The 116,338-nt window shown below is 42.2% G+C and overlaps 3 protein-coding genes across 4 annotated transcripts; 2 read left to right on the top strand and 1 right to left on the bottom strand.

Annotated features, from left to right (window-relative positions):
* Positions 1 to 770: 770 nt before the first annotated feature.
* On the bottom strand, positions 771 to 13,927 carry ALKBH4 (alkB homolog 4, lysine demethylase). Its single transcript, XM_073616656.1, has 3 exons — positions 13,776 to 13,927; positions 12,072 to 12,266; positions 771 to 1,473 (listed from the first exon to the last, which is right to left on the bottom strand). The coding sequence occupies exons 1-3, from the start codon at positions 13,875 to 13,877 to the stop codon at positions 817 to 819; spliced, it is 954 nt and encodes a 317-aa protein (XP_073472757.1). The 5' UTR covers positions 13,878 to 13,927; the 3' UTR covers positions 771 to 816.
* On the top strand, positions 13,922 to 58,693 carry LRWD1 (leucine rich repeats and WD repeat domain containing 1). Of its 2 annotated transcripts, XM_073616654.1 has the most exons (16): positions 13,922 to 14,080; positions 20,653 to 20,754; positions 24,995 to 25,229; positions 26,826 to 26,945; positions 28,827 to 28,979; positions 29,274 to 29,375; positions 29,472 to 29,816; positions 31,679 to 31,805; positions 32,843 to 32,928; positions 34,917 to 35,124; positions 35,927 to 35,999; positions 39,196 to 39,336; positions 46,771 to 46,874; positions 52,610 to 52,771; positions 55,602 to 55,720; positions 58,203 to 58,693. In XM_073616654.1, exons 2-16 carry the CDS (start codon positions 20,675 to 20,677, stop codon positions 58,341 to 58,343), a joined length of 2,196 nt encoding a protein of 731 aa, XP_073472755.1. In that variant the 5' UTR covers positions 13,922 to 14,080; positions 20,653 to 20,674; the 3' UTR covers positions 58,344 to 58,693. The 2 variants fall into 2 exon arrangements, with proteins under 2 accessions (XP_073472755.1, XP_073472756.1); XM_073616655.1 differs by lacking the exon at positions 20,653 to 20,754.
* A 13,914-nt stretch (positions 58,694 to 72,607) lies between these two features.
* On the top strand, positions 72,608 to 112,324 carry NAGPA (N-acetylglucosamine-1-phosphodiester alpha-N-acetylglucosaminidase). Its single transcript, XM_073616653.1, has 11 exons — positions 72,608 to 72,797; positions 81,149 to 81,631; positions 85,535 to 85,674; positions 86,514 to 86,622; positions 88,368 to 88,496; positions 96,390 to 96,595; positions 101,001 to 101,048; positions 101,725 to 101,853; positions 107,026 to 107,157; positions 107,279 to 107,357; positions 108,900 to 112,324. The coding sequence occupies exons 1-11, from the start codon at positions 72,649 to 72,651 to the stop codon at positions 109,129 to 109,131; spliced, it is 1,836 nt and encodes a 611-aa protein (XP_073472754.1). The 5' UTR covers positions 72,608 to 72,648; the 3' UTR covers positions 109,132 to 112,324.
* The last annotated feature ends 4,014 nt before the right edge of the window (positions 112,325 to 116,338 follow it).

Genomic DNA, 116,338 nt, shown 5'->3' with positions numbered 1-116,338 from the left:
ACTGCGTTGTGGTCATCTTCAAACTATTCTTGAACCATTTTTTGCAGTGTGGCAGGGTGCATAAGCCCGCTGAAAGAGGCCACTGCAATCAGGTAATACCGTTTCCATGAAGGAGTGTATGTGGTCAGCAACTATGTTTAGGTAGGTGGTTAACTGTCAAGTAATATCCACATGAATAGCAGGACCCAAGGTTTCTCAGCAGAACTTGGGTCCTAAGGATCTAAGGAAAATATCCATTACTATTCCATTTCTTTGAGGCTTGCTAAATCCTTATGGTTGGCAAGTGTGCATTTCTTACACACTGTGGTGGAGCACTTTTTTGAGCTCTTTGGAATACCACACATCTTTGAGCACAGTGATTGCAGGACTTTAAGAAGATTATTTAAAAAAAAAAAAAAATCTCACAATATGGACATTTATTCACGTTTACTTCTTTTTGTTTAAAAAAAAAATGGTTTGGCGACATTAGTTGATCATACTGTGGTTTTGTAGCGCCCTACTTTTGATTGAGAATGTATTTTATGGTCTTACCATAAAGTGAATATATATTGGTTTCATACATTTTTTTTTAAAGCCCTGCACATAAAAATAAAGAGTTTTTCCTCAATAAGACAGAAATTTCCTCAATAGATAGAAAATTACATCTGTTTTTATTAATAGTGTATCAATCATTCTAAAACAATATGATATAAAACTATCTTCTGAATTGAATGAATTAAAATTATATATATATATATATATATATATATATATATATATATATAAAAATAACTTAGACCAGGTAATGAAAAAGTAGACTACCAATGACACTCTTATTTAAACAGATTTTCCCTGGAAACCAAGGGCTATCTCCAGAAGCATCTGTCCCAGCTTCTCCTGAGTACCACCAGGCATGAACTCTGCTGATAATTCTCTAAAAGTGCTGCAAACTCTCCGCTGCTTGATATGTTGTCTGTGAATAGCATGTTTCCAACTATACCGTGCCTTTCCGTATAAAACCACCAGGGATCTTCTTGGTAAACATATGGCTACTTCCACTTCAGAGCAAGGAACTAGAGCAGTCTGTGTTCCACTATATGGTGCAGAGTCCTGAAGAGCACACTGTGCATTATTCAGATGACTGCTGTATTTACCATTTAAATGAAGGCTTTCAGTTGGCTCGCCACTTAGTTTTACAGAAGAGAAGAGCTGTAGTATATCTGTGGAAGAGTTTGTCATAGTAAGCACTGTATCTGAAAGAAGATTCAGGCTAACCAGTCTTTCACCCCACAGCCAAGAGTCATCATAGTGAGAGTCAATAGCAGATCCTCTGTCAGAGTTATAATCTAGATTGCACTGTTCTACGGGCAGAAACCCTTCTAGCACAAGGTGTGTCTTCATGCGTTCCCATAGGACTTTGCTGAAGTTAGGAAGACCAGTGAAACTTCCAACCTTTATCTTCTGTTTCTTAAAGTTCACCTTTGGACCAAAATCCTGCATAACGATAAAAGGTAAATAAAAGAACTCAAATACAATTAATATTTCTCAAAAATCTCCAGTTTAACCACTTCCCATCTGGGCCAATTCTGGCACTTCGCTCCTAGATGTAAAAATTTTTTTTTTTTTTTTGTAGAAATTTACTCAGAACCCCCAAACATTATATATGTTTTTTTTAGCAGAGACCCTAGGGAAAAAAAAATGGCAGTCGTTGCAACATTTTATGTCACACAGTATTTGCACAGCGATTTTTCAAATGCGTTTACCAAAAAAAAAAAAAAAAAACACAATTTCATGAATAAAAAACAAACAGTAGAGTTAGCCCAATTGTTTTGTATAATCTGAAAGATGATGTTACGCCGAGTAAATAGATACCCAACATGTCATGCTTTAAAATTGACCACACTCGTGGAATGTCGCCAAATTTTGGTACTTAAAAATCTCCATAGACGATGCTTTAAAAAATTTTTTTTACAGGTTACCTGTTTAGAGTAACAGAGGAGTTCATGGGCTAGAATGGTTGTTCTTGCTCTCGCTCTATATGTTCGCTTCTGTGCGCGAGCACGAGGACGCTTTAAATTTTTTTTTGTCTATTTATTTTACTTTTTTTTTTAAGAGAATGTAAAAATAAGTCACTTTTATTCCTATTACAAGGAATGTAAACATCCCTTGTAATAGGAATAGTGCGTGACAGGTCCTCTTTATGGAGAGATGTGGGGTCTATAAGACCCCACATCTCTCCTTTAGGCTGGAAAGGCTGAGATAAAAAAAAAAAACAAACAAAAAAAAAAAAATACACTGTCTCGGCCTTGACAGCCGCGTCCCCGGCACGGTTTACTTCAGCTGGCCCGGACGTGATGTCATAACGTCGCGCCCGGGCCTCCGAGGGTCATAGAGATGACTAGGGACTGTCTCCAGAAATCTCTATGCTCAACTTCCGGTGGTGACCGATTTGTTCTCCGGCTCGCCGATCACACGGGTGAGCCGGTAGAAGCCAAACTGCTGCTATGATTGTTCTTACAGTGCGCAGAATCTCCGGCTGAGAAAGATGATATCTGGATGATGCCTGCAGTTGCAGTCATCATTCAGATATCCCCACTCAAATTCCATGACGTCATATGATGTACTTCGGGCGGGAAGTGGTTAAAGAACTCGCACTTAAATTTTTTTTCAGCATTCTGTTCCCAGGGGACAAAGTACATGTAGTACTTTGTCTAATGTGCCTGCGGTTGTCCAACAACATAGCTAGCAAGGAGACAACTGCTTGATAAAGTGCGCTTGTCTCAGTGCCAAGCACTTGAAATGAGAACTGTTCTTTACCCCACTTGAGTACCAGTCTGTATATAACCCTTTATTACCAGGCTATTTTTCAGTTTTGGCTCTGTAAATTGGCACTGCGGGAGCTCGGTCACACTGTTTACACCTAAAGTGAAAGCACAGTGTGTGCAATGCTCCCTGCCTCCCCCAAAGTGCAATACCTGGCAGGAAGAGAGAAGGTAAAGTGTGTGTGTGCGTGCATTTATATCTATGTATGTGGGTATGTGTATGTATGTATGTATGTATGTATGTATGTATATATATATATATATATATATATATATATATGTGTGTGTGTGTGTGTGTGTGTGTGTGTGTGTGTGTGTGTGTGTGTGTGTGTGTGTGTGTGTGTGTGTGTGTATATATATATATACGCCTTTAATCCTGACCCCCTATATGTATACAATCAGAACAATTTTTCTCGCTTGTTCATAGTACCAGCAAAAAAATGCTGTTCCTCTGAAAAGCGCTCCATGCTCAGATCGCGTTTCAGAGGCATTTTACAGCAGGTAAAGAAGCAATATATTGCCTCCTCACTGCCCGTTTTAACCCCCTAAATGCATCATCACTGCTGCAACTGTGTGCAATGCACACAGTTGCGGAATGGTTGCAGTGCAGCCCCATTCACCTAGGGGTATACTTCAAGGGTGCCCTGACTGGAAAAAATAGGATTTTTTAAAACAGCTTACCTGTAAAATCCTTTTCTTTCGAAGGACATCACAGGACACAGAGCCACAGTAATTACTGATGGGTTATATAGGTATCACTGGTGATTGGACACTGGCACACCCTATCAGGAAGTTCAACCCCCTATATAATCCCTCCCCCTTGCAGGGATACCTCAGTTTTGTAGCCAAGCAATATAGTGTATTAGAAGAGGGGCGGGACCTCTGTGTCCCGTGATGTCCTTCGAAAGAAAAGGATTTTACAGGTAAGCTGTTTTAAAAAATCCTATTTTCTTTCTCGAACATCACGGGACACAGAGCCACAGTAATTACTGATGGGATGTCCCAGAGCAATGCTACCTGAGGGGGGGGAACCACGACCAAGTAGGGTGCAATCAGACCTGAGGACCCTGTACCGCTGCCTGCAGCACACTACGCCCAAAGGCGATATCCTCATGCCTTCTCACATCCACCTGATAGAATCTGGTGAATGTATGAACTGAAGACCAGGTTGCGGCCTTGCAGATTTGAGCCATAGAGGCCTGGTGATGCACTGCCCAAGAAGCACCAATAGCCCTTGTGGAATGTGCCCTGATCTGAAACGGAGGAATCTTCTGTTTCAAACCGTAAGCTTGAATGATCAACTGTCGAATCCATTTAGAAATGGTAGCTTTTGACGCTGCCTGTCCTCTATTGGGACCCTCTGGCAGCACAAACAAAAACATCCGTCTTGCGGATCTGAGCAGTTGCCCCTAGATAGGCCTTAACTGCTCTTACTACATCCAACGAATGTAGAGATCTCTCTTTCGGAGAACAGGGATCTGGAAAAAAGGAAGGTAGAACAATGTCTTGGTTTAAATGAAAATCAGAAACCACCTTCGGTAAAAAACTAGGATGAGGGCGTAGTACCACTCTATCCTTGTGTATAATCAAATAAGGCTCCTTACAGGAAAGAGCTGCTAATTCTGATACTCTTCTAGCAGAAGAGATGGCCACCAGAAAAATTAACTTCCTTGTCAACAAGACCAAAGGAATCTGACTTATTGGTTCAAAAGGCTGTTTCTGTAACACAGCCAGGACCAAATTCAAGTCCCAGGGGTTTAGGGGCGCTTTAACCGGAGAATTAAGACGCATCACCCCCTGCATAAAGTTTCGGACCAAAGAATGCGAAGCAAGTGGCCGCTGAAATAATACTGATAAAGCAGAGACCTGGCCCTTGATGGTACTCAAGGCCAGCTTCATCTCTAATCCCATCTGTAGAAAATCAAGGATTCTACCTATGACATCTTTCCTGGGATGCCAACCTCTGGATTCACACCAGGTTATATAAGCCTTCCAGACTCTATGATAAATCATCCTGGAAGCTGGCTTCCTTGCATTAATCAAGGTAGATATGACAGGACCTGAGAGCCCACGACTCTTCAGAACGTGGGTCTCAATAGCCAAACCGTCAAATTTAGCGTTTGTAAGGCAGGATGGAACACTGGACCTTGAGATAACAGGTCTGGGCGTTCCGGTAGTGTCCACGGGGAACCTACCGTCATCCTTACTATTTCTGCATACCAAGTCCTTCTGGGCCAAGCGGGGGCCACTAGAAGTACCGACTTCCTTTCCTGCCTGATCCTGCGAAGGAGTCGTGGTAGTAGCAGAATAGGCGGAAATGTGTAAATCAGTGAGAACCGATGTCACGGAATCACCAACGCATCCGTCCCGCATGCAAGAGGATCTTTTGTCCTTGCCACAAATCTGTCTATCTTTTTGCTGAATCAGGATGCAAAGAGATCTACATCTGGAACCCCCCATCTTTGGCATATGGCCCAAAAGACGTCGGGATGCAGAGACCATTCCCCTGGAAGTAACTGCTGGCGACTTAGATAGTCCGCCTGCCAATTCTCTATTCCCGGGAGGAAAACTGCCGATATGCATGGCACATGCATCTCTGCCCAGACTAAGATCTGGTTCACCTCTTTTTGAGCAGCTCGGCTCCGGGTGCCTCCCTGATGATTGACATAAGCCACTGCTGTGGCATTGTCGGACTGGATCCTGACCGGACAACCCTGTAGCCTGATAGTCCAGGCCTTTAGAGCTAGATGTATCGCCCGGATCTCCAGAATGTTGATGGGTAAGGTCCTCTCTGTCTTGGACCATACCCCTTGGACCGCAGCCTGTTTCAGAACTGCTCCCCAACCTGACAGACTGGCATCTGTTGTTACCACCGTCCAGGTAACCGGTAGAAAGGATTTCCCCTTCTGCAGGTTTTCGGGTATGAGCCACCAATTGAGGCTCTGACGCACCGCATGTGACAGGTGCATCGGAAAGTCTAACGCCTGAACCTTCTTGTTCCAGGTCGACAGAATACTGTGTTGCAGCATTCTTGAGTGAAACTGAGCATAGGGAACTGCTTCGAATGAAGACACCATCTTCCCTAGTAGCCTCATACAAAGGCAGACTGAGGGACCCTTCTTGGTCCTTACTGTCAGAATCAGCACTCTCAAAGTAGTGATCTTTGCCTGGGGTAGAAATATTTTCTCCTGGCTTGTATCTATAATCAGACCTAAATACTCCAGTCTTCTTACTGGTTTTAGGAAAGACTTTTCTAAGTTGAGGATCCAACCCAGGTGTTCTAGATACCTGACCATGGTCCTCAAGTTTCCATTCAAAGAGGCTACCGACCGGTCTATCAAGAGCAGGTCGTCTAGGTATGCTATGACAGCTATACCCTGAGCCCTTAATCTGGCCAGAGGAGGAGCCAAGATCTTTGTGAACACTCGAGGTGCAGTGGCTATCCCGAAAGGCAGAGCCACAAACTGGAAATGGCGCCCTCCTACCTCGAAGCGCAGAAACTTCTGATGAGCAGGAAAAATGGGCACATGCAGATATGCATCTCTGATGTCTATTGATGCCAGAAATTCTCCTCCCTGCAGGGTGGGAACTACTGTTCGAATTGATTACATGCGGAAGGATTGAATCCTTAGGAATCGGTTCAGATCCCTTAAGTCCAGAATGGGCCTGACATCCCCATTTGGCTTTTGGACCGTAAAAAGGTTGGAATAGAAGCCCAATCCCTGGTCCTTTGCGGGAACTATCATAATGACCTCCTGCGACAAAAGTCGCTCTAACGCTAGAAGGAGCGACTGCTTCTTCTCTGGGTCTCTGGGAACATTTGATCTGAGGAACCGAGGAGAGGGGAATTCCTGAAACTCCAGCTTGTACCCTAAGGTTACCGTGGAGATTACCCATCTGTCCTGGAAGTCCTCCTGCCAGAGCTCTGAGAACTGTTGCAGTCTTCCCCCCACTCGAGTGAGCGGGGGCGCCCCCTCATGCAAAGGTCTTAGTGTTTTGCCTAGTAGGCTTCTTTCCCCAGGACTTCTTTTGTCCCTGGGGTTGACTCTTGTCTCTGGACCCCGCTGAAGCCCCCGGCGCTGGGGAAGGAGTCCGTTTGAAAGAGGGACGCTTACTCTTCTTCTTGACAGGTAAGAGAGTGCTTTTCCCACAAGAGATTCTCTTGATATAGTTATCCAAGTCCTCTCCAAACAACCTTGCACCACGAAATGGAAACCCAGCCAGTAGCTTCTTACATGGTGCTTCGGCTGACCAATTTTTCAACCATAGGATTCTACGTATATGCACCAACCCCAGTGAAAGACGGGATGTTTGCACGATAGAATCTCTAATGGCGTCAACCACAAAGCATAAGGCCGCTGGAAGGTTAGCAAACCCCTGGGCCTGCTGTTCAGGTAATACTTTGATGACCTGCTTAACATGGTCTCTTAAGTATTGACAGACTCCAATCGCTTCTACTGCAGGTTGGGCCACTGATCCTGCTAAGGAGAAAACATCCTTCAATAGGGATTCCGTCCTTTTATCTACAGGATCCCTGAGCATCTGAGCATTGTCTACAGGACAAGTCAGGCTATTATTTACGGAGGAAATGGCGGTATCAATAGCCGGTATTCCCCACATTTTAATAAACTTTTCTTCCATCGGATAAAGTGTTGAAAACTTTCTCGGCGGAAAAAAACGTTTGTCTGGGTGATCCCACTCAGAATAAATGAGCTTTTCAAGTAAAGTATGAACAGGAAAAGCATGTGCTGCTTGGAAAGGTTTCAGTGACCCCAAAGCAGAAGAGGGTCCCTCTCCACCTGATTCCTCCGAAGAGGAATCATCCGTCCCATCCTGAACCTCTGAAAGGGATTCATCTCCTTTATCCCAGAGCTCCTCTGTCTGAGGGTCTTGGGGAACAGAGGAAAGCCTAGTGCGTTTTCTTCCACTGAGTGAAGACGTAATCACGGCCATTAATCTTTCCTCTAGACCATTAATGGTTGAGGAAAAAACCTCTTGTGTAATATATACAGGGGCTGAAGTGCCAGAAGCAGGTGTAGCCCCTGACCCCGATGGCTCTCCCTGGCTAGCCGTTCCTGGCCCATCTTTAGGGGGGGGAGGATGCTGCCGACAGGGGGCCCTCAGAACCTGAACGAGATCCCCTAGTGTCTCTGGTTCCTGGGGTGCTTGAACCTTTTCTACCCATAGTGCAAAGCAACAAGGTGTGAGGTATACAAATGAACACTGCCCGCTGAGCGATGTAGTCTGGCTAAAAGCCTTGCTACCCAATGCTCAGTCTGGTGTTACTTCAGTAAATGCTGCCTAGGAGAATGCCTGTGTCCCACCTTACATGCGACCGTCAGCTCTGTGTCTCTCAGAAGGCTGAGTGCACCTGTACAGAGTGCCTTTAATAGCCTGCAGCTGGCCTGCGTGGGAGTCTAAGCACCTGTGCTGACGTCCCGCCCCCTCCTCTACCGCCCCCCCCCCCTCGAGTTTTGAAAAAAACTAGCGCTTCCCGCGCTGCCGACTCTCCTGTCATGCTTCTGGAGAAAGGCTGGGGGGGGGAGGCTGGTAACAAGATCTGCCTGAACGGCTATCTTCAGAGATGGTGGCCATTAGGCCGCAGAGACCGGGTGGTATAACCACTTTCTAGACCCCTGTGGCCCCTCTCTAGCCTGGGGGGGAACATTCAAACATGAGAAATCCCCCTTTCCATCTTACCTGTTTGCAGCCTGCTTGAGACGCTGGGACATAATCAGCGATGAAAACACCTGAGACAGACAGTCAGCATGTGCAGGTTTGTGCTCTTGGCAGCCCCCGGTGGTCACAATAGGCATAGCATGCATTTACCTTAAAGGAGAAAAGCCACTAGAACTCAAAAATTCTGTGGAATCTCCTCTTACCTTATCCAGCCGCAGGGTGCTGTTTACACAGACCCAATCTTCACCTCTCACGGTGGGCTCCGTTTGAAAAAAACGTCAGAGACTGGGGCCCCCTACGAATAGGGGGATCCAACAGTTCTGGGACCGTAAAGCACCTCGCCAGAAATTAGGAAGTTTGAAGCCATTTTCTGATCTGCGGGGTCCAGCTCTCTAAAAAGAGAAGCATTACGGGTAAAACCTCGTTTCTTCGGACACGAGGCCCGGGTACCATTCAATTCGGCCATGAAAAGACACTTTGAATGGATCCGGTTCGCCTGGCTTGCCCCAGTATAGGATCTTAGGATATTCCCTTTGGAGCTCAGCACAGGACATCTTTACACGTCCATCACCTAAGACACTGGCGTAAAAACTGAGGGATCCCTGCAAGGGGGAGGGATTATATAGGGGGTTGAACTTCCTGATAGGGTGTGCCAGTGTCCAATCACCAGTGATACCTATATAACCCATCAGTAATTACTGTGGCTCTGTGTCCCGTGATGTTCGAGAAAGAAAGATTGATAAACAATGGCATAGAGGAACCGATCCCTCCATTTTCCTCCTGCAGACGCTGAATGCCTGCGGGAGGGAGAGGAGGAGAAGCAGGGGGAAAATGGAGAAGTCGGTTCCTTTTTTTATAAGCAGCCACCCACTTGCGACCTGGCCCTGGTGTTCTTTCACAGGCCTCTGAGGAAAGGGCCCTGAAGGTTCTATTTACGCCACTGTCAATAGGGTAAAAAATGATGCCACTATCTAAATCCCCCACCCTGAATCTGCTCCTGCCTGTGATTTGCTTCTATTGATTGATCATTCATTTAAAAGGTCAGTTCAACTATACCAAAAAACTGCCTATGCAATTAAGGGCCATCTGTAGATCAAAACAAACTGGATAGCTTTGACTAATCCTTGGTTCACACATGTGCATATCTGATGCGATTTCAGAGAGCTAATTCACATGACAAGTAAAATAAAATGTGTTCCCATTGAGGGTGTTTAGATAGATGCTGTTTAATCACAGTGCGATTAGGAGAAAGGGTCCTGTGCGACTTTGATCTGATTTTGCCTGCGTTTTTGCTCCCTTGACTTGTGCAGAGGGGGAGACAGAGAAAGAGAGGGAGCTTTGGAAACTGCAGGTTAAATTGCACCACTGATGTATGAACCCTCTGTAAAGGTGAAGGATGCCCTTATTATTGATGTAGGCCATTTGTGTACCTCCTGAAGCCATGCTGAAAAACTTCCAGAGATGGCATTCCCCTGTTCTGCCTTATTGCTAAGACACTGACAACTGTTGATTCTCATCCCCACCATGAATCAAAATCCCATGTACTGTATGTGCGGTTCACCATCCACCCCATTGCAGCAGCACTTAAATCAGAGCTACTGCAACAGGGGAGATGAGTCCAGGAACAGGGTTTTGAATCAGGGACAGCTTGCTCCTGTGATGGTTGGGGTGCACATCAACAGCTGGGAGCATCTTAGCAACAATGCAGGACAGGGGAGCACCATCTCTAGGTGTTTTTCGCCATGGCTTCAGAACGTACACAAATAGTCTACACCTAGGGCATTATTACATTTTATTCAAAGCTGTACAGTTTGTTTTTATCTACTGGTGCCCCTTACCTACATACATTAGGCAGTTTTTGGTAGAGGTGAACTCAACCTACAATCCTCCTTCCTCTTTTATGAGGAAGAAAAATGCTGTCAAATGTAAACATTACAGTATTAACATTTGTGACTGCTGTGATTTGCCATAAAATTGATCAGTAGATAAAGAACCACTCTCATTGGCTTTGTAATCGAGCCTAATGGGTACACCAGTCACCTATTTGTCTTTTCTGCACTGACGTTTATAAACGGTGCTGTAGAAATACACATTCATCTCCCCGCTGCTTTTTAAAATATGGCAGTACAGAGGCGATTAATAAACAAGCAGGACACTGTCTGAAAATTAAAAGCTGCTGACACTTCAGGGTGTATCCAACAGCAATGTCCTCCTCTGGGCAGTCCCTGGGGGGGGCCAGAGGGGGCCCTGACCCCCCAACATTATGCTGTGCCCCCCCGCCGCATCTTACTTGGGCCGCCGCTGGAGTAACACAGTCTCTATTGAGAGGGAGAGCGTCCCCAGTCAGCTCCTGCGGGTGATTCCTCTCCCCTCCCTCTGCTCGCTGACACTGCATAATGTGAGCGCTCACACAACCATGGACGCCCGATCTGCTCCTTCCCCTGCATCCTCATTGGCAGGGAGAAGAGCGAAGTGCATGAAGGACTCCACCAGGACTCTCAGTTACTGAAAAACAGACTGATTTTTTCCCATCCTTAGCACAGGAGAACCAGCCTGTAAATGCTGTCAATAGCAAGGGCAGGACAGCAAGAGGAGGCTGGGGAACCCCACAGTGGCAGAACACCAGGGCCCGGTGGCAAGACAACCTTTGCAACCCTGATAGTTCTCCCACTGCTTTGGACCCTTATATTTTCTTGGTATGCTGGTGACATATCTCTCTTGTTTTCTGCCACCCTAGGGGGGCCCCAATACAGTAGGAAGGGAGCTCACTGCAGAACATGTGAAAGGGCCCATTGTGGGATTGTAGTAAAGGGCCCCAGGATATATATATTTGCATTTTATAGTCCCCCTACATTTGTCCCTGTCCCCCCATGTGCCCCCCCCCCCCAAATATGAAAGCTGGAGACGTCACTGCCTCTGGGTGCTGTAGTTCCTACTGCAGCGCCCTCCTGCTACAGAACATTTCTTTTACATGGGGCTGCGGGTTTACCTTTAACTTTTTACAGCCTGCGATGGGGTTTCTCCTCGTCTGTGAAGTGGTTTTGCACAGAGCAGTTCCAATCCTCTTCTTCTGGAGTCTCTGGCTGGAGCTCCTGGCCCCTCCCTCCTGTCAAGTGCCCCCACAGCAAGCAGCTTGCTGTGGGGGCACCCGAGCTGCAGCTCTATGTGTCCATTCAGACACGGAGCCGCCCCCTCACTCTTATTAGCTAACTGACTTTGATTGACAGCAGTGGGAACCAATGGCGTCACTGCTGTGTCTCAGCCAATCAGGAGGGAGAGTCAGGCAGCCAAAGCACTTGTGGACATCGCTGGATCGAGATGGACCTTAGGAAAGTATTAGGCTGAAGGCTTTTTATCTTAATGTATAGAATGCATTAAGGTAAAAAACCTTCTGACTTTACAACTACTTTAAGCTTATATGCTGGTAGATTATAATACTTGCAGTTTTGCTCATTTTTTTACAGAATATTTTCAGATTGTAGGTTTGCCATTTGTCTGACCATTTATGTATAGAGCTGGTTTGTAAGAATAGTTCCTTATAAATGGTTAACTATGAATCAAACCACTTCTATTTTTTTGGTATATACGTACTTGTTTTCTGCGACCAGACTGTGAAAGTCTCCAATCATCCAGGTCCATGGTGTGTACCATCTCTCTTTCCTCATCTTCTGTTACAAAATCTTCTATTAAACACACTCCTGGGAACGAGAACCACCAGCCAGCCGAGTCAGTGTTTTCTACTCCAAGAGCTATGCCTTTTTTTGGGATGTAGGTAAAGGACTTTGTCTGCAAAATAATATAAAAAAATAAACGTTTTACGGCAGCTATAGGCAGGATTAAATGTCATTAAAATTGAACTTCACCCTTACACAAATGTACATGCTCCTCTCCTGTACTAAAATTACTTTGCTCTAAAATCACTACACACTATGAGCTTCTCACAATGTTCATTTAAACATGTAACAAGTCAGATATAGCAAAGTTCTGGAGCCGTACATGAGGGGAAAAAAAAAAAAAAGTTTTCCCCCCCTCCCACTTTGTAGATAAAGCGGGAGGGGTGGAAAGCAGTCAAAAGAAAGGGAAAAAAAAAGGCAGTCTGCCAAGAACTTAAGTATAAACATTGTAACAATTTGTTCTTTAGATCAAAGGAATATACTTTGGTGTGTAAATGAGGGAAGTTTAACCACTTAAACACTAAACCTTTTTTCTGACATTTGTTGATTTCAAGTTAAAATCATTTTTTTTTTTATAGAAAATTACTTAGAACCCTTAAGCACACGCATATATATATATATATTTTTTTTTTTTTTAATATATATATTTTGTATAATGTGAAAGATTTTATGCCGCGGGAATCGTGATCTTTTTATTCTAAGCAAAAAAAAATTGTGATTCTAATTTTGGCCAGAATTGTAAGTAGTAGGCGGACCACATTACATTGGTGGTAAGTAGTAGGCGGACCACATTACATTGGTGGTAAGTAGTAGGCGGACCACATTACATTGGTGGTAAGTAGTAGGCGGACCACATTACATTGGTGGTAAGTAGTAGGCGGACCACATTACATTGGTGGTAAGTAGTAGGCGGACCACATTACATTGGTGGTAAGTAGTAGGCGGACCACCTCACATTGGGAAAAGCTCAATTTTACATTGGTGGTCAGTAGAAGGCCCATCTTTGTATTGAATTGTTGGTCACCTTGCACACTCTAGTGTGGTAAGACCCCCTTACACTGGTTGTCAGTGGAAAGGTGGGACTATTGTACTGATGGTCAATGGGAAGAATGCCACTCACTGGGGACATAAAATATCATTGGTGTTAGTGGTAACTTATCTGGTAGGTAGTAATTGCTCATTACACAAGGAACCCCTAGCAAACTCTAGGAGTATCCCTAGAGTTCTGTGGTTGAAGTGAACCCTAGATGGGAACAGTTGGACTAGGCAAAAGGGAACACAAAGTAACACATTGAGACAACCACAAACAAAATACATGGACAGTGTGAAACGCGGAGGATGGGGGGGGGGGGGGGGGGGGGATCAATACAGACAGTGAATATGTAAGGGATTGGGGGGTGAGAAGTCTGATTGCAGTCATGACAGAGACACAGAGAGCGCCCTCTAGTGTAGACATTGTAATCCTACAGCACTTTAAGCCTAGCACAAGTTTCCCAGCCCCGTAGACCAGGTACAGTGCTGACAACTGTGTCCCCTCCCATCCCTATACACAGAGCAGACAGGTCCTACTAGAAGCCAGAGGAGCCACATACTGAGCAATGTAATGACATCAGGTAAGTACCTGGGGTAACTCCTTGAGCAGCTCCCGGCCTGCGGCCTCACACAGCAGGCAGGATCGGATCCCTTTACACCCACAGCCAGACACACCACCACCGCCAGCCATGTGCAGCTAACACAGGACGGCGACACTTCCGGGAGAAAGGGGCATCAGGAAGTGACGACATGCTGGCGGGAGCTGTGATGTTGATAGTGTACTGTAAGTGAAGTTGTGCATGTAGTACAGAGATCGCAGTACGGAGGACATCGAGGAGGAGGCTGATCTTTGCACGGCGGACACCGATCGCAGGTTGCACAGTGAAGGATCCGGTAAGTATGATCACCCCCATAGAACATTCATTCTACCATTCTGGTAAAACACGTGTGTCATCACATAGACTGATCTATGCTAATCGGGGACATGGAAGGATGCAGGATTGTATATCTGCATGATGATATGGAACTAAAAAAAAAATGGTTTGATAGATTTACCGACATGTCTTTGTGTTTTTATGTGTAATCCCCATCTTTGTGTCCTGTAGTGATCAGAGATTCTTATATGTTTATAATATTTACAACACACACACATTTTATAATATTTTTCATATAATTAAGCTTTACATGTATCCAAAGTACTACACAAGAGATGATCAATGTGTGGATGTATCACCACTGATGATGTCTGGGATACTGATGGCTGCTAGGTGTACCCCAGGGGTACTTCTTCTGGATTTGGGGGGTTATAGCAAGTTCACAATCGCTTTTTTCAGTAGAAGAAAATACATTATTGTGACTAAATCGGATATTAGTTTGAAGTAGTGGATGTCCTAATGATCAGATGGAATGGAATAAAATGGGGATGTACTAAACGGCATATTATTGGGATGATTGGATTATTGGTTGCAATGCTCAGAACTCTCACTAGGTGGCAGTGTACTTTTTACACACATCTATAGTAATGACTGCAGTGTTTGATACTATGTTGCAGGAAGCAGTTACTAATGTTTAACTGTTCACATGCTGATTTATATACATGCAGCTGTACAATAACAGTAATTATTTTTCTGCATGGGGATTAAATGATCATATACAATATATAGTTTAGGGGGTCCTGCTATTTATTGTACACATATCAAGAGGGTACGTATTATTATGGGACCTATTTGAGAAAGAAAAATCACCGCTCTAAGGAGGTCAATCAGGAACCTCTCCTCCAAACTAGAAGCCTCAGGTGTCGGCAATGCTTATAACAATAGATAGTGAGAAAAGTCCTGGACAGCCACACTCAAAATGATAATCGCCTTTATTAATCATGATTAAGCACTAACTATAGTGTGAAACGCGTCAGCTTCCCTGTACTTCTTGCTGTGGCATGCATTTTTGTTGTTTTTATCAATAAAGGCGATTATCATTTTGAGTGCGGCTGTCCAGGACTTTTCTCCCTATCTAATAGACCTATTTGAGTATAGCTGTATGATGGTGCCCTTGTTTCATCAGATTAGGCGACCAGTCTGAATGTGTAACGGAAGTGACGTTCCGTCTCGCCGCCATCTTGCTACACCCCACACTCGTCCACAGTAAGGATACAGCAAGAAGGGGGCAAGCGGACATCTTGTTACACCCACCGAAGTTTTGCATTTTACACTTTTTAACAGTAAAGTGAGTTTATATAGTGAAATACAGTACTTAGAACTCCGTCTGACTGTTTAGATTAAGGATGAGCTCAGGCGTGTTCACAGACAGCACGTGCAGAGCCCGCCAGGAAGTTGGCGCTGCGCTAATCACAAGCAGTGAGACATTTCCCGATCCCTGCAGCCGCGAGTCGGGAAATGTCTCACTGCTTGCAATTAGCGCTCTGCAGTGCTGACTTCCTGGTGGGCTCTGCACATGCTGTTTGCGAACACGCCTGAGCTCATCCCTAGTTTAGATGTTGAATTTTAAAAGCAGTGGCAAGCCTGCTCATCTCACAGGTTTGCTAATCTGACAGAAGTTCACTGCTTTTAAAATTCAACATCTAACCAGTCAGATGGAGTTCTAAGTACTGTATTTCACTATATAAACTCACTTTGCTGTTAAAAATAAGTGTAAAATGCAAAACTCCGGTGGGTGTAACATGATATCCGCTTTCCCCCTTCTCATTGTATCCTTACTGTGGAGGAGTGCAGGGTGTAGCAAGATGGCGGTGACGGAACGTCACTTCCGTTACAAATTCTGACGAAACACCGCCACAGCTCCTGCAGTTGCAAACAAGGTTAAAGTTGAACTATAGGCAAAACCGCCTTCCTTTTTCTTCTTCCCCTTTTTTTTCTTTTCATTTTGGATAGAGTACGGGAGAGTTATAACCCCCGTCAGATTTTTTTTTTTTTTTTTTTTCCGTCATCTGTGTCCCATTGCGGAGATTCCCCTTCACTTCCTGTGCCATAGCCAAACAGGAAGTGAGGAGAAATCCCTGCAAATTAGGCGAGTTTCTTGGGGGCCCCCAGGTCACCAGAACTAGTATCCCCATTGGAAGATTTCCCCTCTATATAACTTTTCTGGGGACAATACAAAATTTGGGATTTTCTTTACTTTCAATGATAGTGGTAAACAGGACAAATAGAGGGTGAATCTCCCTAACGGGGGCACAGACAGCAATAAAAACTGACAAGAGTTCTAGTTTTTGTTGCACTCTATCCAAAAAAATGTTGCCTTTAGTCATACTTTCAAAGCTGCCATTGAGTACGCTTTTTTTCTTAATTCTGATTTTAATAAAGAATTATTAATTTTAACAACAGAAAACTCAAAGATACAGACTTCAAAAAATGAATACAAAACCATCTTATTAAAGTGGAACGTTAGTCATTTTTTGCATCTTTCCATTTATTAAATCTTCTGCCCTTGTTTTAACTTTTGATAGTAAAATTTTTGTTGATGCCAGTAAATAAATACCCTATACAGTCCACTTCCTGTTTCTTGTCTGGCCATTAGCCTAGGCTTATGACATCATGCACAGCTCTCTCACTCACTCTTGTGAGAGTTTGCCAGGAAGGGGGGAGGGGGTGAGTCATAAGAGGGCCAATGAGAGCTGCAGAGCTGGAGGTGTGTGTCTTTGTAAATCCAGAAAGTGAACAGGCAGCAGCTTCAGCTGCCCACAGTTAAAATTATTGCAGCCTGAGTCAGTGGAGGAATATTTCTGCAGCATATTTGGCAAGTACAGAATCCCAGTATATATAAAATAATATGCAAAGTGGTTGGAGGGAAGCTTCAGAATGGCAAAGATGGTTTTTACTACAAATGATGTGAGCAGACTGCAGTTCTTCTAAGGCCCCTTTCACACTGGGGCGGTAGGGGCGTCGGCGGTAAAACAGCGCTATTTTTAGTGCTGTTTTACCCTCGGTTTTTGCGGCTGTATTCGGCCTCTAGCGGTGCGGTTTTAACCCCCGCTGGTGGCCGAAAAAGGGTTAAAACCGCTCGTACAGTGCCGCGCTGTCCCATTGATTTCAATGGGCAGGAGCGGTTTAGGAGCGGTGAACACACCGCTCCAAAGATGCGGCTCGCAGGACTTTTTTACCGTCCTGCCAGCGCACCGCTTCAGTGTGAAAGCCCTCGGGCTTTCACACTGAACAAACAGCGGAGGCTGTTTAGGGGCGGTTTGCAGGTGGTATTTTTAGCGCAATAACGCCTGCAAACCGCCCCAGTGTGAAAGGGGCCTTAGTGCATAGGAAAGCAGCTGCTTAGTGAAATGATATACATAGGAATACAAACTGCATGATGATGATCAGAGTACAGTGTGTAGTATACAAATGTCACATAAAGCTATCAAAATATACTTTTGACACGATTGCTCAAGGCACGGGCACACTGGGAAAAATACAGGACTGTATCCCATAGTAATTCTTATGCCCCGTACACACGGTCGGATTTTCTGACGGAAAATGTGTGATAGGACCTTGTTGTCGGAAATTCCGACCGTGTGTAGGCTCCATCACACATTTTCCATCTGAATTTCCGACACACAAAGATTGAGAGCTTGCTATAAAATTTTCCGACAACAAAATCCGTTGTCGGAAATTCCGATCGTGTGTGCACAAATCCGACGCACAAAGTGCCACGCATGCTCAGAATAAATTAAGAGACGAAAGCTATTGGCTACTGCCCCGTTTATAGTCCCGACGTACGTGTTTTACGTCACCGCGTTCAGAACGATCGGATTTTCCGACAACTTTGTGTGACTGTGAGTATGCAAGACAAGTTTGAGCCAACATCCGTTGGAAAAAATCCATGGATTTTGTTGTCGGAATGTCCGATCAATGTCCGACCGTGTGTACAGGGCATTAGAGTATTACCAGGATCAACAGAGGCAAAAAATATCAGTATTTCAAACAAGCTCTTTGTTCACATTTAACACCTTGCATCTAGCGCCCCCCTATGGAGCATGATTGTATAATGGTGTCTCCACACCCTGCAGGTGCAGACAATGCTAGGGCCTGTGTTGTTTGTTTACACCTACAGTCTCAGGAATCCCTATGGAGTCACAATCATGTAAATTAATGTAACTGTATGCTAAATATGTTTTGAAATCAAGTGCATTTTCTGTTAACCCCTTCAAGGCAGGAGTGGTTTTTAGCCCATAGATTTGTTCCACCATAGAAAATCAAACACTTCCAAAGATACCTTTTCATTTGATAAGTGTGCTACTGGACAGTGCAAGTTAAAACTGGCCATAGATGGGTAGAATTTTGAATGAAATATTTTGGGAAAGAGTGTTCTAAAGTGTAATTTGCCTTTCCTAATTATTAGAGGGGGTCAAATCGACATTCATTTTCATCCGCAGTAATGAGAAAATTCAAAAGACCAAGAGGGAATTTTTTTTTCTCAAACATATTTCCAACAGTATATGTGATATTCATTTGGTAAAGTTCATTTATTACAAAATAAAATGTTAAAAACCGATGAAGTACAATTTCCTAAGAATTTTAGTACGAAATTCTACATCCTCATGGGGTAAACCTAGACAAGTTTTAGGTACTGGGTAGCCGACTAAAAAACGTACCGATTTTTGACTAAGGCCTCATTCACACCCCCCGCAGAGATTTGCGTTTTTCTAGTGCAGAAAAAAGCAGGTCTCCAAAGATGGTGTGAACAAGGCCTTAATCAAAATCTGTAAGCTTATTATACCTAACTAGAGCTGAGTGATTGTCTCAAAAAAAAAAAAAAATCTGTTTTTTTTTTCCTTTTGATGGACACCGCGCCGGTCCTGAGGAGCTACAGGCAGGAGTTTTTAGGCGAGGCCGCAGCTTTGGCCTAGTCCGCGAGGTCGGATGCCGTGGACTAGGCTAAAGCCGCGGCCTCGCCTAAAAACTCCTGCCCGCAGCTCTTCAGGACCGGCGCGGTGTCCTGGTGGGAAAAAAAAATCTGAAAAAAAATCGCTGAAAATTTGAATCGATTTGACCTCTCGACTCGATTCAAGATTCAAATCGTTTTTTTTTTTTTTTTTTCCCCAGCCCTATAACTAACAGCTACGCAGTACCTAGAACTTGTCTGCAAGGCACATCAAATCAAATTGTTTCCTGGTGTCATTTGCAATTATGTAGTATGTTTTCCTCACAGCTCTGCACATAAATTCGAGGAAACTGACAGAACAACTCTGCATGGTGCTGTGTGTCCGGCCTGCTTCACCTACTAACTCCAAGCTGTGAAAGTGAAACGGAGGGGTGGCTCTGATATGGATACTGATGATAGGCGCTGGCGGTGGGGCTCCGATTAGTGAGGCGCTGGCGGCGGGGCTCCGATTGGTGAGGCACCGACGTTCTCTCAGCGTGTTCTAACTGTAGAGTGGATGGGCTGACTGGAACATGATAGAGATCGAGAGATCGCTGTTCCCAATCACTGGGAACAGCAGATCTCTGAGATGTCCCCTGTCAGAACGGGTATCCGCCTTGTTTACAACGCCAGATCCCCGTTCTGCCTCTGTGTACAGCGATTGCGGGCGGTCGGCGGGCATCGCGCCCGCAATTTCACCTGCACGGACCAACGTACGCAGAAGAGCCAACCTGCCGCAGTATATGCGGCAGCTGGTCAGCATGTGGTTAAGGGGAAGGGGTGGGATATGATCAACAGCAGCGAAAGCCAATGGCTCTTCTGCTGTCTCTCAGCCAATGAGGCGGGGGGGGGGGGGGGGGAGCGGCATACTGAAGGTTTTTTACATTCGTGCATAGAATGCATGAATGTAAAAAACCTTTACAACCACTTAGAGCTGGCCATACATGACTTAAAGATGAGTTGTGGGTGACTCTGTTGGCACCTTCCACTTGACAAAACTCAACTGAAAAATTAAAAGAGCCCTGTGGAAAGTTGTAGGATGAGCTGTGACTGCAGCCAATTTTGGATATTCTGACAGCATGTGTGCTGCAGCTGCTTGAATACAATATGCATGCAGATAGACCTCCATGCTGGCTAGCATGGATACAGCAATGCTTAATGGGGACCTAAACTCTCCCAATATATTCACCTCCACCTTCTCGCAATGTGGTGGTTACATCCCTCCCCGGGCACCGTTATCTTCTCCCTGGGTGCTGGTTTTCAGCTCCTTGGAAGACGACCTCCTCTGCATGCGCCCGGGAATCGGTCATTCTGGCACAGTCGCAGTGTGCCAGAAATGCATGCAGAGTTGCACATGCGCAGCTCGCTGTACATTTGGTAGAAAACTGAGCAGGCAGGTAAGTTTGTAACATTGCAGAATAGATATAGCATGTCTCTTATACAATAAAAAGCTGCTTGCTTGCAGTTTTTTAAAAGGTAGGTTTAATTCCACTTTTAAGACCTCGTATCGCATCACATCTGAATGAAAAACCCAGCATTTTGAAAGCTTGTATTTTCAGTCTTCTGAGTTGGTTGATAAATGGGATCTCTTTTCTGTATAGGAAAACCTGGCAGGCAAGCACAATGACCAAATTAACATCAGACACCCTATTAAAGAAGGGTCTTCCAAAATCCAGCCATTTGAGGAATTTGAAGACACTCAAGTAAGTTGAGATCTTAATGTGTTTGTCAGGACAACAAAAAAAAATCTAATTGTCTTAATACTTCTCTGTAACACATGAGGAACATTCCACATGTGTTCCCTTTTTAAAGATAATGCAGGTACAGAAAATATCTAGGATGGGTTTTTTTTTTCCTTCTATAAATTTGTTATTAAAGAGGAGTTCCACCCAGGGGCACCATTAAAAAAATAAAAATAAAATAAAAGTCAGCAGCTACAAATACTGCAGCTGCTGACTTTTAATTGGACACTTACCTGTCCCTGGGTCCAGCGGTGCGGGGGATCGAAGCCCCGCTCGTCCCCCCCCCCCCGCTCGTCAGCACCGACATTTCAACTGTGGGCGCCGGGCTGTGGCTTCACAGCCTGGCACCCACTGTGCATGCGCGAGCGGCGCCGCGCGCCGTGATTGGCCGCTCAATCACCTGGGACCTGTAATGGGTCCCAGATGATTGACAGGAGGGAGGGAGCAGAGCGGAGCCCTTCCTGTGCCGAGGGGGAAGTGATGTCACCAGCCCAGGCAAAGGAAGAGGCAGACTACGAGGGACCACCTAGCAACAGGCATTTAGAGTTATGTTAAAAAAAAAAAATATGCAAATGTTTTTTAGAATTTTTCAGGTTTTTTTGTGTGGAACCCCACTTTAAGAAAGCAGTTTGGTATAACAGTGCACAATACATAATACAGTTGGCATAGGTACAGATAAGCAAACTAGGATTTCTTTGACATTCCAATAGAGAGAATACATCAATCAGCCATAACTTTATGACCAGCCAGCTACAACCCCTGGCAAAAATGATGGAATCACCAGTCCCTGAGGATGTTCCTTCAGTTGTTTATTGTTGTAGAAAAAAAGCAGATCACAGATATGGCCAAAAACTAAAGGCATTTCAAATGGCAACTTTCTGGCTTTAAGAAACACTAAAAGAAATCAAGAAAAATAATTGTGGTGGCCAGTAACAGTTAGATTTATAGAACAAGCACAGGGAATAAATTATGGAATCACTCAACTCTGAGGAAAAAATTATGGAATCATGAAAAACAAACAAAATAACACTCCAACACATCACTAGTACTTTGTTGCACCACCTCTGGCTTTTATAACTGCTTGCAGTCTTTGAGGCATTGACTTAATGAGTGATAAACAGTACTCTTCATCAGTCTGGCTCCAGCCTTCTCTGATTGCTGTTGCCAAATCATCTTTGCAGGTTGGAGCCTTGTCATGGACCATTTTCTTTAACTTCCACTACAGATTTTCAATTGGATTGAGATCCGGACTGTTTGCAGGCCATGACATTGACCTTATGTGTCTTTCCTCAAGGAATTTTTTCACAGTTTTTTGCTCTATGGCAAGATGAATTATCATCTTGATAAATGATTTCATCATCCCCAAACATCCTTTCAATAGATGGGATAAGAAAAGTGTCCAAAATTTCAATGTAAACCTGTGCATTTATTGAAGATTTAATGACAGCCATCTCCCCAGTGCCTTTACCTGACATGCAGCTCCATATCATAATTGACTGGAAATTTGCATGTTTTCTTCAGACAGTCGTCTGCATAAATCTCATTGGAACGGCACCAAACAAAAGTTCCAGCATCGTCACCTTGCCCAATGCAGATTCGAGATTCATCACTGAATATGACTTTCATCCAATCATCCACAGTCCACGATTGCCTTTCCTTAGCCCATTGTAACCTTGTTTTTTGTGTTTAGGTGTTAGAGATGGCTTTCTTTTAGCTTTTCTGTATGTAAATCCCATTTCCTTTAGGCGGTTTCTTACAGTTCGGTCACAGATGTTGACTCCAGTTTCCTCCCATTTGTTCCTCATTTGTTTTGTTGTACATTTTCTGTTTTCAAGGCATATTGCTTTAAGTTTTCTGTCTTGACGCTTTGATGTCTTCCTTGGTCTACCAGTATGCTTGCCTTTAACCACCTTCCCATGTTGTTTGTATTTGGTCCATGTTTTAGACACAGCCGACTGTGAACAACCAACATCTTGTGCAACACTGTGTGATGATTTACCCTCTTTAAGGAGTTTGATAATCCTCTCCTTTTTTCAATTGACATCTCTGGTGTTGGAGCCATGCTTCATGTCAGTCCACTTGTTGCAACAGCTCTCCAAGGTGTGATCACTCCTTTTTACCTACATACTAACAAGCAGATTTAATCTGATGCAGGTGTTAGTGTTTGTAATTAAAATTTACAGGGTGATTCCATAATTATTTCCTCAGAATTGAGTGATTCCATAATTTATTCCCTGTGCTTGTTCTACAAATCTAACTGTTACTGGCCACCACAATTATTTTTCTTGATTTCTTTTAGTGTTTCTTAAAGCCAGAAAGTTGCCATTTGAAATGCCTTTAGTTTTTGGCCATGTCTGTGATCTGCTTTTTTTCTACAACAATAAACAACTGAAGGAACATCCTCAGGGACTGGTGATTCCATCATTTTTGCCAGGGGTTGCAATATTGAGTAAGTCGCCTTTTTTCTGCCAAAACATCCCTGACCTACAAGGCATGGATGCCACTAGACCTTTGAAGGTATGCAATGGTATCTGGCACCCAGCCATCAGTAGCAGATCCTTTACGAGGTGGGTCCTCCATGGATTGGCCTTCTTCTTTTTTTTTTTTTTTTTTTTTGCACAGATGCTCAATTGAATTGCGATCTGGGGAATTTGTAAGTCAAGTCAATACCACAAATTTGTTGTGTTCCTCAAACCGTTCTTGAACCAAGAAAGGCGCATTATCCTGCTGGAAGTGGCCATTTCCATCGGGGAATATTGTTTCCATTAAGAGGTGTACTTGGTCACCAGCAATGTTTAGGTAGGTGGTACATGTTAAAATAACCGCATGAATGGTAGGACCCAAGGTTTTCCATCAGAAACTTGCCCAAAGCATCACACTGCCTCAGTCGGCTTGCCTCCTTCTCATACTGCATCCTGGTGCCATGTCTTCCACAGGTAACACACATGTGGATTGCTAGAAGCATGGTGTAAATGAACAGGTGTTTCATCAGAGCAGGCCACTTCTTCCATTGTTCTGTGGTCCAGTTCTGATGCTTACCTGCCTATTGTAGGCGCTTTTTACTGTGGACACGAAAAACTGCGATGCTCATCTCCCTTTTTTTTTTTTTTTTATCCATGGGGGCAGTAGGGAGGATGGCATTGTTGCAGGGAGAGAAGGGAGGCCAGGATCACTAGTTGGTCTAAATGGTTTTGCTCTAATTGAACCCATCATTTTTGTTCAGGAGGGTAACTCCTTTCATTAAATGGTGTTGCATCTCGGATTCAAGCAAGAGCAAAAGATGTCTTGTAATGGTTGGTCTAAATAGTCTTGCTCTAATTGGATCCATAATTTTGTTGAGGAATGTTAACAACCAAAGCCCAATAATACAACGGTAGTGCAATTTTCTGCTACAGCCACACTTTCTCACAAATCCTCCAACTTGTAGTGCTGGCTCCCAGTATTTTCTGTTTCCTCCTTCTGGATTCATCTAGAATAATGACAAAGATATACAGACTGTTCCACCTGGAAGAAGACGCCCCAATGCGTTTTACTCCATGCAGAGCTTACCTATGGGTCAATTAGTGAGAGTATGGAGTTCAGCTTTTTGTGGGGACTCTGATGTTCCCTCACTCTTTAAGTTCATGTACTGTACATATAGAAACATTGGCTGATGTTCCACCTCTGGTGCTGCAGTGCATACAAAGAATATGCATGGGTCTCTTTTATTAAAGTTTCATTACCGCAAGTCCCCACCCCCCCCTTTTTTTTTTTTTTTTTTTAATATTCTAATCTGCACTGAGGAAAATAAAGGCAAGATAATTGGTTGCCATGAACAATTCAATCAGCTTTACTGTTAAACAGTCATTTATGCGATCAGTGGTGTTAGCAAAAGTCCTGGTAACAGAGTTATTGCCAACCACCAGTACATTTTTATGATAGGTATCTAATTTGAGAGAATTATACCATTAGTGTTTTTGTAATTTGACTTGGCATATCCTGACAGCCCTGATAATATAGAGGTCACTCTATGCTCAATAAACTATGACCTGAAGGTCCATTTTGGTGCTTGTGCATAGGTTTTAAAATAACAATTTAAAGAGCATTTCATAAATTGTGCTTTTGTTGATAAATTTTCAGATATAGCTTTAACTATGTAGATGCATGTAGACTCCTCCTTTAATTTCTAATGTATATTATTTGGCGTTTGATTTTATTTCAGCTTGTCTAAAATGCATCTGGAAACAAAAGATGTTGATCCACATCTTTTTTCACGAATGATAAATCTCGAAGAACTGGACATCTCCAAGAACAGTCTAACTGAAATCCCAGAAAAGATCAGCCTTCCTAAACTAAGGGTGCTAAATTTTATTGACAATCAGGTTGAGGATGTAACCAGTCTGCAACAGTTTCCTAATCTGGAGGAGGTCATGTATGAAGAAAACCTATATCTTACTGTAAGTGAACTGCTGCCTTTCCAGTAAAGCCTAGGCCTATCAACCCGATAAAACAGTGCCAGGGGTGACTGCAATTGTCAGCTTCTATTCAAAAGCAAACAAAACGTTGGCTGGAGTTGAGTTACAGTTTGTTAATTACTTAAAGTCTGTTTGAATTTACATGTTCACCTAAAGCCAGCCATAGACGGTTCGAATCTTGGCCTGAACCATGTATGGGCAGGCTGAATGTACCCAAGTTGATCGATTGATCAACTTGGGTACAATCAACCTGCCAAATTTTATGTACGATTATTGCTAGTGGCTGTTACAGCCACTAGCAATAATCGCTGTGTTCTTCCTGCGAGGGCGGCTTTTCCCGGAATCCGAATACAGATAAGGACTTCTGATATTACTCTTACTTACCTGATTTGCATTATTATTATTCAGGATTTATATAGCGCTGACAGTTTACGCAGCGCTTTACAACTTGAAGGTAGACAGTACAAATACAATACACTTTAATACAGTAGGAAACAGAGGGCCCTGCTCGTTAGAGCATATTTATTTTGGATCTGTAACGCTGATTAAAGTGGTTCAAAAAGCTGGGTGTTTTTTTTCAGCGTGGCTTGGAAGCCAGCATGTAGGTGTGCCACCATAGCAAGTGGCTTGTTATGGAGAAAAAGAGGAGTGTTGACCAGGGGCCCCAGAAGAGTAGGTTTGGGGCTGCTCTATGCAAAACCATAGCACAAAGCAAGTAAGTTGTTGTGGTGTTTTTTTTTTTTTTTTTTTTTTGTTTTAATCTTAAAAAAAAATATAGGCTTTACAATCACTTCAATTGAAGCTAGAAGATCAACATATAGGTCCATTCATATTTTCAGAAGGAGGTTAGCAGTAGCAATGTTTATTTTTATAAGGCCGTACAGGATGCAGAGCCTGCATAATCACTCTCCTGGGACCCGCAGCCACCATGTACTTTAGCCCATTGAGATGAATTAGAAGATGCGGCTGTCCCAGTTATGCATCAGGGTTGTGTAAAGAACACACACGAGCGTATGCTCCTAACACAGGTAAAGGGGTTGATTTACTAAAGGAAAATATACTGTGCTCTGCAAGCACACTTGCTCCAGAGCTTCGTAAATGAGGTAAAGCTTCACTTTGCAAAGAATACTCAATCACAGCATTTTTGCTTGTACGTGATTTGGATGATAGAAACCAGCAGAGCTTCCCCTCATTTCAGAGCTTTCTCTCATTTCAGAGCTTTCTCTCTAGAGCAAATACACCTTGAAGTGCACAGTATATTTGGCTTTAGCAAATCGACCTCCTCCCTGTGTGTTTGAGGCATGTGTCAATGCGGGTGCTTTGCGCAACCCTCAGTGCATAATCGCGTACAGCCATTTCTTCTCTAATTGTGGCTTATGCGGCAGCGGGTCTCAGGAGGTCTGTGCTGTCCGTGTGTATGAAGCCTAAAAGGTTTATATTCTTGCGCTCTTGCTTACATATGCTCCAACAGGCTACATTTCCTAGCTAAGTACTGGATTAATTTAACACGTTTTACAGCTTTCAGTATATTCAGCACTTTTATGATTTATGGTTTTAATGCTTCTTACCTAATTTTAGGTCAGCGATAATTACAAGGTGTTCTGTCTTCTACCTAAGCTGCGACGATTGAATAATAAAGATATAACATCTCTGGCTAATCATGTCCGGTTTGTCAACCACAGAGAATTAAGCTCCAGGGTAAGTGTACTGCTCCTAGAAAACATCAGCTAGCAATAGACAGATGAGCATAGAAAAGATCATTCACTTTAGACTTATGCCGCGTACACACGATCGGACATTCCGACAACAAAATCCTGGATTTATTTCCGACGGATGTTGGCTCAGACTTGTCTTGCATACACGCGGTCGCACAAATGTTGTCGGAAATTCCGAACGTCAAGAACGCGGTGACGTACAACACGTATGACGAGCCGAGAAAAATGAAGTTAAATAGCCGGTGCGGCTCTTCTGCTTGACTCCGAGCATGCATGGAATTTTGTGTGTTGGAGCTGTGTACTCAGAATTTCCGACAACGAATTTTGTTGTCGGAAAATTTGAGAACCAGCTCTCAAATTTTTGTTGTCGGTAATTCCGACAACAAATGTCTGATGGAGCCTACACACGGTTGGAATTTCCGACAACAAGCTCACATCGAACATTTGTTGTCGGAAATTCCGACCGTGTGTACGTAGCATCAGAATATACACCTATGTTTGAAGCTGAATTCCAACTTTCTTTTCACGAGAACTGAATGGAATGATCAATCCCAGCATGGATCAAAGCTCTGTACCATGTTACTCTGTTGTCTGCAGATCCCCTGGTATTCTGGTTCTAGTTGTGGCTTTGCATCATGTGACACTCTATATCCTGCTGATAGACTGTCTTGCTTCCACAGCCAATTCCTGCAGCAGCTAGAGTCTATAACACTCCCCTTTTATAATGTAACTTCCTTCCTTACTTCTCTGGTGGGTGGGATTGAAAACATCAGGTTGCTTCTAATTGGCATTCGATCCCGCCCTGTAACCCCTTACAGGAAGTGTCCCGCCTCACAGATCACAACATTATTCAGGAAGGAAACTCCTTCATACACAGTCTGTTCTGAAAGCTAGCTGTGCTGCTGCTGGACAGGATTGACTGAATCACAATCAAAATTCAGTCCTGACCAGTATGAACAAGGAGAGTCCCACCCCTCAGATCCCACCCTCCCAGAGCCCTGCTCTATATGAAGTGATTCATTTACATATGAAGGAAACACCTTTTATAGTAGCCTCCCATAGCCCTTCCTCTGTAGTCTTGCAGTCTTTGGCACGCTGCAAGACCGGAATGACACAGAAGGACGTATGACACATTTACACCTTTCACCCTCCACATTGAAGGCCCAAAAAACATCCACAGTAACCCTATTATTCGCCCACATCAACTCTCAGTACTGCTACAAGTGACTCCTACAGTATAGCCTGCCCCAAAGCTACTAAGGCTCAAAGGATCATGGGATATGTATCAGGACTGGAAAAGGAAAGAAAACAGGAACTTAGGCATTCAACCAGGAGGAGTGACATCAGACACAGAAACCTGCTATAAACTTACAGCAAGGTTGTGATTCATTTACATGCACAATGCATGCGTTATTTTGGGGAGGAAAAACTGAAGTTCTTCTTTAAATATTCATGCTGAATTTTAATCTGCCTTTCCCAATTCCTCTTTTCTCCTCCTAATACATTATGTTAGCCCTAGTGAGGCCATCATTAGGTCTCTGTGCTTCTCAATGCTATGCTAGCAGGCTAAAAGGGGGTAAGGGCAGGGAATGAGGTGGGCTGGGAATAGTAATGCTGTGAGGAAAGATGTAGATGATGCTGGACATCTTCCTGTCAGAAAATAATGCAGGCTCTTTCTGACTCACTGGAGAGTGAGCAGTTTCAGTACTCTGCACAAGACTGAAAAGGAAGCCTGGAATTCGACTGTAACCTTCCTTTTTTTTTTTTTTTTTTTTATAATTCATATAAAACGCTGTCATGCTACAGAGATGCAGCAGCTGATTATTTTATTTGTAAGGCTATGTTTCTTCATGTTGTCTCTTAGGTCGAAGCCTACTGGGAGAAGAGCTACAAGGAGAAGTTGCCTGATAAGCCCACCACAGCCATGATTAAATCTGTCAGTAAGGAGTTTCTGAAGACAGTGGTAAATCATGTGAAGTATGGTCCCAACTCTCTTAAAGACTTTACCAAGTGGAAAGTAAGACTTAATAGAGTGTTGATTGCTAATGTTCATCCTAAAATACATTTTATAAAGAGAAAAGTTACAATCTGTTGTTTTTGGCTTCAATCATTAAGAATTTTTTCTTTTTTTTTTTTTCTTTTTTTCTTTTTTCTTTTTTTATTTTGTCCATCAAGCTGTTTTATATGTTAGCTCTTTGCCTGCCTATCTAGTGAAGAACATACAGCTGACATAAAAGCACTGTGCACTCTGCTGGACTTTTGATATTTTTCCGTTTGTTTCATCCAGTATTCTTTTTTACTTGTCAAACAGGTGAATATAATTGCAGAAGAATTAATTTCTTCATTGTTATGTAATAAGAAAAAGGATGCTGAGCCACAACCTGAACCAGTATCTGCAAATGATGATACAGAGGTATGCACAAGCCAGCTATTTTTTTTTCTTGAAGTTTTAAAATACCATACATTCCCTTTTAATTATGATTGAAATTTTGTGTTTTCTTTTCTAAAGATCCTGATAACGCCTGGTAAGAAAAAGCGTACTGGTGAATTAGACGTTGCATTAGGAACTCCTACAAAGCGCCTCCGGACAAATGATGTGCTCTCACTTGCTTTAACACCTAGAAGGTCTTCTAAAAATCAGGAAAGCCCACACAGATCTTCACCATCCAGAAATAAACCAAATATTACACTTTCTCCATTTAAGAATAAACCAAATGTTACACCTGTTAAGGAACCTGCTAAGCGTGGCTTGTCAACACCTCAAAAAGTCAATCTAAGGAGCACACCATCACAAAAAGGACCCGATGAGAAGAGATCAGTAGACAGTGGGAGACAGAAGAGGGAACTAAAAAAAGTAAGTGTTGGATTTTTTGTCATTGTGTCTCTGTAAGACACAGTACCTGTCACTTCCAGACTGGGATGAAGCTATTATGATGGCTGATTCTGCATATCGGTTCCTTGTTTTGAAAGGCACCTGTATGGGTTTGTGGGCTTCATTTGCAGCCCTCATCCACTATGAGTTCCATGTTAGCTAGACTCTGGACTCAATAAAACATTGTAATTTGGTTTTTGAACAAATTTACAGCTACAAATGGATAATGTCCTATATAGAGTGTATAGAGGACTTAAGTCAATAATGCTATTTCAGAGAAGCCAGGTCTCATTTAGGTCTCATTTTCATATAAAACAGCGTACAAGCTTTTGTCAAGTTTTCAGCAAGCTTTAGGCAGCTTTGTTGAGGTCTTTCAAGGAAACTTCAGTTCCAGTATGCAGATGTTAAACATAGATCTTTTAACAAGTTTTACTGTAGGTAGTAGTGAAGCCTGTTATGTTAACAGCCTATTTAAAGTTACAGTCAACCTTTATTGCAGACAGTTTCAACCTGCCCAATATATGCAACCCAGAGAGAAAGGTGATAGCCACCAAGTAGATCCGCTCTGACCGGGTTGGTATTGAGGCTTGTAAAAAACTGATTCAGACCTGCCTTTAAATAGAAAGACCTATGAGGCTTGTGGTTGTCCCCAAAATTTTTACAAAAAATGGTTTTGGTGGGTGGATTCAGAAGAGACCCTGGACACCAATTAAGTTATGCATAGTGGATCGGGTCACATGTCCGGCAGTTGACCCTTAGGTAGAGGGAGAGAAGATGGTACTTGCTTTTACTTTATACTTTGATGTATGGTTCACTGGGCTTACTTGACTGGGGACATGTAATGCGGGGGATCTCTCCTCTTCCATTTCATGCAAGAAATCAAATTTAGAATACTGCATAGTTTGTTTTGCTTGTATTGTATGTTCTACATATGGATGTCATACAACTAAGAACGCTACAGAACGTTCACGTGTATTTTAAGCAGCTAGATTTAATCTGGTTGGGAGTGGGGAGCGGTTTTAGGTGAGATACCCCTGACCTCTCCCCTTTGAGACAGGGAAAGGGACTGAGGACACAGATTCCCCAGTCCCTTTTCTCAGCAGCCTCAGCTGCACTGAAGATGAATGGACAGGAGACAGCGGCTCCTGTTCATTCATTAACTGAAGCATCATAAACATTTGTTTATGATGCTCGGTTATGAATGGACAGAGTCAGTGATCACTAACTTTGTGCATTCGGAAAAGGAAGGAGCCGGTAAATGACAGATTTACCAACTCCTTCCTCTACTGTCCATCCTGCCAGATCCAGGACGAGGGGGTTCCGGAGGAGGACCCGGGGAGGACATTGGGGATGATCGGTGCAGCGGTGGGAGCAATTACAAGCACTGATCTCCCTGACAGCCGCGGGAGGGAGAGGGGGAGAAGCGGCTGTCAGAAAAGCTATACAGGGAGATCGGTGCTTGTAACTGCCCCCAGCGCTGCACCGATCATCTGTGAGGCTGCAGACGACAATAGGCAAAATATATATTTTTCGTTTTAAGTCATGGAACTTGTACAAGCATAGACTGAGCAATAAATGTCCTGTCTAACTACTCTGGTGTACAGTATCACATTTCCCCAATTGAAGGAACTGGTACTAAAAGGAAAAAAAAAAACTCCTGTGTATTGATCAAGTCTTTGTAGTATGTTCGGAATTCATTGCTGTGCAATGTTCACCTCTACTTGCCGTAGTTATTGGTACATCTTTCTAAAGGAGTCTTTTAAGCACGTGTCCACTTTGTGCTGGAATGTATAAAAACATTGTGTAACATCAGTTCATTGACTTTTGCATATCCCTTTTCTCAGAAAGGATTTGATGTGGAGCCACTTCATTTTCTTCAGTGTCACAGTAAAAATAACAACAGCGATGATTTCCGCACCCAGCTGTGGTCCTGTGCTTTTGAGCCTGCTCTGGATTCTCTGTCAAGTAAAGGTAAGGAAGAAATGTAGCTGTAAAGTTTTGAGGCCTCATGGCACATAGGTGCCTGGGGTTGTAGAATGCATACAGCTGCCTATAGAAATCAATAGCAGAATGCGGCCATACACGAGTACACGCACAGACAGTCTGCGTCGATGGGGCTACATCTGTACATGCGAGTATGCAAGTACCAGCATATACCCACCCCACGTACAGCTGCAGCCTGTAATTGTTTTCTGTGGGTAGCTATATCAAACCGCCCCAATGATACTTCTGCATGAGGTTTAAAGCGTAGTCAATCAAAATATTATATTATAAAAAAATGCGTGCAAGTAATGCATACAATAATAGTATTCAGCTGATTCCTTTTTTCAATTGTACTTATTTTTTTTTGTTTGAATACATGATGGGGGACACAGATCTCAGGGTATAAGCCATGCTCTTAGCAGGGTGAACCCTAAACAAAAAACCAAAAGAGCATTGCTTCTTAATTTTTGTGTCTTTTTTTTTTTTCTGTTTTGTCAAAATTGTGTATTTTTCTTCACATGCAGACCAAGCTACAGGGATTGCAGTAACCATAAGGGACCTTTTCACATGGCTGTCATCCGTTCAGCCACGTTTTTTTTGCTAGGAAAAATGTATTACACATTCACTTTACATCAGTTTGCACTTCAGTTCAGTTTACATCTGTAAATTTGGTCTCTATCTACCAGAGGTGATAGTTCATTAGTGAGTTGCAGCAATATATCTTTCTTTTGGGAAACCAAAAAAATATTTAAACAATTGGCATAATAAGAATAAAAGGTAACTGTTATAAACACCATTGGCAGTGTTCTAAAGTGTTCCAATACTTGTTTTTGTCACTTTTGTTGGTGAGCTTTGCCTTCATGGAAATGTTTAGAAAAATCAAAGCAATTCATATACTAAATACTATCACTACTCGTAGTAATCTCATATAGTAGAATACAATATTTTTCATGGTAGTACTCCTTTTTGTAACTGGTGTTTTCACCTTACAAAGCTGATCTGTGATGAATTCTCTACCCTTTCAGTTATTGCAACATGTGGTGGAGAGTCAGTTTGTGTTAGCGACTGTGAGACTGGAAAGGTTCTAAAGAAGTACAAAGTTCCAGGAGAGGTAAGTGTGAGCCTGGATTTCTTGCCACAGGTAACTAAACTTTAGATACAACATTAAAGTAAATAAAAAAATTAATCAAAATAATAAGCATGTAATACTTATCTTCTCTGTGAAATAGAATTTTCTTTCTTTCTTTCTTTCTTTCTTTCTTTCTTTCTTTCTTTCTTTCTTTCTTTCTTTCTTTCTTTCTTTCTTTCTTTCTTTCTTTCTTTCTTTCTTTCTTTCTTTCTTTCTTTCTTTCTTTCTTTCTTTCTTTCTTTCTTTCTTTCTTTCTTTCTTTCTTTCTTTCTTTCTTTCTTTTCTTGTGTGCATCAAAGGAGAAGTATGACCAAACTGTTTTGGCTGTACTTTTTCTCCTGGGTCACAGGAGTGCACTCTGGGTGCAGAAGTTCTGGATTCAGCCAACAGTGGCTGATGTCACAGAGCCGGGTCAGGATCTGCCCAGATGCCTGATCAGCAGCTGGCTCAGCCTCTCAGTGCACCACTGGAAGCCTGAGTCAACTGCTCCTGCCCCTCCATAACCCAGTGCTCCAGTGAGTGCTGGAGGGGCAGAGCAGAGAATCTGTAAGTGACAATCGTCACTCTCTGCTCAATGAGAACTGAGCGATTAGCGGCTATTTGATCGCTCAGTTCTCGGTCTTAGATCCACCAGGGGACAGCTGCAGCATTGGACCAAAGCTTCAGCCACATAGGTGTGTATGCAGGTTTTCTTTTTTGTTTTAAATCCCATACTTCGATTTTTAAGGCCAGCAAAAAGTTAAATTGCGTTATCTATTCCCCTAAGTGTCTATGGAGAGCTGCTTCCTTTCAATGTATGATTTGTTAAAACATAGAGATATTTAAAAAAATCACAGCATAGTTCCTTTCATCCTCAAATTAAAAACTTAATAACACAACATTTATTGAGGAAGTAGGGAGGCTGATATTGCTTTCATTACCTTTTTGAGAAGTACAAGATCAAGATCCCTGGCTGTCATGCTGATCCAGGTACTTCAGTACTTTCTGAATCGCTGATGCAAAGTTGTATACAGGTTATAAGTTCTCACTTGGATGATCTGTGTTGTTCTGGGTCAATTAAAGTAGAATTCCTGCCTATAACTAACTAACCTTAAAAATGTCCACTCTCTCTCCTCTACCTATTCTTACCTATTTCAGCTCGCTACAGTCAAGTCACTTGATCCAGCTCCCCTGTGCCAGTAAGCGGCGGCTGAATGGTAGAGGAGGGGGACCAACAACAGCTGAGATATGGGAGCCTATGGGTGACTTCACCACTTCCAGAAGTCCCAGCTGTTGTTGCTCTCCCCTGCAGCCACCCCTGACTGACACGGGATCAGAGTGAGCTGAAAACAGGAAAGTATAAACTTACTTTTTTTTTTTTTTTTTTTAACACAGGGGTCAACCTAGGTAGCAGAAGGAACTTTTTTTTTTTTTTTTTAGTTCGTTTTAGGCTGAAATTCTGCTCTAAACCCAGACAACTGGCATGGTCACATGGTGGTCAGCAATGGCATTTTATAATTCTCTCTTTACAGGATTCTTTAAGGCTACTTTCACACCGCTCCGTTGCAAAAATGTGGTAAAAAATGCATATGTGGGTTTTTTTCGCATTTTTACTGTGTTCCTGTCGCATTTCCAAACACGTGACTCCAAAAAGGTTTTGCGTGAACCAAAAATGCAGCATGCAAGACTTTTAAAAATGCAACTGACCCGCAACTGACTAGTGTTTAGAGTTTAATAGGATTTGATGGTCATACATTTTTCTTCCGCTTTTGGTAAGGCAAAAAAGGAAGAAAAGCTGATCAGTGAGAAAGCAGCTTTAACGTATTTGTCTTCAGCAGATGTACTAATCATTGAATTGTTGTGGAATAGCTGAAATTGTAAAATAATTTTTAAAGTGTGAGTTGAAATACTTTCAGTACTGACTATATTATTCAGTTCAGATATTATGCTTCCAGTTTGTTTCTAACAGAATTAAAAATCTTCCATTTTAGGAATTCTTTGCACTGGCCTGGACGACCCTAACTATGATAAGCAATGAGGGACAGAAGAGAAAAGTCAATGTCTTGGCAGCTGGTGGAAGATATGGAGTAGTCAGACTGATGCATCCCAAAGTTAACATGTGCTATGGAGAAATAAAAGCTCATAAAAAAGCCATCTCAATCATGTGTTTCAGCCCAGCACATGACACATTTCTCTTCAGTAAGTGCTTCTAAACTGTAAAATCATATCTGCATGGAAATGAAGCCTTTGTCATTAATTTTTATCGCGCTGTCTCTCTGCCCGGGGTTCTCGGCTCTTGATTGGATAGATTGATAGCGCAGCCATTGGCTCCCACTGCTGTCAATCAAATCCAATGGTGGGGCCAAGTCATACATTCGGCGATTATAGATGGCGAATGCTGGACTCGGGAGCGCGCCCGCAAGGTGACCCCCTCAGGAGAGCGCTTCTCCTAGGGGGTTATCTGAAGTGGGGAAGAGCCGCTGGGAGACCCCAGAAGAGGATGTTCGGGGCCACTCTGTGCAAAATGAGCTGCACAGTGGAGGTAAGTATGATATGTTTGTTTTTTCAGTAAACAATGCTGTGGGAGGTTGGCAACCCTGCTCTATCTACTGAGGTTTTAGCATATGACAACTAAATTACAGAGGTCTGAGCTCCACAGGGATGGATTTAAAGGCACCATTAGTTATCTGTGCTCATCTGATCATAACCTTCCCCAGCAAGAATACTGGTTATGTATTTCATAGTTTTAAAGGGGAAACTCTAATGTATTGGGTTACTAGTTTGTTTTTTTTTTGGAGATATATATGTATGTGTGTGTGTGTGTGTGTGTGTGTGTGTGTGTGTGTGTGTGTGTGTGTGTGTGTATATATATATATATATATATATATATATTACATTTTTTTTTTTTTTTTTGGCCAACTGATTAGGTCTCATAATATTCTGCAAAATTAGAATTAAATAATCCTTCCCTTTTTTTTTTTTTTTTTTTTTTTTATGAAAGCTGGATCCTATGACAAGAGAATCATATTATGGGATATAGGGGTTCCAGACTATGAGTACAACTTTAGAGCAAGGTAAGCTACACAAGTAATCCCTATTTTTAACTGTTTATTATCAGCATCAAGAAATGTTGCCATATGAGGCACTGCTGTGATCTAAAAAAGCCACATAACACTTTAGAATAAAATTACAATTCTTTTTGTGAAAGAAATTTGCAATAAAGTGTGAATTTCCTGAGGTCCAGGGGTTTGAAAGCTTCAGTCTCCTGCCAGAGTGATTCTGATTGGCCACGTGCTGGCATGTGACCACTTTGACCAATGAAAATCGCTCTGATCTGACCCCATGTCTTGAAGGGGAAGAAGATTTGGGCTTTCAAATCCTTGGACTGCTGCATGAGCAGTGAAAGCGAATCATCCACGAGGTAAGTGCAGCCAGGACCAGGGGGGTGGGGAGGGTCTATGGTGTTAGTTCACCTTTTCATTTTTTGTGAAAAAGGTGAAATGACACTTATGTTTAAGCTTCTACCTCTTGGGAAATGTGTAGATGTTTGTGACCATTGCTCCATCCCAGAATGTTACAGATCAGATGAAGCAATGAATTAGTTTAGTGTTTTGTACGTAGAATATATGGGCACAGGGGATGGGCACAGATACAAACGTTTTATAGGGTGTCAAGTATAGAACTGTAAATTAGCTAATCTCCTGTTGGAAAAGTAGGCTTAAAGTGGATGTAAACCCGATTTCTAATAAATTTGAGCTGGGTACATATAGACAGACAACACCAGAAACCTTAAGAGACATAGCGGAGCGCTGGAGCGAGTGTGGCATAAAACCAACTCCCAGCATGCATTCACCCAATATAAATCTGCCTTCTTAAAATACTATTCCTCCCTCCATGCTGCCAAACAAACCTACTTTGTCACCCTCAATAATACTCTGTTCTCCAGTCGTCATCGTCTCCTCTCTACTTTCTCCACCACCAACTCCACCCAGTAACTCGCTCACGAGATTGCCAATCACTTCAAAAACAAGATTGATGCAATTTGTGGGGACAGCTCCACTGTACAGACCTCTAACCCACTTAACATACCCTGTACTAATCCACTCTCGACACTGTCCTCTTTTGACCTTGCTACTACTGAAGAGGTCTCTAAAGTTTTCTCAGAAACCCGCTTTACCACCTGTCCCCTGGATCCCGTTCCCTCACATCTACTACAGTCACCCTCTTCTATCTTATGTTCCCTCATTCACATCTTTAATCTCTCCCTCTCTACTGGCACCTTCCCCTCCCCTCTAAAACATCCCCATGCTTAAAAATCCCTCAACTTAAGACCCATCTCCTTGCTCCCATTTGCGTCAACTTTTAGAGCGCTTAGTCTACAGCCGACTTGGCTCCTACCTCACTGACAACAACCTTCTTGACCCCTTATAGTATGGCTTCTGCTTGCTATACTCCACTGAAACTGCCCTACTGAAATTCATTAATGACCGACTAACGGCTAAAACCAATGGCCACTACTCCATATTCATACTACTCGACCTCTCTGCAGCCTTTGATACTGTTGACCATCCCCTCCTCCTTCAAAAAACTCCACTCTCTTGGCCTTCAAGACTCTGCTCTCTCCTGGCTCTCCTCCTATCACAGCGCTCCTTCAGTGTGACCTATGACTCTGTTTCCTCCTCTCCACTTCCTCTTTCTGTAGGGGTACCTCAAGGTTATGTCCTTGGACCCCTTCTCTGCTCCATTTAGACCTCCTCCCTTGGTCTGTTAATAAACTCCCATGGCTTCCAGTACCACCTCTATGCTGACAACACACAAATCTATCTCTCTACTCCTCACCTCACTTCTTCTTCAGTCTCCTCTCGCATTACTAACTGACATATCTACATGGATGTCACACCACTTCCTCAAACTCAGTTGTTCTAAAACTGAGCTCATAATATTTCCTCCAGCCCGTGCCCCTCCCCCTGACTTCTCCATCAAGATCAATAATACAACCATCAGTCCCTCCCCTCATGCCAAGGTACTAGGTGTAATCCTAGACTCTGACCTGTCCTTTCAGCCCGAGATCCAATCACTGTCCAAATCGTCCAGACCCTCTTGTTTTGAATTGTACTGTTGGTGTAGTGTCTCCTTACATTGTAAAGCACTTTGCAAACTGTTGGCGCTATATGAATCCTGTATTCTAATAATAATCTATATCTGCACTGTTTTCTTATCTCCCTTCAAAGCACTAGTGGCTTTCTCCAAGTTCTCTGTCAATTGTGATAAAACCAGGCTGAATTTTATAACTGGGTGGGTGCTATAAATTAGCAGAGAGCTGGTCTATTCACAGCACAGCTCTGAAAAAATCTGCCTATGTGGAGAGAGGGTGTGTGCCTTTCCTCCAATCAGCTGTCTCAGTGTGTGGCAAGAATCTACACCCACAGGTGAATCAGGAAGGGAAAATTCTAACAGTATGTGAACTTTCTAAACCGTATATAATGCTAAGGACCACAGATATACAAGTAAAACTTATGTAGGCAGATTTGTTTCATCTCCATGTATCATCTGAGGCTGTTCACTTCACTGGGTATATGTGAGGGTTTACATCTACTTTAAGTTTAGTGTTTAGTAATTTCTTCTTTTTTATTTTAAAGCTGAACTCCAGGCAGTTCTTAAAATGCACAGATAAAATATGTATTTAAAAAAATCATTAAATCTATTTTAAATGTCGTTTTTAATATAAATATCTGAATATGACTTGATCCTCATCCTCATGTATTCACCTGCACAGCGGTAGAGGGAGGTTCATTACTCGGGGCCAGTCAGGTGTCTTCCATTTACATGTGCTGACAAGGAACCTGCTGAGGAGAAATGAGTAGATAGTAGATGATCTTGTGAGTCTATTGCTGCTGCTTCACATTCTAATTACAGGCTGGGGATAGGGAAAGGATAGGGATAGGGAAATGACTGAGCTGTTAGAGCAAAGAAAATCTGGTCACCAGGCTGGTGTGCTCTGTGGTAGGGCTGTGTAAATATTAGGTATGGATGAACAGAAGTAAAAACTCTTGGCAGGTAACATTGCTCCCCTATAGGTAATGGTGTATTTATCCTTTTATCCTGAGTATCTTTTAAAGTATCTTCTAAAATAAATACACATATACACATGTTTTAACTGCAAATTACATATGTTCCTTTTTATATTGGTCCATATGTCAAGCTCTAGTAATACAGGTTAATGTCTGGTAGTCCTAAAGTTTCTCTCCTACTGTCACTATTGTTTTCCAGCCAGTTGCTGACACTGGACACTCCATCCACTCCTCTGCGGCTCTGTCTGGTACCTTCCTCCGTGGATCAATACTTGCTGGCAGGTTGTGATGATGGTTGCTATGTGTGGGACATAACGCTGAACAATCAAAAAGGAAGATGGTAATGATTTAGTGAACATGTACTCTGCCTGAAAAGTTGGGGTTGTTTATGCCTGAAAGAAAGATATGCCCCCCCCCTTTTCACTGTACACAATCATTTTAGTCGTTCGTATTCTGGACCCCAGGATTTTTGTAATAGTTAATACTTGGGCTGGCCAGTACCCTGCCAGCATTAGGGTTGTTGGTTCAAAACCAAACCATGGCACTGCCTGCCTGGAGTTTTCATGTTCTCATTGTGCCTGTGTGGGTTTTCTGTGGGTACTCCCGGTTTCCTCCCACATGCCAAAGACATGCTGGTAAGTTAACTGGTTTCTATCTAAATTGGCCCCAGTATGTATGAATGTGAGTTGGGGACCTTGAATGGTAAGCTCCTTGAGGGCAAGAACTTATGTGAATTTTATAATATTTATGAAGCGCTGCATAAATTGTCGATGCTATATACTGTAAGTACCTATAATAAATACTTACTTGTAACTTGCTCCTCCAAGATCTTCAATATGAACACTGTCCAGCATTGCGCAGCCTCTAAACCTTCAAAATTCGTATTATTCTGCAATCCATGCATGTGTAAACGCTATACCCTTCAATGGAAAGCCCATCAACAGGTTGTTGGCAGGGTTTATTTTGAAGGGATTCGAGATTATGACATGCATGTATGTAGACGGGCAGAGCATGAAGGTTTTTAGGAGAGCGGTTGGGAGGCACTAGGCAGGCATCAAAGTTGTCCCCCTTTTAAAGCCATTGTTGGATTTGCATAGGGGATGGAATTTAACAAAAATTATGATCGATCTTCTTTAAAGTAGATGTAAATCCGGGGCGTGGCCTGGACAGCGATGTGAGCAGATGTGTGTGACTGAAGCTCCACTCGCAGCAGATCCTTCTACTCACATCCTTTGCCTCAGAAACACTGCAATCGATCACTAAACCCCCTGGGATCTGGCACACTAACCCGGGTACATTATGTCTCCGCCGAAACGGAATACCGCTGCCTCTTCATCGCTGGAGCGGTATCGGAGGACGGAGCGGGACTCTGAGGGACAAGATGGCGCCGTGCCAGCAACACACGCGGCCCCCCCTGCAGATCAAGAGCCGGACGGCACTGCTAAGGTACTAGAAGCAATATCCCTATGCCAATCCACTCTGACATCCAAGATAGAGGAGGTAAAAGTGGACATTTCACTTATAAGGCATGACATGACCAAACTCAGGGAACGGGTCACTGAAGCTGAGACTGGGCTTGGGCGGGCAGAGGACACATTATACCCTATGCAGCATTCGCAAGAGGACCTGCAGCGCCAGCTGCAACAGTTAGCACAAAAGCAAGACGACTTGGAGAACCGGACCCGTAGGTCCAACCTCCGGTTTATTGGACTACCGGAGGGCTCTGAGGGCACAGACCCAGCCACCTTTCTTGAGCAACTTTTGATTGCTACATATGGCAGAGAGGCCTTCTTGGCAACATTTGTAGTGGAGCGTGCTCACCGCATGCCGGCTCGGCGCCCGCCTGAGGGGGCGCCCCCACGAACTTTTATTGCAAAATTATTAAACTTCAGGGACCGAGACGCGGTCCTGCGCCTGGCCAGACTAAAAGGAAACATTCCATTTCAATCCGGATTCATCTCAGCGTTTCCAGACTTCTCGGCGGAGGTCCAGCGACAAAGAGCAAGATTTACTGAAGTCAAACGCCGTCTGAGAGCACACCACATTAAGTATGCAATGCTGTTCCCAGCCCGCCTTCGTATTGTCGGTGAAGATCGGGTACACTTTTTTGAGGATCCAAATCAGGCTTCAGCGTGGCTGGACCAACAAGACGCACAGAAGAACCGACCTGCCTAAACCATGCTTCGACCAGCAACAATCACTTTACAACCCCCTATATGCACCATCCTTCATGACTGCCATAACACACGTCTATAGATGTGCCTACAGTGATTCCAAGTTATATGCCATTGAAGAGATACTGATAGCTACAAGGCATGATCCTGAACTTGGTTGCAAACGATCCTACTTCTTACTTGGCAATCTCTTGAGGGTACCAAAGTGCCTTCAAGGCTGTGTGAACTAGAAGTGACCCACCCCACGTAGTCCATAAATCCTCCTAAAACTGCCTTCATGTCATCCATTTCTGATCTGAGCAGGCGCTCCTCCTGTGTCATTTGACCAGTTACCCCCCCCCCCCCCCCCTCCTGGCCCCCCTCTTTTTCCCTTTTTATTTTATTTTTCCTGAACCCTTACCATGCTACTAACTGCTCTAAACCGGAACACAGGGAAATGTTATCAGTCTATAACCACAATATATATGCGGTATCTGCTATAGACTCTGCCCATCCCTATCTGCTAGAAGCTGCAGCGGAGTACGGATTCAGATTCAGGAGATTTTCTTGTTCTAACTGTCAACCCTTACTGCGGTTGCTCTATCGCTGGACTGTTACCCAGTAGTTGTTCGCCCCCCCTTGGGAGACTGTTGTTCCGCCACTGGCGCTGCCCAATAGGCTACCGCCATTGTCGGCATGTTCAATGTGCAGCATAGCACAAGTTTTGATATATATGCCCCAGTCAAGTTTGGGAGGCTGAGGGCAGGGAGGGTGGGAAGGGAAAATGTTACGGTTAACGTTAAGGTAAAGAACATGTATAATAATTTGCAATGCATTGAAATGAACGTATGTACATGCTATTTTGGGAAGGAAGAAGCGGAGGTACATTTGCACTAGTGTGGAGGGGGTTGGCATGTGTCCCAAGTAAACACCTTGTTCATACCCTCTCTACAAAATTTGCTATGCCACAAGCATGGTTAACTTAAAATTCCTCACTTGGAATGTCCGAGGGATCAGAGACAAACTAAAACGCACGGCAATTTTTACCTGCCTCAAAACATACCGTGCAGATATAACTGTATTAGTTGAGACACATGTTACAGGACAACTCCAGCTTGCGCTGAAGCGGCCCTGGATAGGATGGGCATTCCATGCCACCCACTCTCCATACTCTCGGGGGGTCTCGGTTCTCATTGCTAAAACTACCCCTTTCGCAATTATCTCGGTGCGTACAGACCCCCAAGGTAGCTTTATCTTCATACACTGCACACTATGCGGCTCGCAATATTTGATTATGGCATTCTACATACCCCCGCCATACAAATCCAATCTAATTACAGAAGGCTTACTTTATATGACACAGCACCCCAACATACCAGCAATTTGGTTGGGAGATTTCAATATGGTCTTGAACCCCCAGATGGATAGAATACAATCAAGCCAGAATGCCCACCTCCCTGACACCACTAGACTAGGACGCACGCTAAAAGAATTTTCATTGACTGACGCATGGAGATACAAACACCCCCATGACCAGACATATTCATGTTTCTCGGCAACCCACTCCTCCATGTCTCGAATAGACCTCATTCTAATCTCTGACACACTAATTCCCCGACTAACAGGCTCAGGATACAACACTAGATCCCTGTCTGACCATGCCCCATGTTGGGCAACCCTCCAACTGGCCCAAAACGCAGGACCTCACACCTGGCGTCTACACCCCTTCTGGCTCTCCATGTTGAAAGACCAAGAAGACATACACAAAGAATGGCAATTCTATTTTAATGTCAACAAGGACACTGCCTCAGTGGGACATGTTTGGGAAGCCTATAAATTACACGTTCGCACAGTCCTTTCCTCGCGCATAAATAGAATAAAAGCCTCTTCCGCCCTAATTATTAATCAAGCCTTAGACAAAGCAGATTTACTAGCACAAGAATTTCATAAAGACCCCACTCAGGACAGAGCAACAGCAATCAGACTACACACCCGTCTCTTAGACCACTTGCAATACGAAAATGCTAAAAAGAAACTCTTCTTTCTAAAACAACGCATATTTGAACAAGGGGAGCGAGCCGGTAAATTGTTAGCATACTTGGCTCACCAAGACGTTAACCCCCCCAGTGGTAGTAACCCTACTAGGCCCTCATAATGACATACTCTCTGATCCCCCTGCAGTTGCAGAAGTATTTCGGAAATACTATTTTTAGATTTATATTCTTCCAAGGTGGGAGTCACTGCCCAGGAGACTAGTACGTTTCTCCGGGATGTCCCCTTTCCACAACTATCTGAGACCCAACTGCAAGACCTAGAGGCCCCTCTCACGGTGGATGAGATTGCCCTAGCTATAGCATCGTTAGCACCATCCAAGGCACCGGGTGGGGATGGCATACCATTAGACTTTTACGCAGCATACTCGGAGATACTAGCTCCTGAGCTCCTGAAATTATATAATCACATCTTTGAAACAGAATCCCTTCCTAAAACTCTTCGCCAGGCAGTAATTATAGTAATCCCCAAACCAGGCAAAAACCCCCAACTACCAGAATCATACCGCCCAATCTCGCTCCTCCAGGCTGACATTAAAATACTAGCCAAAATACTAGCTATGCGCCTCAATACTAGTATTCTCTCCCTCATTCATCCCGATCAGACGGGATTCATGCCTGGTAAAAACACAGCAATGAATCTCAGACGCCTCCACATGAACATCCAAGCAGACCATGAGAACACGGGAGATAGAGCGATAGTAGCACTTGATGCCGCAAAGGCGTTCGATTCGGTAGAATGGGGATATCTTTGGGAATGCCTCAGGGGCTACGGATTCGGACCTAACTTTATAAAATGGGTACAATTACTATATTACTCACCAATGGCTAGTGTGGTAGTGAACGGATGGACATCTGATCCCTTCCCCCTGGGCAGGGGAACTCGCCAGGGATGCCCACTGTCCCCTTTATTGTATGCCCTAGCGGTGGAACCCCTCGCCATTTCCCTTAGGCAGAACCCACACATTCATGGGCTACAGGTGGGACCTGTGACAGACGTTAAGTTTGTACGCAGATGACATGCTTCTCTATCTAGAGGATACTGGCCCATCACTACAAGCAGTCCTATCGACCATCGAGGAATTTGGTAAACACTCAGGTCTCAGTATGAATTGGTCCAAATCCCAGATCCTCCCCCTTGACATGACATCTCCAACACACAGTGCAGCTTCCCTCCCCCTGCAGAGAGTTGCCTCTATCAAATACTTAGGTATAGAGATTACTAGGCACCCACTGGACTTTATCGCTAACAATATAGAACCGCTTTTCTCTTATTTAAAATCCCGTACACAAACATGGGCAAGACTCCCACTGGGAATAATGGGTAGAGTCAACTTGTTTAAGATGATACTATTGCCAAAGTTCCTTTATGTGCTCTGGAACTCCCCAATACTCATTCCCCTTAAAATCTTTAAAACAATTGATAAAATTATTAATTCTTTTATTTGGGGCCCCCATAGACACAAATTGGCCTGGAACACGCTCAAGAACCCGACCTCCTCCGGAGGTGCAGCCTTACCGGATTTGTACACATACTATATAGCAGCTCAGCTCTCACACTTTTATTACATTCACAAGACTGATGGAGAAAGATACCAATTCTTAGTATGTAAACAAGCTAATAGTAATTTGTATTCCCCATTACAAGTCCTATTTAGAGGTGGGAACAGAAGGCATAAGAGAGAAGACCGAAACTTGCTACTGTCCCAACATAGAAGCGTATTGGAAAGGGCGACCAAACTTATTGGAGCCGACTTCTTTCACTCGCACACACCCCTATGGCGCAACCCTCAACTGAATGAGCTGACATCCCTATCTGGGGCTACCAGTTGGGCCGCTAAGGGGATAGTATTCCTATTCCAGGTCATTACTATATTTGGTGTGAGACATTTCCAAACACTATGTGAGGAATTTGACCTCCCCCCCCACATGCAATTTAGATACATGCAACTAAAACACGCGCTCCAGGCTCAGTTTGCGAATGGTCTCCCAAACCCACAAACACTGTCTTTGGTAGATGTAATAACAGGAACAAACCCAGATAAACTTATTTCTACCCTATACACTGTGCTGCGAAACAAGTCGGTAGCAAGGATCATCGACACAGCAAGGATTAGATGGGAAGAGGACGTAGGGCCAATAGACATCTCGGACTGGGAGGATATACTCGAGAATGTAAAAAAAACGTCACCTAAGATTTCAGAACGCCTGACTCAACTGTATATAATACACAAATCCTATCTCACGCCTTCTAGAATTGCCAAATTCTCCCCACATCAAAACCCGCACTGCCCAAGATGCTCTAGTAACCCGTGCTCGTTCTTCCACCTACTATGGCTATGCCCGGTGATACAAAGTTACTGGACACAGATTATAAAATTCCTGCATGATCACATGGGATCACCGGTCCAACTTGACCCCAAAGTATGTCTCCTCGGACTACTTCCAGATGCCACCACAGATAGATCCCTAGTCATATTTCTCAGCGAGTCATTATTTTGCGCCAGAAAATTAGTTGCTAAACATTGGTTGAGTACAGACCCTCCTACCATACAGTCTTGGCTTAGAGAAGTGAATGCGTCATTACCATACAAAAAGGTTATGTACAAACACAGGGGATGTCCAAACAAGTACCATAAAATATGGGATAAATGGTTAAACAATGCCAATACATGTGTGAGCTAACTTACGATGTTAATCTGTATACCCGATATATGAGACATGGTAATTGTCTAACACAACGCCGCAATGTGATATACTGTAGCCTTTATCAAATGTTATAACTCCTATCTCTGATGGTGATGACTTGTGGAAAATGCCAATTGCCATTACTTAAAGCCTTATAGGTATACATGCACTGCCACACTCCTCAGGTTACATTGTACTTACCTGCGTTCAATGTACAATATCCTTTCCTACGCCTGTATGTCATGTAACTATCAATGTATGTTGACCTTTCTTGTTCACAATAAACATGTTGTTTTTTTAAAAAAAAAAAAATGTAAATCCGATTCATGAAATTTGAATTGGACATCTATATCTGTAGTGTTTTCTTATCCCTCTCCAAAGCACTATGTCCTGTAGCTGTCTCTTGCTCTGTTATCATCCTAATAACTTCTCACACATTCTCCAAGACAGGAGATAGAAGTGTGTGTCAGGGGAGGTTGCTATAAATAGATTGGCAAACTGACTGCTATCTAAGAGCAGATCTCTGCACATTCCTTTCTTCCTTTGCCAATGTGGAATGGGGGTGTGTGCCTTTCCTCCAATCAGCTGCCTTGGCTGTATGCCAATAATCCACTCCCAGTGCTGAACAGGAAGAGAAAACCTTTAACACAAAGATCACTTTCTAAAGGATATATACAGATGCAGACCGCAGATATACAAGCAAAATTGTTGTTTCAGCTCTGTGTATCATCCTGAGGCTGTTCACTTCACTGGGTATATGTGAGGGTTTACATCCACTTTAAGCAGTAGCCATGGGGCTGGTTTACAGTGGAAAATGTTCTAAAATTGTTTTACAATTCCTTTTAACTTGTTCACTTAATATTTCTCATTGCCTTTATTCAGTTCTTACCATGCAGAATTCAGTTTTCCGATATACAAGAAAAAATCAGATGACCATGATTATCATACTATAGATGGACTGGCGTTTCTGAATGATGATCTAATTGGTGAGTTTGTAGCAGATTTTTAGTAAATCGTATCAATGTATTTATCTGCGATTATGTTTATTATTTAGCTTTAACTGGTTCCAGAAAGGCCATAGCTTGTTTTGTTAGAGAAAGCATTGCACAAGTAGAGTCTTCTTAGAACATAAAGGTAATCGCGTGTCTCTTTCCATCAGACATTATGGGACTAGTCCTCATTTTAGGGTAGTGGGCAGAGCAATGCAAATAAATTATTTTTACAGCATGACATGATAAATCTAAAGTTAGGTTTGTTCTTTAACCACTTGCTGACCGCCCTATAGCACTTTTACTGCTACAGGGCGGCAGCTGTGGACAAAATCGCGTGTGTATATATGTGTGATATATATATATATATATATATATATATATATATATATATATTATGTGTGTGTGTATAAAATATATATTTCCACTCGTCTTCTGGCGAGTGGAAATATGAGGATTGCGAGTGTTGACAGGGCTGTGCTATCCCGGGAATGTTTGTATAGGCAGTTCCCGCCACACACAGGTTCACAGCGTGGCCACTTCAGTAGGAGCCGTCAGCCGCCTGGAATCGTCCCTTTCCACCTCCCTCCTGCCGCACATCCCCGCCCCCTGCACAGGCTTGTAGCGTGGGAAATTTAATAGGAGCCGTCAGCTGCCTGGCACAGGCTGCCAGCACGGGCTTTTTAATAGCAGCTGTCAGCCACCTGGGACTGCCCTTTCCACCTCCCTCCTGACGCACATCCCTGCCCCCCACATAGGCACGCAGCGCGGGCAATTTAATAGGAGCCGTCAGTCGCCTGGGATCGCCCCTCTTCACCTCCCTACTACTGCACATCTAAGGAGAGGGGTGGTGCATGTCTCAAGGCATTCCTAAGTGGGCAGGCTCAAACTCTCTTGGTCCGCTCTCAGTGTGCACCAACACCTGACCCCCTTGGCTGCAGGAGAATGGTAGCTATGACCGTGTGCTGTGATTGGAAGCCGTACAGGTCCTTGAGGGAGATGGAGGCATTGAATGGGGGATTGAACAAGGTGTGTGTGTGTGTGGGGGGGGGGGTACTTGAGAGCATAGATGTGCTGGATTGGGGGGTAATTGGAGGCTTGGGTCTAAATCATGCCTATGCCTCCAATTCCATTGCATTGATGGTGCACTGTTGAGGCTGCATTGATGGGCATAATTAGGCTGCACTGATGGGCACTGGTGGTGAGGTTGCATTGATGGGGCGGCTCTGATGGGAACTGATAAAGTTATTAAATGTTTTATGCAGTTACACAAATAAATATTAAGTGTAATTTCATGAGTTAATTTATGAGGGTGTGTCTGGGGGGGAGAATCAGGGCTAGGGGTTGGGTGGGGCAACTGGTGGTGAGTAACTCTTAAGGCCTGGCTAGTAGCTCAGGACTTTAAATTTGGAGCCCTGTATACTGTGTGTATTCACATATATATTTATATTGGGGGTGCAGAATTTAATCAATGCATCGCGATTCGGGTGTCCCCGATGCGACCCGAAAAATCAGTGTCGGGTGACGTCATCCCAACTTGCCCCGCCCCTCCCGGGAGAGCACTCCGAGCATGTCTGTCAAATTAACTGTTTTGCAATAAATGTAGTTATAATCCATTAAGAGGCCACCACTGTATGTGCTTTTTAAAATATATGCAACTTCATACCTCATTTCTTAGTCTGTGTATAACTGTATATGCCGCACATGTGACTGCCCGGTCTGGCCTGCCTCTCTCCTCTCACGTCTCCTCTCATGTCTCTCCTGTCAGCCCTGCCCGCCTCTCTTCTCTTCTGATCTGATAGCTACAGTCGGTGGGCGGGGCTGAGAACTCCCACTGACGTCAGGAGAGATGTGAGAGAGGAGAGGCGGGCCGGACCAGGCTGTCACATGAGCGGCATGTACAGTTATACACAGACTAAGAAATGAGGTATGACGCTGCATATATTTTAAAAAGCACATGCAGCTTGGAATTTAATGGATATAACTCTGCATTTATTACCACACAGGTATTTTAACAGCAGTATGTGGGAAGGTGCTGGAAGGTGCAAACTGGGGAGCCCAGAGAAATGTCAGTACAGGGAACTTCACAGAGCCGTTTGTCAGTTGTGGATTCTAATCCCTCCTGAACTCCAAGCGGCTGTGATTGTGCATTCCTGTACCCTGTAGTGCACCGGATTAGTGCAGTTGGTAAAGCGGAGTTCCACCTGTTTTTTATTTATTAAAAGTCAGCAGCTACAAAAAGTTTAGCTGCTGACTTTTATTAAACCAACAATCACCTGTCCCACAATCCATCAATGCGGCCGCACGGAGCCCTGCTCCTCTCCCCTGTCCTTTCCTCGGCGCCATCATATCATATCATATCATATCTACTGTGGGCACTGGCACCCAGCCATGACAACTTATGGCTTCATGGCCGGACAAGCACTGCACTCTGCCATTGGCCAGGCAATCTTCTGAGACCTGTGTTCTGTCCCAGAAGATCGCTGGCAGGGAGGGGCCGCCTAGGGCGAGAGGAGGAGTCACCTAGGCAGCCGGGACAGGAAGTCACACTAAAAAGAGGACACACAAAAATGTGGCATGTCAGAGGGCGAGGAGTGCTTAAAGCAGAAGTTCCACTTTTGGGGATTGACTCCACTTTAAGGGATTGAGGTTATTTTTAATTCACAGCAGAGTTCCAGTAAATTTTTTGTTTATTAAAAGTCAGCAGCTACAAAAGAAGTGTATCTTCTGACTTTTAATAAAAAGACACTCGCCTGTCCCACAACCCAGCGACATGGCCACCCGAACCCTCCATTCTCTCCCCTGCCTGTCCATGGCGCTGGCAATACTACTGTGGACATCTGACTGTGACAGCTTGCAGCTTCACAACTGGGTGCGCATGTCTCACTGCGCTGTCCTGCAAAGCCGGGCAATCTTCTGGGACTTGTGATTTATCCCAGAAGATGGCAGGGAGACGTCAGTAATCATGATGCATCGGAATTGTTGACCAGATAACCGTAGTGACGATGTGCACCCCTAATATATTTTTTATATATATATATATATATATATATATATATATATATATATATATATAATATATAATATATTCTGTATGTCCTCCAGCACCCGCCTATCATTGGTAAAACACAGAGAACTGAGATATGTAAACAAGACTTATCTCGGTTCTTACAGGGGGAAGGGATGATGGTGTGTCTCTAGACTAGATTTGATCTCTTCCCCTAGTGAAAGCACCACACTGTATACACACAAACACTGGCTAGGCACAAATTTAACCCTTTGATTGCCCTAGATGTTTAACTTCTTCCCAGCCAGAGTCAGTACAGTGACAGTGCATATTTTTAGCACTGATCACTGTATTAGTGTCACTGGTTCCCGCAAAGTGTCAGTCCGTCATAATCCACCGCAGTATCTCAGTCTCGCTATAAGTCGTCGATCGTCGCCATTACTTTTATTGAAAAAAATAAAAGTTACAAATATATCCTATAGTCTTTAGACCAGCTATAATGTTCGCATAAACTAATCAATATACACTTTTTGGGTGTTATTTTTACTAAAAAAAAAAAATGTAGCAGAATACATATTGGCTTAATTTATGAAGAAATGTTTTTTTTTGTGTTAGATATGTTTTATAGCAGAAAGTGTATATATCGTTTTTGTTTTCTTATCAAATTTGTCTGTGTTTTTTTTTTTTTTTTTTTTTTTTTTTTTTGTTTTTTTTGTTTTATAGCCCCAAAAAAAATGCAGTGATTAGCAAATTTCGCCAAGAAAGCTCTATTTGTGGGGGAAAGAAAATGACATGCATCTTATTTGGGTGCAGTGTCACATGCAATTATCAGTTAAAATATCATAGTGCCGTATGGCAAAAAATGGCCCGGTCATAAATGGGGTAAAGCTTCCAGAGGTCAAGTGGTTAACCACTTCCCGTCCAAGGTACGTCATATGACGTCATGGACTTTGAGTGGGGATATCTGGATAATGGCTGTAGCTACAGGCATCGTCCAGATATCATTTTTTTTCCGCCGGCTATTTTGTGCAGTGTAAGAACAATCATAGCGGCAGTTCAGCCGCTTGAACGTTCTTACAGGTGGGGGGAGGGGGACCTGTCACGCACTATTCCTATTACAAGGGATGTTTACATTCCTTGTAATAGGAATAAAAGTGATCAAAAAACATTTGTTCAAAAAGACAGTGTAAAAATAAATAAAAGTAAAAATAAAGAATAAAAGAAAAAGTAAAGTTCCCATGCACAGAAGTGACCGCATACTTAAGTTGCGCCCACATATGTAAACGGCATTCAAATCGCATGAGAAGTATCGCCACGTGCGTTAGAGGAAAAGCAACAATTCTAGCCCACGACCTCCTCTGTAACTCTAACTCTAAACATGTAACCTGTAAAAAATTTTAAAGCGTCACCTATGGAGATTTTTACAGTGGAGTTCCACCCAAAAAAAAAAATGTTATTAATGTGCATGAAATAAATTTTAAAAAAACATTTGGAGAAACTTTTTTTTTTTTACTTACCTTTTTTATGCCTGTTGCTAAGTGGTCCCTCGAAATCTGCCTCCTTCATCACCTCGGCTCCTGACGTCACTTCCCTCCGCTCACTTCTGCTCCTGGGAGATGTGTATCATAATTTCTCAGGAGTCAGTGGGCCGAAGGCTTCGTTGCCATCACAACAGGGTTGGCACTTTCGACGACGTCCGTTATGATGGCAAACTGAGTAGTTGACGGCGTGAAGAAAGACATGAATGCGCATGCGTGAGATTGGGGAGAGAACAGGCGGTGCATGCTGGTCACTCAGCAGCACCATATCCCGGAACTGAATGCTTGTGGGCTTCACATGCCCACAAGCAAAATGAAAACGGCCAGCAAAGGTTTATCAAAGTACATTTCAGGGATAAAACCGGACATTGGGGGACAAATTTTACGAAAAACTTGAGTGTTACAATGCCATATTAACAGCTTCTGAAAGTTTAAAAAAAAAAAAAAAATAGTAATTGTAGTTGGAACTCCGTTTTAAGTACCGACGTTTGGCGCCATTCCACCAGTGTGCGTAATTTTAAAGCGTGACATGTTGGATATCTATTTACTCGCCGTAACATCATCTTTCACATTATACAAAAAAATTGAGCTTAACTTTTTAAAGTTTTTTTTTTTTTTTTTTTTTATTTCCAAAAAAAAAATGCGGTTGAAAAATCGCTGCGCAAATACCATGTGACATAAAAAGTTAAATTGACTGTCATTTTATTCCCTAAGGTCTCTGCTAAAAAAAAAAACATGTATAGTGTTTGGGGGTTGTGAGTAATTTTTTCTAGAAAATTTTTTTTTTTTTTTTTTTTATTTATATGTATGTGTTTTTTACAAAATTTAGATTTTTATATGTAGGAGCGAAGAGCCAGAATTGGGCCGGAGGTCAAGTGGTTAAAGTGTCAGTCTACCCAAAAGTAATGTTTCAGCCATAGTTGGATCTTGCTGAAAGACACCCTCTGGCTTCCTAAGTTTTTTTTTTTTTTTTTTTGGAGACTTATCTTCCATAAAATGTAAATATTCTGATGACCAGAAACTCCAAAATAGACATCCCATCATTGGACTGTCCCAATGATTTAAGAAACTGTGTTAGGTAGGTTTACTCTCCTGCATCCCTTGAAAATCTAAAACTTTGGTGGACCAATCTTTTTAATCTTCCGGTGTTTGTCTATGACGGTACTAAAATATTTATTTTATTACAGCTTCTAAAAGTTCCATGCAAGGATCCATATACATTTGGAGCTGGAAGGAGTCTTTCCTTAAACAGCGCTCTAAGAGCTCCAAGAAAGTGGAGGCAGCTGTACTAGCAGAGCTGAAGTGGTCACAGACTGAACAACCATACCTCACACTCACAACCTCTTCAGGTAAAGTACACGCTTTCTTTTGCCTTTCACTTTCTTATATCTTTTGAAGTTTGCAGTCTGTGCATATACAACCTCTATTTTCTGTGTTTTCTCTCTACTGCCAAAATACAGACACTTAAATTTGATGCCTCGTGTAGACAAACTATTGCCGAGTGTGTCAAAAACCTGCTCCCCCATTCTGTGCTGTGGTTCCTCCTGCCAACTTGTACAGCCTGTAGTGATGTAGGAGTTGGCAGGATCAACCACAGCAGGTATGCTACACTCTTGGAAGTGTCAGATATGTGCAGCAAGAGTCAGCAATGCGGCAGAGAATTCAGACCCAAGCTACGAGAAAGGAAATATACATCTTCTTTTACCCTTACTTTTAGTTCTGACCTTTATAGTGACAGGGCAGTTTTAATACTACTAAGAGAATAATATGATCTTTGATCAAAAATAATGAAAAGGTCTGTTTTGTGTGACAGATTACTACCCTCGTAATAACCAACGTTTCTCTAAACAGAGATCTTTGGTCCGAGCATACACTTTTTTTCATTTTATAACATCATCATTGTAATAACAATTCCAATCCATTATAAACTTACTTAAATTAAGAATATGCTTTCATGTTGTGATTTCTGCCTGTCTCCATCCCTTTCCACAACTTCCTGGATGGATTCCCTGCATGCTTTACAGCATCTCCTCTGCTGTTTACTTTTAATTTCTAAGGACTACATATCCCATGGTAACTTGCTGCCTGCAAGCAGTGATTCCTGTACTGACTTTGCTTCCTGAAACCCCTCTTCTGAACACCTGTAGTTCAGAAGGAAGGCTCTTTGAATTCTACTACACAGTAGTGCCTACTTACAGCGCATAGTGTGTATTTGTCACAGAATTCATGTAGTAAATGTGTGGGGGTCACAAGAAAGTAAATTTACTATTTTCATAATTGTCCAGAGTAATAGGAGTAGGCTAGAAATAAATAATTGAAGTACAATGTAGAAACTAATATATTTACAATAAAATCGACCAAAAATACGCTTTAAAGAATAGGCCCCCCTGCCCCGCCTTCCTCCTAAGTGCTGCCCAGTGTGTCAAATACCCTTCAGCCCTGATACAGCGACCTTCACTATGGGGTCCACATGGAGCCGCAAAGCCTATCCTCTAAAAGTGATTGTTTTGTAATATGCATGTGTGCCACGGCCCCAGTCATTACTATTGGAAAGCTGTAATGGCAGCCTCAAGCAGATTATGGCTGTACTATAGGAATGAATAGGCCAAGAGCACGCATGCACAGTACGATGAAGCCATTTTTGGGAGAAGGGTTGTATGTGACTGCACAGTAAAGCCTAGCTGGTTTGGGACAGAAGTTATTTGACAGAGCGGGAAGCACTCGGGTTGGTTAAAAAAAAAAAAAAAAATTTTATATACACGCACACAGTATTGGGACGCCTGCATTTACATGCGCATGAACTTTAATGACATCTTAATCCGTAGGGTTCAATATTGAGTTGGCCCACCCTTTGCAGTAGAGCTACACAATTAATCGTTAAAAAATCGTGATCTCGATTCACCTCCCCTGACGATCTCTCCTGCTGAGTTTGACGATTCTTTCATATAAACAATTGGAGAGATTATCTGCTCACTCAGCTGTCAAAAGAAAACATCCAGGCATTCTGCCAAGTTTAGAACTTGAAACATTGTATCTAACTTCCTTCTTAGATCAAAGGGATAGAACTTCTCTGTGTAAACAAATAACCTGGGCAATCTGCCAAGCTTTAAACAACCTGTAAATGCAGGAAGTTTAACCACTTAAAGTCTAAATCTTTTTCTGACACTTCTTTCTTAAGTTAAAATCAATATTTTTTGCTAAAAAAAATTACTTGGAACCCCCAAACATTAGAGATAAAATATATATTTATTTTATATGGAATAAAATGGCAATTGCTGCAATATTTTATGTCGCACTGTATTTGCCCAGCAGTCTTTCAAATGCAATTTTTTTGGAAAAAATACACTTCAATAAAAAAAAAAAGAAACAGTAAAGTTAGCGCAATTTTTTTTGTTTTAATGTGAAAGATGATGTTACGCCGCGAGAATCGTGAGAGAATCGTGATCTATCCTCTAAGCAAAAAAATCGTGATTCTCATTTTAGCCAGAATCGTGCAGCTCTACTTTGCAGCTATAACAGACCATTATTCCAGAAGAGCATTTGTGGGTTAGGGACTGATGTTAGATGAGAAGGCCTGGCTCGCAGTCTCCGCTCTAATTCATGCCAAAGATGTTCTGTCGGGTTGAGGTCAGGACTCTGTACAGACCGGTCAAGTTCCTCCACCCCAAACTCACTCATCCATGTCTCTATGGAGCTTGCTTTGTGCACTAGTGCGCAGTCATGTTGGAACAGAAAGGGGCTATCCCCAAAATGTTTCCACAAAGTTGGGACAATGAAATTGTCCAAAATGTCTTGGTATGCTGACACCTTAATAGTTCCTATCACTGGAACTAAGAGGGCAAGTCCAACCCCACACCATAATCCTCCCTCCACAAGCACAAAGCAGAGGTTTTTCATTTATATGCCTACAGTTCTTCTGTGCAGCATTATCATCTAAATTGTCAGTCATGGTTCTCCTGACATATATCCTGACATATATCCTTGCTGCTCAGGAAGGAAGGCTTCCCAACCTATCAGACTGGGTGTTTGTTATGGAAGCTGGGACTGGAGCAACATGGTGTCAAACAGCCCTGGCACATCAGCTTCTTTATTTCCATTAAATAAAGGACTAAATCTGCTGGGTGTTCTATAGACCATAAATATTGCTTTTCCCATTGAATACAGTATTTGTTTTTACAGAAGGACTCTGTCTATTCTGTGGTGATGAGGCTGGGAAAGTGTGGATTTATGATCTTGAATCCTGTCAAGCTGAGTTACAGAAGGGAGTTTCAAGCGGTGCACTGAAAGAACCCACAAAGGTACAGTTTTGTTTATAGTTGCATAGATTTGGATATGATGTGATATGTCGATGGAACTAGCGTCAAATGTCTCAAATGCATGCACAGTGCTGAACTGCTTACTAGAACTCATATTTCTGCTGAGGACCGCACCCAAAATATATACGGTATATTATATTGTTGCTGTTATGCAAGTTCTTGTTAGTTTTCCTTGTTACGCCCTTTTTATTTTTTTATTGAGCCGGGGTTTGCCCAGAGGCTCTGTATCTGTACCGTTTTCTTTTGGTTCGAGGAAAAACAATAAAAACAATTTTCAAAAAAAAGTTGGAACTACGCTTCATCTGAGCAGCACAAACCAAAAATTATATTTAATTAATATTCAAAGCAAACTTCATCATCCATACATGTCCCTGTATTTTATTTTGTTGAGAAATCACTTTGAAACACGCATTTCTGGCCGTGGCCATCTTGAGTAAGGGGAGATGACTTTATGTAGCATTTACTTCCTGGAATCTACCTGCCCTTAGCTCAGGAATGCAAGCAGGAGAAACTGCTTAGCTGAGAAAGCCCCTCCCCCCCACTAAAGACTCTTTGGATGTATGACATCATTTGCCTAGACATGGAAACCAGGAGGTAACTAAAGAAATGTAAAAAAAAAAACAAAACTTTTAACACGCAAATATGATATACTTTCCTATCTATTTACTAATGCTAGCAGCATAAGGATTAAAAATAGTCAATATTGATTGAGAGAGTGAAGTCCCGCTTTAAGTTCTGCTTTAAAACATGTCTATACAGTATCTCACAAAAGTGAGTACACCCCTCACATTTTTGTAAATATTATTTTATTATATCTTTTTTCATGTGATACCACTGACGAAATTACACGTTGCTACAATGTAAAGTAGTGAGTGTACAGTTTGTATAACAGTGTAAATTTGCTGTCCAAAATAACTCATCACACAGCCATTAATGTCTAAACCGCTGGCAACAAAAGTGAGTACACCCCTAAGTGAAAATGTCCAAATTGGGCCCAATTAGCCATTTCCCCCCCCCCCCGGTGTCATATGGCTCGTTAGTGTTACAAGGTCTCAGGTGTGAATGGGGAGCAGATGTGTTAAATTTGTTGTTATCGCTCTCACTCTGTCATACTGGTCACTGGAAGTTTAACATGGCACCTCATGGCAAAGAACTCTGAGGATATGAAAAAAAGAATTGTTGCTCTACATAAAGATGGCCTAGGCTATAAGAAGATTCCCAAGACCCTGACAGCGGTTTAACAGGACAGGTTCCACTCAGAACAGGATTTGCCATGGTCGAATAAAGAAGTTGAGTGCACGTGCTCAGCGTCATATCCAGAGGTTGTCTTTGGGAAATAGACGTATGAGTGCTGCCAGCATTGCTGCAGAGGTTGGAGGGGTGGGGGAGGTCAGCCTGTTAGTTCTCAGACCATACACTGCACACTGCATCAAATTGGTCTGCATGGCTGTCATCCCAGAAGGAAGCCTCTTTTAAAGATGATGCGCAAGAAAGCCCACAGTTTGCTGAAGACAAGCAGACTAAGGATATGGATTACTGGTACCATGTCTTGTGGTCTGATGAAACCAAAATAAACATATTTGGTTAATATAGTGTCAGGCGTGTGTGGCGGCAACCAGGAGAGGAATACAAAGACAGCGTGTCTTGCCTTCAATCAAGCATGGTCGTGGGAGTGTCATGGTCTGGGTTTGCACTGCCGGAACTGGGGAGCTACAGTTCATTGAGGGAACCATGAATGCCAACATGTACTGTGACATACTGAAGCAGAGCATGATCCCCTCCCTTCGGAGACCGGGCCACAGGACAGTATTCCAACATAACGACCCCAAACACACCTCCAAGACGACCACTGCCTTACTAAAGAAGCTGAGGGTAAAGGTGATGGACGGGCCAATCATGTCTCCAGACCTAAACCATATTGAGCATCTGTGGGGCATCCTCAAATGGAGGGTGGAGGAGCGCAAGGTCTATAACATCCACCAGCTCCCTGATGTTGTCATGGAGGAGTGGAAGAGGACTCCACTGGCAACCTGTGAAGCTCTGATGAACTCCATGCCCAAGAGGGTTAAGGCAGTGCTGGAAAATAATGGTGGCCAGACAAAATATTGACACTTTGGGCCCAATTTGGACATTTTTCACTTTTTTTGTTGCCAGTGGTTATAGACATTAATGGCTGTGTGTTGTGTTATTTTGAGGGGACAGCAAATTTACACTGTTTGTTATACAAGCTGTACACTCACTACTTTACATTATAGCAAAGTGGAATTTTTTCAATTTTGTCACATGAAAAGAGATAATAAAATATTTACGAAAATGTGAGGGGTGTACTCACTTTTGTGAGATACTGTATGTTTCTGTTATCTTCAGTTCCAATAAAAATTCTTACACACCTTTTTGATCCAGTCCTTATTTTACAACTAGACCATCCTAAATCTCATAACATTTTTTTGCCTCATTTAAACAGGTTATTAACTGGCCAGCTCCCGTTTCAACAAAAGGGAAAATGGAAAAGACTCTGATCAACACTGTGGTTGTAAACCCAGCAAAGGAATATTTAGTTGCCTTAACTGACAAAAATGTTATTGGTATCTGGAAAATCTTATAATTGGGAAACCTACAGAGATGGACCCTTCTCTGGGATTACAAAAACTGTAATTTTGCAGGTGCTTTTAGTCCTTTTTTTTAGTTCTTTTTATGTAAAAAAAAAAAAAAAAAATACTGAAAACATTTTATATTAACAAGTTTTATTTGGTATGTAATATTTAAAAATTTGTTACATTTTAAATATTTTTCATTATGTTAACGGTTGGAAAAGAAGAATTCTGTATTTTTATCATGTTTTTTATATTTTATAGTTTTTGTGCCTGTAAATAATGTTTTAACTCAGTCAAGTGAAATGTCACACCTCCTGTAAAGATCTAAAGCAAAATTATGTTAAAATCCTTTTTAAATATTACTGAGATTAATAACATGGAAAATAAAAATCTATTTTTCAGATTTTGCTTATTCATTTTTTTTATTATCTTATGAATGATTATCCTTGTTCTAATCTTTATTCTAAACTTTTTATTAGTTTCACGCAATGACAAAAATGTTCTCTATTTCTTGCTTAAAGTGAAATTATAGTCCTTGTTGTTTTTTGTTTGTTTTTGTTTAAAAATAACATATTATACTTACCTACTCCTGTGCATTGGTTTTTCACAGAGCAGCCCAGATCCTCCTCTTCTCGGGTCCATTGCAAGCGCTCCTGGCCCCTCCCTCCTGCTCCTACAGCAAACAGCTTGCTATGGGGGCACCCGAGCTGAGCCACTGCTCTGTGTGTCCATCCAGACACGGAGCCATGGCTCAGCTCCGCCCCCCTCTCTCTCCTCCATTGGCACACTGACTTTAATTGACAGCAGCGGGAGCCAATGGCACCCACTGCAGTGTCTCAACCAATCAGGAGGAGTGTCTTGGACGGCCAAGGCACTCGTGGACATCTGGATAGAAATGGGGCTCAGGTAAGTATTAGGGGCGCTGAGAGGGCTGCTGCACACAATTTTCTTTTATGTTAATGCATAGAACGCATTAAGATTAAAAAAACCTTCTGCTTTTAGAACCACTTTTAGCAGAGAGATGACGTGAGACGTCTCTAGGGAAGGGTGGAGTGGGAGGTGTGTCATCCCGCTGGCGTGCTGGCAGAATCTCCCTCATGTCAGGACGAGCGGACGAGGCGGATCGAGAGGGTATGGATAGCCATCGCACCGGTAGAACCGAGCGGTGGTTTGCGTGACAGGCGCCTGAGCATTGCAGAAGAGAACGGAGAGAAAAGGACGGGGTGACGACCCCGAACAGCCGGCCGGAGCCTCTCATCCCAACACCCCCCCCCCGCCCGACTGAGCACTGGCAGCGTCCGAGACAGGACCGGGACTGAACGCTGCAGGGAAAGTTTAAAAAATCTTGGGGGCTTGGATCCCTGCTAGCAGCAAGTAAGCAAGTCTGCCTGACATCCGACCCCACCTGACTCCATCTGTAAGAAGCTAGAATGCAGAGGTAACGGTGGTAAGAGACACACTAAATATACATCTCCAAAGGTAAGAGTGTAAGGTACACTAGGAGCACACCAGGAGAAAGATTGTGGATTGTGAAATAAGAAGCTCTGTAGAGCAGCTTGTGCATGGTAATTAATGCTGCCCTTAATAAAACTGGTGTGATGGTGGAGGGGTGGTGGGTCTCTCCACTGTATATATTATGCAATATGAACTTTACCAGGATTAGGGGAATGTTATTTAAGCTCCTTAAGTTTTCTTTACCTTGAACATTAGTAGACTGTGGAAGAACCTTGGGACTTTATATCTTGTTGCAGGGTAAAAATTCCATAGATACGATCAAGAACGCAACTAATTTGCTAGATTTGGATACCTGCATTCACATTGGAGGGAAGGTCGGGATATAATTTACAAAGTCTAATACATCAAAGCATTCCCTATGTCTGTATACTGACCTGGTAGCGGAGGGATACATCTGAAGTACTGGAGAGTGTGATTTGCTGATATCAGCGGACGGTGTAAATATACGTGGTTATAGTATCAGCAATAATTATTGAAGCACATGATAGAGGCGGTGGAAGTGTTTTCATACCTGTAAGGGACTGAGTGCAACCCCTAAAAGCCGCAAGGCCGAAGAGTTGGATTTTGCACATCCAGTTAAAGGGCAGTAAGGTAACTCTTCATTATATGCTATGCAATCCTCCTGCTAACATCACTTTCAAAACATAGGAAGGGAGATACAGGCCAGCTAAACTACGTTTTAGCTCAACACATCCACAAATTATCGCTGCGGGTGCTTTTAGCGCAATACCGGAGCGCCAGAAAAAATCCTGGAAATAAGCTTGCCAGATATTGCGACACTGTCTCAAACTTTAATACTACAGAGTTTTACTCAATTTGCTAACACTATACTACTGATACTATACTAGTGCCACACTCGTATCCACATTGTGAACCTCAGCTCCATTGTTTAACCAACTGGGGAGAGCTGGCTCTAGGACTATTTTTTTCTTTTTTAGTGTTGGACACACGGACCAGATTTAAACTGAGATAGCTCAGCAGGAAAACAATATGAGCCGGAACGCATCCAAAACGGGGAAGGGGGGACCACCGAAAACCCCAAAAGATAATCTACCAGGAAACGCTGCTGGAAGCTCAATTAAGCAGTACCTAGCCAAGGGAGGGAGCCCGGGGAATGCCCACCAAGAAACCCAAAAAGCAAATATGGCAGACAAAAAGAAGAAGGGATTAAACGAGAGGGAAGATCAGACCCCAGAACACTCAAGTGAGGAATTATCAGTCGATAATATAATGGAGGCATCTAGAATAGATGATCACAGACAGGAATCACAACTACCCTCAAGAAATGAATTAGCAGATATGTTTAAAGCACTTGAGACCTCTATCAAAGCTGAGATTGGCATGCTGAGGTTAGATCTAGGCAACCTCCTGACCAGAGTGGAAGGGGCCGAGGACAAATTAGACAAACAAGAGCAGGAGATCTCCGAATTAAAAGAACAAGTTAAAACAACCCAACAAAACCAGATAAAAATATGCTACAGAATGGAAGACCAGGAAAATAGAGATCGAAGACAAAACTTGAGACTCTGAGGGGTCCCGGAAAACAGGGAGGAGGACTTGAGGAGGACTGTAGCGATTTATCTTTGGCCCACTTTTGGGATTGGAAGGGGAAGACTTCCCAAAAATTGAGCGGGTGCATCGGGTGGGTAGACTTGACATCAGACGGGCAGAAAAAAGCCGCGACATAATTGTGAGGTTCAGGTTCTATGAGGATAAGGAAAAGTTATGGGTTAAATTTGAAAGGACATTCCCCTCTACAGTTTGAAGAGGCAAGGATCCAAGTCTTTGCGGACCTTGCCAAAGACACACTGGCGAGAAGACGTCATTTGAAACCCCTACTGGAACAAATGATAAATCAAAATATAAAATACACATGGGGATTTCCAGCCTGCCTGGTAGGCAGCAAAGACGGGAGATCTGCAAGATTAAGATTCCCGGGAGAATTAGAGGACTTCTGCGAGAAATTGGGCATGCAGGTGCCCCCGATGCTGGACTGGCCAAACGAATGTTGGATCGGGCTGAGTGTGGGCCGTGTGTGAGGCATTGCGGGAATGGGGGGGGTTCAAGATAAATATTAAATAGAAAGCAGTTTTGAGATGGAGGTCCCGCCAGGAGAAGCCTAGATTACCAACTCATTAAGGCAGTATAGATAGAAGGGATGATACACCTAAAAGCTCCCCCTTTAGGAGGAGGAGATCAATGGAGGGTCACAAAGGAGGTGACCCTCATTGGTCTAAGGGTCTTGAGGAGACCAACGGGGGGGGTACGGGGGGCTGGGGAGGGGGGTGGGTGGGAGGGAGGGGGGGGGGGGGAAGGGGCTGCACTTTAATTTTAATAATTCAAATAAGGGATACCTCTCCAGGGTCTAAGATAGATAGGCGTGTTGAATTTTTTCAGGGTCTAATGACAGAGTGTGATGGAAGGGAGGTAGAAAAATGACACTAACCACAATATAATGCATAACGTATAATGTTAAAGGTCTAAACACGGTCAGCAAAAGACGAAGCATATTTAACGAGCTTAGACTGCTTGACCCAGAGGTGGTATTCCTTCAAGAAACACATATATCACATCAATCAAGTTTGAGACTATCCTCCGGGGGAATACCCGACCTGGTACCAGGGAGATACTATTTCAAGTAGAACACGGGGAGTTGCCATTGGATTCTCAAAAAGAATTAGGTTCATGTTGGAAGAAAGATTAGTGGATACAGAAGGTAGATATTTATTCCTAAGAGGTAGACTAAATGAAAAAGAGGAAAGGGCACTTGATAATAATGGGGGACCTTAATTTTTGTTTGGATCCGGGTTTGGACAGTACGGCCCGAGCACAGGGGAAGAATAGCGGGCAATTAAGAAAGATCAGGCAAAAACTTGCCAGTCTTCAATTAGTGGACATATAGAGAGTACAACATCTAAGGAAAAGAGATTACACGTTTTATTCCCATGTGCACAGGACATACTCCCGGATCGATTATGGTCTGATTGACCATAGGGATATTGAGATGGTGGTAGATTCCTGGATTGGAAATATAACTTACTCAGACCATGCACCAATGACCATGGAAATAAAAATAGGCGAAGAAAATAGACACTCCGGGCAATGGCGCCTAAATGAAGAACTGATAAGGGGGGAGGAAGGGTTCAATAGAATTAATAGGGAACTGAAGAATTATTTAGTGCAAAATGACACAGGAGAAGTATCTGGGTCCACCTTATGGCAGGCCCATAAAGCTTACATAAGAGGAGTACTAATTGAGTTAGGGTCAAGGCAGAAAAAAGAGAGAGGTAAGAAAATTCAAAAATTAACAGAAGAGCTAGCCAGCTTGGAACAGAAACATAAGATACAATCAGGACAACTGTTCCAAGCGACATATAAACATATAATAATCAAAAGGACTGAGCTGAAAAATTTAATGGAACAAGAAGTTAGAGCGATACATAGGAAGGTCACAGGAGATAGGTATCGTTGGGCTAATAAACCAAGTAAACACTTAGCAAAAATTGTGCAAAAGCGGAGGTATTCAAAAACTATTATCAGGAACTATATTCAATTCCAAAACAGGGTACTCAGCTTAACAATAGAAGAGAGAGAAACAATAAGTATTTAAGGAAGGCAATGTTGCCCAAAATTACAGAAGTAGAAAGAGAATGCATGGAAACACCAATTTCTGAAGAAGAAGTGAGAAAAGCAATAGCAGGAATGGCTCTGGGGAAAAGTCCAGGCCCGGATGGATTTACACTAACCTATTACAGAACATTTAAAGAAGTTTTGATCCCTAGGTTGTGTCAGTATTTTAATGGGAATTTATTTTTTTAATTTTTATTGTTTTTGCTGGTAATGGCGGCGATCTCCTCCCCCTTCTTCTTTTTTTTTTTTTTTTTTTGTTAACACCAGGGGGCGATCAAGGGGTTAACAGTGTTCTCGCAGCGTGTTCTAACTGTAGAGGGGATGGGCTACCAGAGACATGGCAGAGATTGATCACTGGAGACAGTAGATCTTTGACATGTCCCCTGTCAAAACGGGGAATCGCCTTGTTTACAAAGGCAGTTCCCTGTTCTGCCTCTGTAATAGGCGGCTTGCGCGCCTGCAACTGCGCGAGGTGCCGTACAGGTAAGGCGATTTGTGCAGGAGAGCCCACCTGCTGCAGTATATCTGCGTGAGCAGGTCGGCAAGTGGTTAAAGTAATATTACAGGCTTAATTTAAAAAAAACAAACATGTTATACTTGCCTGCTCTGTGCAAGGCTCTTGCACTGAGCAGACTCGATCCTCCTCTTCTCAGGTCCCCCGCCGGTTCTCTGAGCTCCGTGCCCCTAGTGTGCGTGTTCGCTCCCGAGCCTCGCTCTGTGTGTCCATACTGTCTCTCTGCCATTAAGGAGGCAGAGACCCAGGAGAGAGAAGCCACTCTTGTGCACATCGCTGGGTTCCCAAACAACCGACTTTAATTCTTGTATCCCCTGTCCTCTCCTTCCCTTTTTTTATTTCCCTTACCTCCATTAGTCTTCCCCTTCCAGTGTTAACATCCCTTCTCAGTTCTCTGTGTAGACTGAGCCTCCTTATCTCATGTCCTCTAATTTTTTTTTTTCTTTCTTATTTTATAAAATTCTTTTTCTTATTACAAGAATATTAAGTAGGTAACACAGTCATATATAGAATTGGATAAGCATAAAAAAGAGAATAGCCTCTTGCAAAACCATGGGGTAGATTTACTAAAAATGGTGCAATCAGTTTCTAACTTCAGCTTGTTCAATTTAAGTTTCGGCAAAAAAAACCTGAAAGCTGATTGGTTTCTATGCAGAGTTGCACCAGATTTTGCAATCTCCAGTTTTAGTAAGTTAACTCCCCCATGACAAGTAAGCAACCCTAGGACATATACAAACAATTTAGCAGAAACAGAGAGGGGTCGGGTCAGAATATGACGTACATGGCTAGATTACAGAAACATTGTGCCATAAAGCTATCCCATACATTCAGGATAAATGAGAATACCCTTTAAAAAACAATTTATAATATGAGGAAGACGTAATATAAATATTGAGATGACAACAATGATAATGCCCCACACGGTCACCTGCTGATTAATTTACATGGAAGAGGCAAGTTGGATTAGGAAAAAGATATATACAGTATTTCACAAAAGTACACCCCTCACATTTCTGTAAATATTTTATTATGTTTTCATGTGACAACACTGAAGAAATGACACTTTACATTGTAGCAAAGTAGTGAGTGTACAGCTTGTATAACATTGTAAATTTGCTGTCCTCTCAAACTAACTCAACACACAGCCATTAATGTCTAAACCGCTGGCAACAAAAGTGAGTACACCCCTAAGTGAAAATGTCCAAATTGGGCCTAAAGTGTCAATATATTGTATGGCCACCATTATTTTCCAGCACTGCCTTAACCCTCTTGGGCATGGAGTTCACCAGAGCTTCACAGGTTCCTGCTGGAGTCCTCTTCCACTCCTCCATGACGACATCATGCTGGTGGATGTTAGAGACCCTGCGCTCCTGCCACCTTCCTTTTGAGGATGCCCCACAATAGGGTTTAGGTCTGGAGACATGCTTGGCCAGTCCATCACCTTTACCCTCAGCTTCTTTAGCAAGGCAGTGGTCGTCTTGGAGGTGTGTTTGGGGTCATTATCATGTTGGTAACTTATCATGATCGTTATCATGTTGGAATCCTGCCCTGCAGCCCAGTCTCCAAAGGGAGGAGATCATGCTCTGCTTCAGTATGTCACAGTATATGTTGGCTTTCATGGTTCCCTCAATGAACTGTAGCTCCCCTGTGCTGGCAAGCACTCATGCAGCCCCAGACTATGACACTCCAACCACCATGCTTGATTGTAGGCAAGACACACTTGTCTTTGTACTCCTCACCTGGTTGTCGCCACACACGCTTGATGCCATCTGAACCAAATACGTTTATCTTGATCTCATCAGACTACAGGACATGGTTTCAGTAATCCATGTTCTTAGTCTGCTTGTCTTCAGTATACTTTTTGCAGGCTTTCTTGTGCATCATATTTAGAAGAGGCTTCCTTCTGGGATGACAGCCATGCAGACCAATTTGATGCAGTGTGCGGTGTATAGGCTGAGCACTGACAGGCTGACCCACCCCTTCAAACTCTGCAGCAATGCTAGCACCACTTGTATGTCTATTTACCAAAGCCAACCTCTGGATATGACACTGAGCCACATGCACTCAACTTCTTTGGTCAACCATGGCGAGGCCTGTTCTGAGTGGAACCTGTCCTGTTAAACCGCTGTATGGTCTTGGCCACCATGCTGCAGCTCAGTTTCAGGGTCTTAGCAATCTTCCTATAGCCTAGGCCAGTGATGGCGAACCTTGGCACCCCAGATGTTTTGGAACTATATTTCCCATGATGCTCCACTACACTGCAGAGTGTATGAGCATCATGGGAAATGTAGTTCCAAAACTTCTGGGGTGCCAAGGTTCGCCATCACTGGCCTAGGCCATCTTTATGTAGAGCAAAAATTAAATCCTCAGAGTTTTTGTGCCATGTTGAACTTCCAGTGACCAGTATGAGAGTGAGAGCGATAACACCAAATTTAACACACCTGTTCCCCATTCACACCTGAGACCTTGTAACACTAACAAGTCACATAACATTGGGGAGGAAAAATGGCTAATTGGGCCCAATTTGGACATTTTCACTAAGAGCCCATTCACACAGGGACGACTTGTCAGGCGACCTAGTCGCCTGACAAGTCGCCTCCCGTTCTGTGCTATGGAACCGTTCTAAGGGGAGCGACGCAAGTCGCTCCGACTTAGAAAAAGGCTCCTGTACGACTTCGGGGGCGACTTGAGGCGACTTGCATAGACTTCTATACAGAAGTCATTTTGCAAGTCGCCCGGGCAGTCGTTTGCAGGTCGCCTCGCTGAGGCGACCTGCAAGTCGTGTTGCCCCTGTGTGAATGGGGTCTTAGGGTTGTACTCACTTTTTTTGCCAGCGATTTAGACATTAAAGGGGTTCAGTTAAAAAAAAAAAAGTCATACTTACCGCCGCTTTGCAGTTGGTTATGCACGGAGTGGCCCGATCCTCCTCTTCTGGGGTCCCACCGCAGCGCTCCTGGTTCCTTCTCTTCCCAAGTGTCCCGCCGGAGAAGCGCTCTCCGATGGGACACTCGTGTGGGCACACTCCCATGTCCGTAGACAGAGACAGCAGGACTTGGCTCTGCCCCCTGGCGCCCGTTTCATTGGATTTGATTGACGGCAGCGTGAGCCAATGGCTGCACTGCTATCAATCTATCCAATCAGGACACGAGACACTGGCCAGAGCTGGTGTGCTAGTTCCCATCGTGGGACCTTACCTTAGCAAGGTCCTAGGCCTTTTCCAGTCAGGCTTCAGGAGTTTTGCAAATGGCCTACACCTAGAGCAAGGACATTATTCAACTTTGGACAAAGATACACAGTTAGCTTTTATCTACAGGCACCTCTTACCTGCATAGGCAGTTTTTTGGTAAAGGTGAACTAACACTTTAAAGAGGAAGTAAACCCTGGTGCCCCTGCTAAGTAAAAGCATAATGTGCTAGTATGCATTGCATACTAGCACATTATGTGACACTTACCTGCAAACGAAGCCCGCGCCATTCCCGCTGCAGGCCCCATCCATGTTCACCCCTCTTCCTTCCGGGGCTGCGGACTCCAGCTCTGTGACTGGCCAGAGCCATGTGATGTCACTCCCACGAATGCGCGCCAGATCCGCCAGTCGTGCACTCACTCGTGAAGGAACGGCATGGAGTAGGGCCCTCTTAATGAGAGGGCACACCTGGGCACAGCCCAGGGACCCTAGCTGCATGGGAGGCCCCTGCACTTTCCCTAAAGAAGCTGCTCCTTGAGCCCACGCTGCCCGGAAATTGTGGGCCCCGTTATGGCACTGAGAGTGATGGATACACGGGGGAGATAGACTGGCAGCGGTGCGCCGTGCTGTGCAGAACGATACCTATTTCATAGGCAGTGGGGAGGGCCGTGGCCAGAGCGCCAGTGATGCTCTGACCCCGCCCCATGGAGCTTGAATGCTCAGGACTCGGAGTCCGAGTCAGCAGCACTGAGAGCCCGCCTGTGGAAGTGGCATTGTGGATGGTATCATGGTGAGCCCAGCTGTCCAGCACTGTTTGCACCGCAGGGCTTGGATTGCCCAAAGGGATGCTCCCTCCTCCACCCCTCCTTCTGCCTACATGACTTGATTGGTATAGGTGAGTCCTTGTCCCAGTGCTGGAGGTGGGCACATAGCCAAAAGTTCACATGCACTGTATCTCCACTGGAAAAGGGGGTACTACATGGATAGAATAATGGTGCTGGGGGATATCAAGGGTGTATGGGGGAAAACAATGCTGAGGGGGGACCCGGCGTGTATAGGGGGTAGCAATACTTGGGGTATTTTAGGTGGCTATAGTGCTAGAGATATCAGAGATATAGAGAGGGTACAGTGTAGGGGGTATCAGGGGTGTAGTGGGGTCACAATACAAGGGGTATCTTATTGTATATTGTAACAGTGCTGAGGGAATATCTAGGGTGCAGAGAGGGGTCCGAGTGCTGGGGGGGTATCTGGGGTGTAGAGGAGTCAGAGTGCTGGGGGGATATGTGGGGTGCAGAGAGGGATCAGAGTGCTGGGGGATATGTGGGGTGCAGAGAGGGATCAGAGTGCTGGGGGATATGTGGGGTGCAGAGAGGGATCAGAGTGCTGGGGGGGGGGGGGGTATCTGGGGTGTAGAGGGGTCTGAGTGCTAGGGGGATATCTAGAGTGTATAGGGGTCAGGCTGGATGGTGCTTCATGATTTTTATTGGCGGCCGTGTCTGTACTTGTTACAACTGTCCTGAGCATCATTCTAGCAGATATACGTATTATATACACAGGACAGCTTTGTTACTTTATGTATGTAGTATTTTCCCACTGTTTCTTTCCTGTACAGAATGATTGTTCATGTAGTTAAAGTGGAGCTCCACCCAAAAGAGGAAGCTCCTCTTGTCTGCCTCCTACCTACTTGATGTCTTTTACCTGCGCTGTCTCCCTTGTAGGGGCCCCAGAGCACTACTTTACCCAGGGGCCCATGATACTATTATGCCCCGTACACACGGTCGGACTTTGTTCGGACATTCCGACAACAAAATCCTAGGATTTTTTCCGACGGATGTTGGCTCAAACTTGTCTTGCATACACACGGTCACACAAAGTTGTCGGAAAATCCGATCGTTCTGAACGCGGTGACGTAAAACACGTACGTCGGGACTATAAACGGGGCAGTGGCCAATAGCTTTCATCTCTTTATTTATTCTGAGCATGCCTGGCACTTTGTCCGTCGGATTTGTGTACACACGATCGGAATTTCCGACAACGGATTTTGTTGTCGGAAAATTTTATCTCCTGCTCTCCAACTTTGTGTGTCGGAAAATCCGATGGAAAATGTCCGATGGAGCCCACACACGGTCGGAATTTCCGACAACACGCTCCGATCGGACATTTTCCATCGGAAAATCCGACCGTGTGTACGGAGCATTAGGACGGCTCTGGCACGGAGGGCCGTTTCTTAACTGCGCATGCACCGATGACATCATCACCACAAAACACAGTAAACATCTCCTAAACGCCGCACATTTAGGAGATATTTTCACTACCTATAGGTAAGCCTTATTCTAGGCTTACCTATAGGTACAACTTCCACAGAGAGGTTTACAACCTCTTCAGCCCCGGAAGATTTTACCCCCTCCCTGGCCAGAGCACTTTTTGCAATTCGGCACTGCGCTATAAACAAAATAAGAGCGACAATTTTGAAAAAAAAAACGCAATATTTTTTACTTTTTGCTATAATAAATATCCCCCAAAAATATATAAAAAAAACTTTTTTTTCCCTCAGTTTAGGCCAATATGTATTCTTCTACATATTTTTGGTAAAAAATCGCAATAAGCGTATATTGATTGGTTTGCGCAAAAGTTATAGCGTCTACAAAATAGGGGATAGTTTATGGCTTTTTTATTATTAACTTTTTTTTTTACTAGTAATGGCGGCGATCTGCGATTTTTATCGTGGCTGCGACATTATGGCGGACACGTCGGACAAGTTTGACACATTTTTGGGACCATTGGCATTTTTACAGCGATCAATGCTATAAAATTGCATTGATTACTGTGAAAATGTCACTGGCAATGAAGGGGTTAGCCACTAGGGGGCAGTGAAGGGGATAAGTGTGGCCTAGTACGTGTTCTAACTGAAGGGGGGAGGGGACTGAGCAGGGGAGATGACGTATCGTCTGTTCATACTCTGTATGAACAGACGATCTGTCTGTTCTCCCCTCAGAGAACCGTAAACTGTGTGTTTACACACACAGATCTCGGTTCTCGGTGTGCCCCGAGCGATCGCAACCGCCGGGCACTCGCATGAGGGCGATTCACGCAGCTGTGCCATGTTGTCACAGTATAACTGCGGCGGCTGGTCGGCATGCGGTTAAGGCCCCTTTCACATGGGGTGGATTGCGGCTGTGATCTGTTTGCTGAGCAGGCGGATGACAGATCCATGTCTGTTTTGCTTATGCAGAGTGGACACAGACACAGCCTGTTGTTGTTCTCTATTGGCGGTCGGATGTAAAGGGACCGCCTGTCCGTTTACACCCAACTGTCATTCGATCCGCTGGACAGAAGGGGAACAGATCCCCATCTGTCTCTCTTTTACGAATCGGATTGGATGTAGGCGGGTGTTAACGGACGCATGTCCATTTACTAGGGCTGCAACTAACGATTATTTTCATAATCGATTAGTTGGCCGATTATTGTTTCGATTAATCGATTAATCGGTTGATAAGCTTAAAAAAAAAAGTGTTGTGCATAATTTAGTTAATTTGTAAAGTTTTAAAAAAAAAGGCAATGTATTCTTAAATATCTCTTTGCAGTGGTAAATATAAATAACTATATGGTTAGGGAGCAACATATCTAATCCACTCTGAGAATAACAGACAGAAGAGATATACTGTATATACTATTAGAGGAGAGATATACTGTATATGCTATTAGAGGATATATACTATTAAAAAAGGGGTGAATCTGGTAAATATCATCAGACTCAGAGATCAATTTTTTTTTTTTTTTTTTTTAAAACAATGTCTTCCTTCAAAAAAAAAAATGGCATTTTAAGAACGTTTGTTCGATTTTCTAATCGTTAGTGGGGTCAAATTGACGTTCATTTTCAACCACAGTGACAATTTGGAAATGTTAGAAAACTTCTTGGTCAAAGGAATTTTCAGACGGTGTATGTGGTTTTCGTTCATTTTAAAAACAATGTTAAAAACAAGTAAAAATTTCAAACATTCTTTCATTCAGCAAATGTACAAAGATTTTTCGTCTGAATATTCTTGTCTGAAAATTGATCTGTGTGACCAGCATAAGGCTCGCTACACACCTATGCAGTTTGCTTTTGATATGTTTCTGTAGTGCTTTTTGCTGTGCATTTTGATTTTTGCTCACGTGATTTTGCTGCAATTTGCATTTTTTTGCATTTTATGGCCAATTTGTTGTTGGGCAGATTAAAAAACACAAATTGCTACAAAAATGCATTACATGCTTTTCTGCAGCTTTTCCATTGAAGTGTATTGAACCAAAAAAGCACAGTTTTGCATAAAAAAAAGTCCCTGACCCTTTCCAAATACACAGCGGCTGAAAAAAAGCATAGATGTGAATGTGTCCCATAGGAAACCATGTAAATGAACTGCAGTCCGTTTCTGCAAAAAGCACCAAAAAACACATAGATGTGAACCAGGTCTAAGACGTTTAGTAACATAATGGGGTTAAAAAAAAAACCAAAATTAGCCCTTTATAGTACAAAAAAAGCAAATAATCTCTATTGTAAGGGGTTCATTTTTTTTACTGTAGAACGGTGATAGTAACATTTACAGTAGCGATTATTTGCTCTTTTTTGTACTATAAAAGGCTCAATTTAATTTTTTTAACCCCATTATGTTACTGGCCGATTAATTGATTATGAAAATAGTAATTGATTATTTTCATAATCGATTAGTTGTCGAATAATCGATTAGTTGTTTCAGCCCTACCATTTACCCCTGCCTATCCAGAGAAAAGTGGGAGTTTCTGATTGGGTCCACCTGAAAAACGGACAGGCGGACCCGATCGGAACGTCCGTGTGAAAGGGGCCTTGGAGGCAGCAGTATCGCTCCTGAACACATGCAAATCTCCGTTCAGCCACTTCTGAAAGGCAACCCACCATGAATCACTTTTCAGAGGGGTGGTAAATTCCACCACAAGTGTGAACTACTACATCCGGTCATTTACTTGATTGCCAATTTTAAAAATGACTTTCTATCCATTTTAGAAGCTCAACTGAACTATAACCATCTTCCAGACTAGCTTTAGCCAAAAGGGAAGGGGTTTATTCAATGTGCTCCAAAATACAAGGTGCACTCCCATGCAGCCATCAAGCTTTACATTGTATGACAAGCTGGTGAGTGGTGGCTCCTGGTACTGACCAAAGGGACCAATGCCACCCATATGATGCAAAATATAATGAGGAAATGCCACTCAGAGTGCTGTATGTGACACTTTAGTAAGGAGCAGGAGGCAGGTGAAGCCATGGATGATGTCAGGCTGGGGTCACTCTACATTGGAGGCTCTGTGACTGAGCTCATGTGATCAGTAATTGGGGTAGTAGAGCAGACAAGGTGACGAGAGGAAACACAGCTCTGTCAGGAAGGGTGTTACTCATGACGTGTCACGTGGTACCAGTACCGGGCGTTCCCGGAAGTAGTCATGTGACCGCGCTGTGTCCAACATGTCGGCGCCCAGTGGAAGGAGAGGGGAGAGTTCCCGGATGATCAGATCGGTGCGGTGTGTCCGGGCACATAACACCTCCAGTGCCCGCTGGAAGGACACGCTGAGGATCGCACTGATACTGCACTGCTGGCTGTGTGTCAGCGCCAGGTACATGGACACCCAGCTAATTCTATGATGACGTACCCTAACTTCTCTATTCTTAGTGACTAGGAAGCTGTGCCCTGTGTTTATATGAACAGGAGAGGCCTGGGTTTCCTCCTACAGCTGGAGTATACATAGGGTTGTTACCTTTTCTTTTGGGCCAAAACCGAACACTTTAGCGGCACACAAATTTCTTTTATTTATTGTTTTAAGTGGGAAAGCAGTGGACTTTGGTGTAAAGGGGAACTCTGATGTAAGGGTGTTTCTGCTCACCAAAGCCCCCAAATTACATCAGAGTTTCCACCATTCCACCTAGAGCTACACAATTCTGGCTAAAATGAGAATCACAATTTTTTTTTTTTTGCTTAGACTTAAGATCACGATTCTCACGGCTTAACATCATCTTTCACATTTATACAAAAAAATTAGGCTAACTTTACTGTTTAGTTTTTGTTTTTTTAAATTCATTAAAGTGAATTTTTTTCTAAAAATAATGCGTTTGAAAGACCGATGCGCAAATACAGTGTGACATAAAATATTGCAATGACTGCCATTTTATTCTCTAGGGTCTTTGCTAAAATATATGTATGTACGTTTGGGGGTTCTAAGTAATTTTCTAGCAAAAAAATACTGATTTTAACTTTTAAGCAACAAGTGTCAGAAAAAGGTTTAGCCTTTAACCGCTTGCCGACCAGCCGCTGTCATTATACTGCGGCACGATCCCGCGAGCTGTCATAGCTGCACGTCGGCTCCTTTAACTGCTTCAGATCCGCGATATAACCGAATGATGGCTACAGCGCGGATCTGCTTGGCCGGGAGTACATCTATTGATGTCCTCCTCTTTGCAGGCTCGCCACGCCCCCCCTGAAGGGAGCGTGCTGTGATAACCTGAGTCAATGACACTCGGGGATCACAGATCCGAGTAAGGAGCCAATCCCGGCCCCTTACCACGTGATCAGCTGGCAGCCAATGACAGTTGATCACGTGATGTAAAAAGAAGATCGGTAATCGATTTTTCTTTTCACGCTGACAGCTTGAGGAGAAAAAAAAGCCGATCACTGGCTTCTGTTTGAAGGGACATCGGTCCCGAAGAGGAAGAGCCTCATATGTGCCCACCAATACTGCCTGCCAGTGCCACGAATCAGTGCCCACAGTACGTAAGTGCCAGCAATCAGTGCCACCTATCAATGCTCACCAGTGTTGCCAATCAGTGCCACCTAGCAGTGCTGCCTATCATTGTCACCTAGCAGTGCCCATCAGTGTAGCCTCATCAGCGTACATCAATGAAGGAGAAAAATTACCTGTTTGCAAAATTTATTAACAAAATATAAAAAGGTTTTGTATTTTTTTATTTTTTTTAAAGCTCTCTTTTTCTAAACAAAAAATAAAAAACACAGAGAAGATCAAATACCACTAAAAGAAAGCTCTATTTGTGGGAAAAAAAATAATAATAAATATTTCATTTGGGTACAGTGTAGTATGACCGCGCAATTGTCATTCAAAGAGTGACAGCTCTAAAAGCTGAAAATTGGTCTGGGCAGGAGGGGGGTTTAGGTGCCCAGTAAGCAAGAGGTTAAGCGGGATAGCAGGCACGCACATGCCCACTGCACTGCGGGGGTGCCAATGCTTGTGGCTGGCAGTCACAGGCACGAGAGGCAGAACAGGGACGTGTGTGTGTAAACGCACATATCCCTATTCTGAGAGGAGAGACCGATCGGGAGCTCCTACTAGCTAGGAACCACGATCTGTCATCTCCTATAGTCAGTCCCATCCTCCCCACAATTAGAAAAACACACAGGGAACACAGTTAACCCCTTGATCGCCCCCTAGTGTTAACCGCTTCCCTGCCAGTGACATTTACACAGTAATCAGTGCATTTTTATAGCACTGATCGCTGTATAATTGTCAATGGTCCCAAAAATGTGTCAAAAGTGTCCAATCTGTCCGCCATAATGTCGCAGTCCCAATAAAAATCAGATCACCGCCATTAGTAGTAAAAAAAAAATAATAAAAATGCCATAAATCTATCCCCTATTTTGTAGACGATATAACTTTTGCGTAAACCAATCAATATACGCAATATACGCTTATTGCGATTTTTTTTTTTTTTTTTTTTTTTTTTTTTTTTTTTTTTTACCATAAATATGTAGAAGAATACATATCGGCCTAAACTGAGGAAAAAAAATGTTTTTAATATATATTTTGGGGGGATATTTATTATAGCAAAAAGTAAAAAATATTGCGTTTTTTTTTCAAAATTGTCGCTCTTTTTTTGTTTATAGCGCAGTGCCGAATCGCAAAAAGTGCTCTGGTCAGGAAGGGGGTAAAATCTTCCGGGGCTGAAGTGGTTAAAGAGGTTGTAAACCTCTCTGTGGAAGTTGTACCTATAGGTAAGCCTAGAATAAGGCTTACCTATAGGTAGTGAAAATATCTCCTAAATGTGCGGCGTTTAGGAGATATTTACTGATATTGATTGGTTTGCGCAAAAGTTATAGCGTCTACAAAATAGGGGATAGATTTATTGTGATATTTTTTTTTTTTTATTACCAAAAATATGTAGAAGAATACATATCGACCTAAACTGAGGAAACATTTTTTTTTTAAAATTGGGGATATTTTATTATAGCAAAAAGTACAAAATATTGTTTGTTTGTTTTTTTTCAAAATTGTCGCTCTTTTTGTTTATCGTGCAAAAAAAATAAAGACCGCAGAGATGATCAAATACCACTAAAAGAAAGCTCTATTTGTGGGGGAAAAAAGCACATCAATTTTATTTGGTTACAGCGTCGCACAACTGTGCAATTGTCAGTTAAAGGGACGCAGTGCCGCAAAAATGGCCTGGTCATTGAGCAGCCAAAACTTCTGGGGCTGGAGTGGTTAAAGAGGAACTGCAGTCTGCTCACATAAAATTAGTAATAAAAACATCTTTGCCATTCTGAAGCTTCCCTCCAACCACTTTGCATATTATTTTATATATACTGTGATTCTGTACTTGCCAAATATGCTGAAGAAATCTCCCTCCACTGAGTCTAGCTGCAGCCATTTTAACTGTGGGCAGCTGAAGCTGCTGCCTGTTCACTTCCTGGATTTACACAGAGGCACACCTCCAGCTCTGCAGCTCTCATTGGCCCTTTTTTGACTCATCCCCCCTCCCTTTCTGGCAAACTCTCACGAGAGTGTGAGTGAGAGAGCTGTGCATGGTGTCATAAACCTAGGCTTTAACAGGAAGTGGGCTGTATAAGGTATTTACTGGCAGAAAAAAAATGTTTTACTATCAAATTAAAACAAAGGGCAGAAGGTTTAATAGATGGAAAGTTGAAAAATGACTGGAGGTCCGCTTTAAGTGGTTAAACTGCCCTTATCTACAGACAGAAGTTCATTCCTTTGATCTAAAAGAAGAAATCTTACAATGTTTCTTTTTATCTTGCCTGAGCATTGTTGTGATAAACTTGGCAGGCTGCCTGTTTTTTTTTTTTTTTTTTTTTTTTTTTTGACAGCTGTCAGCTTGAGCTGAGAACTTCCTGCACTGAGGAAATGCTGTGTTAAAATGGTTGTATACACCCAATGCAGAAGTTGTACCTATAGGTACTGTAAATATCTCCTAAACATGCGCCGTTTAGGAGATATTTACCTTGTAGTGCGCCGATGATGTCATCGGCGTATGCGATGTGTAGAAACGGCCCTCCGTGCCATTTCTTTACTAGCAAGTGCTGTGACTGACGTGACTCCGGCCAGTCACAGATCCAGAGTCTGCGGCCCTGGAAGGAAGAGGGGCGAAGATGGATGCAGCCACCAGCGGGGACAGCGCGGGCGTTGATTGCAGGTAAGTGGCGCATAATGGGCTAGTATGCAATGCATACTAGCCCATTATGCTTTTACTTTGCAGGGGAGAAAAGAGGAAGTAAAACCCATCAGGGTTTACTTCCTCTTTAAGATTGCAGGGGGGGTTGAATCGCGATCTTGATTTTTTTTAACGATTAATCGCGCAGCTCTAATTCCACCTTAAATCAGAGTTCCCAAAGCTCCTCTTACTTTGGAGTCTGCAGAGCACCCCTTACATCTGAGTCCACCATACCTTAGTTTACTCACTCGCTTAGAGGCAGGAGAGAGAAGGGAGGGAATGGGGAGACTTCAGTCACAGACAGTGGATGGTGAGCTCACGTACCCAAGGATGGAGGCTCAGGTATCAGCTCCTTTCATCTACGATGTATCTGCTGGCTGCTGGTCTTCAAATTTCCCACGCACACAGCCCTTTTCTGAGGCACAGCATGCCGTGGATTGGAGTATAGGCGGACAGACAGGCTGGTTCTGTGTGAGAACGAGTGTCGTAAACACCCGGCTTAGATAACTGCAGGCAGCCCTCCTGAACCCTGGTGATTAGGGCGTGCCTAGGTACATACAGACCATGCACATGCCTATGCCCTCGACAGTTGTGGTACTCAGTTACTTGGGGAGCCAAAGTCCAGTCTGAATAATGTTTCTGCCTTATTTAGTATTTTTATTTTCCTTTCTTTTTGTGAAACAAATAATCAAGAATGGGTCCAGGGTAGTTTATTAAAGGAGCTTCTTGCACCCTTAAAAGTAATTGAAGTGTATTGTATTGTATTGTACCTTTCCTTGGTTCCTCCCCCACCACCTCAGATAAACATGGAAATAAAATTTGTCAATTAAATAATGTTTGTTTTCAAGAAGTAAATCTTTTGAGCCTTTGTGATGTTATCACTAGGTCTGTCTGCTGGTCTTTGTTGCAGGTTTTGTAGGAGGGGTTGACAGGTTCTTGTAAATGTCACAGAACCGTGCCTTGGGTTTTCTTTCACAAGTGGGGCGTTATATGAAAGACAACATCCCCAACATCCCTTTGGACATGCATGCCCCAACCTGCTGGCCACTTGGTGCAATCTGATCAGTGGCATAATTTGTTACTCCTTAAATTTGTGTTTTGAAGGATTTGATTTGTAATCAAGCAACTGATCAGCAGATTACACAGCTAAAATCTGCACCCCCAGGGGGAGCACACACATTTAGAAGGACGCCGTATTGTGTTTTTTCATATACCGATCAGGAGCAAAATGATGGCAGAGAAAGCTAATCGTTCTGAAGGGCAGGAAATGACAGTACTGGTCAGGAAGTAAGGGGACTGATAAATGATTGTCATTCAGACAAGATATGAGGGCAAACTCATGATAGTTGCTGCAGCTTAAAGTGGATGAAAACCCCAATTTTTTTTTAAATTAACACTTGTAGAGTAGAGGTATTCATGTCATCTGTGCCCAGTCTTGCCACAAAGAGTTAATCCAGCTCTGAGCAATCCTCTTTATCATTTTTAAGATAAAAATGGACAGACAGAGAAATACCAGTCCTTATCTCACCAACCAGCATACAGAGCTTCACATCTCCCCTCTCTGTGTCTGGAGCTGTGCTAGCTATACTGAAAACTCCTCCCCACTACAGCCTGTGTGGCACATGCGCAGAAGTCACGGGGGGCTGCTTCTGCCCAGAACGCGATCTGTGTACCCTGTGCGCGCACTTCTAGTATAACAAGCACGAGGTTCGTACTCGTGCCGCTGCCAGCACAAGGAGTGTAGAGGTGGGTGGGAGCCTAGTGACATCACAGCTCCGCCCACTGAGCGCAGCAGCATAGACCTGCCCATGGATTCTGGAGTTTTGTGGGGCTCGGTGTAGGAAAGAGGGTGAGTTGTGGAAGGTAGGATTAAAATTAGAAGCCATGTACTAGAGCTGCACGATTAATCGTTAAGAATCGCATTATTTTTCTCTTCCGGATCTTCAAAACAGCATGTCACGATTCTAACAAGTGCAGAGAGTTCTCACAGCTGAGAAAAAAAAATAAAAATAAAATCCAGGCAGCCTGCCAAGCATAGAAACAAAGTATCTTTTTTGTTCTTTTATCAAAGGAAAGAACTCCTGGTGTAAATGAAGGAAGTTTAACCATTTAAAGACCAAACCTTTTCTGACATTTGTTGAATACAAGTAAAAATCATTATTTTCTGCAAGAAAATTACTTGGAACACCCAAACATAAATATTGGGACATCGACACAATTCTAATCTTTTTGGCTCTATACACCACACCAATGGATTTGAAATGAAACGAACAAGATGTGCTTTAATTGCAGACTTTCAGCTTTAATTTGAGGGTATTTACATCCAAATCAGGTGAACGGTGTAGGAATTACAACTGTTTGTATATGTGCCTCCCACTTTTTAAGGGACCAAAAGTAATGGGACAGATTAACAATCATCCATCAAACTTTCACTTTTTAATACTTGGTTGCAAATCCTTTGCAGTCAATTACAGCCTGAAGTCTGGAATGCATAGACATCACCAGACGCTGGGTTTCATCCCTGGTGATGCTCTGCCAGGCCTCTACTGCAACTGTCTTCAGTTCCTGCTTGTTCTTGGGGCATTTTCCCTTCAGTTTTGTCTTCAGCAAGTGAAATGCATGCTCAATCGGATTCAGGTCAGGTGATTGACTTGGCCATTGCATAACATTCCATTTCTTTCCCTTAAAAAACTCTTTGGTTGCTTTCGCAGTATGCTTCGGGTCATTGTCCATCTGCACTGTGAAGTGCCGTCCAATGAGTTCTGAAGCATTTTGCTGAATATGAGCAGATAATATTGCCCGAAACACTTCAGAATTCATCCTGCTGCTTTTGTCAGCAGTCACATCATCAATTAATACTAGAGAACCAGTTCCATTGGCAGCCATACATGCCCACGCCATGACACTACCACCACCATGCTTCACTGATGAGGTGGTATGCTTTGGATCATGAGCAGTTCCTTTCCTTCTCCATACTCTTCTCATCACTCTGGTACAAGTTGATCTTGGTCTCATCTGTCCATAGGATGTTGTTCCAGAACTGTGAAGGCTTTTTTAGATGTTTGCAAACTCTAATCTGGCCTTCCTGTTTTTGAGGCTCACCAATGGTTTACATCTTGTGGTGAACTCTCTGTATTCACTCTGGTGAAGTCTTCTCTTGATTGTTGACTTTGACACACATACACCTACCTCCTGGAGAGTGTTCTTGATCTGGCCAACTGTTGTGAAGGGTGTTTTCTTCACCAGGGAAATAATTTTTCGTTCATCCATCAGAGTTGTTTTCCATGGTCTTCCAGGTCTTTTGTTGTTGCTGAGCTCACTGGTGCGTTCTTTCTTTTTAAGGATGTTCCAAACAGTTGATTTGGCCACACCACAGATTCCAAATGCAAATAGCACACTTGAAATGAACACTGGACCTTTTATCTGCGCCTTGTAAATGGGATAATGAGGGAATAATACACACCTGGCCATGGAACAGCTTAGCAGCCAATTGTCCCATTACATTTGGTCCCTTTAAAAAGTGGAACGCAGATATACAAACTGTTGTAATTCCTACACCGTTTACCTGATTTGGATGTAAATACCCTCAAATTAAAGCTGAACGTCTGTAGTTAAAGCACATGTTTGTTTCATTTCAAATCCATTGTGGTGGTGTATAGAGCCAAAAAGATTAGAATTGTTTTTTTTAGCAGAGATCCTAGAATAAAATTGTGGTTGTTGCAATATTTTATGTCACACCATATTTGCGCAGCGGTCTTTCAAACGCAAGTTTTTTTGAAAAAATACACTTTAATGTATTAAAAAAAAAACTATAAATAGTAAAGTTAGCCCAATTTTTTTGTATAATGTGAAAGATGTTACACCGCGAGAATCGTGATCTTTATTCTAAGCAAAAAAATCGTGATTCTCATTTTAGCCAAAATCGTGCAGCTCTGCCATACAGATACATACTTTATCATCCTGGCAACAGTATTTATTCATGTGGTGTGGGTTTACATCCACTTTAAAAGGGTTATATTGTGGAACTGCAAGTTTGCAGAGGATTCAGAGCAATCAATTTTAACACAGGAAAGGGCTTGCTTCAAGTGTGGAAAATATACCGTAAGGCCGGAGCTCAGCTGAAAGTGTAAATGTACTTTTTCAAAAAAGATAAACTTGCGTCTTCCACCCCCCAGCCCTCTCCTGGCTGTACTTACCTGCATGGGTGATGAGCTGTCAGTGCCAATGCAGCTGGCGTAGAGGTCTAGGTATTTGAAATCCCAACTCTTCTTCCCCTTTCTTCTGTAGAACTTTGATCAGAGTGCTTCTGATTGGACAGCAAAGGCATGTGACTGCTTTGACCAATCGGAATCGCTCTGATCCATCTAATTCCTACCTCCTGCAAAAAAAAAAAATCTCTACTGAAACTGCACAGCCTAAATGTTACTGACATGTTATAAATAATAGAAGTTTATATTGTCATTCTTTGTGCTGTAATAGGAACAAATATAATTCTGTTGTGTTTGTCTTATTGCAGGAATTCACTGGTTGATGACTTGCTGTCCCCTTATCACCCCCTTTCTAAGCATGGCCCGAGCCGCAGTCACCGTGAGACCAGAGACTGTTTGCGTGTCACTCATGGAAACAAAACGCACGAGACATGGCCTAGTAATAATGATACAACATCGCCGACAGCCTCCACTAGGACTTATATCTCAATGTTTCATGTTAATCCTCAAAAGGCTGTTTATGGGCACTTTACATTTATCAATAACCCATTGAGGACTGTATCTGTGCTGGAGCCTGGGAGTCCTGGAGGATGTGCCCGTAATTTTACGGCAACTGTGGAAGAAACTGCAAAATATGGAAAGTGCCTTGTGGCCCAAAATGGAGGATATTTTAATACTACAACTTTTCAATGTCTTGGAAACGTTGTTAGCAATGGCAGATTGGTACAGAACTCAAAAGGAATACAAAATGCCCAGTTTGGCATTAGGGCTGATGGTACCATGGTGATTGGGTGAGAAATTTTGTAATTGTGTTTCCATGCTTTTATTTGTATTCATTTTTATGACTTTGCTGGGTCACTGGTGGTGCTGACTGGACAAATACAGGACTAACCAATCTCTAAGACCTCTAAGGCTTGTAGACCAGGGTTCCATGGATCCTAGGGATGTTCCAGAGGTTGCTAGGGTTCCTTGATCAATCAGCAATTTCTGCCTCTCAGATAAGTTCCCAATGACACAATTGATCTTTTTAGCTATCTGTAAGACGGGAATTCTTCCCACGGACCACAAGTGTAAGGAACATTTTTCCCACTGACGGTCACACTAATGTATCATGAGTTGTACAAATAGTCATTTTTAGCAGGGGTTCCCTGAGACTGAAAAGTTATTTCAAGGGTTCCTCTGTGTTGAAAAGGTTCAGAGAGAGGCTGCTGTAGACCATGAATGGGCATTGGGTTATGTGGCTTGAGCATAGGGTGCTACATGCAGGCAGCCCATGATAGCCATGCAGGTGAGCAATCACTGAAAAACTGTCTGCATTTGGAGCTGCCTACTCACTCTTCTGTCAAATTAGAACGGGCAGCTGTGTCTATGCAGCTGCTGCATTCACATATACTTACATGGACTGTACACAGCACCTGATAGCTTCAGCCGCATAAACACAGCCCATTCATGCTTTACAGACCTCAGTGCCCGTGCAAATTGGCCCTTATCCGTAATCTACTTTTTTACAGCTCGTTTGGCTGTATTTCTCCTGTGTATCACAGGAGTGCAGTTCATTCTGCACTCCTGTGACCCATTCACAGCAAACAGCGGGCTGAAGCTCGCTGTCGGCTGACGTCATAGAGGCGGTCCGGGCTCGATTGTGACAATGAAGTCGGGATCCACCCACATGCCTGGACTGGCATGGCTCAGCCTCTCAGCGAGCCACTGAGAGCCTGATCCGGCGCCTCCAACCCCCTCCATAGCTCAGCGCTCCAGTGAGGGCAGGGGGGGCAGAGTAGAGAGCAGTGACTGACAGTTACCAGCTGTCTGCTCAGGGTGCCCTGAGAACCGAGCAATCGGCAGTGTTTGATCACTTGGTTCTCAATCTTAGAGCTGGCGGTGGACAGATGCAGCATCGATGCTACATCCACCTAGGTAAGTATGATTCTGAAAAAAAGAAATGCACATAATTCTCTTTTAATGCAGCACGCTAAACGAGCAACACAAGGAGCATAACCATGCATTTGGTAACAAACCACAACACAGTGCTAAATTGTGAATGGGCCCTAAAATGCACAGTGACGTGTTTTGGTGTGTTTTTATTGCGTTCATTGGAAACACATCAACAAAAAAATGCAAAGGTGTGAATCCAGCTTAAAGAAAAAATCCTGCTAATCAGTTAAAATGCAATTCAGCCTTTTTTTCTTTTTAACTAATATAGCCTAGTCCTTCAATACTTTTTAGCCCTTCCCACTTCATACTTGCCTTCCCTGACAGCTTTGGTCTCCTGCACCATTTTCATATAGAATTCTACTGCCAGGCTTCCTGTGCACTAACATTCATATTCTTAAATGGGCAGTTGCCTCGAATGTCCCATTCAAGTCTATGGGATGTTAGTGAGCAGGAGCAGTAGAATTTTTACCAACCAGGCTGCATACAGTGCAGGAGACTGCAGCCTTCAGAGGAGGTAAATACAGACCTGATGACACAGCTAAATGTGTAGAGAGGGTTAGTGTGGGGGTCCGGGCTAATTTTGAGAAAAAGCTGAACTTGGACTTAAAATACACCTTTGAAGTACTTGCTGTATATGTACACTGTTTACCTGCCAAAGGTTTGGTAATTCTGTTTGGACAATTTTTTATTTTGCCCATTTATGGTACATTGAGTTCTTGCTTAAATTTCCTGGTTCAGCTTTGCAGCCTTTTCTGACACATTTCTGCCTCCAGCCTGCTCATTGGAGAATAAATCGGCAGCATCTCTTTTGTGCTATAAACAGGTAGGTGACACATGAAGCTGTAATGCTGAACCAGGAAATGTTGTAGTCCTGATTATTCAGTGTGGAAAAGGACTCTGTAGAAAAAAAAAAACACATTCTTGCTGTATGTCTGCAATTCAGCTATTAAGGAAACTGTAAAAAGTATGTCAGTCACCATTGTTGACTTCCTGCTGAAAATGCTAACTGCCTAGCAGTCACTGGCTTTAAAGCGGAGTTACGCTTTAAATCCTATTCTCAGTCTCCCCCTTTTGCCAAATTTGCCAGGTAATTTTTTACCTTTTTTTTGGTGGGGGGGTGGGGTGCGAGTACCTAGTTTTTACAGGTATCCGCTCCCACTTTTGCTCGGGTTGCCTAGGTGATCCGAGGTGAAGTTCTCCTCTTCCCCCTCCCTCCCCACAGTCTGTGACGTGTCCCAGAAGACCGTGGGACCATTCACAAAGCACAGCCCAGTAGGCAGCCAGCTGTGAAGCCCCAAGCAACACAACTAGCTGCCCACAGATAAGATGTCTGCGCCGGGAACCCACAAGCTAGTGAAGAACTACCCTGGGTGAGGCTGGGGCTGGATCCCTGGACAGGTAAGTGTCCTGTTATTAGAAGTCAGAAGCTACAGAATCTGTAGCTGCTGGAGAACTGCATTAATATCTACTGAACAGTCGGAGAAGTACTGTACTGAGACTGTTTAAAGGATAATTCCACCTTTTGTAATATGTTACACCCTGGGTGTAACATGTTACAAACGGACCAGCCCCCGCACCCCCTGATTCCCCGATCTGACAGCTAGAGGAAATCTTCTCCGCCCAATCCCCTTTCCCTTGTCAGCCTCATCACTCATTCACAGTGTTCTGAGAATGGAAAACTACAAGGTCTGGCAGCCTTTGCGGCTGTCTGCTTGTAGTTTTCAATGAACTACCACGGCTTGGTGAAGCGCTGTGGTAATTCATTCTCTCTTCCTGTCATATTGTATCTGCTTGCCTGCACGGGCACGCATATACACTGGCAGATCGCTGGTGCAATGCTTTAGAGGCTCCCGAAACAAAAAATAATAAATACACATTTTTTTACCTGCAAAAGGTAAACTTATCCTTTAATCAGAATGTCAGAATTGTCAAAAGAAGAGATGTACAATGGCAGCATGCATACTACTCTCAATACAGGTTTCTTTTAAGGGATACAGGGTTTTCCTTTAATGAATATCATTAAATCAGCTTTGTCTGGTTTTAGTACCGTATTATACCGCATATAAGGCGACCTTTTGCACTAAAAAAAATGGCCAAAAAGCGGAGGTCGTCTTGTACGCTGGGTATAAAGCGGGGGTCGTGTTATACGCAAGCCGCCCGCTGGATGACAGCCCTCCGGATGCTCGCTGAATGTGCGGTAATACTGTATAATACAGTATATACCGCTGAGCCAATCCCGGCAAGCGATGTATTCTATTAATGAATACAAAGCCTGCTCGGATTGGAGTAACAACCTCTGCCAATCCGAGCAGGCTACATACAGTAGCCTGCTAGGATTGGCTTTGAGAGTCAGAGGCGCGGGCTGATGATGTTACAGCCTCTGCCAATCCGAGCAGGCTTTGTATTCATTAATAGAATACATTGCTCGCCGTGATTGGCTCAGCGCGGTATACTGTATGTATACTGTGAGACAGTATGTTACCTGTTACCGAAGCTACTAAACGTATGGCATTACCGCACATCCAGCAGGCTGACAGATTGGTCGGAAGGGCGTTGTCTTATATGGCGAGTATAGCACAAAACCAATGTTTTAGATGGAAGATTAGGGGGTCGTCTTATACGCCCAGCCGCCTTATACGCCGGCAAATACGGTAAACGTTTTTTCTCTATAACAAATTGAACTTTGTTAGAATATTTGTCATCTGATGGGAAATAAAGGTTTAAGCTATTTGATTGTGTCCTCTTTATGTGTATTCTAGCTATCTATCTGAAGAGGAGGTCTTGGATAAGGAAAATCCTTTTGTACAGCTTGTGAGTGGAGTTGTGTGGTTGTTGCGGAAGGGTGAGGTGTATATTGACCAGAGCAAGAGTGTGGAATGCGAGGAGACTCAAACTACAGGTTAGTTTAATCTTTTACCTGCTATATTCCTCATCCAAGTGGCACAATCTCAGAATGAGTTTCAAATACTCCAAGAAATATATTTTTTTCTATAAAATGTCCATTTCAAATTCTATGTGATTTGAGTCTAATGTGTGTTTTTTTTTTTTTTTTTTTTTTTTTTTGCAATATATATCATGTTAGTCCCTAAAGTTGAAGAGTGGAATAAACACATATCCTCTAAATACAAGAGGCCCATGTACTATTTCTTGAATTTTGGTGTGCTTTGTATATTTCTTCTAGGACCGTGCAGTAATCCAGTGTGAAATGCTGCCTTTGTTCTGGGTGACTCACAAAGATGGTATCTCAATGCCTCAATGTTTGAGGGATATTACACAAAATGGAATTAAAGTATGCACTGATATTATGTAAAAGCGGAAGTAAACAACCAAGAAAAAACGAAAACATTTTGGGTTCCCAGGAGCTTTATGCCATAATGTGCAAGTATGACACCCAGCAAAGTGATCTCCTCCAGTGCTGCGATATCTGCATTCCCCTCCATGGTCAGTGCTTCCATGTATTCCTGGTCTTTTTCCTGGTTTAGAGTCTTTGGCCATCTTGGTTGGCCAGGCCAGGATGATATAACTTCTGCACATGCACTCTTTGCCCCAGGAATATACACTTGGAAAAAAAATGATGACAGGCAGGGAGAAGTATTTATGACAGAAGAGACATATAAATAATCCCTTCTGTCATAAAAAGCTTACCGGTACATGTCAGCAGTTTTTAAGATGTAGAAAGTAGCAAAGTGTATTTTTTTTCTTCTTCTAAGTAAACTTTAACTCTCTTTTGTTCACCAGGACATTTTGATGCGTTTATTAATAAGATATCGGCTAGAACAGCACTGGGGCATGATAAAAAGGGGCGTCTTATTCTGTTTCATGCAGATGGACAGACTGATGGGAGAGGGTAAGTCTCTCTATGGCCTCCTATTAAAACAAAAATGCACAGCAGCACTTAATTATAGGTGCATCTGCAGTTACAGTTTTTCTTTCAGTCCCCCTGGAAAATTCCATAAATACCTTATAATCCTGCCAGTAAAGTATACCTAATGCAGCTTCCTGTGATGGGGTGGCAACAATACTGCATTACTCCTGAAATTAGAATAGAATTGTCACTCTTATGTAGACTGTGCCTAATTGCATTACAGTGGGATAAAAAAAAAAACTGCAGGTGGCATGGCTATCAGCATTGTGCCTGCTGATTCACAAGCCTGTACCTTGTCATTCAGTACCTTGCCACACCCAGTCCTGACCACTGCTACTAGCTACTACTTGCTACAAGCAGTGTCTTGGAGAGACAGGGACAGTAAAAGAAGCTTTCTGTTTACCTTACAAGGCTTGTGCATCACATACTAAATGGATTTGCGACTTGTTTAGACTCATATGGGAGAGTTTAGTTAAATTTTAAAGAAGCAATTTTAAATTTAAAAAAATAAATAAAAAATCAGCCTAGACTTGCCTTTGAAGAAAAACAGAATACAGCTAGTGCAATATTCAGCTTGGCAAAAATGTCTGTTCCTTCAAGTGAGACCATGCTAAAAATTCAGATGCATAAAAAAAAAAAAAAAAAAAAAAGAATGAGATCAGCAGGTCTGTAACATCGGAGTCTTGCCTTCACATGGAGATCAGAGCTTATTCTACACGTGGTATGTCTAACTATTAGCAGAGATACTGCGAGACCCTGACAGATCCCTTCTGTTTGGTATTTAGCAGAATTGGTAACAGTGCTACAGGTCTCAAGCTGGTCTCTTCAATTCTTCTCGTGTCTTTTTTGTAGAAATAGATTTGCTGCATATTTTACTCCTAACTGATAATGTCGGTGTTCTAAACAAAAAAAGACAAAAACATTTTTGTTAATATATAAACTTTCACTTCCCTGAGAGCCGGTTCACAATGGGACGACTTGTCAGGCGACTTAGCCGCCTGACAAGTCGCGTCCCGTTCTGTACAATGGAACCATTCTAATACGACTTAGAAAAAGGTTCCTGTACTACTTTGGGGGCGACTTGAGACGACTTGCGTTGACTTCTATATAGAAGTCATTTTGCAAGTCGCCGCTGCTGTCGTGTGCAGGTCACCTGAGGCAGTCGCGCTGCAAGTTGTGCTGCCTCAGTTTGAACCGGCTCTAACTCTTTTAGCAAGGCCCACAATAAATCAGCAATCCATGGTAAAATCAGCCAACATATAATGAAATAAGTACCTTTTTAATAATTTATTTCAGGCGGTCACATGACTCCTATTTAGCTCTTACACTTTATGGGTCCAGGGCTCTGGGCAGTGCTAACTCAGTGGATCAGTCATGTTTGCTTGTCTGGATGAGCTGCTGTTGCTGTGGGTTGTTCTGAGATGTCATCATAGTAAGATGCAGAGGCTGGGCGAGCCTGCATATAGGTGCCACTGCCAACCAGGAACAGCAACTCGCTGGCATGCATTGGCAGGGCGTGACTAGATTGGATGAGTAGGGTTTAATCAATACTGTATACAGTTTAACATCGTCATTCCAAAATAACCAGTATATACATAATTTAAAAAGTATAGAGAAGAGGGTGACTTGATTATGAATTATGTCATGAAATATCTCCAACTTACTGTGTATACGTTAACATTTTTGTTGGAAAAAGAAAAAACTCCTATTTTCTTTTGAATCTTCAGCCTAAACTTGTGGGAGATGGCCAATTTCTTAAAGGATCAAGACGTTTACAATGCCATTAACCTTGATGGAGGAGGATCAGCCACTCTGGTACTTAATGAAACTCTCGCCAGTTATCCATCTGATCACTGGTATGTACTGAAATTTCAGTTTTCTCTAATCAAAATAAGGGATGTATTTATGTATGAAAAGTGCTATGCAGGCTATATGAAATGAATCGATGTTGCCAGGGTTGGGCTGAAAAATTAACAGAAGCATAGTCTTATACCAATACTATAAATCATGCAAATGAAAATATTTAAACAAATTCTACAGTGGAAAGAGAAAGTCTACACACCCCAGTAAAAATGCCAGGTTTTGAGATGTAAAAACATCAGACCTGAATTTTTTCCACCTTGTTAATGTGATCTATACTCTGTGCAATTCAGTTAAAAATAAATGGAAATTGTTGTTTAGTGACAATTAAAAATAAAATAAAGTGGTTGCATAGGTGTACACGCCCTCTTATAATTAGGGAGGTGGCTGTGTTCAGAATTAATCAATCACATTCAAACGGATAGTAGTCAGTACACACCTACCATCAGTGAAAGTGTGAGGCAGGAGAATCTGGATGCCGCACATCGGATAAAGTTGAAAAATCTTCTTTATTGTAAAACTTGGATCATCAAAAATACAGGACAATCAGGCAGATGGTACAGACACAGCTGACGCGTTTCGCACTCTAATTTGTGTGCTTACTCATAGCTGACAGATATTGGGAATGACTATCTTATATATCTTTATAAGGGATGCCACATGACCACATAGTTACACATCTAATGGATATCAGCTGAAAGCCAATTATATAAGGTCTTGGCATCTGCTGTCAAATAAGTGTGCTACCCAATAAGAAAGACTCTTATGAATATAACATCTAAACGACAACGAATAGCTTAAACAAGAAAATATATAGATATAGATAGAGATATAGATAGATAGATAGATAGATAGATATATGTGTGTGTAAAACGAAAAAACACAAGATGCATATGTGCAAGGAGATGTGATAAGATTTGGTTGTGTTGGAGTAAAGTGCAAAAAAAACAAATGAGTGAAAAAATTGTGTATATGTGACAAAAGTGTAAAAATATAGAAATATGAATTTATATATGCAATGCATCATCATGATAATGTATGTGCATTACTAATAAAATCAAATAGATGCACGAATAAATAATGCAATATAATAAAGTGCATTTAAAGAGGTAAAATAAAATAAGATGAATTAAAATTGAAATAGTAAAGTGGAATCAGAATTATATGTATGCCGTTTAAGTATCAAAACATGGAATATATAATGTAATAGACTACAAAATTATTTGGTTAAACTTTTATATATATATATATATATATATATATATATATATATATATATATATATATATATATATATATATATATATATATATATATATATATATATATATATATATATATATATATATATATATATAATGTATGATATAGGTTACAAAGTGATGTGTGAGATGTGAACGGAAGAAATAGGTGGAAGTAAAATACAAAAATAACTAAGCAGAAACAATGTTATAGTCCTGCCAGATCGTGAGTAAAAATCGGCATGTGTGTGGGTGTGTTAAAACATGTCAGAACGATCACTTTTAAGACTGAAATGCCTTGTATATAGCACAAGATCATGAGCAGTGGATAGCGATCCGACTGCAAACCAAGTGTGCAGAAAGCTGTCAAGTAATAGGAATGAAAATCGGCATGTGTATGGATGTGCCGGAGCAATCAATGGTTAAAATAAAGTGCCCTGCGCTGTAGTGTGAAACGACATGCAGTGGACGACAGTCTCTCTGCAAACAAACCATTCAACAAGTAGAAAATGAACATGAATGGTGAGGCTCGAAAGTTAAATGAGAATATATCAGGAAATGTAGTAGTGCGATACATTGTTTCTTATGAGGATAACCGTTGTATGTGCGGAATGTAAACTGGCTATAAAAGGTGGGGCACTGCGGAAAGGCAGGAAAAAAGGCTAGATCGAAGTAATAAGCCACATTCAAGAGGCAATAGATGTAAAATATATTGAATGTTGTACCCATGGTGCCCCATATAGAAATGTATCTTTAACCATAAACGTCAGTAAATGCCGAAACCGCTAAACAACTGACCATTTGGTATCTAACACAAAAATGAGAAAAAAACTGTGAACACACTGATACATAACCCAAATAATGATATGTCCAGCAAGTGGAAATTGTTTTCAATACACAGGCAGGCACATAAGAAATCGTTGCAGATCCAATCTATAAAGATGGTAAAAATATATCACTGTGCTATATATCACAATGAAACAAATAGTGTCATTCTATAACATTTAGACTAGCCACACAACTACTATGCACATACATGCAACATATAATGAATGAAAAATGAAGAATAAATAAAGTGTATATATACAATTGTGAAAACAGGTCTATACTCCATATGACAAAAATAATGATCCCAAAATATGAATATATAATTGAACATCTTTGTGTTTAAGATATATTAGAAAATATATATATAAATATTAAATATATATATATGTGTGTTAGGTTATTTGTTCAAAACTAAAAATAAAAAATTACATTAAATGAAATTATAAATCAATAAATATAAATGTAAAAATAAATATAAATGATGAAAATAAAAGTGTTGAACAGACAAAATATTTTTTTTTTTTTTTTTTTTTTTTATGAAAGTGACTGGTTAAGCCTATATAAAGTTCAGCTGTTTTAGTAGAATTTTTCTGACATTTAAGACCGGTACATACCAAATGCACTCCAGTGCATTTGCGATCTACAAAAAAAAAAAAAAAAACCGCATGCAAAGTGTTTTCCATGTATTCTGAAGCCCTAGTTCACACCAGTGTAGTGTGTTCCAGTGCAGTCAACAAAGGTAGAACATGCTGCATGGAACACATATAGAACACTGGAAAATGCACATGTCCTGAATTTAGATGACCACAATGCATCAAAAACGCATGTAAATGCATCCAAAACCCAGAAATTGTGGTGTTGAACCAGCCCTTACTCAGTTGCCTCTTACAACAAAAGCCATGATCCATAAAGAGCTTACAAAGCATCAAAGGGATCTCTCTGTTAGAAGGTATCAGTCATGAGAAGGTACAGAAAATTCCAAGGCATTAAATATACCATGGGACACAGTGAAGACAGTCATTACCAAGTGGAGAAAATATGGCACAACAGTGACCCTACTAAGAACTAGATATTCCTCCAAAAATGATTAAAAAAAAAAACTGGTCTGGAAGGCTGCCAAGAGACATACAGCAACATTGAGGCTGGGTTCAAACATGTGCGGTACGAATTGAAGCTCTGTTTTCACAGCTAATTGACAAAGTAGTTGTTTAGCGTTTCAGGTCAGTTTTTGATCAGTATCCGGTCAGGTTTGCATCAGGATTTTATCCTGTTTACAACTGAATGACGACATATGCAATTCAGAAGCATTCCCATAGAAGTCAATGGGCCTGAATTCGCACCTGAGCCGGACCATGCCTCTTAGAAAACTGACAGGACTATTTTTCAGTTTGCACTCCGGCTTCATCGGACATATGTGAACAAACACAATAGAAAGCCATGTTCTTTCACATGTCATGCAAATTGGATGCGGTGCAAAACGCATCCAATTCGCATATGTGTGAACCTAGCCTATAGGAGCTGCAGGGATTTCTGGCAGGTACTGATTGTGTACCACATGTGACAACAATCTCCTGTATTCTTCATATATCTGGGCTGTGGGGTAAGGTGTCAAGACTGAAGCCTGAAAACATCCAAGCCTGGTACATACCTACATCAAGTCTGCCAAAAGCATGTGGGAAATGTGTTCAGGTCTGATGTGACCAAGATTTAATGTTTTGGCAATAATTCTAAAAATTATGTTTGCCATAAAACCATCACTGAACATCACCAAAAAAAGCCATACCCACAGTGAAGCATGGTGGTGTCAGCATTATGTTTTTAAAGCAGTTTTTCTTCAGCTGGATCTGGGGTTTTAGTCAGGGTGGAGGGACTTATGAACAGTTCCAAATATCAGTCAATTTTGGCACTGAACCTTTAGGCTTCTGCTAAAAAGATTAAGAGGAATTTCACCTCTCGGCACAACAACGATCCAAAGCATACCTCCATATCAACAAAAGAATGGCCTCATTGAAAGAAGATTAACATTTTGAAATGGCAAGCCAGAGCCCAGATCTGAATCCAATTGAAAATATGTGGGGTGACTGGAAGAGGTCTGTGCGCAAAAGATTCCCTCACAATCTGACAGATTTGGAGCGTTTTTTTTTTTTTTTTTTTTTAAGACAAGTGGGTAAAAGACTCCCAAAGGAAGATGTGCCATGCTGATGTACTCCTACCCCAAAAGACTGAATGCTGTCATAAAGTCAAAATGTGCTGCAACAAGTATTGGTTTACCCACTTGCCACCTACGCTATAGCTGAAAGATGGCGTGGGCCTCCAGTTCTGGGAGGATGTCTATGGATATCCTCCCACGTGTGTGCCCGGTGGGGGTCATGCATCGGACAGCTGGTCACATGTAAACACATTTGCCGGTTATCAGTGCCGCCTCGTCAGTGGCAGGTAACGGTGCTCATCAGTGCACATCTGAAGAAGAAAAATTACTTATTTGAAAAAGTTTAAAGCAGAAACACGGAAAAAACTGTGGTGTGTGTGTGTGTGTGTGTGTGTGGTGGGTTTTTTTTTTTTTTCCAAAAAATGTTCGGTCTTTTTTTCACTTGTTTAGCAACACAAAAAACCCAGTGATGATTAATTACCAATAAAAGAGCTCTATTTGTGTGAAGAAAATGATAAAATTTTCATTTGGATACAGCATTGCATGACCATGCAATTTTCATTCAAAATGTGACAGCGGAAAATTGGCCTGGGCAGGAAAGGGGTGAAGGTGCCCATTATTGAAGTAATTAAAGCAGAGGTCCACCCTAAAATAAAAAATGGCATTAAAATTCTACAAAAAATATATAAATTTTTTTTTTTTTTTTTTTTAAAGTTTTTTTTTTTTTTACTTACCAGAAACCCCTGTTGCTAGGCAGCATTCCTAATCTGCCTCTTCCTATTCTGCGGCGCTGTTCTGTCACTTCCTCCTCTTCGTTGAGCTGGCCCGTTGTATTCTGGGACGTGTGTGTGTGTCCCAGAAAACAGGGCCATTCACAAAGCGCCTCGCGCATGCTCAGTAGGAAATGGGCAGTGAAGCCGCAAGGCCACTGGCCGTTTCCCTTAGTTAGGATGGCGGCGCCGGCACCCGATCCGATGGACGGATCAGCCTCGCGGGCTCACTAGACAGGTAAGTGCCCTTATTAAAAGTCAGCAGCTAGAGTGTTTGTAGTTGCTGACTCTTTTTTTTTTTTTTTTTAAACTGCCGGACCTCCGCTTTAAGGGTGTGCATGTTTGTGCAACCATGTATTATTGTAAATTTTGTATTTTTTACCCCCCCATTTCAGTTTGCTTTTAACTGAATTTCAGAGTATAGGTCATATCACAGGTGAGAAAAATCAGAAGTGATTTATCTTGGTCTGATTTTTTTTTTTTTTTTTTTCAAAAACCTGGCATTTTTACAAGGGTGTGTAGACTTTTTATTGCCACTGTATATTTATAAGTATTTTGTTTAATAATTTCACAAGTTAAGAGGGATATGCTTTAGTGTAATTTATAGCATCGTTTTAAAGGTGTTTTGTGCACATTTTCACTAAGCTGCAACACACCGTTGTTCTCTCATTTTTTATTTTTTTGGCTGCATAACTCTGGGTTTGAAAGGCTCCATGCACACTATAACCACTTGATTTACTCCTTCACGACCAGGCCGCTTTTTGTGCGGCACTGCGCAACTTTAACTGACAATTGCGCGGTCATGCAATGCTGTACTCAAACAAAATTTATATCTTTTTTTCTTCTCACACAAATAGATCTTTCTTTTGGTGATATTTGATCACCTCTGGGTTTTTATATTTTTTTTTATTTAAGAAAAATGAAAAACTATTTTGAAAAAAAACAAACATTTTTTTTTTACTTTGTGCTATAAAACATATCCCATAAAAAAAAGTAAAAAAAAATCAAATCTCCTAATACATTTTCGCCAAAATGTCTTCTGCTACATGATTTTGGTAAAATAAATAAATAAATAAATAAAATCATCCCAAAAAGTGTATATTGGTTTGTGTGAAAGTTAAAGGGGTTGTATAGGCTTGTTGTTTGTTATTTAAAAAAAAAAAAAAAAATGTCATACTTATCTCCACTGTGCAGTTCATTTTGCACAGAGTGGCCCCGATCCTCGTCTTCTGGGGTCCCTCGGTGGCTGTCTTGGCTCCTCCCCGCAAGAGCTAACCCCCCTCTGAGAAGCGCTCTCCCAAGGGGGTTAGCTTGCCGGTGCGCTCCCGTGTGATAGTCGGTGGCCATAGCCGCCAAGTGTATCAGTCGGCCCCGCCCCCGGCGCGCTGCGTCATTGATTTCAGCAGCGGAAGCCAATGGCTGCGCTGCTATCAATCATCCAGTGAAGAGCCCACAGGAGCTGGGGGAAAGCAATGCGGAATCTCTCCCATGGAGATTCGGGGCTCAGATAAGTAAAACGGGGGCTTGGGGGGGTCGGAGAGTGCAAGGTGTTTTTTCACCTTAATGCGTAGGATCCATTAAGGCGAAAAAACACAAAGCTTTACAACCCCTTTAAAGCATCTACAAACTATGTGCTATATACTGGAATTTTTTATTTTTTGTTAAAACTAGTAATGACGGTGCTCAGCGACTTATAATGGGACTGTGATAGTGTGGCGGCCAATATAACATTGAGTGGGAACAAACTAACTGCCACTGACATCAGTAATGACACTAATACAGTTATCAGTGATAATATTATACACTATCACTGTACTAATGACACAGGCTGGGTAAGGGTTAACATCTAGGCCAATCAAGGGGTTAAGTGTGCCTAACGATGTGTAATGCGGGGGCCAATCCAACACTGACACTGAGTGGAAACTAACTGCCACTGACAACACCATTGTCATTTATTACAGTGATTTGTGCTAATAATTTGCACTGTCACAGCACTAATGACACTGGGCAGGAAGGGGTTAACATCTAGGGTGATCAAGGGGTTAAATGTGTGCCTACCAAGTGTTTGAGTGTACTGTGTGCTGCTTTTACTGGGGATATAGTTGTTTTCGTTCCCTGATTAGCAGGGAATGAAAAACCAACTAGATCCCCTGTCACTGAACACAGCTCTGTGCGGTTTATACTCTCAGAGCTGTGTTCCGTGAGACTCTGAGCCAATCACCGGGTGGTCGATCACTGGCCGAGACCTGGTGATTGGCATGTGCTGTAACGAATCACAGCACAGCCAGGCATGCGTGCCCCTTACCCAGAAATGCAGATTCAACATGTATATATGTGTGATTCTGCGCAGAGCAGCCATCCTGTAGCTGTAAAGCTACGTAGGCTGCTAAGTAAAAATGCCAAAAAAATGCTGGATGAAAAAACGCTCCATAATTAGCATTTTTGTTCTTCTTTTAGAAACGTTTAGGAGCGTTAGCGTTTATTACCTTTTTTCCTGTAATGACTCATTTTTTTTTTTTTTTTTCCTGTGCAGTTCCTCTACACAGAAAAGAACCCACTGGAAACAAGCGTTAGGATTGTTCACAGTTTTTTTTTTCTGCAGGCAAATCGCTCCAAAAAAATGCAATAAAAAACTTTTTTTTTTTTTTTTTTTTCTGCTCCTGGCAGCTGAAGCTTCAAAAACGCTTTTAGAATAATAGTGTTCATGGACACATAACACTATTTTCTTCTAGAAGCGGGGGGAAAAAAATGCTCAAAAGCTGCTGTTAGGAGCGTTTTTAAAAGCTAGTTTCCATGAAACCTAATGTTTTTTTCTATTGCAGTTAAAGAATATGTGTATGTGTTCCTTTTATCACTTACAGTAATTGTAGCCTGTCACAGTGTTAATTCTTGTCTTTATAGCCCGAATGAATCAATGTGGCGATGTCCACGAAGTGTGTCTACTGTTGTCTGTGTCCATGAACCGTACTGTGATCCCCCTGACTGTGGAGGCCATGGACAGTGTGTTGCAGGAGCGTGTCATTGTACTGGTTACTGGACTGGAAGTTCCTGTGATGTCCTTCTCTGTGGCTCTTCAAACTGTAGTGGTCATGGGAAATGCACCCAGAGTATGTCATTCTATTATTATTATTATTATTATTATTATTTTATATATATATATATATATTTTTTTTTTGTGGTTGTAGGAGGGGTCTTATTTCAAATCTATTTTACAATGGTGTATCCATTTACACCATTGTGAGAAAGAGGGTGTAGTTAAACTGTAGAATGCTTACTAGGTAAATTAAAGCCCAATTTAAGGCTAATACAGTGCATCCGGTAGGTATTCAGAGCTTCACTTTTTCCACATTTTGTTATGTTACAGCCTTATTCCAAAATGGATTAAATTCATTATTTTCCTCAAAATTCTACAAACATTACCCCATAATGACAACATCAAAGAGCTTTGTTTGAAATCTTTGCAAATTTCTTAAAAATAAAAAATTATTCCCCCTTGTGTGACCGCCAGCTGCTGCGGGTACATAGGAAGATGGAGACTGGGGGAAGGGGCCAGTAAATATGTAATTTACCGACCCCTTGCTTTTCTGAATCGGACATATTAAGTGAGATACATATCTCGCTTAATATGCAAATCTACATTTTACCCATACAGTTGCACACGTCCTAGCCATTTCCTGTTCCTTAAATTAAAGGCTTGTTTTAAAAAAAAATAAAAATAAAATAACTTGTTATACTTGGCTCCTCTGTGCAGTTGGTTTTGCACAGAGCAGCCCAGATCCTCCTCTTCTTGGGTTCCTCTTTGCTGCTCCTGGCCCCTATCTCCTATTGAGTGCCCCCAAAGCTAGAAGCTTCCTATGGGGCACTCAGAGCTCCATGTGTCCATTTAGACATGGAGCCCTGACCTGGCCACGCCCCTCTCTCACCTGATTGGCTGACTGACAGCAACGGGAGTCAATGGCGCCACGGCTGCTCTTGTATCTTAGCCAATCAGGAGGAGTGTCCCGGGTTGGCTTGGACAATCGTGGACATCGCTGGAAAGAGATGGGGCTCAGGCAACTAATTAGGGGGTGCTGGGGAGGCAGCTACACATAGAAGGTTTTTTTTTTTTATCTTAACGCATTAAGATAAAAAACCTTCTGTCTTTACAACTCCTTTAAACCTCTCTGTTGGTCTTTTTTGTTTGGTTGTCTCATTGATCAACAGGGAGGCTTAAGCTGGCTATATATTAGAAATTCTACTGGTGACCCCACAATAGGGATAAAACATTTTTGCGGGGGGGGGGGGGTTAACAAGACATGTGGCCACTTATTAAAATTAGAAGAAAGGAGGTGTAACCTTAAACTACATAGAGGGTTCTTTACTGCAAGAGTGGCAAGGATGTGGAATTCCCTTCCACAGGCGGTGGTCTCAGCGGGGAGGGGGCACCCGAACGACCGCAACATACAGGGATATACAATGTAATACTGACATATAATCACACACATAGGTTGGATATATATATATATATATATATATATATATATATATATATATATATATATATATATATATATATATATATATATATATATATATATATATATATATTATTACAGCGCCAACAGTAGACTACCTGGAGAGCTCCAACAAGGAATGCGGTGTGCAACATGTGTATTTACTACACCATATATTGTAACATCTTATATATCTGTAGCATGATTTATAAATAAGAGAGGAGGGAGGTAAAAAGAACACCCATGCAGCTGGACCAACCGTAGCTGGTAGATACAGATCATAATAAAAGAGCAAACAAGGTGCTCAAAAAAAGGGTTAAGAAAACTCACACCTTCCTCACTGGATGTGGGGTCTGGCGCCGTGCAGAGCGGCTCACTGGCTCCAACGAACAGTGTACTGGCTGTGGCGTGGACAGAGCCGATGCTCTGCCGTGAGGAGACACAAGGAGACACAGTCTGGAGAGCCAGCGGTCTGCTTCTACCAGCTGACACTCCGGCGGTTCCCCTGTGCTGAAGTCATCATCCATCCTCGGTGAGGCTCCGCTCCTCACGGCGGAGCATTGCCTCTGTCCACGCCACGGCCAGTACACTGTTCGTTGGAGCCGGTGAGCCGCTCTGCACGGCGCCAGACCCCACATCCAGCGAGGAAGGTGTGAGTTTTCTTAACCCTTTTTTTGAGCACCTTGTTCGGCTCCCACCAGCTTACCCATTGCCTTTTGTTGGGGCATGCTTTGGATGGATCTCCCGTGCTGGTTCCCTGTTGTTTAAAGGCTGACTGTCTTTTATTTTAAGTGCATGTTCAGATGCTGATATTTAGTGCAATTTAACATTACAACATTGTGTTATTGTGGGTTCAATTGTAATATTGGTTCTTGTTTTTACAACTTGGGTTACAATTCACCAATTATTATTGATATTTTATAACTATTTTTGGTTGTATTAAACTACTCAGTTTTATTCATTTATGACAGTTGCAGTTTATTTTTATAATACCCCGAGCGCTGGGCTTTATTTGCTCTTTTTTATATATATATATATATATATATATATATATATATATATATATATATATTATTGCCCACATCTTACTTATTTATATATATATATATTTATTATTATAGGGAGAGATATGTGTATATATAGGAATCAGATGTGGGCAGTATGTATATATATATGTGTGTGTGTGTGTGTGTGTGTGTGTGTATATATTAGAGGTCGACCGATATATCGGCCGGCCGATATATCGGCCGATATTTGGCGTTTTTTACTTAATCGGCATCGGCCGATTGTGCTGATAAAAAAGGCCGATTATAACTTCAGCCGTGACTTGCAAATGACTTCTGTAATAGAAGTTAATGCAAGTTTCCTTAAGTTATCTGTGGAGAGGATTCTCCCCTCCTCTGGGCAGCCTGCCAAGTCTGATAAGAAGATACATTTGTATCTCTTTCAGGTTCTTTTTATCAATAGACTGAACTCCGCCTGTAGAAGTTTTCAGTTTAACCATTTAAAGACTAAATCTTTTCTGACACTTGTTGCTTACAAGTAAAAATCCTGTATTTTCTGCTAGAAAATCACTTAGAACCCCCAAACATTATATATATTTTTTTAGCAGAGACCCTAGGGAATAAAATGGTGATTGTTGCAATATTTTATGTCACACGGTATTTGCGCAGCGGTCTTTCAAACGCAATTTAAAAAAAAAAAATACAGTAATGAATTGAAAAAAAAAAAAATAAGCAGTAAAGTTAGCCCATTTTTTTTCGTCCAAAAGTTTTGATTACCTGTTTTTGTGTATTTATTATTTAAGATAGTTTTTTTTTTTTTTTAAGGTTTTTTTTCTAAATTATACATACAAGTGAACTGATTGAAGGTTTGTTTTGTTTAATGTTTAAATGAAAAAAAATTTCTGTATTACTTAAGGCTGCTTTCACACTGGAGCGGGCAGGCGTTGATGGTAAAACGCTGCTAGTTTTAGCGGCGCTTTACCGTCATTTTAGAGGCGCTATTCGGCTGCTAGCGGGGCGCTTATAACCCAGCTAGCGGCCGAGGAAGAGGTTAAATGCGCCCCTGAAGCGCCGCTGCCAAAACGCTTTGCAGGCGCTTCGGCAGCGGTGCGCATTCATTTCAATGGGCAGGAGTGGTGGAGCAGCAGTATACACCGCTCCAAAGATGCTGTTTGCAGGACTTTTTTTTACATCCTGCCAGCGCATCGCCTCAGTGTGAAAGCACTCGGGATATCACACTGAGACTGCAGGGGAGCCGTTTTACAGGCAGTTTACAGGTGCTATTTTTAGCCCAAAAGCGCCTGAAAAACGCCCCAGTGTGAAAGGGGTCTAACTGTTAGATTTTATGAGATGAAGGGAAAAAAGAAAGGAAAAAAAAAATCGGCCAAATATATCGGCCCAAAAAAATCGGCATCACATATCGGCCATCGGCCACCGCGATTTCTAAATAACGGCATCGGCATCGGCCAGAGAAAAACCCATATCGGTCGACCTCTAGTATATATATATATATATTGTAATCTTAAAATAATAAACATGTTCTACTTGCCTGCCTCCCTCTCCAGGGTCCCCTGCTGGTGCTGACCTCTTCTTCTCCGAGTGCCCCCATAGCAAGCCGCTTGTAATGGGGGCATTCGTGTGGACATGCTCATGAGCTGGGCTGTGTGTTTCCATTGACACACTCCGCGCGGCTTGGTCTCGCCAACCATTCTCTCCTCACAAAGTTTGATTGTCTCTGTGCCCTATGAATACTGGAAGAGAGAGTAGTGCCGCAGCTGATGGCACATTGCTGGAACGAAAGAGAAGCCAGGTAAGTATTTAAGGGATTGCTTGGGTTAGCTGATCATGAAAGGTTTTTTACTTTAATGCAAAAAAATGGTAAAAAAAAAACCCCTTATGCTTTTAGAATTATTTGAAGGAAAATATTATGCATATTAATGCAGTATAATGCATGTTGTTTAGATGATATACTATAATGTTCAATTTCTAAAATGTTCTATTTTATTTAATTTCAGTTGGATGTGAATGTGACACTGGCTGGACAGGCAGTAACTGCAGTGATGGTAATTTTCATGCTTACCTAATTACATGGTAAACATTTAGGGTTTACACCAGTGGTATGTGTAGGCTCCCTTGGGGTCACAGTGTCTTCCCAAGAGCTCTTCTAGGTGGAGAAAGTGAACCTGTATGGTTATAAACAATTATCGAAGACAAAAAAGAAACTGCTAAGAGCGCAGGCACCATTAACCTTTCTCAATCTGCACATACATCTTTGAGAAAAAAACAACAGTTCAGATTTATCAAAATGAGACATCCTGCATGTACCAAAAGTATGCAAGCAAAGTAAATGCTGCGTTATAAATGGGTGAACACTGCTTGTAAGATCAAACTCAAACATTGCTTACCCTTTTTTTCTGAACCAGCTCAAAAACAGACCCCTGTGTGCACAGGCCCTTAAGGACAACAGGAAATTCAGAAAATGTCTGATCATGGGGAAAAACTCAGCACATCAAACATTCAGGTTTCCATATTTTCGGCCCTTGAGTTTGCAGCTATTTTTCTATCAGCTAAAAATGATCAGTTTACAACCTTGTTCCATTACAAATGTTGTAAATTGTGAGAGCAAAACCAATGGCATAGAGCATTATTAAAGTGTAGTGGACATCCAGATAAACACGCAACAGTATAATTTGCCAAGTGGAAGGAATGAATGTTCATATTCCATGTTCTTTTGTCTAGCGTGCATTCAGAGTTACTATGGAGATGGATGTGCCAGCAAGTGTCTGTGTCAGAACAATGGGACATGTGACCACATTTATGGGAACTGTACGTGTCCAGCTGGATTTCTTGGGCCCTACTGTGAAGAAGGTATTGATTGATCAAGATTTATAGTTTATCATTCACATTGCTTGTGTAAATATGTATGTATGTATATACAGTTGTGTGAAAAAGTATTTGCCTCCTTTCTGATTTAAATTTTTTTTTTTGCATATTTGTCACACTTAAATGACTCAGATCATCAAACAAATTTTATTACCTGCCTGGCTTTATCTGAAAAAGTAATTGCCCCCTAAACCTAATAACTGGTTGTGCCACTCTTGGCGGCAACAGCTGCAATCAAGCGTTTGCGATAACTGGCAATGAGTCTTTCACATTGCTCTGGAGCAATTTTGGCCCACTCTTCTTTGCAGAATTGTTTTAATTCAGCCATATTGGAGGGTTTTCCAGCATGAACGGCCTGGGTAAGGTCATGATACCGCATCTCAATTGGATTTAAGTCCAGGCTTTGACTAGGCCACACGAAAACCTAAATTTTGCTTTGTTTGAACCATTTGGAGGTGGACTTGCTGTTGTGTTTCGGATCATTGTCCTGCTGCATAACCCAAGTGCACTTGAGCTTGAGGTCACAAACTGTTCTCCTTTAGGATTTTCTTTTAGAGCTCAGAATTCATGGTTCCATCAATTATGGTAAGTCATCCAGGTCTTGAAGCTGCAAAGCAGCCCCAGACCATCACGCTACTACCACCATGTCTGACTGTTGGCATGATGTTCTTGTTATGAAATGCTGTATTTAGTTTTATGCCAGATGTAACAGGATGCACAACTTCCAAAAAGTTAAATTTTTGTCTCATCAGTCCACAGAATATTTGCCTAAAAGGCTTGGGGATAATCAAGATGTTTTTGTTAAATGTGAGATGAGCTTTTGTGTTCTTTTTTGGTCAGCAGTGGCTTTGGCCTTGGAACTCGGATGCCATTTTTGTCCAGTCTCTTTCTTATTGTTGAATCATGAACACTGATCTTACCTGAGGCAAGTGAGGCCTGCAGTTCTTTTTAGATGTTGTTCTGGGTTCTTTTATGACCTCCTGGACGTCATGCTCTTGGAGTAAATTTTGTAGGCCAGCCACTCCTGGTAAGGTTCAACACTGATCCAAGTTATCTCCATTTGTGGACAATGGCTCTCCCCATGGTTTACTGTAGTTCCTAAGCCTTAGAAATGGCTTTGAAACCCTTCCTAGACCGATACATGTACATTACTTTGTTTCTAATCTGTTCTTGAATTTTTTTAGATTGTGGCATGATGTGTGGCTTTTTGTGATCTGTTAGTGTGCTTCACTTTGTCAGACAGCTTCTATTTATGTGATTTCTTGATTCAACAGGTCTGGCAGTAATCAGGCCTGGGTGTGGCAAGTGAAATTTAACTCAGTTTTCCTAAAAATTGTGGTTAATCACAGTTCATTCATGATTCAGCATGGGAGCGGACAATTACTTTTTCACATAGGGCCAGGCAGATTTGAATAGCTTGTTTCCCCTTAATAAATTAAATAATCATTTTAACCACTTAAGCCCCAGACCATTGGGCTGGCCAAAGACCAGAGCACTTTTTACGATTCGGCACTGTGTCGCTTTAACTGACAATTGCGCGATCGTGCAACGTGGCTCCCAAACAGAATTGATACCTTTTTTTTTCCCCACAAATAGAGCTTTCTTTTGGTGGTATTTGATCACTTCTGCGGTTTTTATTTTTTGCGCTATAAACAAAAAAATAGCAACAATTTTGAAAAACGCATTATTTTCTACTTTTTGCTATAATAAATATCCCCCAAAAATATATAAAAAAACATTTTTTTCCTCCGTCTAGGCTGATAAGTATTCTTCTACATATTTTTGGTAAAAAAAATCGCTATAAGCGTTTATTGATTGGTTGCGCAAAAGTTATAGTGTTTGCACATTTTTTTTAATTATTAGTAATGGAGGCGATCAGCTATTATTTTTTTTTTTTTATCGTGACTGCGACATTATGGCGGACAGTTCGAACACTTTTGGCGCAATTTTGGGACCATTCACATCTATACAGCAATCAGTGCAATTAAAAATGCTTTGATTACTGTGTAAATGTGATTGTCAGTGAAGGGGTTAACCACTAGGTGGCGCTGTAGGGGTTAAGTGTGTCCTAGGGAGTGATTCTAACTGTGGGGGGGAGGGGCTGTGTGTGACACGACACTGATCACTGCTCCCGATTACAGGGACCTGTGATCAGTGACAGTGTCATTAGGCAGAACGGGGAAATGCTTGTTTACATTAGCATTAGTGAGACAATTGCGGGTATCCCCGCGGACACCGAGTCCGCGGGACCCGCGACCATGCTCGCGGAGATCTCGCAGGCGCGAGCGCCCGCAAGCCACCTCTTAAAGGGCAACTTGCAGGTATGTGATTCTGCCTGTACGTGCCCTTCTATGAGAAATATTTAAAAAAAATAAAAAATCAGGAAGGGGGCAAATACTTTTTCACACAAGTGTATATGTGTGTGTGTGTGTGTGTGTGTGTGTGTGTGTGTGTGTGTGTGTGTGTGTATATATATATATATCTATATCTATATATATATCTCTCTCCTCTTCGTGCGGAGCGTACGCATATTTGTGGCCTCGGCTTTTGGGGGTTATACCAGGATGATGCCTGCAGCTGCAGGCTTCATTCTGGTACCGTTTTTTTAGAGTGGGTGATTGTGGGTCATTCTTTCCAGGGATAACAGCCGATGCGGAACATCCCCCCTCTCCTGCCGCTCTTACCGGCTTCGTTCCAGTCTCCTGAATTTAAACGTGAAGCGACGTCACTTCCGGTTTACTCGGCTGCCAATGGTGCCGGATTTAAAAAATATATATAGAATTCAGAATCGCTGTTTTCTGCGATCTAAATACTTTGAAGTGCAAAGGAGGGATTGGAGGTCTTTTAGACCCCTGATCCCTCCATAAAGAGTACCTGTCACCACCTATTACTGTCACAAGGGATGTTTACATTCTTTGTGACAGCAATAAAAGTGATCAAATTTTTAAAGCGCCCCCGTCCCCGCAAGCTCGCGCAGCAAAGAAAACGCAGCAAAAAAACGCATACGTAACTGTAACCTGGTAACCGTAAAAAAAATTTAAAGCGTCGCCTATGGAGATTTTTAGGTACCATAGTTTGTCGCCATTCCACGAGTGCATGCAATTATAAAGCGTGACATGTTTGGTATCAATTTACTCGGGGTAACATCATCTTTCACATTATACGGAAAAATTGGGCTAACTTTACTGAAAAATTGGGCTAATTTTAAAATCCATGAAAGTGTCCCTTTTCCCAAACAGTTGCACCGCTGCACAAATACCGTGTGACATAAAATATTGCAACAATCGCCATTTTATTCACTAAATTGAAACGATTCCTCCATACACACATTCGAGGTGGATGGGGAATCTCTCTCTCCTAAAGCTGGCGGCACTGACTGAGCAAAAAACTTTCCAACCAGATGCTTGTACAGAAGTTGATTGAGAAATTGACTTCTGTACAACCAAAAGAAGAGAAAACAGCAAAGGCGCCTCTTAGTAAAACTGTATATTTAATGACATAATTCCATTAAAAGCACTCACATGTAAAACTTTGTTAGTCCGGCATGGGAAGTCTCAGTAAAGGCATACAGGATTGCGTCCTCTAATGTCAAACAGCCATATTCCTCTCCTGCTGCCGGCTGGTGTGTACGACGTAAGCTTCCGGGATTCAATGGAAATCCAGAACGAGGCTTGGACATCCGCCGAGCAATCGATTGGAGGGCTGGGACACTGGAACGCAAATCCAAAGGTATGTGCTGTACTGTCGTTAAGCGACGCGTTTCAGAGCATGCGCATTGAAGCGCGCTCCTTTCTCAAGCTAGGGAGATTACATTTCATTGCAGCCTATTTAAGTGCTCTCCTGGCACCGCCACCTAATGGATACAATTATAATTACAGGGGAAATGAGAGTAATTATAATTGTATCCATTAGGCGGCGGTGCCAGGAGAGCACTTAAATAGGCTGCAATGAAATGTAATCTCCCTAGCTTGAGAAAGGAGCACGCTTCAATGCGCATGCTCTGAAACGCGTCGCTTAACGACAGTACAGCACATACCTTCGGATTTACATTCCAGCGTCCCAGCCCTCCAATCGATTGCTCGGTGGATGTCCAAGCCTCATTCTGGATTTCCGTTGAATCCCGGAAGCTTACGTCGTACACACCAGCCGGCAGCAGGAGAGGAATATGGCTGTTTGACATTAGAGGACGCAATCCTTTATGCCTTTACTGAGACTTCCCATGCCGGACTAACAGAGTTTTACATGTGAGTGCTTTTAATGGAATTATGTCATTAAATATACAGTTTTACTAAGAGGCGCCTTTGCTGTTTTCTCTTCTTTTGCATATCTGGAGCGGCTTCACCTCCCTTCAAAAGGCTGCCCTTCCCATAGACTGCATGCATCTCACAAAGAGCTTTTGATTGCTCAAAAGGACATTTTGTTGTTGTACATTGAGATATACTGTGAACATTGAAACCTGCGCTGCTTTTTTGTTCTTTTGTTTCTGTACAACCAGCCTGCCCATAGAAAAAACAAATTTGGCCAGTTCCTGCTGAAACAGCTGAATTTCGATCCATCTATGTATGGATCAATGTACGCCAGCAGCAGTAGTGGCATGTAAACTTTGTTTGTTTACTTTCTCACAGTGAGGGGTCAGCTTTCTTGTAGAAGTGATTTAGACAGCTGTAAGCTGCTGGATCACTTCCACATGTACTCTGAGATTAAAGAAATCCAGCCAACTGCACTATGCTATCACATAAAGGGGTTATCAGTCCCCTTGAGTTAATAACTTAGGAAAAAAAAAAATTAAATGAAAAAGTGTAATTAAAAAATATATATATATATATATATATATATATATATATATATATATATATATATATATATATATATATATATATATATATATATATATATATATATATATATATATATATATAATATATATATATATATAATCTTTTCAACTAAAAGCCCATATAAATCCATCCAAAAGTGTTTGAATCTTAGGTGAAAATATTTATATGTAAACTTTCATTTTGCACTAATAATTTAAAATAAAACTACACTGTATAAATAAGTAGAGAAGGCTGAAATATATGTATGGTTGATTTATGTTTTATTTGTATATTTATACTGCCTAACAATGTAATGTTTTGTTTTATTTATTATTTGCAGTGTGCCCTTTTGGTTTTTATGGTTTACAGTGCCAAGAAGTTTGCCATTGCCAAAAGCAGTGTTACTGTGACCATGTTACTGGAAGCTGCAATATTGCTGATGGGCCTGTACCGAAAGAACTACTTATGAAAGGTATGCTTTTACTTGTTGAAAAAAAAAAAAAAAAACAGGAAAATTAAGATGATTTACATTTGGTGTGATTGCAGCAAGGACTCCTGTGTGTTTAATTTGAATTCACATTCTTATATTTCAGTTGGTCATTGTACGGAATCACTGTATGCTTCTTGGTGGAAAGAAGTGCCTTCTGATGCCAAAATAATATATTTCACTGAGTAAGTTTTGTGTGTCCCTTTTTTTTTTCCCCGCAAAAACACCCTTCTCCTGTATAGCCTGTAAAATCGTGGACATATGTCTGCAAGAGCACAAAATGTTCTTGTTTTACTGAAGTGTACTTTTAAATAATTAGTGCTGGGAAATTGGCCCTGTGTCATTTCTGTTCCCAGCACAAACGCTGCAGAGTGTGTAGACACCCATGGCATGGCATGGCATGGCATGGCAACCTGTCTAATGTGTGGAGATCCTCTGCAGTAAAATTAAAGTAGAAGTCCACCCTAACACTAAAATCCCTGCATCTACAGACATCCACATTCTAACACTAACCTATTTAGCCCTGTACAAAAGAAATCTGTATACATACTTTTTTTTTAAGCCACTCTGGTCTCCAGTGGGGGAAGCTTTGCAGAGGACACAGCTGACAATGGCTGTGAAATGAATAGGGAGTGACGTCACCCATAGAGTTACTATGGGGCTTCCATTGTTGAATGCCTCCTCTACACCCGCCTCTACAGCGAAGCTGCAGCTGACAGCTCAGTGTGAGATCAGCTTCCGAAAAGATATGTATACTGGTTTCTTCTTTACAGGGCTAGATAGGTTAGTGTTAGATCGTGGATGTCTGTAGATGCAGCGATATTAGTGTTAGGGTGGACTTCTACTTTAAACAACTCTAAGGGTCACAATACATGTTACAATCAGACTGTACAATCAACTTTAGATTTAAAAAAATGAATGTAATATGAGGACCTAGCTAAACTAGCCAATCAAGCTGTATTCAGTCAAGCAGGCTATTGAACTACCTAGTTGTTGGTAGATCTAACAGAAATTGTACAATCAGATTGTAATGTGTGTTGTGAGCTTAAGATCCTGGCACCCATACTGCTTCTCTGCATTTGACCATTTTATCAGTAGCCAGATTTTGCAAACTATCCTGTTACTGACATATAATTCACACTACTTTTGCTTTTGATTCGATTTAGTCTGTGTTTTACATGTATTTAACCAGTCGCACAATAATTATAATCCTGTATATTTCAGTAAATAAAAGTATTAGTTGTAAAAGTGGAGCTTCACACAAAAGGGGAAGTTCCGCTTTAAGTCCTCCCCCCCCCCCCCCCTCCTTTGCATAATTTGGCACAGAATCTTTGTGGGGGAGGGGGGATGGCTACCTGGTTTTGACAGGTACCCACTCTCACTTCCACTTGGATTGCCTAGGCAATTTGAGCAGTTCTCCTCCCTTCCCGCAGTCTTCTGGGACACATCACAGGTCTCCGAAGACTGCGGGACCATTCACAAAGCACAGCGCTGTTGGCAGCCGGCTCTGAAGCCACAAGCTGTCACAGCCAGTTGCCCACTTTTAAGATGCTGTGAACCCGAAGGCTAGTGAAAAATTAGCCTAGGTGAGGACAGCACTGGATCCGTGGACAGGTAAGTGTCCGATTTATTAAAAGTCAGCCGATACCCAAGATTTGACTGGAGAACCGCTTTAACCCTGATACTATAGTAGTATACTGTTTAACCCACCCTCTTCTCCTTTGCAGACAAACATGGGCAATAGTAACCTGTACTCTTGCTTTGCTTCTTGTGATCAGTGCTGTATTTAATATCAAGCACGTATGGACATGTAAAGAAAAACGTACAGATTGGACCTATTCCTACCAGCAGCTGCGAGAAATTAAGGGGAATGTGGATGTTCCAGATATGTATAAGGCCTGTGATTTGTACAACTCTGATACAGATGTGGAAACCTCACCTCTCAAAAGTGGAAATTGAAGGCTAGGACAAATATGAAGCAGATGGTTCAGCATCTACCTATGCAATCTGTGACATGCAGAAACCTTGTGCCTTACATTCATCCTGACCTCGTACTGGGGTTTTAAAGCTTGAAGATAATGAATGAGTATACCATCAGATCACTGATGATAATAGTACAGTACTCAGGACACTGTTTTGATCCTGATAAAATTTGATGAAGGTATACATTTATTTTATTATATGGCTGCATTTCCATGACACTGGATTTATGTCTTAAAAGGTTCTGTTTGAACTTGTCCTCCACTATTTAAGTGCCAATATATTTTTTGTTTTATAGTCAGTGGAGGGCATGTGCAAATGTTTGTCCTCATTCACATGGCTGATTACTTGTGTGCCCTGTGCAGGGTTGTGTTTTGCTAGCACAGGTTTTGCAAGCACCCCCTTGCTGGCAGTCTCATAGATGTCTATGGGGATACTCAGCTGCATGGACACAGCCATTGTGCCTCAGTATGACATTTGTGCAGGTGCACCGCCCCAAACTGCAGGTAATTCGGGGACACGCACTCACACCCACACAAATGTCATATTTGAACACAGTGGCTGTGCTATAGAACTCCATGGGACTGCTGGCATGGGGATGCATGCAACACCTTGTGCATCTCTGTGCCTGCAAAACATGGCCCTGGAAGGAAGGACCATGTAATTGGCAATGTGAAGGGGACCTTTATGTTAAGTACAGAAGCCGATAAGGATTTATATTTTAACTGTAAAGATCCTCGTTTTTATATATACATATTATCTAAACTGCCTATTTCAAATATTGCCAAGTAACTATGTGGGCATGGGTAATGATAAAGTCAGGAAGAAAACATTTTGCAACTAGAAATCAAATTTAAACTTAAAGGGCATGCATAATTTGTTGGGTTTTTTTTGTTTTGTTTTTTTGGTTATTCATATTCTTTATGTTGAGGGCTACACTATAAGCCTAGGTTTCCATTATTGCGACCTGAAAGTCGCGCAATTTAAATTTTTTTATTTTTTTTTTGCCGTGACTTGAAGCAATGCCTGTGTATTCTTGAGGTCTATGGGCCTCACGTCACATCAAAGTGGGACCAAAGTAGTGCAGGGACTACTTTGAAGTAGCTGCGACTTGAAGTCACACAGCTATGAACGGTAGTCATTGGAAATCATGGGGTACGACTTGTCATGTGACTTTGTAGGCCCAAGTCGCTTGACAAGTCGCACTAGTGGAAACGTAGCCTAAAATGTAAAGTATTTTTTCTCTATAATTAAGTAAGCATGAAATATTACTCGTGTTTATTAGATGAAGCAAGCAGGTGGTGTATTTTTTTTAATTAAAGTATAACTAAAGGCAAAACCTTTTTTTAAGATTTGTAAGTGAGCTCCTGTCTGGTTTTTATTGCTCTCTGTGCCCGTGTTGTAGATCTAATTTTCCTGACCACCAGTGTCACCTGGAATGAAAGTGAGGGAAAATCAAAATGTTTGAGTTGCCACAAGAACAGGAATGGAGGGAGCATCTTGCAATGAATCTTGTACTTGTAACAACTTTCTAAGAGGGGATTTCCCTCACACGCTCTACCGCTCAGAAAGTAAAAACTTCCTGGGGCACAGATTAGCAAAAAAACTGACAGCAGTTTTAAATATTAAAATAATTAATTTTCCCTTACATTATAGTGCATTTGTCAGTATATAATAAAACAGAACAGTTACAGGGATTGGATAAAATTATGGAAACAAGTATGGTAAAAGAACAAAATTGTTACCAAACACGGTGTTGGACCACCTTTGGCATCCAACACGGCCTGAATTCTCCAAGGAATTGGCAAATACAAGTTTGGTTGGTGGATAGTGGAATCTGTTACCACTCTATGCAAAAATATGGGTCACAGTCTTGCGCAATGTTCTTTTTGTCCCTTTCGGTCAGTTGACCATGTCTACTGCACTTATGCTTATCAGACGACGTTCTCCTGGAAACTGTATATGCCATCATAACCTTTGACTGTATCTCGCGACACCGCAAATAAATTGACAGCTTCTGTCACAGAGGCACCAGCTAAGCGGGCACCAACAATTTGCCTTCTTTTGAAACTCAGTAAGCTCTGACATGTCTCCTTATTACTAGCAGGGCATGCAGTGAATGACGAAAGTGAGGCTTCCCACCTGTTAGCAAGGTGTCTTATCACACAGCAGAAACAAAAAAATGTTACATCACTTCCTTCCACGCAAAACGTCGTCACTTTCACGCCTCCCAAATCATGTAGTGTTTCCCTTATATTTGTCCAAACCCTGTATTTTATTTTATTATTATTATTTTTTTTTTTTATCCTTGCGCATGTGTTAAATACACATTTTAGAACTGAATATTACTTGAATCTCCACAAACAGTACATGTTTTCTAAAAGGGGTATCCCCTTTTAGAAAACGTAATGTTTGTGGGGAATAAAAGGGGCAGTTACATTTTTTTGCTCACAATATTAGCGCAACTGATATTTTTCAGTGAAAAATATGCTCATTGTAATTTTAGTGCACACACTCAATTTAAAACTGTAGTAATCAGCTGGCTTTTTTTATTTTTTATTTTTAAAACCTGCAAGGCAATGTCATAAAGTGCTAGTATGTACATTATGTGAAACCTACCTTAGAACGAAGCCCTCCAGCGTCGCGCTTTCACTGCTGAAGGCACTTCCATCTTCACCTTGTCTTCCTTCAGGGTTTGCGGACTCTGGCTGTGTGAGTGGCTGGAGCCACAATGACATCACTCATGCGCAGGAGCTGCCATTAACGGCACAGGAATGCCGTTCCTTCAGAGCGCATGCATCGGTGATGTCACCGGCTGCATCTACAATAAATATGTCCTATTTACAGTATCTATAGGTAAGCCTTATTATAGGCTTACCTATAGGTAAAACTCATGCATGGGAGTTTACTCCCACTTTAATATCCCATTTTTTTGTATAATATAAAAGTTGAAGTTGTGTTGCGTAAATAGATACCAAGCACGTCAAGCCTTAAAATTGTGCATACCGTACTGTATCTGCAATTGTCCATAAGCGACACTTTAAAAGCTTTTACAGCTCATTAATTTAGAGTTGGTTCTAAAATATATTCTAATACAATATCCAATATGTGTGTCAATTTTTGTTTTCTTACATGGGTGAGGTGGTGGGGCTTTGAAAAATGTTATGTGTGTGTGTGTGATATATATATATATATATATATATATATATATATATATATATATATATATATATATATATATATATATATATATATATATATATATATATATATATTTTTTTTTTATTACACTTTTTTTCATTTAATTTTTTTTTCCTAAGTTATTAACTCAAGGGGACTGATAACCCCTTTATGTGATAGCATAGTGCAGTTGGCTGGATTTCTTTAACCTCAGAGTACATGTGGAAGTGATCCAGCAGCTTACAGCTGTCTAAATCACTTCTACAAGAAAGCTGACCCCTCACTGTGAGAAAGTAAACAAACAAAGTTTACATGCCACTACTGCTGCTGGCGTACATTGATCCATACATAGATGGATCGAAATTCAGCTGGTTCAGCAGGAACTGGCCAAATTTGGACCCATCTATGGGCAGGCTGGTTGTACAGAAGTCAATCTCTCAATCAACTTCTGTATAAGCATTTTTTGCTCAGTCAGTGCCGCCAGCTATAGGAGAGAGATTCCCCATCCACCTCGAATGTGTGTGTATGGAGGAATCGTTTCAACCAGCGGGTTGAACGAAAGAAAATGAATCCTGTATGGCCTTCCTTAAGTCTGTAGCAGCGAAGGGTTAAACCACAATGTGCTAAATAAATACCTTCTAAATTAATTATTTAAATATGGAAATTAGTCATAGAAATTCTGTTAACCAACATATGCTGTCACTGCAAGGTTTAGCCTGGGCATCAATGACCTCTGGTTAAATAAGTCTAGGTGAAGGTTGTAAAAGTGCTTTTGGATATGCTTTTGTTTTCTTCTCAGACATACAATATATTAACGAAAGTATTGGGGCGCCTGCCTTTTCATGCACATGAACTTTAATGGCATCCCAGTCTTAGTCCGTAGGGTTCAATATTGAGTTGGCCCTCCCTTTGCAGCTATAACAGCTTCGACACTTCTGGGAAGGCTGTCCACACGTTTTAGGAGTGTGTCTATGTGAATGTTTGACCATTCTTCCAGAAGCGCATTTGTGAGGTCAGGCACTGATGTGGAGGAGAAGGCCTGGCTCAGTCTCCACTCTTATTCATCCTAAAGGTGTTCTATTGGGTTTAGGTCAGGACTCTGTGCAGGCCAGTCAAGTTTCTCCACCCCAGTCATGTTGGAACAGGAAGGGGCCATCCCAAAACTGTTCCCACAAAGTTGGGAGCATGAAATTGTCCAAAATGTCTTGGTATGCCGACGCCTTAAGAGTTCCCTTCACTGGAACTAAAAGCAGGTGTCACAATACTTTTGGTAATATAGTGTACTTTATATTTAAATTGACTTTCACATGCTTTTTTTCATATTGGTTTGCCTTTACTAAATAAATGCCATTAAAGAAGACGTATCGCCACAGCATTAAAATCCTTGTTGAATCCCCCAGGGGACCAAGTTGCATGTAGCCTTTGATCGTGGACCATTGTGCAATAAAATCACATTTTTATGTCGGTTTGGGCTGGCTGTTGCTCCACCCCAGGCTGAAGCCCAATGTGTGGGCCTTCCTACACAGCCAGCACCGTAGTCACAGCCCCCTTCCTCACATTTTCTAATTGTACAGTGTTCCAGCTTGCCAAATCTCCTAATTGTAGCCTTACCTGCTGCCCCTAACACAGCACTGACTGTGTCATAGTAATTTGTATAACTAATAGGAAGTGGGGCACATTTGGCCGCACTAGCTACACAACCAGAGCAGTGATCAGAACTGGACCAAGTGCTACCAGCTCTTGGTTCCCTCGGGGGATTCAGCTAGGATTTTTAAAATGTGACAATACTTTATCTTTAAATCTTGGCAAACTCTATCCAACTGGTGTTATACATGTATTATTTATTTTATTTTTCTTAGAGAATTTTGACAGTTGTAATGTACATTTATTATCAATGGGCTTATGTTACAATCTTGGTTCGCTATTAATAATGCTTTTATAATGTCAAAATTAGAGGTGCACAGAAAATTGTGTGCGTTTTCCGCGCCATCATCAGCACCATTTTCTTTATCTGCAAACTACCGAAAACCCAATTTCTGCCCGACATGTTTCGGCCGCTGAAATTTCTGTGCATCACTAGTCAGTCTATGCTAGCAGTGACCACACTCCACTGCTCTTTCTTTTGGTTATGGGGCAGAAATGACCTTTCTGGGTAAGTTTTTGTATTTTTTTTCTGACTACATTTAAAGGCTCGTTTAGCGGTTTACTTTTAGTCAGTCAGTGCAGGGAGGTAGAGACCCGAACCAGCCTCATCGAATGGTGTAATAGACAATACTGAGGAGTCAAAATTTTGTGGAATAGTGCAAAGCACTGAGGATAAATACTTTGAGGATAGTATTTAAAGAGACCCTGTCACCAGACCATTCATTTCAACAACAATCTTTCCATAAGAATAAATCTGATTTTAACTAAATCTATGTATGTTATTTTTACCTGTAAAAGCCTCCATTATAGACATTCAAAAGTCATGAGAATGCTACTAGGTGCCATTATCTTGCGTGTGATGTCAGCCAACCCAACAGACTCTGAGCTGTCAGTCAATTGACATTCTATAGCAGGGGTAGACAACCTGGGGCCCTCCAGCTGTTGCAGAACTACAAGTCCCATCGTGCCTCTGGGAGTAATTGTAACGGCCAGCCTTGCAATGCCTCATGGGAAATGTAGTTCCACAACAGCTGGAGGGCCCCAGGTTGCCTACCCCTGTTCTATAGTATCCTCCCCTCTCTCCTCCCCTGCTGAATAAAAGGATATATATTCATATGATGGAGCTGGACCAGCACGGAGAGTAATTAGACCCTTCCAGAAGAGGAGAGGGCTATGACGTGCAAGGAGGAAGATGACTGTGCTAGGGAATCTGTTCTAGGGAATTTACTTTTTCCTAACGTGTTTACATTTATAGCAAGTTTAGCGATACAACAAGAAGAAATTATTAATGGAAAGAAAAAATGGTGCATTAGGCATGTAAATGCATGTATACCTTATTTGTGTTTTTACTTTAAATTTGCTTAAATTTTAAATTTTACTTAAAAGGTTGTGTTACAGGTCTCTGAGCTCTTTGTTCTGCTCCAGTTATTTGCTGAAGATTCTTTTGATTTATTTTTTTTTTTCTGTGGCAACCTGATCAGGGCTTTGATCTTTAAAGCGGTTGTATACCCCGCTTGCAAATTTTTGCCTAAAATAAGGCTTACCTGTAGGTAAAATGAATACCTTGCACGTCAGCGGCACATGCGTCCTGAAGTTCCAGCAGATGCGGTGCATACTAGCTCATTATGCCTTTTGCCTTGCAGGGTTTTTTTTGTTTGTTTTTTTTTTTTGTTTTTTTTCCTACTAGAGCATACAACCGCTTTAAGTGGAAAGCGAAGGTGGGTGTGTGTATACAATACAAAGATAGATAGATATATAAATATTAATTAATATTATATATCTGTGTGTATGTCCGTGGGTCTCCAAGGTTCTGTGCTGAAAGTACACTCAAAGCACACTGACTGTACTGTCACCAAATGCAGCAGCGCTTTGCGTGGTTTTAAACCTTTCACGGCCGCTAGCAGGGGGGTAAAACCGCCCCGCTAGCGGCCGAATACCGCCACTAAAACGACGGTAAAGCGGGGCTAAAAATAGCGCCGTTTTACCGCCAGCGCCCACAGCGACCAGTGTGAAAGGGGCCTAACAGGCAGAGAAAAAAAAAAAAGCTCAAAAGCCTGAAGAAGCAGCTTCTTTGAGCTGCAGTGTGCATGAGGGAACTAGATTTTTCTGAAGGATAGTTTTTCTTTAATTTATTGATGTTCAGCAGATGTCCTAATTTTCGAATTGTTGTAGAACAGTTTAATGTGTGTTTTGGGATCATTACAATAATAAATACAGTATTGATGGTAAACACTGCAGTACTAATTCAAAAATATGTACTTGCAATAATTGCACTATACTTTCTCTTTACCTGCACTTCAGTAGCTATATCGAACCTCGGAACTATTGTGAACCTTTATTTAAAGTGTAACTGCAGTTACAT

This window comes from Aquarana catesbeiana, linkage group LG02 (genome assembly GCF_042186555.1).
Source record: "Aquarana catesbeiana isolate 2022-GZ linkage group LG02, ASM4218655v1, whole genome shotgun sequence".
NCBI lineage: Eukaryota > Metazoa > Chordata > Amphibia > Anura > Ranidae > Aquarana > Aquarana catesbeiana.
The sequence above is the reverse complement of the archived record's forward strand: the minus strand, read 5'-3'. Positions and strand labels throughout refer to the sequence as shown.

Excerpts from the sequence above, each read along its gene's own strand:
- ALKBH4 (XM_073616656.1), bottom strand. The coding sequence starts at position 13,877 with ATGGCTGGCGGTGGTGGTGTGTCTGGCTGTGGGTGTAAAGGGATCCGA. Across the intron at positions 12,267-13,775 it reads TGCTCAAGGAGTTACCCCAG|ACAAAGTCCTTTACCTACAT; the intron begins GTACTTACCTGA and ends ATTATTTTGCAG. Across the intron at positions 1,474-12,071 it reads AGTCTGGTCGCAGAAAACAA|GATTTTGGTCCAAAGGTGAA; the intron begins GTACGTATATAC and ends ATCGTTATGCAG.
- LRWD1 (XM_073616654.1), top strand. The coding sequence starts at position 20,675 with ATGACCAAATTAACATCAGACACCCTATTAAAGAAGGGTCTTCCAAAA. Across the intron at positions 20,755-24,994 it reads AGGAATTTGAAGACACTCAA|CTTGTCTAAAATGCATCTGG; the intron begins GTAAGTTGAGAT and ends ATTTTATTTCAG. Across the intron at positions 29,376-29,471 it reads CTGCAAATGATGATACAGAG|ATCCTGATAACGCCTGGTAA; the intron begins GTATGCACAAGC and ends TCTTTTCTAAAG.
- NAGPA (XM_073616653.1), top strand. The coding sequence starts at position 72,649 with ATGTCGGCGCCCAGTGGAAGGAGAGGGGAGAGTTCCCGGATGATCAGA. Across the intron at positions 88,497-96,389 it reads AGTTATCCATCTGATCACTG|CCCGAATGAATCAATGTGGC; the intron begins GTATGTACTGAA and ends TTGTCTTTATAG. Across the intron at positions 101,049-101,724 it reads AGGCAGTAACTGCAGTGATG|CGTGCATTCAGAGTTACTAT; the intron begins GTAATTTTCATG and ends TCTTTTGTCTAG.